The sequence below is a fragment of the Gossypium arboreum genome, chromosome 13, assembly GCF_025698485.1.
Source record: "Gossypium arboreum isolate Shixiya-1 chromosome 13, ASM2569848v2, whole genome shotgun sequence".
Lineage (NCBI taxonomy): Eukaryota > Viridiplantae > Streptophyta > Magnoliopsida > Malvales > Malvaceae > Gossypium > Gossypium arboreum.
In genome coordinates, this window is record NC_069082.1 from 125,349,784 (window position 1) to 125,493,962 (window position 144,179).

Sequence of the window (144,179 nt, forward strand, 5' to 3'; positions counted from 1 at the left end):
GATTTATTTTCTTTTTTGGCACGTTCTCTTCTCCCTCTCCCTATCTGGGCTTTCTTTTGTTTTTTCTTTTCTTTTCTTTTTGGGTAAGGGTTGTGTGGTGGTTTCCGTGGAGCTTCATTTTTCTCTACCTTTAAGTCGGGTTCTGGATGTTTTTAATCATGAATCAGGTGTGGGATTCGAACCTTACCTATTCTATTTTCATTTTGCGAACTATTGTTTCAACATTTCTTGAGTATGCGCTAACCCGTTGGTTTTGGGTTTTTAGTCATTGAAAAAGTAGAGGAATACTCCATATTTCTGTTACACTCTTGCTATTGCAAGGGTTGGGGACTGTTTTGATGGCTAAAACAGCGATTTTGGCTTGTTTTGAGGTCGTTTCGTGACCACACAGATGGCCACATGAGCGTGTGCTGGTTCACACGGCCATGTGCTTTTAGAAGTTAGGGTTTTTTGGTGAGTTTTGGTGCCACATGCCCATGTGGTCGGTTTGGGAAAATTTATCGATTTTCATACAGCCGTGTCCCCTAGGTACATGGGCGTGTATATTTGGGAATTAGGGATTTAGTGTTTTGGTGCTACACGGTCTGATCACACGATCGTGTGACTAATTTGGGAATTTAGAGATCCCACAGGCGTGTGTTTTGGACACACGACCATGTCTGGTAGGCAAACGGGCGTGTGAGACCCTCACATGGTTGTGTCTACCCTGTACTCTATTTTAGCACAATTGGACAGTGAGTTACATGGCCTGTTCCCACAACCATGTCCCTGGTCCACATGGGCGTATGCCTCAGTCACACGGTTGTGTGCCTTTATTCACACGGGTATATGACTCAGTAACACGGCTATCTGCCCCTTTTCACACGGGCGTTTGACCTCCCACATGGCCTAGGTGTTTCCACACGGCCAGAGCACACAGGCGTGTGACCCTAAGTCACTTATACTAGTTCTACGTGCATTCTGAACTGAAATCGTGTTTGTATGTGTTTCGACTCTTGGCTAAGCTTTAGTGAAGGTGAATAAGATTTTGATACGGATTTCTATTCATGTGTAATTTGTGACTGATGTGTGTGAGATGTCTGATTCTGAACTCTGTTAACTGGGGGTGTGTGTGTGTGCGCATATCTGTTCTGTTTGACTGTCTGTTAATGTGTCACTAATTTGTGAGATTGTATGCATACAAACACTTGTATAAAGTAAAGTTTTAGGTGGGATTGTGAAGAGAAGGGAGACTGATACTGATCTGATCTGGCAACTCATTCGTACAACGATTTATCGCACTGTACTGCATGTGCGTCAGCTTTGCTACGTACTATTATCTGATCTGGCAGTTTAAACTGCAACATGTCTGTACAACGGATTACTGCATTGCTCTGGATAGCACATATGCCAGCTCTGCTGCGTATTAATATCTGAGTGGCTTAGTCCACATATATGGTGTGTAGGGTTGGATGGGCCTTCGGGGTCCTATGTGGTGTGTTTTGGTTGGATGAACTTGAACAACTCTTATGGGGTGTGATCGGGGGACGGAGAGGTGTGTTGGCTGGATGGGTGGGATTTATTACTTGACTGCATTTCATACGCATCTATTTGTGTGTTTTGGGTTCTAGACTATCTGACTGTATTCTGTCCGTCTGTGTGTGATTTGGTGTGCTTGAGTGTAATGTTCTGTTGGGACGTTAGTTCCAAGTTTTCTTTCTGACTCAGTGAGTATTTGTAAATTTGTTACCCTATAGAATTGAATTTCGTAATTCTATTTTTAGTCTCGATTCGAATTCACACTGAGCTCATGTAGCTCACCCCCTTAGTGTTTCCCTTTGTAGGTACGTTTCTAAACTTTAACGTTGGATGCGGTATATGGAGGTCTCGGACAATCAAGATTACAAATAAAATATCAGTTCTACTTTTGATTTCACAAGTTCCGTTTTGTTTTTCGCGCAAATCTTGCTTTGTTCATGAAATTAAACTTTAAGTATGAATATAATGGAATTTGAGATAATTTATTTGTAAATTTTTCCTACGATCACTTCGGTGAGCAATGTAACATCCGGGATTTGGTCTAAACTTCTAGGCTGGGTTTAGGGTGTTATATAATGATTCGGTTTGCAATTTATTTCCAGAAAATATTTATAGTTGAGTTTTGGTTCTTTAAAATTAACAAAGTATAAAACAAAGATTTATTAAAATAAAATCCCTATAAATAAGAAAATTTTTAATTGTTAATCTTATCATTTTTATTCTCTACTTCATCACATATATAATTTTTTGAAAAATTATCACTAAAATTTGAAATTACTAATTAATTTAAATTTTAATAATCCACATCACATCTTGTCCAATTTAACAATCGGTCTTAAACCTTATAATATAATATAACATAATATAATATAATATAATGTTTAAAAATAAATAAAATAACAAATATTCATGTGTGATATCATGATATATATCTATATATATGTAGTTTTGAATGTTCAATCTGTTGAGTAGAGAAATAGCTGGCCATACGTTTAACCATATCGTTTGATTTATGATCTTCCAAATGGATCTCTTGAATGTAGTCCAAGTTTACATCAATCCATTGTTTCTGTCTATGGTTCTCCTTTTTTCTCTTTTGATTTGGCTTAAACCAGCAAAAAAGAAAAACCTGAATCTGCCCCCATCACCCCCAAAGCTACCTATTATCGGCAACATCCACCACCTTGGCATGCTTCCTCACCGCTCTCTCAGAGACCTCTCAAGGAACTATGGTTCTCTCTTTCTTCTACAATTGGGGTATAATCCAACAGTGCTGGTTTCATCACCTGAATTGGTTAAAGAAATTATGAAAAACCATGACGTTATTTTCTCAAACAGACCAAGGACTACGGCTGTGGATATTTTGTTATATAACTGCGGGGATATGGTTTTTGCACCCTATGGTGAGTTTTGGAGAAAAGTTAAGAAGATCAGTGTTCTTGAGCTTTTCAGCCATCAAAGAGTGAACTCATTTCAGTTTGTTAGAGAAGAAGAAGTTGAACTTCTTATCAACAAAATCCGTGGTGCTTGTCTTAAAGGACAGTCCATTAATCTGTCAGAGATGCTAATGATGGTTGCAAATAACATAGCTTCTCGATGCATTCTTAGTCATAAAAGTGAAGAAGAAGATGGGTGCAGCAAGTTTGGGCAGTTGGGTAAAAGGTTGTCGGTTCTCTTAATCGGTTTCTGTATTGGTGATATGTTTCCTTACTTGAGGTGGGTTGATGTGCTTACTGGATATGTTCCAAGTATGAAAGCATTATCTGCGGAATTCGATGCATTCCTTGACCATGTAATTGAGGAGCATAGAGCTCTTGAAGTTGATGGCCAAGTTTCCAATAAAAAGGACTTCGTTTCTATCATCATGCAACTTCAAAAGGACGGCATGTATAAGATGGACCTCACTCGAGCCAACATCAAAGCTATCTTACTGGTCATTCAACACTATTTCCCCCTTATTTTCCTTTTTTGACCCTTTTTTTATGCCTTGAACTAAAGTTTCTTAATTTTGGTAATGTCAGGACATGTTTGTGGCAGGAAGTGATACCACTACGGCGACAATAGAATGGATGATGGCTGAGCTTTTAAAGCATCCAAATGCCATGAAAAGAGTCCAACAAGAGGTAAGAACTGTGGTGGGGAACAAATCCAAGATTGTTATGGAGGATATCAAGAAAATGGAATACTTAAAATGTATAGTCAAAGAAACTTTAAGACTGCATCCGGCAGCTCCTCTTCTGATCCCTCGAAGAACATCTGCAAGTGTAAAACTAGGAGGTTATGACATCCCTTCTGATACCACAATCCTTATCAATGGATGGGCCATTCATAGAGACCCCAAATGGTGGGAAAATCCAGAAGGGTTCATCCCGGAGAGGTTTGAGGATAGCTCCAATACTGATTTTCAAGGTCAAGATTTCCACTTCATCCCATTTGGTTTTGGAAGAAGGGCATGTCCTGGGATGCAATTTGGAGTTGTTACTACTGAGTATGTGGTGGCCAATCTTCTCTATTGGTTTGACTGGAAGTTGCCTGCTGGTGAAATTCCTGAAAATTTGGACATGGCTGAACTCTACGGTCTCACGTGCCATAAGAAAACACCTCTTCATGTTATACCTCATTTCTCTTTTTAAAAATCAAGTTAAATTCAAAAGTTTTAGAAGCAAGGTTGATAAGGTTGCAGTCGGTTGTACAATATAATAATAAAATAAAATAAAATAAAATAAAATAAAATAAAATAAAATATATGACACTGTTTTTTATCTATATTTGTGGAGACGGTTTTTTATTTATCAGTATGATGTTGGGGAATGTATTTATATTGTAGTAAACATATACTTGTTTTTATGTATTTGAATGATGAATGAATTAATAAAGTTAATTTTATATTTTACTATTATATTTTTGTGTTCCTATCTTTCATGTGTTGGAATATTTTTAAATATTTATAATGTTCTAATAGTTATAATTGAAAAGTTACAAGTGATTCAAAAATAATATCACTTAGTAATTAAGCAAGAGTTGTCACTATTCATAGTGATCAGATATGTCTTTCGTCACCAAAAATTATATCACATATCAACTTGAACAATTAAGTCTATTGAATAATTACATTTGTGGTTAAAGATATGACTATTTGTTTAGGTAGTTATGTGAAGAGACATGAGACCTTCTATAAATAGGAGAAGAATGTATTTGTTGAATAAACCCAAGAAACATAGAAAAAAAGTTACTACAGAAATTCTTTATAGAATTTGATATCCTTACCATGCTTTACTTAGTGCTCAGTGGACTATTTCCATCAGTGCAAAACATAGACAGTCATTAGGCTTCATTGTATCCTCGAGGTTTATTTACCAATAACGCTTTTGCACACCATATATAGGTGGGGGGCGAATAAAACTTTAAAGAAAAGTGACATTGATACAGGCCTCGAAGCCTTCACTAATTTCTCATAAGTTTATTTTTATCCCTACACACTAACATCATGTTTTGCATGCATAGCAAAATTGTGACAAGCAAATATTAGTTCATTGATTGTCTAAGTTCGAACTGATAATAAGTGGCACTGTAAAAACTTTTAAATTGTGAGAAATATAACTTTCTTCAGTAGATAATCTAAACAAGTTCATAATCTCGTAAAAAAAATTAAAGTGAGCATTTGATTCAAATACTTAGAAAAATTCTTATGTCATCTAAAATTCCAATTGAGGAGATGACTAGTATTGGTTATTGGAGCAGTTAACTCCACGGGAAAATGCATAGATGTACTCATTAGAAGAATGATACATTGGACAGGACCCAAGTTGAATTAATTTTGAATCCATTTTTGAATTAATTTACTTATGGCATTTATAGTATGACTTACCTAAATCCTAAGTTAGTCACTGATCATGCATATGTAACTCATGTGCTTTGATATGAGTGGAGGCTTATGCTCTAAAGATGATCGAGCCCATAGCCGATATGTTGGGTACATGACTTGTGTCTGAAATGACTTTACTAGAAACAATGGAATTCATAGCTCGATTAAGAAGTTAACAATATCATCTCATTGGCACTGTGCGGATTGATAAATATGGAACGTGACCATGGGTTACTTGTTCTCGAACTAACTATTTATCATAGTGATTAGTTGACAGTGATCATATTAATCATTAAGAAGATACATAACATGTCATTCAAACATTGCTCAAGCATTGAAATAATCACAAACCAAGTTTAAAAGTGCTTAAAATAGTCCATAATGTCCATTTACAAGCCAATGAAATGGTAAAGTCTAAATCCTAGCAAATAGTCTCACAACGACTTCACTTTTGCAAGTTTAGAAGCCACATCACATACTCAAAACACTAGCCTTGGATGGATCACTTGCTTGCTTACTTCTTCTCCTTAGTCAAGCTATTTTTCTGTAAAATAATCAATATAAGAGTGTAAGCTTAACCAATCTCAATGAGTGTTCATGAAAGCTACAAATAAGCCACAATATCAAAGGTTAATAGAAATCACACTATAACATTTATTCATGGCATTGTATTGCATTAAGCATATCTCATAGTATTTTATATTGATATATTGGCATCTTGTGACTATGAAACATGTATAAAAACATCATACATTGGATAAACGGATCTCTAAACACACTAATGATTCATAGAGTCTAACATATCCCATGAAGTATAGCATATAGCTAACACTCTCCAACACACCAACATATCTCGGTGAATAGAGTCAAGCTCAACATTCCCTTATCTCTCTAACATATCTCTGGGCCTCAATGCCTAAACATAAACATATAGGTAAGCACTCACAATCTTATGGCATGCTAATGATATCCAATGGTTCCAAAAGACCACAGTGCCAACATATCTATTTATACACATATATACTTATTGTTTTATACACATGTTCATTTATCATCTAACTTATATTCATAACACTTTCATAATAATTTATAATGCACTTTTCAAGTGCTCACATAATGCTCAAAGAGCCATGTTCATATTGATCTCATATTGTGTGTATAAAACCAGCAAGCCTCATATCATATACCATCACATACACATAGAAATTGCAATGTCATCCCAACATGCACCACATATCATATCACATAGGCATTATTTAAGCAATAATAATAGATTTAGTAAGAAAACATACACTCGAAACTTAGGATAGGTGTTTAGGCTAACCTAAGCTCCCAATTAACTCAATATATTGTGCTTAGAAGTAGCAATTTAGATCACTCATCGATTCGCTTTCACTCGAACGCCAAAAGCTCAAATTAGCTTTTCTTTCCTTTTCCTTTGCTCGTAGAAGCTTCGATGGATCTAACACTTTGCATACATATTAAGAAAAATATATATACTTTATTTGCAGTCTTAAACACATCCAAACAGCCACAAAATGCAGATCACTCATCTTTTTTCTTAAACCGAAAATCTAGCTAGTTTTACCGAAATATTTGCTTTCATCACTCAATTCTTGTTTCTAATCCATAAACATGATTTTAAACATCCTAAATATCATATCGTAACATATCTAAGCCATTAAAATCATCTAATTTCTTGGACCTAACTTTTCCGAAAAATTGATCATGCATGCACATTAAAAGAGGGAAAACTCTCAATTCTTCAAAATTCTTTAACGATCTATTAAACTGAGTTTAAAAACCTTTTATTTAGTTAAAAAAATTAAAAATCATTTAAAACCTATGATTTAACTTAGAGTTTCAAATTTCACCATTTTTTAGTTAAATTTTAATTCAAAACTTTAGATCTATGTAATTATCAACATAGTTGATTAAATCTTGAATTGTAAAAACAACAAGCTTAGTTCAAGCCATTTTTTTTTCCAAGCTTTCAATCCCTAAATTGATCAGTGTAATTTAGTCATTTTCTTGTAATTTTTATGTTTTTGAGTTCATGGGAGCTTGATTTATCTAGCCCATGTACCAATTTACAAAACTATTAAATTTTTGAAAGATTTCATTATTGATAATTGAAAGTTTTAGGTTTTAAATTGATAGATTTTAAATTTAGTTGTGAAAAGGACTAAATTATAAAGTTAATTGACAGTTTCATATACTAGGTACTAAGCTGAATAAAATACAAAATTGAATGTAGAAATGAGAAATATGAGCTCTTTAATGGGTAATAGTGAAATCATATTTCAAATTGGAGTTTTAAGCTGAAAGTTACGATAGTCTCGATTTTAAGGACTAAATTGAATAAAATGAAAATTTTGTATAAAATGACAATTGATTGTGAATTTGGTGGAAAATTTATAGTGTTGTATGTTTATATTAATCCGTAGCTAACGTCGACCTGGATTCCCCATGAGGAAAGGAAAAACTAAAGCCGTTGATGAATAGCTCGAAATTGTTGACTTGTATTTCTATAATTCGAATTACTTAATTTGTTGTATATTTCTATTGTTTTGCATGGTAAGTTGTTGCGGTAAGTTGAGATTGATTAGTTGAATTGAATTGGTATGTAAATGTTTTATTTTTAGATGGAGGACTAAATTGAATAGAATTGAAATTTTTTTAATTTGATGAAAGTATAAAATTAACTTCGAATTAGGCTGAATTATAATATGTTATGTGATAGTTTGATGTATTAAACTATGAATTGAATTGATGAAATGTGAATTGGACAGATAATGAATTGGACAAATTATTACCCTATTAATTGTTTGGGCAAAGTTGAATATAGTTGGCATATCATAGGATAGATCAAGTATGGGTTGCTTCAACTACATTTCGATGAGTGTTGGGCACAACTTATTTTTATTGGTGATGAGTCATCAATTGTTTATATGATATTAAAATAAAAAAATAAATTAAATTATGAGTAAAATAAAATTTAAACATGTAAGTACATCATATTAAGAATACTAAATGCACGAAAATTGTTTATAATGATGTTGTCATCAATCTTGAGTTAATGTCGAGTTGGTTTGTGACACCAACTCAATCAACAACATCATCAATATATACTATTGATGGTGATAATAAAATATGTATAATACATTTAAAAAGTAAATAGTATATTAAAATAAAGTTTCGTTTTGATAGTAAATTTAATGTTTTGTTGATGTAAATAACACGGATGCAAATCCAACTCATGCAAAGATCTTTTAAAAATAAGAAAAAATAAAAATATCCTCGTATAATATAACTTATTATAGTTACAAGCAAACATTTTTCTAATTTCTTTAATTAAATTTGTGCCCGATTGACTCGTAACGAGGGATTGATAATAGTATAGATTTGGCTTAATTTTATAAAATTAATATAATATAAAATATTTTATAAAATTTTTGGGATTGCTTATAAGAACAAAAATGGACAAAATATTTTCAAGGTTGGAGTTAAAGTTGAAAGCCTGAAGGCAGGGCTAAGCAAAGAAATTGATTCGAACTAGTGTTTGTAGTTTTCGTTTGATTTTATTAAATTTAGTTATGTTATTACTTAAATTTATTTTTCAATTCATAAAATAAATAAAAAGTACCTGAATTAAATCAAACTCTTTTTTATTTAATTTATAATTTTTATTTTTATTATATAAAATAAATATAATATATATTTAAATTAGTAAAAATAACTCTAATATGTATATAATTTTTAAATAAATTAAATAAATCAATCCAATTCGAACCGAAGAAATTCAGTTTGGTTAAAAATTTAAGGGCAAACTGCATTCAAGGTCACTAAATTATTAGTAAATTTATGTTTTGACCACTCAACTTTAAAAAGATACAAAATAGTCATGGAATTATTTAAAAGTTTTCGTTTAAGTCACTGGGTTGTTAAAATTGTTGTTGTATTGCCTTTTCTATTCGCACCGCTTGCACCAATCAAAAGCTTTCCTTCCCCTTCTCTTCTCCAAGTCATTTTTTTTATAAAACAAACTTTAAACGTCTTATCTTCGACATTGATCGTCAGATTGACTTGGATCTAAGGTATGTTTTTCTACTCATCGATGGGTACTAATCTATTTGATAAACCGTAAAAGTAACATGTTTTAATTCCATGCTTGGTATGTTTTTCGATGATTTATTATTTAATTTAGTGAATTTGATGCTCTGAATCCTTTAATTTCATGTTTTATACTTAGGAGAGCATAGAGGAACAAAAGGAGCAGAAAACGGGCCAAAATAGGACAAAACAGGCTATTTTAAGGATCTACACGACAAGCCTTTTCCCACACGGGCTGGCCATACGCCCATGTGGTAGCCCGTGTCGATATCGCTCCCTGTTTCACAAACACGCAAAAAAAAAAAAGCCAATTTATAGGGTTTCTGAGCATTCTAAAGTCTATAAATACACACTAGAAGAGGACCTAAAGGGGAGACATTGAGCTGAACGAAGAAAAGACTCAAAGAACGCCGTCGGAATCAACTCAGAAGTAGAATTTCCTTCTAGACTGAAGATCTCCATTCAATTTCTCTCGAAGTTTTTGAGTTTCTTTATGTTTTGTTGATTTCCTAATTTTGAGACCCAGAAGTATGAACTAAATTCCCTAGATACCTATGGAGGATGGATCCTAAGATAGATCTTATTATTTGATTTTTTTTGAATTACATGATAAATATTTATTCTTGATCTCAATTATGTGTTCTTATTTCATGTTTTAATGTTTTCAGGATATTAATTCATGATTGATGTACTTATTTAGTAGAACAAAAGTCGCTGTTTAAGAGTAGATCTGGCATAATTGAGTGGAGTTGCATGCAATCGTAGAAATAGGATGACATAAATCTACCAGATTAGAGTAAAATCTAATAAGGAAATCCATAGATCGAATTAATGCGACAATAGGGGTTTTAATTAGAAAAAGATTTCAATTAATCAACCTAGAGTCAGTTATTTTTACTCTTAAAAGGGATATTAATATAATTTAGGGATTTCTATGGATCAATGCAAGTGAATAAATTATTTAATTCAGATTCAGAATAATAAGTGAAGTCTAGGTGGATTCTTTCCTAGGTATTGTCTTTATCGATTTTCTTCAAATATTTTTCTACTTTATTCTCTGTTTCGTCTTAGTAATTAGGTTAGTTAGGATTAGAGTAAAATAAACCCCTTCATTTTATTGGGCTAGATAATAAAAAGATAATAACTACTAGTACTTTTAGTCCTCGTGGATACGATATTCCCAACTCACTATAGCTATACTACCATTTGATAGGTGCGCTTGCCTTTGTCGTATTTTAGTTAGTTCGCGACGTCATCACTATTATACCGTTCGTCGAATTGTCACTTGAAACTTGCTAGCCAGACTTTAAAAAGAAAAACTTAACAGTTCAATGATTTTAATAAAAACTTTCGTATAATCAAATGATCATTTTATAATTTCCTAAAGTTGAATGACCATAATATAAATTTATTAATAGTTTAGTTAAATAGGGTAAGAAATAAAAAGTCAGAGGTGAAGTCATATTTGGAATATGCATATAAAGAGTTATTGGGAGGAGCATTGAGAGCAACTGTCTCTCTCCAATTGATATGAATCTTCATGTGCCTTTTGAATTATTGCCAAAAAGAGGAATTTTGCAATGGAGATAGAGCATTATAATTTAAGCATAAATTCCACATACTATTTATAAATAAAAATAGACGGAGAAGGTATTTGATGTGTCTATCCACGTGGATGCACACATCTGCTTTACATGTAGGGAACATATTTGACGAATGAGAAATAACGGTTTAAAATAAGGATATTATTTTTTTAAAATAGTTTAATGTTATATCACTAATTTCATCCTGAAATTCTGAAATTCTGGATGAAAATACTGATGTGACATTAAACTATTGAAAAAGAGATATAGATGACAGATGACATAGTGTCATTATTTCATACAATCATTTTCCTTTTTGGGATTTGAAAGATATTATTTTTAAAAAAATATTTATCATTAAAAATAATTATAAATAATAAATACATAGACATGTCATAGTGTAACACCCCAAACCTGGCCCAGAAGTTACGACCGAATTCGGCGTGTCACATTGAAGCGTTACTAGAAAAGTCATGTTTTATCTAAAGTCTTTCTTAGTGTTTAAAGAATATCTTCGTTAAAGATTAAAGTGAATGGAAGCTGTGCACCAGGTAGGATGCCAGAAAAGAGGAGGTGAGTCAATTAGACTGCTTAAGTACCCAACTCTTCACGGATCCAATCCTAGACATGCACACAACCACTGCCACACTTTAACTGAGTGATTGTTCAGGGAAAACCAATTCATTTAAAACCATTTGAAAAAGTTATTAATTTTGAAAACGTTTTCGTTACGGAAGCCTTACTTTGTTATCGCGATATTTTGAAATCAAGTAACCTTTTTAAAACGCGCCCTAGAGCTATTTAGTTTCAAACAATTAAAAAAATATTATATCTAAGCTATCAAAACATACTAAAAACAATTAAAAATAATTTAAGCGGCCTTATTACAAATTAAAACCCAAAAACATAAAGGAAATAATCTAGAATAAAAGTGAAGGCATAAACACTTATTTTAAACAGTCCACATGGCCACTCTGAATCCCTCCAGCTCCAAGTCCACCGATCTAAGGCTTACCTGCAAAGATGGGAAAAAAGGGGGTGAGTTTGGAAAACTCAGTGTGTAAAGTATCCCAACCAGAGCCTAAATCAGTTCAAGCTTTACTGGGCCTAAGCCCTATTCAGAAATCAGAGTTAACTGGGCCTTAGCCCATATTAATATTAATCTGGGCCATATCTCCTTACAGTATCAGAGTAGACTAGGCCTAGCCCATATTAGTATCAATCTGGGCCGTAGCCCTATAACAAGTCGAGATATATTGGGCCTTGCCCATATCAACACAGTTGGCCCATAACAAAACAGTCTTATATGATTAATGCATGATAACCCTATCCAACCCTACACTTACCTCCATCCATCCCTACACTTCCTGTGGAGAATAAATCACCCACGCCATCCCTACACTTACAGTGTTAGCACTAGTTGCGGCACTAACTATAATCAGCAGCAAAGCTGTTTATATCAGAATATGTGGCACAGCCACCAGAACGGGTTCTTCCTCCATAACAAAACCCAACCCCATGTAGTATAACATGTATGCAGAATATATATAATTAACAAGGCATGCTTCAGAAAGACAGTTAGATTATAGCGTAAGAACAGTTATTTACCCTCGAGGGGCGTAATCGTAAACTTACCCTTTTAAGGATATTACAGTAATTCTACCTTACAGAGGTATTTCAGTAATTTTATTAGTCTTTTTAGGGTTTCATGCTTATTACAATTATTAACGTGTTAACAAAAACACTTACCGAACATTTTTACCGAATTGGGCCCGTTGGCCCACTAACCCGATTTCGGCCCATTAAGCCCAAATATACCGAAGTGCATGAAATTGCACACTCTGCAATCTTACCGTTGAAGTTACCAAAATTATCAATACAAACAATCCCACAAGCGCTCGCACGCTCGCAACTTCTCGAAATGCCGGCATTTTAGCTTTTCGGCTTTTTCCGATCTAGTCTACTAGTGGGTGTCGTTTACACACCTGATTTGTGACAACTGCTACCGAAATCTCCCACGATATCCTACAATCATCACTAGACATATCAGATCCAAAATACAATGGCAACCATCATAAACTTACTTACCATAATCGGCCATCAATACCTATGGCCCTTGAGATCCTACCTTTGCCAAAACTAGAGACTAGATCTAGATCTAGTCGTTCCACTTGTCCAAGCCTTTGATCAGCAGCCTCTAGATCACACTAACACCAAAACAAATCAATTGTTACAACCCTTAGAGCCTTAAGCTCCAATCGACAGCCTCCCTATGCTTTTAGGGATTTTGACTTTTTTAAAACCCGAAATAAAGAATAGATATGAATACTTACCACAAGTTCTTTCAACCAAAACGATTCCACTTCAGTTTCTACTCAGATCTGATGCAGATCCAGCCCTTAAACACTTGCAGAAATCGAATCTTAGAGATCTAAAGATTCGGCTATATGTCCCTAAAAACTATAGTGTTTTCGGCTTTTGGAACTATGAAGAGAAAGATGATTTAGTCTGGTGGTTTTGCAGTGGTATTGCCGACAAGGGTTGAGGTTTAGAGGATGTGAAAATCGGCCAAAAGAGATGAAGAAAATAGGAGGATTTGGACTAGAAGAAATCGACACAAGAAACAACTTTCGGGATTTCGACTTTTATGGAATCGGCTATAGAGGTTTAGAAAAGAATGGGAATGAAAGAGGAGATGAGTAGAATGGTAGTAATGTTTCGGCTAGAGAATAAAAGAAGGAGAAAAGAAAATAGAAGAAGAGAGGAGAAGAGAATGAAGAATTCGACACTCAAGAGATCTAACTTTGTGTTTTTCGGCTTTTTGAGATACTAAGAAGAGAATAGAATGAAAGGGAAGGCTCTAGGTGGCTAACCCTAATTCGGCAAAACAAAAAGAAAATAAAGCTTGCCCTAATGGCCATTCAGACCCACGGCCCAACCTTCCTAAAGCCCTAGCTGAATTTCCACTTAAGCTCTATCACATGCCCGGCACATGCACACACAAAAAAAGTAACAACACGCTTACCTTGTGACTTGAACTCTGGCTCCCCCTAAACATCCACACATCACTCCCCAAACACCTAGGTGGCGCCACATGCCACTTTACCACAGATCTTTTTGTGTCCTATTTTACCACCTCAACTTTAAAAGCCTATATCGCCAGAACCCTCTCTCTCCAAACTTAAAAATTCAGGAATTACCTCGAATTAAATTTACTCTTGGGTCTTTTTTCCCACACAATAAACCCTTCATAATTTATTTAATTACTAAACTAAACATACAAAATAATAATAATATCCAAATGATTCTGGCCGTTTTCCACCCGAACCCAGACTCAAGGCCCAATACTTTCAAGCCCAAAAATCAGGCGTTATACATAGTGTATACTATATATAAAAAATATATATAAGTTGATATATAAATGTCACAATCAGAGAAAAAAACCCAAATAAAACATAGTAGAGTAGTACATAATATATTTATAGTTTATATATATGCATCAATGATTAAACATTATAATATCATGCAATATTATATTATTTATTATATTATATAATATAATAGTAGTACATTATTAATTATTATTGTCTATTATTATACGGTTTGAAATATACTCTAACTCTTTATGCTTTTCATACATTTGAAAGTTAACCTTCTTATTATATTATATATCATATAATATACTAATAGTTTATATATAGGCATCAATGATAAAACATCATAATATCATGTAATATTATATCTTTGATTATAATCTATATTACAATAACAGTTATATATAATAGTAGTATATTATATATTACTTATTGTATATTATTTTTATTATTATACGAGTTAAAATATATTCTAAGTCCCTATACTTTTCATACATTTAAAAGTTAGCCCTCCTACTATATTATATAATGCTATATCATATCATATCATATAATATACTAATAGTTTATATATATGCATCGATGATTAAACATTACAATATTATGCAATACTATATCTTTAATTATAATCTATATTATAATAATAGTTATATATGCATTAATATTTTAGTAATAGTTGTGTATTATAATATTATTTTATGTATTAGTAATACACTAATTTAGTATATCGGTTTAAAGTCAATTTAGGTAATCGATTCAGTAATAGCTATATAATATATGATTATATTATCATTAAAGTTTAATTTTATAGATTTTAATAATTATTAATTTTATATGTATAATAAATATTTTATATTAAATTAATATTTTTAAAATTTATTTCACTTTATAATTTAACATAAAAATGATTATTAATTACCTTTTCTATTAATAAAACTTTAATATAAATATGCAATCCTTATGAATACATTTTCAAAAAATAAAAAGTATTATTTATTTATATTTTAAGTAATATCATAAAATTATATTAATTATTTATTAATGCCTATTATGGTTGTTTAGTTATAAAGTCGAGCTTTGAGTTGGATTTATCTCAGGTTTAGGTTAGATCGGTCTCGAGCCCGGGCTTGGATCTGTTATAGACTCGGGCATTTTCAAACTCAATTTGTTACGAGTTCAGATTAGCATGGTCGGGCTTTCGAGTTCGGGCCTATTTTGCTAACTCTAATCAAAACAACCTAATGACAACAATCAGTCAATTAAAAAACCATGAGGGGCTTTCGAGTTCGGGCCTATTTTGCTAACTCTAATCAAAACAACCTAATGACAACAATCAGTCAATTAAAAAACCATGAGAGAATCGCTGCATTAGATGCTCAGCATTTTAGAGTTCAATTTGCGAACACTCTTCTCTAAGAATGGTTTTCAGTAGATTTAATGGTACCCTTACCTTAACAAATATGACTAGAGGCAAAACTAAAATTACTACTATTTTTAGAGAAAACAATGTAAACAAGAACCGCCATAACTTTCGAAAGAAATAGATTCAACTCAGAATTCAACCATCTAAAGTTTAAGGAAAAACAAAATAGATTGAAACTAAAAAGAAAAGGCTGTGGCTGGCAATTAGCCCGAAAGGTGGTGCTGCCGTTGAGAAGACTTAAGTTGAGCGGCTAACTTTTGTAATATTTTATTTCGATGAATATTGAATATATTTATACATATAATATGGATATATTTAAAAAATTAAATATAATATCGAATATATAATTAAGTTCTTCAAAAATAATATATTTTAAGAAAAATAATAATAATTCGAATAGCATAAAAATAATTCATTTATTGAAAGAGCTAATATTGAAACTATTAACATTTGCATGAAAAACATATACGTACGGACAGTAAGAATAATTCATTCAAATGAAGTGAATTTATTTTCAATTAAAAAATAAAAATTTACCAATAAATAGTTAAAAAATGGGAATTAAACTCAAATAATAAAATAAAATTAGAGGCGATGGCATCACTATCGGTAGGGTCTCCAAATAACATCTTCCCCTCGTAACACCTGGCCAGTGGCAATATGGATGAGAAGAGAATAATATTTCACATTTGGTGTTTTTCACGAATCAGGCTTGTCTGGATTTCTATTTCCATTTCTATGCATGAATTCACTATCCTCTTGCAACCAAAAAAAAAAAAACATATATATGCTTTAAATATCATTAAAAATACTGATAAAAATATACGTGGCATGTCATGTGTTATTGTCTAATTATTTTGTCAATAAAATCAGTTTTTGACAATATATGTAGCGACGTAAAAAATTCTCTTTCGGTCGTTAATTGAGGTGATTATTTGAAAATTTAAAAATCGACTTTCGATTTTATTAGAAAAAGGAGTTGCCACCGATCTTTTTTCTAGGTGTGACCGGACACCTAATAAATCATCCTTTTTTTAGAAAAGAAAACTTATTCTTGCACAAAAATGAAGGCCGAATTTAGGTCTACGTCAAAAGCCAAAGTAAAGTTGGGTTCGCGAGTCGGTTACGCGCGAGGAAGGTATTAGCACCCTCGCGACGCCCAAAATTGGTATCTTATTAAACACGTGTTGTCTTAATTTTCAAAAATATGAATTCAATTTGACATTTAAGTGTGATCCGATTGAAGGAAATGAGAAGTTGTAAGTTTTGGTTTTTAGAAGGATATCCGTTTTTAACACGAATAACTAACTTCACCCAACATAGCGATGAAATCAATGACTTAATGTTAAAATCGGTACATTGCCTTATTCTTAAAATTAAAATGTAAAAAGTTTCTAAAATGATAGTAAAAAAATCTAAGAATATTATTGTAAAAATGCGAATAGTGACGTGAATAATATAAAATATTAAAATATTAAAATATTAGAATAATAATAATTAATATTAACAAATAAAAAATAAAATAGAAATAAAAAGTGTACATAATATATATATATTAGAAATAACAATGATGTTTAAAAATAATACTATTAATAATACTTTATAAATATGTACATATTATAACCCTTTTAGAATAATAATTAAATATACTGAAAATAATATTATATACACAAAAGGTATATATACACTTATGGTGAAATATATGTACTAACATTAATAATAAGTATAATCGAATAAAATAAATACAATAATATATACTCAATATGGTATTAAAATACATATATATATAATAGTATTTTGGAGTATGTACATGAGACAATATAAAATATATACATGGAAATATACAAGAAGTATACAACTAATAACATTAAGAATATATATATAATATAAATATAATATATACAATATACACATATGATAAAAACTATTAATATGTACATGTATATCTACATACACATTAAGTAAAAGTACTAATGATAACAATATTAATAATAAATATAATAATAGATATATATGCATATAATAGTAAGAAACGGAACATAAAGAAAATATATATATATATAGCTAAATATAATATAATAATAACAATATATAAAAATAATAGTGATAACAATATTACATATATAACATGATTAATATTTAAAGCTAAATTAAATAGCAAAATAATATGAAATCCAAGGTAAATCTGAAAAATAAATGAAAAGAAGAGAGAGGAAGAGAGAAGGAGGAGGAAGGAAATCCGCCAGGGGCGATCAGCGGCCAACATGTCGTGACCATCCGTCATCGGCGGCATACCACCGCACTTTCGATGGCCAAAAATGTAATTTTTTTATATTTGTTTTGTATATATATTTTTTTTATTTTTTTATTATGATGTATATATATAGATTAATAGATTCAAAAAAGGAAAAAAATAAAAATAAAAATAAAATAAGAGTAAAATAATAAAGAAGATAAAATCACCTTTAGGTATTTTTTGAAGATAAATTCTTTGTATTGATCAAAATTCCCCCTTCCCTTACATGATTTTTGAATGGCTTTTTATAACCATCTTTTACATGATTTTTTATTATTTCTTTTTCTATTTTGTAGGTGGTGGTGGTAGACAATGGATATCAAAAATGGGAGGAAAGATGGGACAAGTGGGAAAGTGGCTAGGTGGCTAAGGTTTCTTGGTTTTTTTGGGGGGGGGTTAGGTTTTTTTTTTTTTTGGGTTAGGTTTTTTTTTGGGGGGAGGGCTTAATGGGCTTTTGAATTGGGTTTAATATTTTGGTTTTGTAATGGGTTTGGGTAGATGTAAATGGGTCATGGGTTAAGGGTTTTAGTGGGTTTAGAGGTTTGATTGGATTTTGATATAATCGGGCCCGGGCAATTTGGGCTTCTACAGCTGCCCCTTTTTGCTCATTGTCGTGCAACGATAATAGAGCAAAGACTTTCAATGAAGACCAAATTTGCCCGGTCTTGCTAGGTCTCGACTTGCTTTGGAACTCTTCTTGTTTAGTTAGTCCCTTTTCAGTCCACGGAATCTTGTAGCTTTGGTTCAATCCACTGCAAATTTGGAGATATGCCTTGTAGCTTCAATCTGTTCCAATGTAACTTCAAGGATATAAGATTTGTGGCTTCGATCCGCTTCACTGTAACTTCAGAAAGATAAGATCTACAACTTCAATATGCTCTTCTATCGCTTCAGTGAGATAAGGTTTTGGTCTTCTCTTCTGCCACTTTAGAAAGGCAAGATCTGATATCCTCGATCAGCTCCACTGCAACTTCAATTAGCTTCACTGTAACTTCAGGGATATAAAATCTGTGTCTTCGATTAATTCCAATCTTTATTCTTTACTCGGCATGTGATCCTGAGCTTAACTCATTTCTCGCAATATGAATTGACTCTTTAAAACTAGACATTAAAAACAGAAATTGAAAATAGCTCAGCACGTGAGCCAAGGCTCAACTCACTTCTCGCAATATGAGTTGATTTTTAAAACAAAATTTGTAAAATAGATTATGAAAATACCTCGATATGTGACCCGAAGCTCAACTCACCTCTCGTAATATGAGTTGATTTTTGCAAAGCATAAATTAAAAAAAAATCAATTGAAAATATCTCGGCGTGTGGCCTGAGGCTCAACTTACTTCTCGCAATATGAGTTGATTTTTTTGACAAACATAAATTGAAAAGAAAAAAAAATTGAAAATACCTCAGCGTGTCCTGAGGCTGAACTCACCTCTCGCAATATGAGTTGATTTTTTTTTGGAAAAACAAAATTTGAAAAACTGAATTTGAAAATACCTCGGCGTGTGAGTCAAGGCTCAACTCACCACTGCAATATGAGCTGATTTTTTGAAACACGAAATTGAAGAATGAAATGGAAAACACCTCGGCGTCTTGAGGTTCAACTCACCTCTCATAATATGAGCTGATTTTTTGAAAGACGGAAATTGAAAATGCCTTAACGTGTCTTGAGGCTCAACTCACCTCGCAATATGAGTTGATTTTGAAACTTAACTTGAAAAGCGATTTTGAAAATGCCTCGATATGTGACTCAAGGCTCAAGTCACCTCTCATAATATGAGTTGATTTTTGAAAATATAAATTGAAAAAAAAATACCTCGGTGTGTGATCTCAAGCTCAACTCACCTCTCATAATATGAGTTAATTTTTGAAAGACGAAATTGAAAATAGCTCGGTAGCGTGAGCCAAGGCTCAACTCACCTCTCGTAATATGAGTCGATTTTTTGAAAGGCGAAATTGAAAAGCGAAATTGAAAATACCTCGGCATGTGATCCGAGGCTCAACTCACCTCTCATAATATGAGTTGATTTTTTGAAAGACGAAATTGAAAATAGCTCAGTAGCGTGAGCCAAGGCTTAACTCACCTCTGCAATATGAGTCAAATTTTTTTTTGAAAGGCGAAATTGAAAACGAAAATTGAAAATACCTCGGCGTGTGACACGAGGCTCAACTCGCCGCTTCATAATCTGAGTTGATTTTTTTTACAATGAAATTAAAATTACCTCGGCGTGTCACGAGGCTCAACTCACCTCTCGCAATATGAGTTGATTTTTTTTGAAAGGCGAAATTTGAAAACGAAAATTGAAAATACCTCGGCGTGTGACTCGAGGCTCAACTCGCCTCGCAATCTGAGTTGATTTTTTAACAACGAAATTGAAATTACCTCAGCGTGTCCTGAGGCTTAACTCACCTCTCGCAATATGAGTTGATTTTTTTTTGAAAGGCAGAAATTTGAAAAACGAAAATTGAAAATACCTCGACGTGTGACCTGAGGCTCAACTCGTCTCTCGCAATACGAGTTGATTTTTTTGACAACAGAAATTGAAATTACCTCAGCGTGTCCTTAGGCTCAACTCACCTCTCACAATATGAGTTGATTTTTTTTAAAATACCTCAGCGCGTCCTGAGGCTCAACTCACCTCTCGCAATATGAGTTGATTTTTGAAACATACGAAAAATTGACAATACCTCAGCGTGTCCCGAGGCTCAACTCTCCTCTCGCAATATGAATTGAATTTTGAAATAAAACATCAGAATACCAAAACATGTCATCTGGTGGAACTCATGTGTCTTTTCAGCTATCATCACATCTTCTTGCTCTACTGGAGTACCTGTATATGTCATGCATGATGTTATCATGATATGCACATGTTTGTCTTAAATGCTTTTATGCCTACATGATTATGCAGTGCTCCTTAAGCATGTTTGTTGTATGTCCATTTAGCCACGATTGTTGAGGATCTGTGTTCATTGCTTTGATTCTCGACTTTCTCTTCAGGCCTTATACTTGTCTTCAAGCTTCACGAGTAATCGACGTTTCTCAGATATCACTCTTCTGCCCCCGATTGAACTTTGTTCTTACTTTGAGACTCTTGTGCTTATCAAATTTTCATCAAGGTAATGCTTAACATTTCTTTTATTTAGAGTATGTCATTTCACCATTTATCATGTAAATAATGAGATGCATGAAAAAGGTCAGATAGGGACAAAAAATGATATTTCATATTCATCTATTTCAAATGTGGCAAACAAAGCAAGTTAAACAATAAGAGTAAAAAATGTCAAAAAGAAAGAAAAGATCGTATTCAACGGATACAAATGCTCTAGATATTCAACACATGAACTCTTCCTCGTTCCTCAATCAAAAATCTTTTCGAGCGCGGCTTCTTGCGTAGAAGATTTCGAGCTTTCAGAAATGCTTCAAATACTGTAGCTTCACTGCTTGACCTATCGTTCGACCGCCAGGTTTGTTTCATTAGGACGCCCTCTCGGGTTTTCATCCTAATCTTTTTGTACTAATCAAGACGCCCTTTTCGGGTTTTCGCATTGATCCCCCCTTTTTTTTTTTTAAGATGCCCTTTTCGGGTTTTCATCTTAAGCATAATATTTCTTCACAGCATCTGAGTTCACTGGATTCGACAACTCTTTCTCATCCATCTCGGTAAGGATCAAAGCTCCTCCCGAGAATGCCTTCTTTACTGACGTCACGGTCCTTCCATTTGGTGCCCATTTCCCTCACGAGATCTTTTTGTATTGGGAGAATTTTTCTCAAAGACGAGTTCTCCTTCATAGAATTCTCTTGGTCGTACCTTCTTGTCATGGGCTGCTATCATTCTTTTTTGGTACATCTGCCCGTGACAAATTACCCTGAGACGCTTTTCTTCAATGAGGTTCAGCTGATCATATCGAGCTTATACCCATTCTGCTTCTTCTAACTTTGATTCCATTAAGACTCGTAGAAAAGGGATCTCAACCTCGATAGGTAGCACAGCTTCCATTCCATAAACCAGAGAGAAAGGAGTTGCTCCCGTAGATGTTCGTATAGATGTGCGATATGCAAACAAAGCAAATGGAAGCTTCTCGTGCCAATCTTTAAACATCTCAGTCATTTTCCCAATGATCCTCTTAATATTTTTATTGGCTGTTTCAACAGCCCCGTTCATCTTTGGACGATAGGGCGAGGAGTTATGATGCTTTATTTGGAATTACTCGCATACCCTTCATCATCTTGTTATTCAGATTCATGGCGTTATCTGAAATGATTCTTTCAGGCAAACCATATCAACAAATGATTTCCTTCTTCAAAAACCTGCAAACTGCAGTCTTGGTCACATTGGCAAACGAAGCGGCTTCTATCCATTTTGTGAAGTAATCAATGACCACAAAAATGAATCGATGTCCATTAGAAGCTTTGGAAAATAGGCCCTATGACATCCATGCCCCACATAGAAAAAGGCCACGGAGAAGTCATGACGTGAAGGGCGAAGGGCTACATGAATTTTATCGCCGTAGATTTGACATTTGTGGCATTTTCGCAAAACTAATGCGATCGCTTTCCATCGTCAACCAAGAGTAACCGAAGTCTCATAATCTTTCCGCCATATTGAAACCATTGGCATGTGTCCCATGATTCTTTCATGGACATCTTCAAGTATCTTTCCGCTTCAACATCATCCACGCATCTCAAAAGTACTTGATCCTTTCCTCTTTATACAGATATCCCCATCAAGAACAAATCCACCGCCATTCTTCCGATTGTTCTTTTGTCGTTCTCATTCGCTTATTTGGGATAGCTTTGATTCTTGATATATTCTAAGATATCATGGAACCATGGCCGTCTCGTCGCCTCTTTCTCAATGCTACAACGGTGTGCGGGGACCTCGATATGCTCATTTTGAGGGGCATTATTTCTGCTTTTTTACTTGCTTTGAACATTGAAGCCATGGTGGCCAGGGCATCAGCCAATTGGTTTTCTTCTCGTGGGAACTAATGAAAAGTTATTTTTTTGAATTCTTTGATCAATTCAGCTACTAAATCACTGTACTTAATCAATTTTGGGTCCCTCACTTCCCACTCTCCATGGATTTGGTAAACCACTAGGGCTGAGTCTCCGTACACCTCTAAGATTTCAATGTTTCGTTCAATAGCTGCACGAAGTCCCATGATACAGGCCTCATATTCTGCTATGTTATTGGTACAGAAGAAATTCAGTCTTGCAGTGAACGGATAATGATTCCCGTCTAGTGATACTAGGATTTCTCCAATTCCATGCCCTAAAGCATTTGACGCACCATCAAAGCACATCTTCCATGACTTCTCTTTTAATGACTCGGATTCCATTTCTGTGATGCACATTAAGTCTTCGTCTGGGAAATCAAATTTCAAGGGCTCATATTCCCCCGTCATTCGAGTCGCTAAGAAATCAGCTATTGCGCTCCCTTTTATCGACTTCTGACTTACATAGGCAATGTCATATTCTGATAGGAGGATCTGCCATCGTGCCATTCTTCCTGAGAGTGCCGGTGATTCCATCATGTATTTTATTGGGTCTAGCTTTGAAATTAGCCATGTCGTATGATACAACATATATTGTCTGAGTCTCCGAGCTACCCAAACCAAAGTACAACAGTATTTTTTAATGGATGAATACTTTGCCTCATATTCAGTGAACTTTTTACTGAGGTAGTAGATCGCCTTTTCTTTCTTTCCTGACTCGTCGTGTTGCCCCAGTACGCAACCCATTGAATTTTCAAACACGTTAAATACAATATCAATGGTCTTCCGGAGTTGGTGGTACTAGCTTTGGAGGACTAGACAAATATTGCTTTATTTTATCAAAGGCCACCGGCATTCCTCATTCCATTCTCGTGGTTATGTTTTGAAGAAGTCGAAAGATTGGGTCGCATTGGTTGGTAAGCTGAGCGATAAATCGGGCGATGTGATTTAATCTCCCTAAAAATCCTCTAACTTCCTTTTGCGTGCGCGGAGATGGTAACTCTTGAATGGCTTTTAATTTATCTGGATCAACCTCGATACCTCTTTCACTGACAATGAAGCCTAGCAACTTCCCCGAGGTAGCCCCAAACGTATATTTGGCTGGATTGAGCTTTAACTGGAACTTTCTCAGCCTGTCGAACAACTTCTTGAGATTCACTACATGCTCTTCTTCCCCTCGGGATTTAGCAATCATATCATCGACGTAGACCTCTATTTCTTTATGCATCATGTCATGGAATAACGTCACCATAGCCCTCTGATATGTTGCCCCAGCATTCTTTAACCCGAATGGCATCACCTTGTAGCAGAACGTTCTCCACATTGTTATGAAGGTAGTTTTCTCCATATCCTCAGGGGCCATCTTGATCTGATTATACCCCGAGAATCTATCCATGAAAGAAAATAATGAATGTTTTGCTGTGTTGTCCACCAACGTATCAATATATGGCAAGGGAAAATTATCTTTTGGGCTTGCTCGATTCAGGTCACGGTAATCCACGCACATTCGTACTTTGCCATCTTTCTTTGGTACCGGGACTATGTTAGCCAACCAATCTGGATATTTGGAGGCTTGTAGGAAGCCAGCATCAAATTGCTTCTTGACTTCCTCTTTTATTTTCAACAGTATTTCGGGTCTCATCCGTCTTAATTTTTGTTGGATAGGCTTGTATTCTGGCTTTAATGGGAGCTTGTGGACCACTAAATCTTCATCTAGCCCTGGCATATCCTGGTATGACCGTGCGAAAACATCTTTGTACTCGCGGAGCAAAGCGATCAAATTATGCCTAGTGCTCTCTGAAATAGAAGTCCCAATCTTCACTTCTTATTTCCTTTCTTCAGTGCCCAAGTTTATTATTTCCACAGATTCTTTATGAGGCAAAATCTGTTTATCCTCTTGTTCCACCATTCTTAACAATTCAGGAGACGAGACGTAATCTTCAACATTTTCTTCGGCTTCAAATTTTCCTAAGCAAACAGCCTTCTCAAAATCAATTTCAAGATTCGTAACGGGTTTATTCATGTCGTCAATATCTGAGCACCTGAAAGTTGAATGGAAAAGGAAACTATAGAGGGGCATCCAAGTATTGGAACCAACAAAAGGAATATCATGTCATGGTAATGAGGCAAATGTGAATATAGGCTATGAAATGAGAAAATAATTATGAAATTAGTGATAATGTGAAAAAACGTGACAAAATGCATCTTCATTGATATTCATTTGAATGATAAAGAACGAATGCACGCTCTTACAAAAGAATTCTATTATATCTAAGGACACAATAGAAGGTTAATGTTTAGCATTACTCTGAAGACTTATAAACTACAAGAAGCTTCTCGGCAGTCCAATTGTTCAATATGAAACCAGGGGGACAAGGGCGTATCCTCGAGACGTCTTTACTCACATCAGCCCCTTTGTCAATAACATTTATACTGACATTTTGAAGACCCTTTTCATTTAACCATAGCGTGTTTCGTAGACCATCTTGTCTAGGGTATATCATTCCCGCAGATGTAAATGTTTTTGACAAAGGAGAGTACTCTATTGGTTCCCATTCTGGTTCTCGGCCCAAAGTTCTTGCAATCCTTCTTTCCTGATCTTTTTTCCACTGTCTTCTTCTTTGACCCATTCCTTACAGATGTCTCCCTAAACCTCTTATCGCATGAGCTCCCCTTCCTACGGTCAACTTGACACCCATTCTGGTATTTCTCGACAGTTTTGGCCCTGAAATTCTGTTTCCCTCAGCGACGAAAGTGGCATTGACGAATTCAAGGGATCGAAAGGAACATTCCACTACGTCCTTGCTTACTTCCAGGTATGGCGCATCAGCAGAGATAGATGTGACAATGTCTTCTTCGCCCTTGACTGTGACCAAACAGTCATCCATCATAAATTTCACCTTTTGATGGAGGGATGATGGGACTGCTCTAGCAGAATGGATCCAAGGTCTTCCCAAAAGGCAGTTATAAGAGGGTGTAATGTCCATGACTTGGAACTCGACATCATAAATGTAAGGGCCCACTTCCAAAGGGATTTCGATCTTTCCCATGACTTCGTGCCTCGTCCCGTCGAATGCCCTTATCGTGGAATGACAGGGCCTTAAGTAGGACAAATCCATCGGTATTCTGGAAAGTGTGGCCAATGGCATAACATTTAACGCTGACCCATTATCGATGAGTACGTTTGGTATTATGTATCCCTTACAACGAGTCGTGATATGCAGTGCTTTCACCAAGCCTCTACCATTTGGCGGTATCTCATCATCACTAAAAGAGATGAAATTGTCCGCATTCAGATTGTTTACCCACCTATCAAGCTTTTCAACAGATATGTTGTTGGCCACATAAGCTTGATTTAACACCTTCAATAAAGCATTCCGGTGTGGCTCTGAATTTAACAGTAGAGATAGAACTGAGATTCGCGCTGGCTGCTTGCTCAATTGTTCCACCACACTATACTCGCTGTGCTTGATAAATTTCAAGAATTCCTGAGCTTCTTCCTCGTTCACAGGCTTTTTAGTTTCTTGCACGGGTGGAATTTCTTGCTCGACTTCGACTTCGTGCATCACTGCTTTTCTTTTTTGCTTCGAGTCACTATTTTTCTTTACCGGTTCAATTTCTTTAGAATAGCACCGTCCACTTCGGGTAAAATGACCTACCTCTCCCACATCTTCAGTTATGGCTTTGGAATTTCCAACTTCCGGTGTGACAATATTAACATCGATCTCCACCAGATCTTGTTTTATTGTTCTTATAAGGAAAGGAGATGGTACTTCGATTATCATTTTTGGCTTCACCGGCTCTTTCTTCGCGTCATAATAAATTATTAACGGTCGGTCGGCGCTATATGGGCAACCTGATGATTGATTGTCAGAAGCGCATATTTCTCCTCTATCGGCCTCCTCGCTTTTATAAAAGATCCCAATCTCCTTGTTATCCATCATACTTTGCAGTAATCCTCTGAACTCATTGCAGGACTGTATGTCGTGCCCTTCGACGCCATGGAACTCACAAAAACTGTGGCCTTTTGCATTTTTTCCTTCGAATACTCCGTCAAGATGATAGAACAACTCTTTTTCAACTAGTACCTCTCAGATTTTCTGCAGAGGTGTTCTTATTTCAGAAACCCATCTTCTACTTTGTCGTTTGTTTTCCTCTCTTACTGCGCTCACATTCCCTTCGGTGTGGTTTGGGAATGGATTCCCGGTTGTACCGCCAGTACCATAAAATCGTAAAATGCCCGCATCAATGAGTCCTTGAACTCTCCTTTTGAAGGCAAGACAGTTCTCCGTAGAATGCCCCTGATTCCCAGCATGGTATGCACAACTAGCGTTTGGATCGTACCATTTTGGGTATAGAGGTTTAAGGGGTGCCATGTAATGGGGGGATATTAACTGTTTCTCCAAAAGTTTTGGGTACAATTCCCCATACGACACAGGGATGGGAGTAAACTGCGGTCTCTCGGGATTAGGCTTTGCTGGTCTTGGTTCATTTCTGGGTTGGCTTTGAGCGGGTATCGTGTTTTGTGGGAATGAGGTAATGGGTCTTTGGTTGTTCGTGGCGTAAACGGGATAGGAAGAAGGTGGTGCTTGGTAGTAAGGGTTTTGAGGGGGATAATAGAAATTCGGGGGTGGATAATTTCGAGGTCGGGGTTAGTTAGGATACGAATTAGGAATGTAACGACTCCCAGTTCCCACCATGTGGGCTTCTGGCTCTTTCTTCCTTACGGGTGCTGCTTTTCTTGAGCCTTCTGATCCTTCCATTCTACCGCTCTTGACGGCATTCTCTATGAGTTCACCGGATATTACAATATCCGTGAAATCCTTCGTGGCACTTCCCACTAATTTGTCATAAAATGGTGCCTTTAAAGTATTGATAAAGAGAACGGTTATCTCCGTTTTTGTTAGTGGGGGTTCCACTTGAGTGAGACGTCTCTCCATCTCTCGCATCTTGTCTAAAAGTCTCGATGGCTTTTCTCCATCATTTGCAAGGTCATACGGTGCGGCACCATATCCGATACATGCTTGTCTGCTCGTAAAATCGACGCCAAGTCCTTCCAAGATCGAATCTTTTCTACTAAGTTGATTGTACCACCGAAGAGCTGACCCTGTTAGACTATCTTGAAAGCAATGTATGAGTAGTTTATTCTCGTTCACATAACCGATCATTTTTCGACAGAACATAATGAAATGTGCTTTTGGGCACCTTGTCCCATCATACTTCTCAAAATCAGGCACTTTGAACTTCGGAGGCAAAATTAGATCAGGTACCAAACTAAGTTCCTTGGCACCTAGTGCGGATTTCAACTTGGCTACCTCTGCTGGGTCATCCAGATCTGAAACTAGTGGATCAGCAGGACTAGCCCCTAGGTTCGACGCGAATATTCCTTGCCCCAAATTAGTGGGTGGAGTAGGTGGCATAGGTCGATGTTCCAAGCCTGTGGGTTCCCCTTGAGTATACCCTCTTTGTGTTGTATATGCGGGCGGTGGAGTGAATCCTGGGGGATAGAGTGGATCCTGATCGTGGTGAATTCTCGACTGAGGTTCCATATCATCGGGGTTCTGCACGGGTCCTTTTCTTTTGACCAAAGTTGTCATCATCTCCATTATTTTGGCTACCTGATCTCTTTGCTCGGTGATTCCGCTCGAGATCTCACCATTAGGTCTCTCGTTTCTTATTGCGATTTGACCAGTTGCTCTTGTAATTCCTTTTGAGCCCTTTCCAACCTTTCAATTTTCTCATTGAATTTAGCTTCCATTACTCTAGCTTGTCGGCGCGTTTTATACGGATGACGTGGTTCCAGTCTTGTGGTATTACAACTGCGAATTATATATATTTTATCTTCAGTGACCGAGTATGGGATATGCAATGTATGAATGAATGCATGAATGCATGAATGTCAGGATGTTAGTTATGCAAGGAATGCCAAAAAAAAAAAAATTGGTGTTGATTTCAGGATAGCCCCTATTTAGGCATTTCATTCATCAAAAGAGTTCATTACAAAACATTTTTCCGTCTCCTATTCAACTATTACACAAACTTCCTAGCTATATTTCCATATTTCTTTACTTGCTATAAGAATTCTGATATGCTCGATCGTTGGCTTGGCGGGAATTGGCAACTGAGATCCTCTGCTTCATCTGATAATTGTAACACGTGCATGGCTACCCTACGAATCTCATTGATCAAATAGTTAAGTTGCATTTCTTTTTCTTGGAGACCCTCTTCGTAAGCATGAACGTCTCTATCATATTGATTACTCTTCTCTTCCAAATCTTTCAATAGAGTATCTAATTGCTGTTGACGATCTTTCAGCATACCTTCTAAATCCTGTATCTTTTCTTTTAGCTCTTGACGTTTAGATCGACCAGTCATTACCTCAGCAGACATAGCTTCACATTCGGCGTTCTTTTTCCTTAGCTCTATCGTAGCTCGCGCAGCCTTTTCTTCCTCTTTCTTGGCGTTTCCTTTCCAAAATTCCATTCCACCTTTGATGTTACTTATCTCTTCTTTCCAATCTGCCGACGACTTACCCAGCCCACTGTTCTTTATTGTGTCTCTTAATTTCTTATTTTCTAGGTGAAGATCTCTCAAATCATTTCTTACGACTTCAGCCTCTTTTTGCACTTTCTCGGTTCTGGATCTTTCAATCTGGACATCTATCTTCAACTGGTAGTTTTCTTCTTGAAGGGCACTAAGGTCCCGAGACATCTTGGCCTTTTCTCGTTCAAATTCTTGTCTTGCCATTTCAAGCTCAGACGGCATTTGAACAGTCTAACTTGTTGACAAGATCTGCTGACTATTTACCCGTTGCTTCCTCTATAGGTCATAATCTTGGGTTAGGGTATCAGCATATAGGGCCAATTCCATTAAATGAACTTTCTTCCAAGATTTTGCAGTGTTTCGGACCCTCTTCATATATCCCTCACCCATGAAAGCAAACTCAGATTGCGTTAACCCTCCGGTGGCGGGTATGAATTGTCGTGAAGAAAATTACCTTTGGACTAAAAGTGGGGCATATCCAACTCCTCCCCATAACCCGAGTAAAGGCACCCAGTCTTGATCTCCGACCCTGTACAACAGAACTGAAGGGTGAATCCACGGAGCTCTCCACCTTTTATCCTCGGCACAAAGGTTCTGAAAAACTGAGATCCAATGTTCCTCAGTGTCCTCTTTTGGCCATTCTTTCTTGAGATAAGCTTCCAACGGGGAGAATGTTTTAGAAAACATATGGAACGGGGTACGTTCTACTTTCCAGAAGTGACTCAAAATCCAGACATTTAGTAACTGCGCGCATCCAATGAAGCGCCCTTTCCCCATTTTCCTACAAATGTTCAGGGATCTGAAGGTCTCGGCTAGGATAGTCGAGACAGGGTTGATTCCTTGTTTTAACCTTTCGAAGAAATCCACTACTGTAACTTCAAGGTGTCCGAGAACTTTCGGGAAGATAACCAAACCGTAAATAGCCAAAGCAAATAGATTTACCCTTTTTAGCATGTCGGGATGGTTTAGAACCAAATCTCGTAGGGAAGACCATGGAATGCAAATGGTTTCATTCTTCTTCTTTATCTGTTTTTCAGCCCACGTGTCGGTCATGTCTGTCAACCTCATTAACTTTTTCTTGAAGGTCATCGTTTTGGGCTCCTTCACATATATCTTATACGGTTGCATATTATCAACACGAAGCAAAGCTGCGTATTCTTCTATAGTTGGGGTCATGTCTTCCTGGTTGAAAATAAAACACTGATAGGCCGGATCCCAAAACCTGATCATGGCTTGAATCAAATGCTCGTTTATGTCGACAGCAATCAAGTTGGCTATGTCCCCATATCTCTCAACGATTATGCCCCTAGTGTCCGAGTCCTATTGATTCCAGATCCAAACCAAATCTTCGAGGTTGTTTTGGCGAATATTCACTGTTACGTACTCGGGCAGATTGGCCATACATCCCTCCACTAGACTATCCCCTTTTCCTTCCCGAGTTCTAAGAGACCAGTCCCGGACCACGGCATTTTTCTCGGTTGTTGGTATAATTAACTCTTCCATTAGAAACCCGTTTTTTGGCAACTGATCTTTAATCAACACCTTCCTAATATGATGCCTATAATGCATGATGAAAAACAATAAAGCAAAGACAAACAAACTTGATTAGTAATTTAATACAGGCAGAAAAACATAGAGAACTTCAACAAATCGAACTACCCGACCTAGTTTATTAAACAAACCCAATCCTCTTATATAGAAAGTGAAAATGCAAAAGGCAAGAGGCATTCCTCCCATGCACTTATTTTGGGGACTACTAAACGGACAGAGGTTCGACATGGCTCTAGTTAGGTGGCTCGTATGGTTCATTATATGCGGTTTTGGTTCTAGATAGGTACTCGAATTGCCCGTACTATCATCTGCTAAGATTAGCACGGAGCCTCGGTCATAGTCTATCACAGGCTCACGAGTTCAATTCGAGGGATTACATTTACTTATGCCTATGCGGAGGGACAAGTTAACTCACGAAAGCATAAGTCATATGTAACCCGAAAGCATTCACTAGCCTGTGCGGAGGGACGAGTTAACTCACGAAGGCGTAGCGTTTACTTTCACTTAAACGGACGGAGCCCGGGTAGAGAGCTCATGTTATGCGAAAATGCAAGTGCCCGGTGTGTGGGGAGAAACTCACAAACCTTTACGTTTTATTTAAAAACTAAACCAAAAGTAAAACCATAAAAATTTAAAGCTGAAAAACAAAAGGATAAAAACGAGTTAAAAAATATTTACAACATAATGCGAATGCATGACCTTTTGAAAACGAAAATTTGAGGATCACAACCAAATGTTAATTTGAACAAGGAACTTTGAAAATCTTGACAACACGAGTTTAATTCCAGACACGACTCTCAAAAATCTGGTCCCCAGCGGAGTCGCCAGCCGTAGCGACGTAAAAAATTCTCTTTCGGTCGCTAATTGAGGCGATTATTTGAAAATTTAAAAATCGACTTTCGATTTTATTAAAAAAAGGAGTCGCCACCGATCTTTTTTCTAGGTGTGACCGGACACCTAATAAATCATCCTTTTTTTAGAAAAGAAAACTTATTCTTGCACAAAAATGAAGGCCGAATTTAGGTCTACGTCAAAAGCCAAAATAAAGTTGGGTTTGCGAGTCAGTTACGCGCAAGGAAGGTATTAGCACCCTCGTGACGCCCAAAATTGGTATCTTATTAAACATGTGTTGTCTTAATTTTCAAAAATATGAATTCAATTTGACATTTAAGTGTGATCCGATTGAAGGAAATGAGAAGTTGTAAGTTTTTGGTTTTTTTAGAAGGATATCCGTTTTTAACACGAGCCGACTAACTTCACCCAACATAGCGATGAAATCAATGACTTAATGTTAAAATCGGTACATTGCCTTATTTTTAAAATTAAAATGTAAAAAGTTTCTAAAATGATAGTAAAAAAAAAATCTAAGAATATTATTGTAAAAAATGCGAATAGTGATGTGAATAATATAAAATATTAAAATATCAAAATATTAGAATAATAATAATTAATATTGACAAATAAAAAAATAAAATAGAAATAAAAAGTGTACATAATATATATATATTAGAAATAACAATGATGTTTAAAAATAATACTATTAATAATACTTCATAAATATGTACATATTATAACCCTTTTTAGAATAATAATTAAATATCTGAAAATAATATTATATACACAAAAAGGTATATATACACTTATGGTGAAATATATGTACTAACATTAATAATAAGTATAATCGAATAAAAATAAATACAATAATATATACTCAATATGGTATTAAAAATACGTATATATATAATAGTATTTTGAGTATGTACATGAGACAATATAAAATATATACATGGAAATATACAAGAAGTATACAACTAATAACATTAAGAATATATATATAATATAAATATAATATATACAATATACACATATGATAAAAACTATTAATATGTACATGTATATCTACATACACATTAAGTAAAAGTACTAATGCTAACAATATTAATAATAAATATAATAATAGATATATATGCTTATAATAGTAAGAAACGGAACATAAAGAAAATATATATATATATAGCTAAATATAATATAATAATAACAATATATAAAAATAATAGTGATAATAAAGATTACATATATAACATGATTAATATTTAAAGCTAAATTAAATAGCAAAATAATATGAAATCCAAGTTAAATACAAAAATAAATGAAAAAAGAGAGAGGAAGAGAGAAGGGAGGGGAAGGGAATCGGCCAGGGGCGATCAACGACCGTCGATCGTCGTCAATCAATCACGGCCGCCGACCAATTGTAATTTTTTTATATTTGTTTTGTATATATATTTTATTATATTTTTTATTATGATGTATATATATAGATTAATAGATTGAAAAAAGAAAAAAAATAAAAATAAAAATAAAAATAAGAGTAAAATAATAAAGAAGATAAAATCACCTTTAGATATTTTTGAAGATAAATTCTTTGTATTGATCAAAATTCCCCCCTCCCTTACATGATTTTTGAATGGCTTTTTATAGCTATCTTTTACATGATTTTCTATTATTTCTTTTTCTATTTTGTAGGTGGTTGTAATATCCTGATTTTGGGCCTAGTCGGAATAGTGGTTTCGTGACCACAAAATCCGAGATATAAATAATTATTTTATGATTATTTTAAGGTCTATGATATGATTGCATGATTGTGTGAAAATTTCGTGAAGAAATTTTATGCATAAAGTGCTTAATTTGAAATTTGGGACTAAATTGAATAAATTGCAAAACTTGTGTTCTAGAAGTATTTTGCATAAAATTGAATTAGATTATTAATTAGAGGTCCTTAAAGAGTAATTTTACCAATTTCTAAGTCTATGGACAAAAATTGGACATGGATGGAATTTTTGGAAAGTTTAGTAGTAAGGGCATTACGGTTATTTAGGGGTAAAATGAATTAAAATACAAAATTAAAGCCAATTTTGCTCATCTTCAACCCCATGGCCGAATATAGCAAGGAGAAACCATGGCTAGGGTTTTCAAGCTTCCAAGCTCGATTGTAAGTCCGTTCTAGCCTCGTTTTAATGATTTTTACGTTTTGGAGTCCCGTAGCTCGATTTAGCTTATGCTAGCAATAATTTAACCTAGGGTTTATATTTGGAAAAATACCCATAGGTGAAATTTGTGTATTTTGGTGTTTTATGATATAATATGAGGTTTTAAATTATGTTAGACAACTTGTGCTACTCGGTTTTAAGTGAAAACGAGCAAAAGGGCTTAATCGGTAAAAATACCTAATAGTCATAAGTACATGTTAGAGTGAGAATTTGATGTTGCCATAGAAGGGAAAAATTATCAGCATGTCATAAAACATAAGAAAATAGGCTGAATTTTAATTTACGAGCTTTGGGGCAAAAGTGTAAATATGCAAAAGTTTAGGGGCAAAATTGTAATTTTTTCAAAATATGATTTTGGGTCAATTTGAATAATGTGAGTCCTAATTAGACTATATTTTAAATGATAGAGCAAGGAAAACTGAAATTCAGGCTAAAATGGGGAAAATACCAAGTTGTGGATGAAATGGTAAAATAGCCATTTTAGCATACGAGGTAAGTTCATATGTAAATGTTGGTAACATAGTTATTATTTTAAATGTTTTAATGTTTTTAAATGATATGATAATTATTATGAAATATTATACTTGTGATAATTGTTTGATAATATGTCAAATTATGTGATATACTTGGAAAATGTGAAATACTACCGAGTATCGGTATCGGCATTCCGTAGAAGATGGTTGAGACACATGATTGGGAAAAAGGTCCCGTTGAACCTCAGGAATGGATTAGGATACAAGTGACATGTCACTGGGATATTTGGGCATCCGAACTCGTTGAGTTGAGTCCGAGTTCACTTATGGATGCGAGCGTCCGAACTCGTTGAGTTGAGTCCGAGTTCGTGAGATGTAACTAGGCATCCGAACTCGTTGAGTTGAGTCTGAGTTCACTTATGGATGAACGCCCGAGCTCGTTAAGTTGAGTCCGAGTTCACTTATGGGCGGGTTACATGGTAGCTTGGCTACATATGTGGCACTTATGTGCAAGTTATCCATGTATCCGAATTATATTCCGATGTGTTCAACGGGTAAAGTTCTACTCAAATGGAGGAATACTCAAGATGAAAGGGACGTATTGGTAAGTGTTGTGAAATGGATACTTTGAACAGGTATGTACTTAACCCTCGGGTTGAAAACTCGATATAACAACAATATGGTAAGATGATAAATGAAAAGGTGATATGAATGTCTTGGTGATGATTATGCAAATGATGTTTTATGTTTGCTTATATGGTTATGTTACTTGCTATTTGCATGTGAGCTTACTAAGCATTTATGCTTACTCCTCCTTTTCATTCCTTGTAGTGTTGACAAGCCAGCTCGGAAATCGGAAGCGGTCGGAGGCACGCCACACTATCCGTATACCATCTTGGCATAATGGCTTGTATATTTTGAGTATGGCATGTATAGCATTATAATCATTTTGTATATATGGTCTTATGATATGGTTATTGAGTGGTATGGAAATAGAAATGCTTGGTAATGATTAGCCATTGGAATGGCTAATCATGATCATATTTGGTGTTATGTATGTCAAATTGCTAGCTAATCCATGGAAACCATGAAATAGGTAAAATTTACCATAAAATAGATTCAGACAGCAGCAGTGACGTGAGTTTAAAAAATCACTAAAAATAGTAGAAATGGAATTAAATAATGAATAAGTTATGGAATCGAATTTTGATGAGTCTATTTTCATATGGAATAAGCGAAACAGGTATATGAGCTATATTTTATGAGATGTTTAAATTTTTGTGAAACAGGGCCAGAGCGATTTCTGGATCCCTGTTCTGAATTTGGAAATTCACCATAAATTTTACAAAGATAATTAGAAGTCATGCTTTATATGTACAGATTCCTTATTGAGTCTAGTTTTATTAGAGATAAACGGCATAGTCATTGAAGCTCTGTACAGGGAGATATCTGATTCGTAATACACAGAGGTCAGAGTAGTTGAACCCTGAAACAGGGAGACTTTAACTAATAAACTGTACTAATTGGCCCAACCAAAATTCTAGAAAAAATTAGTAGATATATATATGAGTCTAGTTTCAGGAAAAATTTACGGAATTTGATTTCGAGTTTCGTAACTCTATATATGATTTTTAAAGCGAATGTGATGCAGTTAGCCAGCTTGTCTGGAAATTTTAAAATGAATTGTATGAGCTGTTTAATTAATGAATTAAGTCCGTTAACACCTCGTGTTCGAATCCGGCAACGGTCTCGGTGCACGGGTGTTACATTTAGTGGTATCAGAGCAGGTTTAGTCGGTTCTCGGACTAACCTAGCATGTGTAAAAGTTTAGCTATACATGCCAGCGATCGTGATAGTGTGATGTCTTCCGACGCGTATAAGTACCGTCTTATTTAGACAGGTACTCTCCAACCGAAAGCTGTGCCGACCATGTTCAATGTTATGTGAAGATATTTGAGTAAAATTATGATTATGATAAGTCTCGGTTCAAAAAGTACGAATAAAAGTTTATGATACATATGTGATAATATGTGAGATGAAAGTTCATGTTGTGATAAATATCTATATTTGCTTAATGCTCATACGATGTAGTGTATGTAGCTTACTTGATAAGATGAACGGAATAAATAAAAAGTAGTAGAGGTATGAATAAAGGTCATAATATCATAATCTGAATGAAAATGTCCTTGTCTTGATTGGACGTTGAATGTTGATGAATGTTAATGATATACAATTTTTTTATGAGATAAAGGATTATAATGAAATGAACTTATCTATGTTAAATTGTTGGATTGAATTGTATGATTGTAATGATATGTACATGATGATGCACGAAATGAAAGTTGTGATTGTGATGCAAATATTTATGTTTGTTTGGCCTTATATGATGTCATGAGCATGAATTAATTTAATTAAATGAATGGATAAGTAAAGCTATCTAGAAAACATAGAATGTATGCATAAGTATATTGTCTAAATGGGACAATAGGAAAATTGGTGTAAGCCAACATGAATGAATGACATGATTTTGATGATGTTACTATGATGATGGAAGTTGTGTCATATGTGTATGTATAAGAAAGTCGAGTCAGAGGTCCTACAACCCTCCCCTTACCAAAGTGGTACTTATAATGGAATTTCATGAGATTTGTATTGAATAAGTTTCTGTTGAAAACCCAAAGAGTTCAAGTGATAGAATAATTATAAGTATGATCCGAGATTGAAAATGAGCTGATAAGTAAAGTCGAGCCGAGAAAGTATCTCGATTGATATAAAGATTATTGGAATTATGCATTGTCCCAGTTAGAGAAGGAATTCTCTTTGGTAAATCGAAATTTATTCGAACCGACATTCTTTAGTGAATGATTTAATATGAAATTTGTGACGGCAGAACTAGTTGGGGAAATGATAATTCAAATGTGAATTATCCGAGTGTGACGATTATGACCGGACAGATTTAGCGATCTCTTTTGAGATGTTCTATGTGTTCACCCGTTCTAAATATTTCTATGGCTATTGATCTTGAAGAAATTCTTGTTATATGGGAATGTCTTCTAATTTGGTGTTGGATGAAAGCATTGGTAGTCTGACTGGTTTATAATTTATATTTCTCTATTTCATCGGGTATTCTATTTCATTTAAATCGATAAGAATTGATGAGAGAATTCATATGATATTATGATTTGCTTTCTTCTACTTGATGCTTCATCGATATATATGTATGGGAAGATATATTGATCTTGTTATATTTGATTTGATGGGATTAAATAATGTTTTCTTTTGGACTTTCTTTCTTTGAAGAATTATCGTGGTATTCTGTATTTTCTCTATGAATTTGGTTTTCGATTCTCGGCATAGTATCGTATCTTGGGTTTCTTTATCCGGATCTCTTTATTCGGATTTCTTTATTCGGGTTTCTCTATCTTGGATTTCTTTATTCGGTTTTCTTGTTATCTTTGTTCCATAATTTGTCAATTATGACTCATGTTCAAGTCGTTCTTCACTCGTGATAATCATGTCAAATATGACTATACTTCTAATTTGATCTTGGTAATGTGGTGATTTTAGTATTGGGATTTTTCTAATTTCGTGTAAGGATTTGACATCAAGTAAAGGCATAGGTGATAAAAGCGCGAGTTTTAGTCGGTATGGTAAATTATTTATTTGAAAGATTTCATGTGACAATTATGTCGGGATTATTTTCCCAAGTTTGATAATAGAATTTCATTTTGTACAGATCAAAGAGTAAATAGTTTGAACGAGAAGTCTATATTTATTAGAAAGAGTTGAATATTAGTTTAAGTCACTACTGAATGATAAGGTTTCCATCTTGTGAAAGCTGAAAAGTTTATTACATGTTGACAGAGTTCGGATAGATGAGAATATTGGTAACCAAGCGTCGAACTAGACTAGTCTACATTGAGCAAAGACTTCGACTTTCGGTAATGTATTGTTGTATGAATTGTGATGTGTTTCAAGACGGTGAGGTAATGTGATAGTTTAGAGCATCCGATGTTACATAAAATCGGAGTTGTTAAAGGGTTAAAGCCGAGCATTGGGATCTATCAAAATTATCCTTGTCAATGTTGATATTGGGATGGAAATGAGAAGGATTATTCTTGAGGCCATATCGAATTATTTCTATGGCGAAAGAGGAAAATGTGATGTATCTTATTGTTAAATGTTTGGCGAGATCTATAAATCACATCGTATTGAATGAATTCCTACTCATCGATTCATGGAATTTCAGGTCTCTTTGATTGTCGGATTTCTTGGAATTCGGTCTCCATTAAATCAAGTTGAGATCCGTGTTTTATGTCATGATATCATGGGAAATTGAGAAGGGTTGAAAATTTAAGAACGGTTGAGAGTTGAGGCGTAAGCTTTTAGATCATATGAGAAATTGAAGAGATGTATTGGAGGTGCAGTCTAAGTGCAAGTTCTTGACACCAAATATGAGATTAAAAGTGAAGACCACTTTTTCGGTAAGATTTTCGGGGACGAAAATCCACGAGGGGGGAGTTGTAATATCGATTTTGGGCCTAGTCGGAATAGTGGTTTCGTGACCACAAAATCCGAGATATAAATAATTATTTTATGATTATTTTAAGGTCTATGATATGATTGCATGATTGTGTGAAAATTTCGTGAAGAAATTTTATGCATAAAGTGCTTAATTTGAAATTTGGGACTAAATTGAATAAATTGCAAAACTTGTGTTCTAGAAGTATTTTGCATAAAATTGAATTAGATTATTAATTAGAGGTCCTTAAAGAGTAATTTTACCAATTTCTAAGTCTATGGACAAAAATTGGACATGGATGGAATTTTGGAAAGTTTAGTAGTAAGGGCATTACGGTTATTTAGGGTAAAATGAATTAAAATACAAAATTAAAGCCAATTTTGCTCATCTTCAACCCCATGGCCGAATATAGCAAGGAGAAACCATGGCTAGGGTTTTCAAGCTTCCAAGCTCGATTGTAAGTCCGTTCTAGCCTCGTTTTAATGATTTTTACGTTTTGGAGTCCGGTAGCTCGATTTAGCTTATGCTAGCAATAATTTAACCTAGGGTTTATATTTGGAAAAATACCCATAGGTGAAATTTGTGTATTTTGGTGTTTTATGATAGAATATGAGGTTTTAAATTATGTTAGACAACTTGTGCTACTCGGTTTTAAGTGAAAACGAGCAAAGGGCTTAATCGGTAAAAATACCTAATAGTCATAAGTACATGTTAGAGTGAGAATTTGATGTTTCCATAGAAGGAAAAATTATCAGCATGTCATAAAACATAAGAAAATAGGCTGAATTTTAATTTACGAGCTTTGGGGTAAAAGTGTAAATATGCAAAAGTTTAGGGCAAAATTGTAATTTTTCCAAAATATGATTTTGGGTCAATTTGAATAATGTGAGTCCTAATTAGACTATATTTTAAATGATAGAGCAAGGAAAACTGAAATTGAGGCTAAAATGGGGAAAATACCAAGTTGTGGGACGAAATGGTAAAATAGCCATTTTAGCATACGAGGTAAGTTCATATGTAAATGTTGGTAACATAGTTATTATTTTAAATGTTTTAATGTTTTTAAATGATATGATAATTATTATGAAATATTATACTTGTGATAATTGTTTGATAATATGTCAAATTATGTGATATACTTGGAAAATGTGAAATACTACCGAGTATCGAGATCGGCATTCCGTAGAAGATGGTTGAGACACATGATTGGGAAAAAGGTCCGTTGAACCTCAGGAATGGATTAGGATACAAGTGACATGTCTTTGGGATATTTGGGCATCCGAACTCGTTGAGTTGAGTCCGAGTTCACTTATGGATGCGAGCGTCCGAACTCGTTGAGTTGAGTCCGAGTTCGTGAGATGTAACTAGGCATCTGAACTCGTTGAGTTGAGTCCGAGTTCACTTATGTATGCGAACGCCCGAGCTCGTTGAGTTGAGTCCGAGTTCACTTATGGGCGGGTTACATGGTAGCTTGGCTACATATGTGGCACTTATGTGCAAGTTATCCATGTATCCGAATTATATTCCGATGTGTTCAACGGGTAAAGTTCTACTCAAATGGAGGAATACTCAAGATGAAAGGGACGTATTGGTAAGTGTTGTGAAATGGATACTTTGAACAGGTATGTACTTAACCCTCGGGTTGAAAACTCGATATAACAACAATATGGTAAGATGATAAATGAAAAGGTGATATGAATGTCTTGGTGATGATTATGCAAATGATGTTTTATGTTTGCTTATATGGTTATGTTACTTGCTATTTGCATGTGAGCTTACTAAGCATTTATGCTTACTCCTCCTTTTCATTCCTTGTAGTGTTGACAAGCCAGCTCGAAATCGGAAACGGTCGGAGGCACGCTCACACTATCCGTATACCATCTTGGCATAATGGCTTGTATATTTTGAGTATGGCATGTATAGCATTACAATCATTTTGTATATATGGTCTTATGATATGGTTATTGAGTGGTATGGAAATAGAAATGCTTGGTAATGATTAGCCATTGGAATGGCTAATCATGATCATATTTGGTGTTATGTATGTCAAATTGCTAGCTAATCCATGGAAACCATGAAATAGGTAAAATTTACCATAAAATAGATTCAGACAGCAGCAGTGACGTGAGTTTAAAAAATCACTAAAAATAGTAGAAATGGAATTAAATAATGAATAAGTTATGGAATCGAAGTTTGATGAGTCTATTTTCATATGGAATAAGCGAAACAGGTATATGAGCTATATTTTATGAGATGTTTAAATTTTTGTGAAACAGGGCCAGAGCGATTTCTGGATCCCCTGTTCTGAATTTGAAATTCACCATAAATTTTACAAAGATAATTAGAAGTCATGCTTTATATGTACAGATTCCTTATTGAGTCTAGTTTTATTAGAGATAAACGGCATAGTCATTGAAGCTCTGTACAGGGAGATATCTGATTCGTAATACACAGAGGTCAGAGTAGTTGAACCCTGAAACAGGGAGACTTTAACTAATAAACTGTACTAATTGGCCCAACCAAAATTCTAGAAAAAATTAGTAGATATATATATGAGTCTAGTTTCAGGAAAAATTTACGGAATTAGATTTCAAGTTTCGTAACTCGAGATATGATTTTTAAAGCGACTGTGATGCAGTTAGCCAGCTTGTCTGGAAATTTTAAAATGAATTGTATGAGCTGTTTAATTAATGAATTAAGTCCGTTAACACCTCGTGTTCGACTCCGGCAACGGTCTCGGGTACGGGGTGTTACAGTGGTGGTGGTAGACAATGGATATCAAAAATGGGAGGAAAAATGGGGCAAGTGGGAAAGTGGCTAGGTGGCTAAGGTTTCTTGGTTTTTTTTGGGGGGTTAGGTTTTTCTTCTTTTTTTTTGGGTTAGGTTTTTTTTTTTTTTTGGGTTAGGTTTTTTTTGGGAGGGTTTAATGGGCTTTTGAATTGGATTTAATATTTGGGTTTTGTAATGGGTTTAGGTAGATATAAATGGGTCATGGGTTAAGGGTTTTAGTGGGTTTAGAGGTTTAGTTGGATTTTGATATAATCGGGCCCGAGCAATTTAGGCTTCTACAATATAAATATATAAATTTTTAATAAGAAATACTAATTTATTTTTAATAAAAACTAATATTTAGTAAATGATCAAAATATAATCTAAAGATTTTTATAGTAGTTTTACCAAACTTATGTATGACACTTGGAACTATTCTTAAAAGAAGTCTACGAGCTATATCATAGCTATCAACAAGTATATATAGCCCTTCCACCCCTAACACCAAAAATCACCATTTGCACAAACAATTTGTTGATTCAGCTGCTATCTATATAGCACTTACCATTACTGTTTCTTCAAGCTCCCTCGTAAGCTTCTCCAGTCCAATCAACCTTGTTTTTCCTGCACTTTTAAATCTTATTTTATGATGCAACAAGCTTGGTTTGAGGATCAAAATCTGGGTCTGATTTTATTCCCTTTTTGTTATAGTTTTAAAGATAAAAATGAGCTGCTGGGTCGGAGGAGACTGGATGTGCGGCGCCTGCCAGCACCAGAATTTTAATAAGAGGGAAGCTTGCCAACGCTGCGGGTACCCCAAGTACGGCAGCCCCGATGTGTCGACTTACTTATACAACAACAGTTACAATAGTGCTGAAGTTTTAGCCGGGGACTGGTACTGTTCCGCCATGTACTGTGGGGTTGTCAACTACGCTAGCAGAACAAATTGCTATCGATGTGGTTCGTTGAAAAATGATTTTGTTGGTAATTATAATACAATGGGCTGTGATGGGACTGTTCCCCCTGGATGGAAAACCGGTGACTGGATTTGCACCAGGTCAGTAAAATGAAAGATAATGTTACTATTCGTGTTTGACACATAAATACGAGTTGGAGTAACATAGATAGTATCCTGTGAATAAAAATGTTACACATAAGCTGCATTGTGTCTGGTTATGACATTGGTTTATGATATTGCATTCATTTGTCTTCCAAACATGGTATCCACCCAATATAGCAGATAATGAATTCCCATCTTATCACATGTATGTTATATATGGAGACTGTCATTTATATGTGCTTATCGTTGATGATCTGATATGACTGCAAACATTTGTATGGTCAGATATGGATGTGGAGTTCACAATTATGCTAGCAGGATCGAGTGCTTCAAGTGCAAGACCCCAAGGAATTTTGGTAATATATATAGCAAAGAATACCGGTAAAAGTATTATGGAAGTTTTTTTACTAAGAGTTAAATTGTATTTTTTTCTCTCTACTAAAAAAAAGGTAAATTAATCCCTATACTTTCGATCAAAGAGTAAATTAATCATTTTTGTTTAAAATTTCATTCATTTGTATTGTTAAAAACTCGGTAATTGATAGAATAATCAAACGGAGACATTTGGCATGCAACGTATACCTATTGACATATAGAGATAAGTTTTTAACAACAAAAATAGATGAAATTTTTAACAAAATGATTACTTGGCTTTTTAATCTAATATACAAGGGTTAATTTGCCAATTTTTTGTGTAGAGAAGGCAAAAATATAATTCGACTCTTAATACATGAACCTCTATGATACTCTTACCGAAAATATGATTTATTAGCATGAATAGGCTATTCATTTTTATTTTTTATTTTTTGATGTTTCTCAGGCGGTGCATAGGGAATTAAGAAGAATATTGTGTGCAACCAATGTTACTAATTTCTTTTCATATATCTAATCCTTCACTCACCAGTTTTTGTTTGGTTTTATTGGTGTCAACAAATGTAGCATTTAGGATGACCAAAAGGGTGAAAGCCTTTTCCTTTTTCACGCTTATCAATGTAATTGTAATCATCAACAAAAAGGGTTTCCAGTTCTTTTTTTTTCTATGGTTCAAGGATTAATGATGTTGGATGATTAAGATTTAATATTAAATAAGTTTAAAATTTTATCAATATTCTTAAAAAGAATATAAATTTAAATCTAAAAGACGATATTATTAGAAGAAATAACTCTAAACTCTAAACATAAATAAAATAAAATAAACTTAAAATTCAATTTAAACATTTATCTCACTGAAATCTTTTCTAGGAAACAAAATAATGTAATAATTTTTCTAAAAGATAGGGTTATCTTGATTTAAACTTTCTTCTTCAATGTGAAATTGTAATTATGTCAGCTAGCTCTAGAAATCAAGTTACTAATACCAGCAGATAAATTAAAGTCATTTTTTATTCGATTAATTTTTATTTAATTGATATCAGTATTTTTATTTATGCAGAAAATATAAGTCTAAATGTGCTAAATTATATCTATTATCCTATTTAAAGATTAAAAGAAAATTATAAATAAATTCATAATCAAAATATCAATCCTCACCTTTGGATTCAACCAAACCAATGCAATGCAATTAATTCAAAATAGAGAAATTCATTTAAGGATTCTTTCATTTCAAAAGTCAGGCTTTAATAATTTATGAACCCTTTAAGCATAAAAAAAAAAATCTGTAGAATTATGTGTGTATTTATACAGAAGATAAGAAACTTTAAAAGCATAGATGCTTAAAGTTACTGAAACTTTGAAGTTTAAATATACGTAGATAGAATCTTTTATGTTTATTTTATGATTTATGTTTGGAGTTTGTGATTGTTTTTCTCAATAATATTATCTTTAAGGCTTGAATCATGTTCTCCACTTAAAAGTATAATATAACTTATCATTACACTCAATATTTATAAGTATTTATGTTTCGGTTTGAATTATAACAGCATTATGCAATTCCAAATATTAAAGCAAAATGTGGAATCCCACTTTATCACTTCATTTTCATTTGCCATTTTATCATATTAGTGGCTCACCACTTCCCATTGCTGAAAATGGGATGCTGACTTGTTCCCATACTATGGTTAAAAAGTATAAATTAATTTTTTTTAGTATTATTGAAAACAAATAAAATTGGTAATATGTACTTTTGAAATCTTATTGAAATCATATAAAAATCTACTATCTATATATATATATATATATATATATATATATATATATACTATTTTCTTTTTCCATTGACTCTATATATTAATTAAATTATATTTAATTATTTTTAAATTTTTAATAATTCAATTACAAAATTAAAATATAATAATATATAAGTTTAATTTTTAAAAATGATAATTACTATTAGACTGAATTTAAATAAATAACATTTTAAATTTTATAAAATATAAATATTATAATAGTAGATTGTGTGAAATTCAATTTTTGTATATAATTTTAACTTAATTTAATTATTATTTACCGAGGGTAGATTATTAAATAAATTTAAATATTATGGTCGCTAAATAATTTAATTTGGAGCAAATTAAAGTTTTAAATAATGTAAAAGTATAATTTAATTTTTAAAAGAATGATTAATTTTTGTTTGTGGTTTGGATAGTGTTATAGGTAAAAATGAAATATTTAAAATTATTACTAAAAATACAAAACAAAATAAACAGGATGAAATCACCAACCATATAAATCAAACATCATCCATGACTCTCAAACACTTACAAATCACCAAAAACAAAAACCAAACAATCCCTGAATCAATCAAAGCACCATGAGAGACTTGCCCAAGAAAACACCTCCAATCACATTCAAACAATAAAAAGTATCCAACTTCGCATTCAAACAAAAGAAATTCACCTCCAATCACAAATCACAGTCAAAATCAAAACTTAGAAACCGATGAAGTAATGAAACTCCAATGTCAAAAAAGAGAAAAAAAAAAAGCTCATGAGGAGAAATCTCCAAAGCAACTTGTAAAAATTCAACAAAATCCACCTTCACCAAAATCATGCTTTGAAAGACACATCCAAGAGAAACTCATGAGGAGAAATCTCCAAAGCAACTTGTAAAAATTCAACAAATCCACCTTCACCAAAATCATGCTTTGAAAGACACATCCAAGAGAAACTTCCCCAAATCCATCACCAAGTGCCAAAAACATAATAAAAAAAAGAGTAGAAGAGATGTAAATCCAACTCAAATCTAGATTAGACCTGATCATTGACTGAATCAAGTCTGGTTTGAGCCGTGTCGGGTCAAAGCAAAAATTTAAGTCTATTTTTTTGACTTTGGTCTGACCTAAAATTCTACCAAAGTCTGACTTAGATTAAAAATATTAAACATGAGTCTAACTCAACCTGCCCATATTAATTTTTTTTGTTTATTTTTTATATCAAAAGAAATTTCAAAAAAATATATATCAAGTACATTAATTGTAACACCCCAAAATTCTTATTTCTGCTTCTGCTTCTGTGAAAATGTGACACAATTGTGTATTTGCTTCAGTGGTTAAATGTTCTGGGTGTGTTTGAGAGGTACTAAGTTCAAGCCTTAGCTTTAGTAATTTTTGTTATTTTTGGAATTAAGCCCTATCTTTGTTCAGTACACTTATATTTAGTTGCCTGTAATATTATATCAAAATGGGTCTGTTGGTTTGGTGGTTTAATTGAGTATTAGTTTATTGAAGATCTTGTGTTCAAATTCTTGTGCAGGCAAGGGTATTTATTTTTTTGCTCGGTTTTACGCAAGAGTTTCAGTGGAGATTAAAGTCTGAGGAAGTTGAGTAGTGGGGTTGGGGGAGAAAAATAAGGGATTATGGTCTAGTGGGGATTTGGTTATATCTTATATTTTATTTTATTTTTTTCTTTTCTTTTTCCGAAATTTTGGTTACCTTTCTGACATTCTGCCTCCCTTTTTCCTGCCACATCTGGTTTCGTTCTTCTGCCATTCGATTCAATCGATTGTTCGATTATTTGTTGGGACTCGGTATTGCGGTTGTGCACCTTTCGTCTTGGTAAGTCTGTAGATTTTCCTTTTTGGGTCTCATTCTTTGAGTGGATCTTGATTTTTTGGTTTGGGAATTAACTTTGGTGAGGGTGTTACGTAAAGGAAGATCGTGAAACTAGGGAATTCGTTACAATAGTTTAGTTCGATCTAGTAATCACTGCTTGTCGACGGTAAGTGTGTGAAAAGTTGTTCTAAGGTTTCGTTTCGGATAGGTTCTGTTGTAGTTTCGTAATATGGTTACTGATTGTGGACTTTGATTTGGTACTTTTAGGTGCTGGTGGTCTTGGGAGTGTTTTTACATAAAATATGTACCAGGTGTGTACCTAAAACACAGAAAAAAGAGATTTGGCAAAAGCCAAAATTGTAACGTTGATGCCACACAGGCGTATGGTCGCCCGTGTGGTAGGCCGCGTGCGATAACACAGCCGTGTGATCGACAAAGGCCAGGCCATGAGTAAGACACGATCGTGTGATGGCCAGGGTATGGCCATATGGGCCACACAAGCTATGCCAAACGAACGTGTGATATCTGTGCCAGGCCGTGTGATCCACACGGGTAAGGCCAATCTGGGCTGTGGGCCACACGGGTATATGGGCCCATTATACTAAAATTTTTTGTAGGGTCGCACGGGTCATCCTAATCGACTGGGGACCTACCATAGGGTCGGTAAAGGCTTACTAAACCTAAAACTATGTGTTCTACTAGACTAATGTACGGCTCTGAGCATGTTTATGCCATGTATATCTACTATCTATTTTTAAAAGCATGTTAAGCATGTATTATCTGTAATTTTGTATGCATGTTCTGTTTTGTTACTGTTTTTGGGGAGGGATTGTTATAATGGAGGAAGTGTTCTGAAAGGTAGTTTGCTTATTGTCTGGCAGCATGGCTGCGTATATCTATTATGTGCCGCATCGGTCTAATATGGTGTATAGGGCTGGGTGAGTGTTTTAAAACTTACGTGGTGTGTTGGAATGGTCGGAGATGGTGTGTAGAAGATTGGGGTAGGATATCTGATTTTTTATGATGATTGTATTTCTGTATCTGTATCTGAGGTGGCCTTAGGCCTGAATATGCATCTGTAACTGTAATAATTTGAAGCCCGAATTTGTATCTGTCTGATTCTGATTTGCTGGTTATGTGCATGCTTAAATCTGTTAGGTTACACACTGAGTTTATGTAAACTCACCCCTTTTCTGTTATTCCGTACAGGTAATCCACAGAGTTAAGTGGATCAGTGCAGCGGAGGATTTGATGGTGACCACTTGCCAAAACTGCTTTATTTGTTTTAGTTTTTATTTAAGTTTAAGATTTGAGAGTTTGTATTTTTCTAGGACTCTGTAGACTATTTTTAAACTGTTTGGCTTTAGATGGGTTTTTGGTTTTAATTACTTATTACTTGAATGGTGTTCTAAAAATAAAGTTTTTACAAGCTTCTGCTACAAATATGTTTTATCACTAAATGATTAGATGATAGTGAGCTTTGAAATCAATAATAGTGATTAAGGCTAAATGAACTAGAAAGTGTTTTTAATTTAACGACAACGGTTTTCTTTTCAACTCACTTCATGTGACATTTTCGTATTCAGCCATAACGTCTAGGCCGGGCTTGGGGTGTTACATTTAGTGGTATCAGAGTCAGGTTATGAAACTCAGCTGTGAATTTTGGGTTCTAAAATTTGGTTTTAAGAATTGGTTTTCAAATGATTTTAAACCTTTCGCTTAAGTATGTAGTACACCGAGTCTCCGGCGCGATCCAGTAAGTTTCTAATTTCTAGTAAAAAATTCTAAAAATATGGTTGATAGTTTACTTGAAAATACTATAGTTAATACACTCTGAAACTGTAGTGAAACTGATAGAGAATAAAACTTGCGAAAACAACTCTGAACTTCTGATTCTTGATGCATAAAACATCTGTTAATAAATATCAAAACTGATGCTTAAAATTTTTAATATAGATAAAACTTCTAAATTACAATGAGCACATGTGATATCTGTGGACGTGGCATTCGGAGTCGAGGTAGAGGCCGTAGGGGGCTCGAGCTGAGTCTTCTTTTCTAGGTAGTCTACCAAATTTAGACACGAGTGAGACAGCAGTTTTGCCTGTTACTGAGACTGGGTCTCAGAATCGCTCGACTGGGGACGATGCACTATCCTAAGATATGTTGAGGATATTAGAGAGGGTCGCTGGCCCAATTCTGGATCTGGGGGTCGAGGGTCAGTAACTAAGCGACTCCATTCGAATAGCGCAGAGTTGTTTAGGAGTGTCATATGAGTCGCCCCTAATATGGCTACGTATTGGTTTGAGGCCACCGAGAGGATTATAGATGATCTGAGCTGTACATCTGAGCAGGAATTACAGGGTGTAATCTCATTGCTTCGTGATGAAGCATATTAGTGGTGGTTGATAGTTAAGGAGCGCACTCAGCCTGACTGTCTGATTTGAGAGTTCTTTAAGACTACATTTTAAAGCAAATATGCAGGAACCAGTTACGTTGATGCTCAACTGAATCTCACGCAAAATGATCGATCTGTGGCCGAATATGAGACTGAATTTTTGAGGTTGAGCTGTTACGCTCGAGGCATGGTGGTGTTCGAGTATGAGAGATGTATTAGGTTTGAGGACGGCCTAAGGGACAATCGTGAGTTCGTAGTTCTGGTAGATAATACAAATATTATTGACGATGTTAAGCGCGTGAAGTGCCAGAATAGAGACCATGAGAGAGGTAAGAACAAGAGGGATTCAGAGCCCTTAAGTTTTGTGAAGAGGCCTAAGAAAAAGGCCAGATCTGATGAACCAGTTAAATGGGTCCCCTTGTTTCTTCTGTTGTTCCTACTAGGTTGCAGTCGTGAAATGATTATGGTAGACGCCATTCGGGCGAGTGTTGGAGGAGGATTGGGGCTTGTTTGAGATGCGAGTCTTTAGAGCACTGTATTCAGGAGTGTCCATTGAGGGCTGATCAGGTGCAAACTCTGACGTCAGGTCTTGCACAGCCACAGAGAGTAGTTCAACAGCCACCTAAAAGCCGTGGTCAGGCTAGGGGTGGTAATGGTATGGGTCAATGGCAGAGAGCACCTGGCAGAGGTGCTGGTCAGACTGAGGCGAGGCAGTCTACTTTAGTTTATGCTGCATGACGTCAGGAGGATAGAGATACTCTTCACGTTATCACCGGTATGTTCTTTATATTTAATGCACCTTATTTGGATTTGATAAACATAGAGTCTACTCACTCATACATAGCTAGTAATGTATCTGAGACTTTGGGGATTTTTGTGGAGAGCACTACGAGTGAGATTACTGTATTGAGTTCGTTGGGGCAATTTGTTCGGGTTAGTAAACTCTATAGGGATGTACCCTTAAAGGTGCAAGGACCTATTTTTCTGGTAGATCTGATGAAGCTTTTGTTTGGGGAGTTCGATATAATTCTAGGAATGGATTGGTTGGTCAAACACCGGGTTAGTTTAGATTGTGTGACTAAGAGGGTCGTCTTGAAAACTGAGGTGGATGATGAGGTGGTTGTGATCAGAGAGCATCGGGATTATCTATCTAATGTGATCTCCATGCTTGTGGCTAAAAAATTGGTTCGAAAAGGGTGTAAGGCGCACTTGGCATACATTAGTGTTTCTACTTCTAGGGACTCTTCAATTGGGGATATTAGAACTGTGAGGGATTTTTTAGATGTCTTTCCTGAGGAGTTACCTAGATTACCTCTTAATCGAGAAGTGGAGTTTGGGATTGAGCTTCTTCCTAGTACAACTTTAATGTCCATCGCTCCCTATCGTATGGCACTAAAAGAGCTTACAGAGCTTAAGACTCAACTACAAGAGTTATTGGACTGTGGTTTCGTTCATCCTAGTATGTCTCCGTGGAGAGCACTAGTTTTGTTTGTTAAAAAGAAGGATGGGACCATGAAGATATGTATTGATTATGGACAACTGAATAAGTTAACTGTGAAAAATAAGTATTCGCTTTCGAGGATTGACGACTTGTTTGATCAGTTCAGAAGGGCTTCCATGTTTTTGAATATCGATCTGCGTTCTAGGTATCATCAGTTGTGGGTTAAAGAGGTAGATGTGCATAAGACAGTGTTTAAGACTTGTTATGGAGATTACGAGTTCCTAGTTATGCCTTTCGGGTTGACGAATGCACTGACTGCGTTCATAGATCTGATAAACTGAGTATTTCAGCCATATCTAGATCAGTTTGTTGTAGTCTTCATCGATGACATTCTAGTATACTCTAAGACTAAGGATGAGCATGATGAACATATTAGAGTAGTGCTTCAAATTCTGCATGAGAAGCAACTGTATGCTAAATTTAGCAAGTGTGATTTCTGGCTATGTAAAGTAAATTTTTTAGGGTATGTAGTTTCTGCTGAGGGGATTCGAGTTGATTCTAAGATGATTGAGGCTATGTTGGATAGGAAACAGCCCAAGAATGTATCTGAAATCTGTAGTTTTTTGGGTTTGGCAGGATATTATCATCGATTTGTCAAGGGGTTCTCTTTGATTGCAGCTCCTCTTATTAAGCTGTTGCGTAAGGGTGTTCCTTTTTCTAGACTGATGCACAGCAAGAGAGCTTTGAGAAGCTCAAGTTAATTCTGACTATGGCTCCTATTCTGATATAGCCGGAATCCGAAAATGAGTTTATAATGTACGGTGATACGTCGCATGTTGGATTGGGTTGCGTCTTAATGCAGGATGGTAAGGTCGTGGCTTATGCGTCCCAATAGCTTAAGATACACGAAGGAAATTATTTGATGCATGACCTCAAGTTGGCTGCTATGGTCTTTACATTGAAAATCTGGAGGTACTATCTATATGGTGAGAGGTGTATCATCTGCACCGATCATAAAAGCCTCAAGTATCTCCTTACTCAGAAGGAGTTGAATCTTAGATAGCATTGGTGGATTGAGTTGCTTAAGGATTATGATTGTACAATAGAGTATCATCCGGGTAAAGCCAATGTGGTGGCCGATGCTCTAAGTCATAGGGCGATGTCTAATTTGAGGGTGATGTTTGCACGCCTTAGTCTATTCGATGATGAGAGTCTGTTGGCTGAGTTACAAGTTAAACTGACTTGGATTGAGCAGATTTGTGTTAAGCAGTTAGGGTTTGAGCCTCTGGGTTTACGGTTCTGACAAGTTGAGAGTGGCAGCACTTCAAATTTTAGACTGAATAGTGATGGGGTACTCTGTTTCCGTGGTCGGATTTGTGTACCAAACGACAAGGATCTGAGACAGCCTATCCTGATGGAGGCACATAATAGCCCTTATGCTATGCATCTCGGTAGCAATAAGATGTAACACAACCTTCGTGAGTTATACTAGTGGCCGGGATTGAAGCATGAGGTTACCGATTTTGTTGCTCGCTGTTTGACTTGTCAGCAAGTTAAGGCTAAGCATCAGTTACCTTCAGGTTTATTGCAGCCAGTCAAGATTCCCTTATGAAAATAGGAGCGAGTGACTGTGGACTTCGTTAGTAGGTTACCCTTGACACCCACTAAGAAGAATTCTGTTTGGGTTATCGTGGATCGATTGACCAAATCTGCTCACTTCATTCTGGTTCAAATTGATTATTCTCTGCAAAAGCTAGCGAAGTTGTATATTTCTGAGATAGTTAGACTGCATGGGGTTCCAGTGTCGATTATTTCTGATAGAGATCCTCACTTTACTTCTCGGTTCTGGAAGAAATTACACAAGGCTCTGGGTTCAAGGTTGGACTTCAGTACTGCGTTCCATCCTCAGACCAATGGTCAATTTTAGAGGGTGATTCAGATACTGAAAGATATGCTTTAGAGTTATGTGATCGATTTTCGAGGCAGTTGGGAGGATTATCTGCCACTAGCTGAGTTCGCCTACAGTAATAGTTTCCAAGCTAGTATTCAGATGGCACCTAACGAAGCCTTGTATGGTCGTAAGTGTCGTACTCCTTTATGTTGGACTGAATTGCGCGAACGCTGAATTTTGGGTCCTGAGTTGGTTTCTAATACTGAAGATAAGGTTTGGTTGCTTTGGGATCATCTGAAAGTGACTTTTGACAGGCAGAAATCGTATATATATTTGAAGAGGCGTGAGATTTAGTATTCTATAGGAGACTTCGTGTTTCTTAAGGTTTATCCATGGAAGAAGATTTTGAGGTTCGGTCATAAGGGCAAGCTAAGTCCCAAATTTATTGGGCTGTATCGGATCTGAAATGTGTGAGACCAGTTGCCTATTAATTGGAGTTACCTCTTAAACTGGACCTTATTCATGATATGTTTCACGTCTCGATGTTGAGGCGGTACTGATCTGATCCATCTCATATAGTCTTTATTAAGAATATCGAGGTTAGGCCTGATTTGACCTTTGAGGAGGAGCCGGTTCAAATTCTGGAATAAGACGTTAAGGTTCTGAGAAGGAAGCCCATTCCTTTAGTAAAGGTTCTGTGGCGGAATCATAGCACTAAGGAGGCAACGTGGGAACTTGAGGACTTGATGCAATGACAGTATCCTCATCTATTCTGATCAGGTAAATTTTGAGGTCGAAATTTCTTTTAGGGGGTACAGTTGTAACGCCTCAAAATTCTTATTTCTGCTTCTGTGAAAATGTAACACAACTGTGTATCTACTTTAGTAGTTAAGTGTTCTGGATGTGTGTGTGAGGTCCAAGTTCAAGCGTTAGCTTTAGCAATTTTTATTATTTTTGTAATTAAGCCCTATCTTTATTCAGTAGGCTTATATTTAGTTGACTGTATTCTTATGTCAGAATGGGCATACTGGTCTAGTAGTTTAGTTGAGTGTTAGTTTGCTGAAGGTCTTGTGTTCGAATCCTTGTGCAGGCAGGGGTATTTATTTTTGCTCAGTTCTGCGCAAGAGTTTCAGTGGAGATTAAAGTCTGGAGAAGTTGAGTAGTGGGATTAAGGGGAGAAAAGTAATGGATTATGGTTTAGTAAGGATTTGGTTATATCTTATATTTTATTTATTCTTTTTCTTTTCTTTTTTCGAAATTTTGGTTACCTTTCTGACATTCTACCTCTCTTTTTCCTGCCACATCTGGTTTCATTCTTCTACCATTTGATTCAATCGGTTGTTCAATTATTTGTTGGGACTTGATATTGCGGTTGTGCACCTTTCGTCTCGATAAGTCTGTAAATTTTCCTTTTTGGGTCTCATTCATTGAGTGGATGTTGATGTTGTGGTTTGGGAATTAACTTTGGTGAGGGAGTTGTGTAGGGTAAGTTGTGGAACTGGGGAATTTACTAATACAGTTTAGTTCGATCTAAAAATCATTGCTCGACGTCGGTAAGTGTGTGAAAAGTTGTTCTAAGGTTTTGTTTCGAATAGGTTCCGTTTGAGTTTCGTAATATGGTTATAAATTGTGGAGTTTGATTTGGTGTTTTTAGGTGTTGGTGGTCTCGGAAGTGTTTTCACATAAAAAAACATACCAGGTGTATACCTAAAACACAGAAAAACAAGATTTGACAAAAGTTAAAATTGCAATCTATTGATACCACACGGACGTGTAGTTAGCTGTGTGGTAGGCCGTGTGCAATAACACGGCCGTGTGATTGACGAAGGCCACGCTGTACGCAAGACACGACCGTGTGATGGCCAGGGTGTGGCTGTGTGGGCCACACAGCTACGCCAAATTAGGTGTATGGGCCTAGATGGGCACGCCACACGGGCGTGTGATATCTGGGTCAGGCCGTGTAATCTACACGGGCAAACCACACGGGCATATGGGCCTATTATACTTAAATTTTTTATAGGGTCAAACGGGTCGTACTAATTGACTGTGGACCTACCGTAGGGTCGGTAAAGGCTTACTAACCCTAAAACTATGTGTTTTGTTAGATTGATGTACGGTTCTGAGCACGTTTGTGCCATGCATATCTGCTATCTATTTTTTTAAGCATGTTAAGCATGTATTATCTGTAATTTTGTATGCATGTTCTGATTGGTTATTGTTTTTAATGAGGGATTGTTATAATTGAGGTAGTGTTTTGAAAGGTAGTTTGCCTATTATTTAGCAGCATGGCTGCGTATATTTATTATGTGCAGTATCGGTACAATATGATGTGTAGGGCTGGATGAGTGTTTTAAACCCCATATGGTGTGTTGGGATGGTTGAAGATGGTGTGTAGAGGATGAGGGTAGGATATCTAATTTTTTATGATAATTGTATTTCTGTATCTGTATCTGAGGTGGGCTTCGGCCCGAGCATGCATCTGTGACTGTAATGGGCTTACACCCGAATCTATATCTGTTTGATTATAATTTGTTGGTTGTGGGCATGCTTAAATCTGTTGGGTTACACACTGAGTTTATGTAATGCCCTGAGTTTTTAATTTATGTTCTAATAAAATATTACACAACTATGTATTTGCTTCAGTGGTTAAGTGTTTTGGGTGTGTGTGAGAGGTCCCAAGTTCAAGCCACAACTTAGGTGAATTTTGGTATTTTTATGAAAAAATCCCTATCTCTGCTTTAGTAGACTTTAATTTAATTATTTGTAGAAACATATCATAATGGGCCTGCTGGTCTGGTGGTTAAGTAGAGTGTTAATATGCTGATGGTCTTGAGTTCGAATCCTTGCGCAAGTGTGGGAATTTATTTTTGCTCAGTTGAGTTTTAGTCAAACAAGAAGTCTGAGAATGTGTATGTTAGTGGGCTAGTGGGAGAAAAATGGGAGGTTGGGATTTTGATTTTATTTCAAAATTTTCTCTATCTTCCAGAAATTCCCCAAAATTTTCTGAAGTCAAAATTCTTCTCTTCTTCCCTTCGGGTTTTCTTCCTTTATTTTTCAGTAAACTTTCTTTTAATTTTTTAATTTGGGATTGTCAATCCTACGTTTAATTGTTTTTCTGCGGCCTCCTGTTCTTTAGTTGGCTGGTAAGTGTATTTATAATCACTTTACTTATGGTTTGGGTTTGATAGTGTTAGATTGTAAGGGTAAAACTTTAAAGTCTGCGTTTTGTATTCTCGAACCTTTTCGTTGGATTAAAATTATGTTCTGTTCAGCAGCGAATCGTGAAGGAAGGGACTCGTCTCTCATAGAATTTAGTTGGAGGCGTTCAATAATTCGAGTAAGCATTGGATATTCGAATTGAGTGTTGATTAGTTAAGGAAGTTTGTTTTAATTTATTGTTTAAAGCGATTAATTAGGGGTAATTGGTGAAATATAGGTTCTGGTGATCTCAAGTGTGTCATTGCGTCAAACCTGAAATAGGTGTGTACCCGAAACGTAAAAAACAATAGTCCACAAAAAGCCAAAAAACTAATCTGTCGACACCACACAGGCGTGTAGTCCCCCGTGTGGTAGGCTGTGTCACGGTACCCGGACGTGTGATTGACGAGCCAGGCCGTACGCGTATGACACGGCCGTGTGAGAGCCAGATAGGCTGTGTTCGACACACTAGCTCAATCGAGTAGGCCGTGTGGGCCACACGGGCATATGAGCCCACACGGGTGAACCACACAGGCGTGTGGCATTCTGGGCCAGGCCATGTAGGCCATACGGGCAGGCTACATGAGCGTGTGAGCCTATTTTTTTGAAACAGTTCTGTAAGGTTACACGGGTCGCCCAAGTCGACTGTGACCTACTGTAGGGTCAGTAAGCATTATCTGGACCTCTAAACGTGTGATCTATTGTATGATATTTGTACTGAGTCTGATAATACTAAACTGATTGTGTGAATGATTATTGCATATTAGCATGCCATTCATTGTATGTTGCATTGCATCAGGGTGGGTTGATGATTTATTAAAAGAATTGTCTGAAAGGCTCTTAAGCCTGATATCTGGCAACTCAGCTACAAATATCTACTTATGTGTCGCGTTTTGGTATAACATGATGTGTAGTGATGGGTGGGTCAATTTTATCCCTACATAGTGTGTAGGGTTGGATGGAGATGGTCTGTAAAGGCTGGTGGATAGGATTCTGATATTCCGTTCTACATCTGTATCTGATTGGAATAAAACCCTAATTTATATCAGGTTCTGCATCTGAATGGGCTAATGCCCGAACTGATTCTGTAATGGGCTCTGGCCCCAGACTGTTTATTTTTGACTTCTGATGATTATTCTGTATGTTTTCTTTGGGGATTACACACTGAGTTTGCGAAAACTCACCTTTTTCTGTTTAATCTGTACAGGTAATCCCCAGTCTTAACCGATCGGTGTAGTGGAGGACTCGATGGTGCCCGCGCATAAAATTTTAGATTGACTTTCCATTTACTTCCAGTTATTATTACTTATTTAGGGTTTTTGATGTAATTTTGGACTTGAACTGTTGGTTTTAATTCGGGATTTTATACGGTTTTATGATTATTTAAACTGCAACTCCTCAAAATTCGATTTCCTAAAAACTAAGGTTTTCGTAAATAAAAAATGATTTTTCCTAAAATAAAATGTTTCTAAAGCTTCCGCATAAAAGAGATACGTTTTAATGTTAAAGACTAGCTACTACTTTCTCATAGCATCTTACCTTGTAGTACGTGAATTAGGCTAGGCCCTTGCTCGGAGTGGGGCAACATCCATGACTTGTTTTAAACTAACTTCCTCCCTTTCGTAGTTCTAAGCTAGTCAATCAACTATATCCACTATTGAGATTAGCTTTGCACTTCAACGGCGAGAAATTCGTGTTCTTTGATTCATTCCGTGGAGATCGCTCCTTGAGTGATTTACCATCATCTTCTCACTATCCTTTTCTATTACGAATAGGGTCTAGGGAATAAAATAATTGTATTTCTCAAGAGCTCGATGATCGATATATGATGAAGACTCGGTCATCGGTTAAATCGAACCTAGGTCTCGAGGAGTCAAGAGAAGGAAAAAGATGCCGTCTAGCTACCAAGCGGATCATAGTGACCGCTATTAAAGAGCATCACGTGCCGTGGTAAAACAAATATTAAGTAAATAGAATGGTTTTAACTCGTCAAATTCGATTTCAAACTCCATATCATCTGACATCGCCAGATTCGGCCATAACGTCCAGACCGGGTTTGGGGTGTTACAGTGTACGTAAACTCACCCATTTTCTATTATTCTATACAGGTAATCCACAGAGTTAGGTGGATCTGTGTAGCGAAGGACTCGATGGTGACCACTCGCCAAAACTATTTTATTTGTTTTAGTTTTTATTTAAGTTTGCAATAAGATTTGAGAGTTTGTATTTTTCTGGGACTCTCTGGACTGTTTTTAAACTGTTTGGCTTTGGATCGGGTTTTTTGTTTTAATTACTTATTACTTGAACGGTTTTCTAAAAACAACGTTTTTACAAGCTTCTGCTACAAATATGTTTTATCACTAAATGATTAAATGAGACTGAGCTTTGAAATAAATAATAGTGATTAAGGCTAAATAAACTGGAAATGGTTTTTAATTTAACGACAACGGTTTTCTTTTCAACTCATTTCATGTGACACTTCCGGATTCGGCCATAACGTCTAGGCCGGGTTTGGGGTGTTACACTAATAATATTAAAATAAATGTTTCTCAACAAATTAAAAATATATTAAAAATATGAAATATGAAATTAATTTTCTACAAATCTAACATATGTCGATTATTTTAAAAGTATTTTTATTTTTTAGAATTATTTAAAAACCCGAAATCAGTAATTTCTTTGTCTTATTTGATAATATATATCTTTCTAAATATGGAAATTTATTTAATATTTTATTTTCATAATATAGAATTCAAATAAGTTCAGCGGAATAAAAATTGGGACAACTCCTTACTTCTTTTCACTTTCAAAAATTTCTTTGATATCTTTTTGCCTTTATTAGGATTAATTATTATTGACGAGACATCAAACAAAAGTTGTTTAGAACGAATTCAACCTTTCATTGTGATAAAAATGACAAAACATTAGAAAATTATATTGCACTAAGAAAATAACAACATTTGTCATTTTGATTTTGCTCAATAAATTTTATTATTTTGAATATTTATTCTTTGTTCTTAAATTTCTTCTTTTAGTTGTGTTTGTTTTCTTTGTTTCGCTAAATTTGATTAGTTTCTTCTTTTCAAGTTAGATCTGAATCCCTTTGCGTCAAACAACTTAAATACGATGTTGGCCTGCTGCCCCTTATCATTTTGTATCAGATTTCTGTGTTTTCGGGTTATTTCTAGAGCTGATCATGTGCTAGGCTAGACCATAACAAAATTTTGGGCTCAATTTTTTTCAAGGAGTCTTGAGAATCCAATCAACATCTTTCAATTTGTCAGGTATGTCGATTTTCTTCAGATTTTTTTAAAAAAGAAACCTGAAATAAATAATTTCCTTGCCTTATCCAAAAATATAGATATTTGTAAATACATGGCATGTTTTAAATTTATTTAATATTTTATTGTCATAATATAGAACTCAAATAAGTTTAGTAGAATAAAAATTAGACTTATGTGGTCTTTAAGTGAGACACTTTAGAAATATAACGCCCTAAATAATTTAATTCCGTTTTTTGTTTAATTTTAATAACTGTGTATCTGCTTTAGTGGTTAAGTGTTTTGGTGTGTGTGTGAGGTCCTAAGTTTAAGCCTTACCTTTATCAAATTATGTTATTTTTGGATCTAAACCCTATCTTTGTTCAGTGGGCTTATATTAGTTTATCTGTAAATTCATATCAGAATGAGCATACTAGTTTAAGTAGTAAGGGTGTCAATATGATGGAGGACATGTGTTCAAATCCCTATACGAGCAAGAGAGTTTATTTTTGCTCGATTATCTGGAAGAGTTTCAGTGGAATTGGAACTCTGAGGTAGTTGAGGTTGAGATGTTAGTGGGGGCTTAGGATATATTATTGTTATCAGTTTTAATTTCTGTTTTCTCAAAGAATTTCGGTTCTCTCCCTCTTCCTCTCAAAAATTCTGATGTTGGTTTCGTTTTTCCCCTCTTCTGCGTTTTTTTCTTTTCGTACCATTCTTGTGATGTTGTTTTTCTTTAGTCTAAATTATGGGTTTTGGCAGCAACGAATCGTGAAGGACACAACTCTCCTTTTGTGGAATCTTAGGTGGAATCATTCGGGGCGTTGGGGTAAGTGTTGAACGTTCATTTTGGACTATTGTCAATTTTGGGATTTCAATTTAATCGAGAATTATGACTGATTTTGGAAGGTTTGTGGTATCGATTTTAGGTGCTGGTCTGTTCAGGAGTGTTTTTGTATCAAAACAATACCAGGTGTGGCCCAAAACACAGAAATCGAGGTTTCGACAAAAGCCAAAAATAATTCTGTTGACGTTATAAGGACATATTATCATCCGTGTGGTAGCCTTGTGTGAGAACACGGTCGTGTGGTTGATGAAGGCATGGTTGTGCACGGCACACGACCGTGTGGTGGCTCCAGTGTGGTCGTGTAGGCCACACGAGTTAGGCCAACTTGGGCCACTTATCCTATAAAAAGCCTACCTTCATAATTGACCCTTAGTGAACTCCTCTGAGCCTAACAAACCATTCTTGATCCACCCATCAATATTAATCCGTGACTCATTTTTTTGATTTGTTGTTCCCTTTTTATTGACCCCCTTTTTGTCGAGATTTGAATTGGTTAGTTGCCTAACTATGTTCTGTTATTTCCGTTGTTTAATTTTATCTTATTATTCATTCAAAAAAATTAAAAAATATATATACATATATGTTGATTATTATTATTTCTTTGTTCTGAGCTTAAGTTGTTAATTTCATATTCTGTGAAGAAGCTCGTGTTATTCTTTAATAATTTCGGTTGATGTAATTATTCAGCATTAGCTTATTTTTCTAGTTAGGTAATTGATCAATTCGATCTCAATTCTAACCTTCTTTTTTAACCTTTATCCACACCTTTAAACTGAGCCCCATTATAACCCTGTAAAGATCTTTTGATTTGTGTTCATCTCATTTTATAGTGGTGGAGATTTGATTTTCATGCAAGTCTATGGTAATAACTTTTCATGTTTGACTTTTGAGTGCTTAATTTTTAAACGTTAAACACTTTGAGTGATTTGAATGAATTTTTAGTGAGAATGTCAATTCTTCTCGGTTTTGAATTAAAGGTAATTACTTAGATAAGGGGAAATGCCTATGTTTGCATGCTTTAAAAAAATGTTTGACTTGTATTATTTGAATCTTTAGTGGTCTTTTAGTTGAATTATCAATGTGTAATTTTTTAAGAATTATGATAAAACATTATTGATGAGAATTATTTGAGTCAAATACTATTTACCTTGAAAGTTTCGAATTCATTATGTGTTACCTCGACTGTACCGTGTGGGAAGGCATTCAGTACCGTGAAGGGAGTTGCTCTTTCTGCATTAGGCTTTGAAATGACAACTCGAGGGTCCATTTTATCCAACAGTACCTGATCCTCAAACTTGAATTGATTGGTTCTATCCTTAAGCTCGACATGGTGTTACTTATGTTCTTGTTTGACATAGGTCCGCCTTTCGTCTAGTTCATCAATTTGCAGCTTTATTTCTTCATGGATTGTTCTAATGTTGTCACATGAACTAGAATGTGGCTCATTTGCACTTCTCGAAAGTGTTTCCTGCAAAGAGGGTCGGACTATATGATTAGTCTCATTAACCGGATTTACAAAGTCATTTTCATTCCTTGATATCTCAATCGAATCACGAGCCTGAAGAGTAATTGTTTCATCACCTGCACGAAGTGTGAGTTCACCTGTACCAACATTAATAATAGTCCTTGCAGTTGCTAAAAAAGGGCGTCCTAAAATTAAAGAAATGTTATTGTCCTCTTCCATATCTTAAACAACAAAGTCTACTGGGAATATGAATTTATCAATTTTTACTAGTACATCTTCAATGATACCCCTAGGAAATCTAATAGTTTTATCCGCTAGTTGAATACTCATCCTAGTTTGTTTGGATTTTCCAAGATCTTGTTGCTTAAACATTTTATAAGGCATGACGTTTATACTCGCCCCTAAATCAGCCAAAGCATTATCAACATTTAAACTACCAATTAAACAAGGAATAGTAAACTTCCTAGATCTTTTAATTTACTGGGTAGTTTATTCTGCAAAATGGTTGAGCAAACTACATTCAACTCCACTTGCGATCAATCATCTAACTTCCGTTTGTTTGCTAGAAGCTCTTTTAACAATTTCACTGAGTTGGGCATTTGCGAAAGAGCTTCAATGAACGGTAAGTTAATATGCAAATTTTTCAAAAGGTTAAGAAATTTACCGAATTGATCATCTGTGCGGTCTTTCTTTGTCGTATTGGGGTATGGCACACGCGATTTATATTCTCTACTTACCGATTTTTTTTTTTACTCTGGCCTTTGTCCACCTTATCTTGACTTACCACAATTTCTTGCTTTGGTTTCTATTCGGATTTAACTAACCTTTCTTCATTTCGAACCATAATTGCATGGAGTTGCTCTCTTGGGTTAGTTTCAGTATTGCTCGGCAAGCTACCTTGTGGTCTTTCTGAGATCAGCTTAGCAAGCTATCCTATTTGATTCTCGAGCCCTTGAATTGACGCTTGCTGATTTTTAAGCATTGTTTTGGTGTTTTAGAAATGTGTTTCTGACACCGAGATGAATTTCATCAACATCTCCTTAAGGTTCGGCTTCTTTTCCTGCTAGTTAGGTGGTTGAAAGCCTGGAGGGGGTAGTGGTCTTTGATTGCCTTAACCACCCCAAGAGAAATTGGGATGGTTCCTCCAACATGCATTGTAAGTATTACTATAGGGGTTATTTTGAGGTCTAGAATTGTTACCCATATAGTTGACTTGTTCGTTCATAGTGCTAGGGTCGTAGGCTAGGCATTCTGGATTATTCATTCCTCCTCCACTTGTGTCACATTGCATTACCGGATGTACCTGCATTGAAACACATAAACCATAAATCGTTTTATTTAAGAGCTTTACCTGGTTTGATAACATGGTGACCGTGTCGAGGTTGAAAACACTAGTGGCTTTTGTCGATTTTGTCCTCATGACTTGCCACTGATAATTATTCAATGTCATCTCTTCAATAAACTCATAAGCCTCCTCAGGTGTTTTATTCTTTATGGTATATTTTAATTCCATGCTTGGCATATTTTTGGATGATTTATGATGAGAATTAGTGAATTTGATACTCCTAATCCCTTAGATTCATATTTTTATACTTAGGAGAGCATTTGGGAGCAAAATGAGCGAAAAATGAGTCAAAATTGAAGTTTTCAGGATCCACACAGGCTGGGCACACGCCCATGTGTTCCATACAGGCAGGACACACGCCCATGTGCCAGCCCGTGTCGATATTGCTCCCTGTTTCCCAAACAAGCAAAAAAAGCCAATTTTTAGGGTTTTTGAGTATTCTAAAGTCTATATAAACACACTACAAGAAGATCTAAAGGAGGCACACAGAGTAGAAAATAGAAATTACTCGAAGGAAACCGTTGGAATCATCTCAGAAGTAGATCCACTTCAAGATTGAATATCTCCATTTCAATTTCTCTCGAAGTTTATTTGGGTTTTCTATGTCTTGTTGTTTTTCTAAATTTGATATGTATTCCTTTTACATTATAAACTGAACTCCCTAAATACCTAGATAGGATGAAACCCACAATGGATCTTATTATTTAATTATCTGAATTACATGATAAATGTTTGCTCTTGTTTTTAATTATGTGCTCTTAATCCTTGTTTTAATATTTTAAGGATATTAATTCAAGTTTGATGTGCTTATTCAGTAGAGCAAAAGTTCCTGTTTAAGAGTAGATCTAGTATAATTAAACGGAGTTGCATGCAATCCTAGAAATAGGGCAACATAAGTCTGCCAGATTAGAGTCAAATCTAATAGGGGAATTCATAGATCGAGTTAATGCGACGATAGGGGTTTTAATTAGAAAGAGATTTCAATTAATCAACCTAGAGTTAGTTGTTCTTAGTCTCAAAAGAGATATTAACATAATTTAGGGACTTCTACGGATCAATGCAAGTGAATAAATAGTTTGATTCAGAGTCAGAATAATAAGTGAAGACTAGGTGGATTCTTTCCTGGTTATTGTCCTCTTTATAAGTTTCCTTCAAGTATTTTTCCCAATTCGCTCTCTGTCGCGCTCATTAGCTAATTAGTTTAGTTAATTTTTAGATTTAAAAAATCCTTTTTTTTAGGCTAAATAATATAAAGATAATTAATACTAGTACTTTTAGTCCTTATGGATATGATATTCTGGACTCACCATAGCTATACTACCATTCGATAGGTGCGCTTGCCTTAGTCGTGATCGTATTCTAGTTTAGTGATTCAAAAAATGATCATCAGACGCGTGGGCTACACGGGCATGTGGGCCCACATGGGCATGACACACAGGCGTGTGAATTCTTGGGCCAGGCCATGTGGCCACACAGGTAAGGCCAATATGAGCGCATGGGCCATACGTGTAACACCCCTAACTTGTATTCGTCGTCGAAATAGGATAATGAGGTATTACCGATCAATACACATCATTTAATATACATATCTCATACAAATTCCATTCATACAAACATATTGTCCCTTTTAAGGGCCTACAAGGCCTTAAACATGTTTTAGAAGTGATTCGGGACTAAACCAATAACATATGAAATTTTTGGAAACTTAGAAAAATTTCAACATTTCATGTGTCACACGCCTATGTGAACCGGTCGTGTGCCTCACACGGTTAAAAGACACGTTCGTGTGGAAACAGGGCATACATACTGACTTGTATCACACGGCCGAGGACATGCCCGTGTGCCAAGCCATGTGAAAACTGAAGAGTATACTGACTTGGGTCACACGACCAACCACACATCCGTGTGTCTAGCCCGTGTGCCCTTCGAAGTAGCCACACATGCACGTGTGCTAGGCCGTGCCAAACATGTAGGGTATACTTTCTTATGCAACACGACCAAGTCACACGCTCGTATATGAGGCCGTGTGGAACATACTGACTTCAATTTAATTTCAACATCAGGGGACATACGGCTGTGTAACATGACTGAGTGCCATACACAGCTAAGACACACGCCTATGTCCCTGCCCGTATGGACAAAAATAGGCTATTTGCAAAGCCATTTTGCCACCATATTTTCAGAAGCATACACAAGTATAAATGACAACATTTCATAACCCATTAGGCAGCCATTGCATAACATTTCATGCACATAAATACCTATACAACTTAGCACTCAAATACCTAATTAACATTATGCATTATTCAATCATATGTCAACTACAGATCAATACATTATTTGCACATTTTCATTCCATCTATTTCTTGCCAAAACATACCATAATTGAATAGTTATACACAACCAAAACATAGTACCAAAATAAGCCAAATCACGTGGCTTAACTTATATACAAATTATACCAAAAACATAATTCTCAAGTAACCATAACTATCACCATTTAAACTAGCCTATACATTCCATATTTACAAATATCCACGAGTTCAAAAGTATCAATTAGCAATTGGATAGTGTGATGGGAAACTCCGACTTGTCCAAAACTAGTGAGCTACCAAACCTCTATAAAACATAGAAAAAGAAACAGAGTAAGCTTTATAGCTTAGTAAGCCTGTATCATTTAGAATTAAACTTACCATTTATACCAAATCAATACAAATAATTAAGGTAAACTCCATACAATTTCCAAATACCTAACACAAACTGTAACGGCCCAAATTCTAATGGTTTCGGAGCAGTAATTCGATATTACTAAATTCGCCAAATGAGTATAAAATATTATTCATTAAATGAAAATAAGTTAGTTGTGAAGTTAGGAAAATGATTGAAATGGTGAATAGTTTTTTATAATAAATACTAAGTACTTTAAAAGTGAAAACGAGGTATTGAGACCTCAAAATACTAAAACGAGCCATATATATTTTTATAAATATTTATGGAGTGTTAGTAAGTTAGTATTAAAGTTTCGTCAAGAAATTTTAAGGTTTCGGTAGTCAATTGGGTAAAAAAGACTAAATTGAATAAAGTGTAAATTTGTGAAATGTGATTAAATAGCTCTAGTAATAATTAAAGGAGGACTAAATAGGCAATTAAACACCTATTACTGGGCTGGACGGTATGTGTGTGCAGGAAATGTTGAAATTAGGTGTGAACAAGGGGTAAAATTGGAAAAGAAGTACAAATTGAATAGTTAAAAATTGGATGTAATTGGAAATCTAGAGATTTCTTCAATTTTCTTCATCCTCTTCAGCTAAAAACAGCCATTGAAGAAACCTTAGAGCTGGTTTTTCATATTTTTACTCCAGATAAGTTCAAATCTTGATTATTTCTTGAAATTTTTGTGTTGTTGAGACTTTGACAACTAGGTCCTATCATCTAATTCATTAGTTTTTGATTTCATGGTTGATTTTGAAAGTTTCCATGAATAAGTTCTGGAAGTTTATGATGATTTAGCATGGAATTAAAGCTTTAATTTGTTTATATGTTGATTTTATTGAAAGAATTATATAGAATGTGAATATTTGGGGACCTAATTGTAAAAGAGCTTGAAATTAGGGTTTTATGTGGAAATTATAAATTTCAATGGTTGTGAAGTAACTTAAAATGTCTAAGGAAAGTGTTAATTGAGAAGAAAAGGTATTATTGATGAATTAATTGGTCATGGACCAAATTGTGAAAGCTGTAAAATTTGGGGTAAAAGTGTAATTTTGAGAATTAAAGGGTATGAATTGTGAGACAAAATAAAATTGAAATGAATGCTAATTAATGAATGGTTTTGTAATTATAGATCAAGAAATTGAAGTGAATCGTGGAAAGAATAAAATAGTCGAATAATTTTCTCGAACTTCTACAACTATTGCGATTTAGCCCAGGTAAGTTCATGTGGCTAAATTTTAGTGATCATTGCTATTCTTATAAATTTATTAATGAGTTATACTATGTGATTATGATAAAACCATGAATAATGTAAAAATATGAAATTGAAGAAATGAACAAATTGAATGAAAATCGGATTGAGTACTTCTGTCTAGTGACAAACAATGATTGACGGAAAAATACCATGGTTGGACCATGGCAACAAGTGATAAGCGATATCCTTATAAGACCATAGCTGGGCTATGGCATCGAAAAACAAGTGAATAGTGATTTTCGTATAAGATCATAACTAGGCTATGGCTTCAGATTAAAGTGATACAAGCGATCTGTATAAGACCATAGCCGGGCTATGGTATCGGAGAATAGTGATAAGTGCTTCCATGTAAGACCATATCTGAGATATGGCATTGGTATGATATATGTCTCTTGTAAGATCATGGCTGGAACATGGCTTCGGAAAGTGAAACGTGATCATGTGGAAGTCTATAGTTTTACTATGGCAAAGTGAAGACGAAGTACTCAATTCCGTATAGTTTAATAATTTGAAAAAAGATGGTAAGCGATAAATGGGCCTAAAAGAATGAAGTTTAAGTGTGAATAATATTACGTGAAATTGATTTGATTTGTGAATGACAGGAGAAGTTAGTGAATTGTATAATTTACTAATGCATTGCCATATTTGGTAAGTTTACATTCTAAGCCTATGAACTTACTAAGCTTTCACAAGCTTACCTGAATGTGATTGATATGTCTTGTAGATTAACGTGGAGTTAGAGTATCGGATCATCACCAAGAATTATACTATCTAGTTGTTCTCTGGTTTTTTTGGGTTATTATCTTTTGATTTATATGGCATGTACAAGTATTTGGTTGGATAAAGTTATAAATGGTTAAAGTATGTAAAAGGGATGGCATATGTGTATGAAACTTATTTTAATGGTTAAGCAATAGTGTGTTAATATAAAATGCATATTATGGGCATAAATTGGTTGATTGGTTGGTTGTAATTTGTATATAATTGTGTTTAAGTACAGGTAATGGATGAAAGGGTGAGAAAAGTGGCCTAAAACGACCTATTTTCATCTACACGGTTAGACACGCAGGCGTGTGTCAAGGCCGTGTGTGACACACGGTAAGCCCAGGAGCGTGTGAAATGACCGTGTGTCCCCTGCATCCGTAAATATGAAGTCAGGATAGTACAAGTGCCAAAGACACGACCCTGTGTCTTGGTCGTGTGAAGGATACGGGTTTCAAGCATGGTCGTGTATCAAAATCATGTGAAAATGGCTTAAAAATGGTGAAAAACTAGTTTACCACATGGCCTAGCCACACGGGAGTGTGCCTAAGCCGTGTGCCCCTTTGATACTTAAGAAATTGCAAGTCAAAATTCCACACGGCCATGTCCCAGGCCACATGGGCTTGTGCCCCTATCTTCAAGATAAATTTCCAAAGGTGCCAGTTTAGTCTGGAACCACTTCCAAAGCATGTATTGGACCCCGTAGGCCTATATTAGGGACTTTATGGTGAAATTTGAAAAGTTTTGATTTGGAATGAAAATTTATGACTCGGTTTTGTATAAATGCTAGTGTATAAGTCCGGTAAAGCCTTGTAACCGTATTCTGATGACGGATACGGGTTAGGGGTGTTACACAAACATTCATCCATAGGTTAATCATATAACACATGAAATCATCCATTATCACAATTCAATACTCAATATATATTCTATTCAACATTTCATTCTCAATCATATAATCAAAAATTCATTCAATAACAGTACTTATCTGTATAAATAGAATTTAAGCCCGTTGAACCCATTAGAACTTCAAAGGATACTCAGGTGATATACATCAGTATTCCGTCAATTCATTATCATTTTCGCTCTTTTGAGCCATGATTGGTAAGCTCCTCCTGAGCTAATGGACAGTAAGCTCATACGAGCTGAGAACAGTAAGCTCTTGCGAGCTGATATATCGGTAAGCTCATGCTAGCTCTGGTGAGTCCGCAACAAATGCAGGAGCTCAACCAAAACGGAACCTTAGTGACATGTCACTCGTATCCTACGAATTCATACGGTTCAAACGGGGCTCGGTAACCATCAGTCTATATCAATTAGGCACTCATAATCCAATTATAACAATTTCTCAATTATATACATACATTTCTAATAAATACAAGTAGTTAAAAGTTTGATTCTAATTATACAAACTTACCTCATATCGCTCGAATGGAAATTATCGTCTATTCGTCAATCTTTCTTTTTCCCCGGTCTAGTTCCAGTATTTGCTTATCTTGATCTATATTATAAAAAATTTAACCCATTCAATAATTAATCAATTCAATTAAGACCATATGTCCTATTTTTGGAAAATTACACATTTACCCCCAATGTTTTACATTTTTCACAATTTAGTCTCTAAGCTCAAAAAAATGAAATTCATTCAAATTTCATGAAACCCAAGCCTAGATGAACTTATTATACAATACTAGCAGCCCATGTATTTCATTATTTCACACTTTTAACCACATAATTTTACATTTTTACAAATTAATCCCTTTTTGACATTTTTGTCAAAAATCACTTAACAAAACATGTAAAACTATTATTAAACATTCATAATCTATCATCAATCATCAAATTACTCAAGAATTCAACAATGAAAACATGTTAAATCTTTAACAATTTCAAAATCTAATGTACGGGCTAGCTATAATACAAAGCAACGATCTCAAAAATATAAAAATCATTAAAAACTAAGCTAAAACTGTACCTTAATCTTGCTTCGAAAGTGACCAAATGAAAACCAAAAGAATAGCTTATTTTCTTTCTCAATTTCGGCAACAAGATGAAGAAAGATAAGTAAAAATTGATTTTGGTTTTATTTAATATAACTTATTAAACATATTACTAAATTAACCTTTAATAAAACCTTAATATAACATATAAGTCATGGACATAAATGTCCACTAACCTTAATCATGGTCTAATTTTAAAATAAGGACCTTTGATTTACTAAATCATAGCAACATTTAACTAATTGAACATGCATTTTACATGTTACGCGATTTAGACCTTTTTACCAAATTAAGCATTTAAACAGTAAAATTTCTTTACGAAACTTTCACACAGTAATTCTATCATGCTGTAAACTTTAATAAAGTAATAAAATAAATATTTTGACTTAAGATTTGTGGTCCCAAAACCACTGTTTCGATTTGACCTAAAAATGGGTTGTTACAATACGGGCGTGTGGGCCCACACGGGCATGTGGGCTCAAATTTCTAAAATTTCTTCGAAGGTTGCACAGGTCGTCCCAATTGACTGTGGGCTTACTGTAAGGTCGATAAGAGCTAACCAAACCCTAAAACTGTAGACCTGATAGATTGATAATCTGTTCTGAATATGACTATATCATAAATATCTGATTATTTTGATATTTGTTGTAACACCCCATACCCATAACCCACGTCGGAGCGGAATACGAGGCATTACCTAACTTGATCTCATGCACACAAACGTTCCCCAAGTTACCAAGACTCGGTCCAAATTAGAATTTTTTCAATTTCTACTTTAAACTTCTTATTATGGGCCTACAAGCCCTAAATTGACCATTGAAAACTATTCGGGATCAACCCAGGTCCTTAAACCATCCATAGAAAATTTGACTTTAAAACAGGGTACACGCCCGTGTAGAAGGGCAACACGTCTGTGTGGCCATTTCAACATGGTCGTGTTGATAGCCCGTATGGCTCACACGGCTTAAGCAATATAGGGACACGCTAATGTCCTCAACCCGTGTGGAATTCATTCTAAATGCACACCTACAGGGGTTTTCACACGACCTGGTACACGCCCGTGTCCTTGGCCTGTGTCATTTACATGGCCATGACACACCCGTGTCCTAGCCCGTATGCAAAAACATAGATATTCTATTTCTGACATTAGCATCCCCAAAATACCACACTGGCAAGGTACACGCTCGTGTGCTAGGTCGTGTCCATCACACGGCTGAGAAACACGGTCGTGTCTCTGCCTATGTGTTTACTATCATGTATACTGACTTGAAATTTTTACGTACAGAGGACACACGGCTGGACCACATGCCTATAGGGCAAACCGTGAGTCACATACGGCCTAGACACACGCCCGTGTATCTACCCGTGTGGACGATATAAGGCTATTTATGAAGATCAAAAAACTTACCTTGCATATATCAAAATGAATATTTGCCATCATTTAAAATGGAAAAAATTTCATTTAAGTCCTTTAAAATTTTTAAAATTTTAAATTGGTGAAAGTAAAATTACATTTTGGCCCACTTTAAAAATGATAAATTTTGATTTAATCTTTTAAAAGTTATAAAGATATAAGCTATTAAAATGGTGAAATTGTATTTATTATCTTAAAAATTACAATTTAATTTCGACCCCCTAAAAAATTTTCTGGTTTCATACCTGTGAGTCATACATGGTTTTTGTGCACAAACAATATCAAGAGTTGCGTCCAGTAGGAAAACCTTATTCACCAATGTTTATGACAAATGTTATTTTTCAGTGCAAATAATTTTCTAATGAGTTCTTCATTTTTGTTGCTACACTACAAATATTTCGTGGTCACTAATTATAAATCGATTCATACATGGCTTTTGTGTAAATAATTTTCAAATGTGTTGTCATTTTTACAACTATCAAAGGTCGATTCCTTCTAAATGACTCGTCAATAACAATTAATTATGATGAAAACAAAACTAAAATCAAAGAAGTTTCTTGTAACACCCCAACCCCGGCCTAGACATTATGGCCGAATCCGAAGATGTCACAAAGAATGGATTTTGAAAACAAGTTGATTCCATTAACTAATCACTAATAAAACTCACATTCCTTCATGTTTATTACAGAAAACATTATTTCAACAATTCATTTGCCAAAAAACTTATTACAGCGGAAGTTAAACAAAACCAGAACCTGTTAGAAATCAATATCTTATTTGTAGAAAACCTCTTTTTGGCATAAAATTCATTTCCGTAAAATATTTTATCAAGCCTGGAACATATCGAGCATATCAAACCAATTCAAGTTAAAAACCAAAACAGTCCAAAGAGTCTCAAAAAATACAACTCTCTGAATTATATCCCAAATGATTAAATAAACCACATATTAATAGTTCTAAACAATTTTACGGAAAAGTGGTCACCGCTGAATCCTTGTTGCACCGATCTGCCTAAGACTGTTGATTACCTGACAATACAGACAAATAGATATGAGTTTACGTAAACTTAGTGTGTAACCTAGCAGAATTAAGCATGCAATCATACAAAATCATATACACAGTCAGAAATAAATACAAATATAGATTTGGGCTCCGGGCCATTTTAGATATAGATATTGCAAGCAGAATCAGACAATCAGAATCTTACCCCTATCCTCTACACACCATCTCTGACCATCCCAACACACCATAACCATCCGCTTATCCTTACACACTAGGTTGTACTATTACGACACATATCAAATTGTGAGACTACAAGGGGTGCCCTTGTCGATTAGCTGAATTGTACGTTTTCGAAATTGTGAGACTACACGGGGTGCCATTGTTGATTGTTTCAGATAGGGACCCGAGATTTACCTCGAGGTTTTGGAAAAAGTTATAAGAGGCACTGGGAACAAAGTGGAGTTTTAGCATGACATTTCACCTGCAAACTGACGACCAGTCGGAAAGAGTGATCTAGATTTTAGAAGACATGTTGCAGTGTTGTGTTCTTGAGTTTCAAGGCAGTTGGGAAAGGTACTTTCCATTGGTTAAATTTGCCTACAACAATAATTATTAGTTAAGTTTGAAGATGGCGCCTTATGAGGCTTTGTGTGGGCGAAAGTGTCGAACGCCCTTTTATTGGACTGAGCTCAGAGAGAGTCAGATTCACGGGGTCGATTTAATCAAAGAGACTGAAGAGAAATTTAAAGTGATTCGTGACTGCTTGAAGGCCGTCTGAGATAGATAGAAATCCTACGTGGATTTGAAATGAAAGGAAATTGAATTTCAAGTCGGTGATAAGGTATTTTTGAAAGTATCCCCATGGAGGAAAGTCCTGAGATTTGGTAGAAGAGGCAAGTTGAGTCCTCATTTCATAAGACCTTATAAGGTCATCGAGAGAGTAGAACCTGTTGCCTATCGATTGAATTTGCCACCAGAGTTGGAAAAGATTCACGATGTGTTTCATATGTCCATGCTACACCGATATAGATCAGACCCCTCGCATGTAATTACGCTAGAAGAGGTTGAGATTCATCCGGACATGACTTATGGCAAAGAGCGGGTCAAGATTTTGGCTCGAGAAGTCAAACAGTTGAGGAATAAGAGTATAGCACTCGTGAAAGTTTTGTAGCATAGACATGGAGTTGAGGAAGCCACCTGAGAACTCGAGGAGACTATGAGAGATCAGTACCCAAACTTATTCGCCGGTAAGATTTTCGGGGATGAAAATCCCTAAGGGAGGAGAAATGTAACAGCTCGATTTAAGGCCTAGTCGAAATAGTGGTCCTGAGACCACAAATTTTAGAGTCGAATAAATTATTTTATAATTATTTAGATGTTTTAGCATGTTTTTAAGAATGCATGAAAAATTTGGTGAAGTAATTTTAACATTTGTGAGCCTAATTGCGAAAAAAGACTAAATCGCATAAAGTGCAAAAGTCCTGAATTGATAGCTAAAGGTGTCAAATAGCAAGGGAATAAATATTGAGGGCCTTTAAAGGGCAATTAGATCCTTAGAGAGGGTGGCCGGCCATAGGGGACAATGAGTTGAAATTTTTCAATATTAGGTAATTGATTTTTGACTTTTTGACTAAAGTAGAAATATAATAATCAAAGGATGATATCATCTCTTTCACCTCTTCTTCTTCACTAATTTTACCAGCAAAAATAAGGCTTTTGGGAGCTTGAAATTTCAGCTACTTAGTTGACTCACAAGTAAGTGATTTTCCTACCCTTTGTTGATGATTTTTGCATTTTTGAGACTCTTGAAGCATGAGCTTTCAAATGAGGGTACTATTTTGCAAAATGATTAAGAGTGTAGGGTTTTGCCATGAAAGGATTTTTAATTTTTTCTCAGTTTTTATGGAAGAAAATAAGTCTTGGGTGTGTTATAAACAACTTTTGTGAAATGTGTTAGCATGAAAACACCTAAAAGGACCATTTTGCATAAGTTGTAAAATAAAATATATATGTGTAAAGTAGTGGGAATTTGGAGTTGCTATAAGAGTAGAAAGGGTTCGGCTAGGCTTAAGATGCGAAGAAATTCGATAAAAATTGATTTTCGAGCCTAGGGGCAAAATGGTCATTTTGTCAAAGTCTAGAGGCAAAATGGTCGTTTTACCAAAGAAATGAATTTTCAATTGCCTAATTTTAATTAGTGACTAAATAAGTACATTTTTCTATTATAGATCAAGAAATACCAAATCCGAACCTAGACCGGGGGAAAGCCAAGCAAATCGACTAAATCGACTAGTCGCCACATCTTGTAATCCGAGGTAAGTTGTATGTAAATAGTATAACTACATTAATAATGTATGTATTTGAATTTTATTGAAATTATTATAGCATAAATTTCTTAATTTTTGAAATGAGAAAATGTGGTAAGAATAGAGATAGTAGAATTCCCGATTGAACCTTAGGAAATAAATCGGATATTCATGCCATGACGTTTAGGTCACTTGTGTGAGCTAGTGTAAGACATGCCTGGGACATGCATCGGCTACATTATGAGAGCCAGCGTAAGACCATATCTGGGACATGGCATCGGCATTGAGACGAGTGCTAGTGTAAGACATTCTGGGATATGCATCGGCCTCGAGATGTAAGCCAGTGTAAGACATGTCTGGGACATGCATCAGCTACGAGATGTGTTAGTGTAAGACCATGTCTGGGACATGGCATCGACACAGATATGCTAGAACTTGTGTAAGACCATGTCTGGGATATGACATTGGCACCTGACCCCATTTTTGAGGCTAAATGAGTATCCGATAATGTTCCAAATGGTTCAACTGTGAAAGTATGAATTCAAGTTAACAAGAAAAGTATAACCGTGTTGTGAGTGGCACAGATACCTATATGGTATGTATGAAATGTGAGCTCAATATATGAAGTGTATTGAATATTGATGAGTAAGTTTTGTTTATGCCACTTGTGTATTATGATACTTGTTGATGAATGGTAAAGTTATGTTGTATATTTATTTATGTGCAACATGCTAAGCTTTATGCTTACTCCCTTCCCTTTTTCATTTTCTTATAGTGCTGCCTATCTAGCTCAAGGACCAAAAGAAGTTGGTAGTTGACATAGTGTAATATTATGAAAATGAAAAATAAAGTTTATATGTATATTTTTGTCAGAAGCTCAAGTTAATATTTTTATTTAAATTTTTTCACTTTTAAAATGAGTTTTTGAATTTGAATGAGTAACCCGATTTATAATATAGATGCTTCACTTGTTCGACTAAATCATTGAACCACCCAACAAGGACTACAAACAACACTAGGATTACCTGCAATAAGTATCATTGAACCACCCAACAAGGACTACAAACAACACTAGGACTACCTGCAATAAGTTTTTGAATCCACGCGCTAAAAAAACAAGTGAAAGTGGATTGTTGATTTTTGAGTCTGAATATGTTTGAATGATTCAAAGTGATGAATACATAAAGTTACTGATATAACTTTATGAAGTATTTAAAACATAGAGGACCGATAAAGAATTTTTAATTTGCAAAAGGGTATCTCTGCAACATCAGAATACGCAGAGGGATCTTTATTGCTATTTACCCAGCCGCCAATAGCATAAAAGAAAATTTTGTTTCCTTTTATTTCATTTTAGTGTGTTATTTTTGGATATTTGTAATTTTTTACACAATCTCAGTTTTCTATTATTTAGATCTAATTATACAAAATTTCTATAGATCATGTAAGGTCTGAATATAAAGTATGTAATTTTTAAAAAAATATTAAATATTAAAGTTTTATTTCAAAAATCCGAGAAGAATCAATACTTTTTTACATTAAAAAAAAGATAATTTAAATTTAGAAATTTCACCCCTTAGAATAAAATATTGGATTCGCCTCTGCTACGAGACTCAGACCTTAATATTGTATGTGCACAAAAACCATATACAATTCTATTTGTAATTAGTGTCTACCAAATATTTTTAGTTGAGCTGCAAAAATGAAAAACTCATTAGAAAATTATTTGTACTAAAAAAATAACAACATTTGTCATAAACATTGGGGAAGAAGGTTTTTGTACCAAACACAACTTGTAATAATGTTTGTGGACATAGACTAATTATAAATTAAAATGGGCTTGATAAAAAATAAAACCCTTTTTTTAAATGAGTCAAGTTTTGAGTAAATTTTTTTATTATTCGGATTAGGTCTGAATTTGTCTAACAATTTTTTTTATTATTGTTGTTTTATTGTTGTTGACTATTGTTTTGTTGTAACTTTACTATTATAATATTACACTTTTATTGTTATTGTTTAAATATTAAATAATTTTTATTTTTTATTATTAATTTATATTTTAGACTAGACTAAATCCAAATCTGAGGTTAAAATTTTGAACCACTCGGCCATGAAGAGGTCTAATATCGAACTGATATGCAATAAATTTCCCGGCAGGGCTTTTGTCTAATGGAACAAGTTTTTATTGTATAATTCAAAGATTAAAATAGGATAAAATACGACGCATCATAAACAAATACAGGGAGACCGCATTTTCACAAATACAACATTTGAAGTTAAGTCAGTGCTTCTAACATCTTACGGTTCCACGCCACTGCCATTAATAGCTGACCTTATGTGCTTATTTTACAACAACAGAAATTTCATCTGAAAAACCCAGGAGACAACTTGGAACAAGAGATTGAATGAGATCAAGGCACAATCTTGTAAGCCTTCATCTTATCAATCCAAGTAACAAACGAATTCTGGGAATTCCTAAACCCCAAAAACCCATGCTCCTTGCTCTTATTCGTATTGAGTAGCGGCGCTTCCGCCAAAAAAGCCAGATCTGCAAACCACCAATTTCCCACCTCCTCCAAACTCGTCTTCTGCAACTGCTCCTCCTTCACTATTTCTTCCCACACTCCTTCCTTCCCTTTCATCACCTCCTCCAACCCCCGATTCTCCCCTTCCACGAACCCATATTCTTCTATCCCAAATTGCTCTGCCAAAACGGTCCACAACTGCTTCCACTTGAAAACATCCCCATTAGTCACGTTAAAGGCTTCGTTTTTGGCGTACGGATCCACCGCCGCCCATATATGTTGCTCCGCAATCAAATCCGCATCCGAAGCTTCATAGTAACTGTTCCAAGCGGCTTTGCTCCCAGGAAAGTGTAACGGTTTGCTTTCGTGTTTGCAAATGGCGGCGTAAACGCAAAGACTTCCAACGAGGTTCATTAAACTGTAAGGCGAAAGCCCGAATATGACTGTGGGTCGGTGCACAGACCAGGTTAATCCTTCTTTTTTCTCGATTTCTTCAAAGAGGATGTCTTCTTGACGGTAGTAAAAATTGGGAGCGTTCAACCGCGGTAAATCTTCGGTGAAAGGCGGATCATGCAGTTGGATTTTACCAAACAACTCGAACGGTCCAAGATAATGTTTGGCTCCTGTTTGTAGACAGATGTGGCGGAGATTGGGTGCGTTTGGGATCACGGAACGCAAAACATTGCGGAGCATGGAACCGTTGATTTCACAATTCTCGGCTTCGGATGTTCGGTTGGTCCAGCTGACGTAGAAGATATGGGTGACGTCAGTAAGTTGAGAGAGCTTCGATTTGGTGTCATTTGGGTCGGATACATCGCATTGAATGTACTCTATTGGATGGTCGGCGTTCCAATTGGGTCTGGGCCGACGAGCCACCCCGTATACTTTCCATGGGCTGCCGGGGGTATCGGACAACGGTAGGATTTCAGCCAAGCTATTGCCGACTATGCCGGTGACTCCAATGACCAGCCCAACGCTCTTGAAGCTTTTTGGTGTTTCATCTTCCTCAAATTTCTTCTGCAAAAATTAAAACAAAAAAAATCAATTTCGTGAAGGGTAAACAGAAATCCAACAAGCCAAATGAAAAAGGAGAGTTGCCTTAGCAGCTCCGATAGCACCAGCCCACCACCAGCTCATTTTTCTTTCTTTAAACTAATTCAGATTAGATTTATGGGAGATGGAAATAAACTAAGGAGAGTTTTTGGATGTGCGAAAATTAAAAATAACGGTGAGTTAAGAAGATTAATTATTATAATTGTGAGGTAAAAAATTTTATTGCATCATAATTATCGCCTATTCACAGCATATTCAAAGGCATTTTAAATAGGAAACTTTAGTAAATATTTTTCTAAATTTATAATTAAAAATAATTAAAATAAAAAATCTTAAAATAACAGTGTTGTTATAACACTAAAAGGAAAATATGTGTGACTTCTCATATAAAATAATTGTAATTAATGTTATGCATTTTAATTGACATGAATGCATATTTTTAATTGTAATTATTTTATGATTTGAATTAATTTATTGGCAAAAGCCAACTTTGTTGTCAATTTATATTTATATTTTATAGCTAAAAACCACAAAATGGGGAAATAACGTATCAGTCAAAAATTATCAAAATTATGCTCCAAATTTGTTAAAATTATTACAGCTAATGCAAAGACTGGTAATTTTATTGTTAGAATAGATTTGATTTTAGGAAAAATTATAAAATAGTCATCTCATATTATATTTTAGTCACTTATATTTGAAATGTTACGTTTTAGTTACTTACGTTATCGTTTTGTTACAAAGTTAAACTTTATTACCTCTCTAACGGCAGTCCTACGTGACCATCCAAATAGGTTGTGAATGTCAATTTAGATGTCCTATATGGTAGTCTAAATTCAATTTATTTAATTAAAAACATCCCAGTAACTAGACATTCAAGTTAACATTTAAAATTTATTTAATTAAATTTAGGTGATATTATAAATATTTTAATTATAATAGAATTTAGTTTTTATGTTTATGAACTTGTTATAATAATTTAAGTTACAGAGAAATTTATTATTATAATATTTATTATAATATTTATGAATAATATTTTGGATAAGTTAACATTTCATTTCAACCATGAAAAAACAAGCAATAGAGTCAGAGAAAAAAGGAATTAACCTTGTTTGGGTTTCAAAATCTAGAAAAAAGAAATTTGGGGTTTCATTAAGCTTACATGATATGTTAAGTGATAAACCTGTTTATTGCAATATATAGTTAACTTTATTTAAATTGTTTAAGATTCAACATCTAGGGAAAAAATCTCATGTGCTAGTCTAATAGTAAGGGTGTTCATCAGTCCAGATGTGGTTTGAGTTTAAGTCACACTAATCGTATTGTTGTTAGAACTTTACCCTTCTTTTATAATTTACCAAAATTAATCTGAAAAAAAATATAAGATGAATGGTGAGAAAAGAAAGGACTGCTAAGTAATAGTTTATAAGTCAATGAACAGGAAAAGAAAATTACATGGACTTAAGAACGATAAACCGCATCGGAGCGGGATCATTGCTCCTTAGACCAAGAGAATCTGATTGATAGCAATAATGGGAACCTTTGGGTAGAAAGAAAAGCAAAGAAAAGCAAAGAAATGCAAAAGATCAAAATTTTGGAAACATTTACTTTTAAAGAATTTGACAACAACACAAGTTTTTAGAGTTTATTTTTGGAGAGTGAGTGCCAGCTAAGTCTAAGCTGGCTTTTAATTTATTTTCTTTTTTACTTTGGTTATTATTTTTAATTCTGTTTGTTTGCCATCTTTAATAGGTTAGTTTGTACTTTGATTTATTTTATTATAAAGCGCAATTTAATTTATTTAAAAAAAAGTTTAATTTGACTTAAAATATAATTTAAAATTTTGTTTAAATTCATTTATATTTATAAATGACTAACTTAAATTTATTTTAGTTCGCTTATATTATTTTAATTTAATATTTATTAATTTTATATATTTTATTTATTAAAATTTTATATTTCGTCATCTTATTATTTTTTAAAATTTACATTATAGTAATTTAAAACTGATGAGAGTGGTCGGCCGATCAAACAATGGGACCCATCCACAAGAAAACGACAGGCCCTCAAACAGGACACGTGTCACCACACCAATCGCCTTAGTCATCACCTACCCCCTTCTACTCTCTGATTAAGTATCAACCACACCAATGGTCAAAAGGGCAGCCATGCTCTCTGTTTCTCTCTTCTTTTCTTCTTCTTCTTCCTCTCATCTGCTCTTCCTTTCTAAAACCCTAACAAAAAGGACCTGTTTTTCTTCCCTAGCCACCATGTCCATCAACCTTAACGCCCATGCATTTGCTGGTAACCCCATAAGATCCAAAACCCTTAAAGCCCATGACCCACTTTCCCCTTCTTCAGCTTTCCAGTCCCTCAAAACCCATCTCCTCCAAAACCCAGAAACCACCTCCCTTCCACCTCCTCCAAAGTCCCCTCTTTTCAAGGTCTTGCCTTTTAGAAAGGGCAGACCTTTAGCTTCTTCGTCTATCACAGGGAATAATGATGATGATGTGCCCAGTTGGCATCTGGGTTGGATCAGTTTACCTGATTGTAAGTACTTTCTGGGGAAATGTGGGATGGACTTGACTGAAGACTCTTTGGTTTATTTGGGTTCAAAGGTTGAAGACGATGTTGTTTATTGGGCTGTTGATGTTTCTGGGGAAAGTAGATTGGTCCCTGAATTGGGTAACAAACAATTTTGCTTTGTGGAGCTTAGAACACTAATGGTGGCTACTGATTGGTCTGATTCTATTGCCATGGGTGAATTGGCTATTGCTGGTCATGTAAGTGAAAAAAGCAGTTATTTTTGTGCTTTTAATCTTTGATTTTTGCATTGAACTGAAACCATTTGATTTAGGCTCGAGCATTGCTTGAATGGCACAACCTATCACGATTTTGTGGCCATTGTGGAGAAAAAACAATTCCCAAAGAAGCTGGAAGAAGGAAACAGTGCTCCAATGAATCCTGCAAAAAGAGGATTTACCCTCGTGTTGATCCTGTAAGAAAACCAGTTTTCTCTTTTTTATGTTCTGCAATTGAATATTTGAATAGGGATGTGTCTCTTTTATTATCTTTAACTAATGTTTTTCTCTAGGTTGTCATTATGTTGGTCATTGATAGAGAAAATGATCGTGCACTTTTAGGTAGACAGTCTAGATTCGTACCTCGAATGTGGAGTTGTTTAGCCGGATTCATAGAGGTAACTCGCCTTCATTTCCCATATCTTAGCGAATATGATGGATGTTTGTTTCCGCAGTTTCATTGTTGGATTATTTTCTTTTTTCCATTAGCCAGGGGAAAGCTTAGAAGAAGCAGTGAGGAGAGAAACACATGAAGAGGCCGGTATTGAAGTCGGAGAAGTTGTTTATCATAGTTCTCAGCCATGGCCGGGTAAACATTCTTCGAATGATACTTCATAATAAATTTATATGCTGATTTAGTTTAGAACTATATGTTTACTTGAACTCCTTGGAGGATCATATCCTCATACTCGTATTCGGATATGTGTTGGACATAGGTACTTGAAAAGAAAATTTAAAAATCGGAGCTACATAGGTTTAGACATAAACTTTGCAGCCTGCGCTTACTACTTGTAACTGTCTGTATTTTTCTAGCATTCTATTATCCTTGACTAGCTTCTTGCTTATCATTCTGCTCGAAAGTTCTATTTCGTATTTTCTATCCATGTTATGTAAGATATTTACATCTATTACTTTTTAAAATCACTAATCTGATTTTTTTTGTCAGTTGGTCCGAGTAGCATACCGTGCCAGTTGATGGTCGGGTTCTTTGCATACGCTAAATCTCTTGAAATAAACGTGGATAAGGAAGAACTAGAAGGTACTTGAATGCACGTAAATGTATTCTCATTTACAGTTTTCCTTTCTAGGTTGCTTTATCTTCGAGAACATAATTTCTTGCCATATAATTCTATTATTTTTCTTCACTCCCAGAAAACTTATAGGTACATCTATGCTTTGAAAGCCATTCTTAATCTGTAGGAAACATAATTTCTGGTCCTTTTCTGATGTATTTCTTCTATTCTTTTTCTTCACTGCCGGAAATCTGTGGTGTGTAGAACATGCTTAATCTATACATCTGCTATCAGTGGCTTTTGCCTCGTTGTGTGCCATTGGTGACGTTCCATTGCATTTGATGTTCAATAGGTTCCCTAGATTTTGCCATAGAATCATATAAAGAAACAAGTTATGGTTAGTGGATTGCATCATAATTGATATACAAACACGCATGTCAGCTCTTGTTTCATGTTTGCACTCACGTACCCTAGAAGCCCTACGACAGTCTCTCCCTCGAGCATGCTAGTCGAGTTTTGTTTTCTCGTTTTGAAGTCCTCATACCTATTCGCTGCAGTTCAAAAATAGCAATAATGGTGATACTTTTTGTATGTCTAGACGCACAGTGGCACAGTAGAGAAGACGTGAGGAAAGCATTGGCGGTTGCAGAATACAAGAAGGCGCAAAAAACGACTGCAGCCAAAGTAGATCAAATGTGCAAAGGAGTCGAGAAGGGACAGAGTTTGTCGGCAGATTTTAACGTCGAAAGTGGGGAACTCGCTCCCATGTTTTTCCCCGGTCCATTCGCGATTGCCCATCACCTCATCTCTACCTGGGCTAATCAAGATGTACCAACTGACGGTGTCAAAGCCGGCTCGAAACAGCCTAGCAGTTCCATTTTGAATCTATAGCTCTTCATCTTCTACTATAAATATATCAATAATCATTAAAAAAATATGAATGAAAGCAATTCACCTTTTTTTCACTTCTTAGGGTATTACTCTGTAAAGTTTGCCATTTTGGTTTGTGTAATCAACGATCGGATTCAATGCTCAAACACTGATTCATTTATGTACGCTTTCTAGCGTAATTCCAACATGGGAATTTACATATATATACTTGGTTAGTACTGATTAATTGATTTATGTTTTGCTTCAATGATTCAATTTGCAGGAGTTAGAATGTTCTTTCATGGTTGCCATGTTTATGACAACAAGTATTAGATATAGTTACGACATTGAAGATGATATTGTTAGAATATATATAAATAATAGTATATTTTGTACTTTCGCGTAATGTGATGTAAATTATATTCTATTCGTTTTCACAATATATAATAATTTAATTATATGTGTTTTGAGGGTTAAATTGGTAGAAAATGTAAATATGGAAGGTTAAGTTTATTGAAATATTTAAAAATAGGACCAAATTGATAGAATGTGTAAGTATAAGTATTGAAGATTAAATGTGTTAACCTCGTTATTTTCGTTAGCCATTTAAGATGACCAAATCAAAAACATCAAAAAACATTCATGACAAAATTGAAAAGAGAAATTAGTGTTTACCCTATAGAAATGGTATAAGATCCTACAGAGTTCCTAATAAACACTTTTTCTCATTTTCTTAGAATGCATTAAAATTAAATGGATTAATATGTAGTTTGCTCCCTAAATTTATTCAAAAATACTTAGTTGGCACTTAAATTTGTATTCTTTCACCTAGGTTCGTATCTTTCCACTAACATCATTAGTTCATACTGAAGTAACACTAAAAATTAATTTGTTGGTAACACAGGACAACCTGTCAACATGTCACGTGGCAGATGTAAAATTAAAACTTTTAAAAATAAATTAATTAATAAAAAATATAAATTTTGTCAAGGTTCATTCTTGGTATGAAAAAAAATTATACTTTTTAAATTAATTTATATATTTTTAAAGATTTTTTAAATTTATATTCGTCACATGCATATTGAGAGGCAAACTACATGTTGATCAAGCTCAAATTGAGTTATGTTGGATTTTAGAAAGAGAAAAAGATAAAATATGCTATAGGTTCTTATACTTTTCACAAATTTAAAATTTAATCCTTATACTTTTATTTTCAAGAATTTAGATCGTCTACTTTTCATATTTCAAAATTTAGGTCTCATTGTTAACATTTTTTTTGTTAATTTATTGGTATGCCATTTTGAAATTAAAAGAGGAGAAGAAGAAAACTCACTTAGTAGCAATATAACTAAAAAATAACATTATAATAAACTTGAATTTGAAAAAAAATTAATTGTGTTAACAGTTTAATCTAAATTTTGAAATTTAAAAGGTAAATGAATTAAATTCTTAGAAATAGAAGTATGAGGACTAAATTCCAAATTTATGAAAAATATAAGGATTTATGACATATTTTAACCCCAAAATTTATGGAATTTTGTTATTAGTCCTATATTATGTGCAATTTATGGATTTCAGTCTTTATACTCGATTTGATTAATCTTAATCTTTGAATTTTTGAATTTTGAAATTTAAGTATTGACCCAAATGATATCAATTAAATTCATTATGTCAAAATCTTCTATTAGTCGTATATAAAGTGTACATTGTAGATATAGTTCATTTTCTCTAATATGATCGTAATCTCTATACTTTGTTATTTCTAAAATTTTAATCTTGACTAAAATGGTAGCCATTGAATTCATGATTAGGCCTTTTTATGAGTATTTATTCGAGATAGCACATGATATTACAAATATTGTAATATATTTGACGTTAATATTTTGGAAATAGTTGAATTTATATTTGATAATAGTTTAGTCAATAGTGAAATTTCTATATTTTAAAATATACTGATTAAAAATAAATAAATCGAATATAGAGATTCAATTTGTAACTTATGCATAATATAGGATTAACAATAAAATTTGACCTATAAATTATGTCCAAATTTGAATTGGATCAATTTGACCCGTTTTATTGTTTAAATAAAAACAAGATATTAAAATTCCTCAAAAAAATTGACTGACTCTTAATTCGATTGGCATGGACATTATTGCCAAAGTTTGAGTGCGCTGAAACTCATTGTCCTCCTATTTATGGGTTTGAAAACAACTATGGTAGTTCCAATAAAAAGGAGTAGATATTATTCAAAAACGTTACGAATCTGCAAACTTTCAATAGTTTAATAACTTAAATAAAAACTTTTGAATAACTTAGTGACCATTTTGTAACTTTTTGAAGTTGAATAACTAAAACGTAAACTTACTAATAGTTTAATGACTTTAGGTGTAGTTTAACCGGAAACAAAAATAAATTTTATAATAAATTTAAACCCGAATTAAATCAAGCGCTCCCGTTATTAACACTGTTTTCATTTTTTGTTTTCTTTATTTCGTGCTCGTCAGTTTTCACTTTTCCGCCATGTAAATTTGTAAACCCAAGCAGTGCTCTCGGTGTGTCAGTCTTTTTTTCACAATTTTTTTCTTCTCATTTTTCATGAAAAGCATAAAATAGCAAAAATAAAATAAAAAATGGAGGAACAATTTCTCAAACGCAACACCGATTGCGTTTATTTCTTAGCATCTCCTTTCACTTGCAAGAAGGTATATTTTTTCTTTCACACTTTCCGATTTTCAGCTCGCATTTTGTTTTTGCTTTTATTTTTTCCGATTAATTTTTTTTATTTGTATGCTTCTGTCACTGCATCTCAAGGATCTGGATATTTAGGGTTAATTTTTGTTTTAAAAAAATTAATATTCCATATGAAAGATGGTGTGTATATATATATATATATGTTTCTTTTTCTTTTCTTTTTTTGCGTTTGTTTAATTTATTACATATATTTTCTCCATTTTCAATAGCCGCGAATTCTAATGTAATAAGAGTCTGTTTGGATTTTATTTTTTTCTGGGTATTACTTACAGTTAACCATTTGCGTTCTCAAAATATTAAACGTGAAAACCAAAGGTAAAAGGAAAATTAATATGAATAACTTGATGTGTACATATAAAGTATAGACATGAAATTATTATCTGGAGAAATCTAATTATTTTATTCTTTCTGTTTGGGTTTATGGATTGATGTTTTCCATTTTAATTTGTTTAATTCTTGTTTGTTTGTTTTTTTTTTTTAAATCAGGGACTAGATTGCGAGTATCGGCATAGTGAAGTTGCCAGGCTCAACCCGAGGGACTGCTGGTATTGGTTGGCTGGGAATTGTATTAATCCGACTTGTGGTTTTCGGCATCCTGTGAGCTCGTTGTCTATTTTGAAAAGTTCATACCGATTATTGGAATGATATATTGTGAACGAATCAGATCTTTTTACATGTTCTGGAAATTTTACAGTTGAATCTATCATGAATTGTAGCTTTAGAACAAAATATTGCATGGACACAACACGAAAGGCCATCATAATAGGATTGTAATATTTGGATCGGTTACTTGATATGTTGCCTGGATATCGCACTTGCATTTATGGTGTATCTATGTTTGTTGCAGCTTCCTCTATGTTGCCTCGGTTTCACCTGTACATTTAAAATGTTTTGATCATTTATTCATTTTAAGGAAAAAAGAAAATGCTTAAAAGACTTTGGTGGGTCCTTTATTGCCGACGTGCTGTGAATTTACTAGAATTATGGAGTTCCATGATTTTATTATCCGACGTCTATTTTTGATTCTCATCATGTTTGGCTATCTAGGAACATTAAACGCAGAGCATTAGAAGCAATTATATGTTAAAAAGGGTAAAGTATAAATGCCTTCGCAACTGGTACTGGTGTATTTGGCATCTAACGTCTATCTTAAACGACCCATTTAATGCATGTGCCTTTTGAGTGATTGTAATGGAACTTCTTTCCCCTATATAATATGTCCTTTTCGAATGAGCTATTAATTGATATTCTTGGCTTTTTCTAGTTATTGCTTGGCCGCTCGATGTGGTCATATGAACTAAATTCTTTGTTTTCGCAGCCATTGGATGTGCATTCTCAAGTTCCATCTGAATCGGCTGCATTGCCATACCAATGTTCTACAGCAGCGAACAAGACAAATTTGCCTTGTTACTTTTACTTCAACGGTTTCTGCAATAAAGGTGACAGATGCTCTTTTCTGCATGGCCCCGATGACAGTACCATTACTGTAAATTCTTTAAAAACTGGTGCTCTTCCCTTGGACCGTAAGACATTCGTCGAAAATGATGTTGGAGCAGTTCAGACAGAAACACATCCCAATCCTTCTAAAACTGCCCCGAATTCTATCAAGGACACCGGTGTGCAGCTTAAAACGAACCTCCAACAACCAGTGCCCAAAACTATGATAAAGAGGAGTGTCTCTCCAAAAACATCTGTTTTTGATTTAGAGCAAGCTGGTTTTGTTAGTTCACAATCCTTGCTTCTAAAAGAAGGCATCACTCAAACCGGATCTCCGATCTGCACAGATGAAAGTTTGGAGGAGCAATTGGATGACCCCTTTGAGCCAGAGGAGAGGTGGGAGTCCTCTGAAGGTTTCGATGTTCTCGTGGATAACAAATCAGAGGATTTGGATTATGGGAATGATTCGGAATATCAGAAGGACCCTGAAGAGGAGCAGACAGATTACTTCTTTAGTTATGATTATGAAGATTCAGTTCAGCATGAGACCAGGTACCCGGATTTAGAATTTTCGTATGATCGAGATGTGTATGATGCTTATGAGGGTTCAGACAATGAGTATATTTTCAATAATCCGAGGAATCCTTTTGTCCACCCCGGAGATAAAAGAAGGCTGGATTCCATGTTTTCCCAAAAGAGAAGGAGACTCTTGCCCTTCGAACGGTCAATTGATGTGGATCTTAGAGACTATTTGAGTAAACGCAGGGTAGTCAAGGGCAATCCTCTCAAGTGTTTGTCAAGGTCTGAATATTCTCATCTGATCAGTCGAAGTCTGGAAAGGCCACGAAGGCGTAGTATGGGTCGGAAATTAAGTGGAAGACTGGCATCAAAAGTGGGGAAGCATTATATTGAATCAACAGGAGGCCAAGTTGGTTTTCGCAATGGTACCAACAGGCATGGCTGGCTCAAGCACTTGGAGCCTAACCGCTCCATCAGGCGGCCTTATAGGGAAAAAAAGCTGCCTAGGCGGAAGTCTGTTTCATCTGAGGTTTCTAGAAATCTGATTTCAAGGGAGAGGAAATACGAAGATGCATCTACTGCTTTTACAGGTCCCAAGACCCTCGCCCAGATTAGAGAAGAGAAGAGGAAAACTGAAGAAAACGGTGGGAAAATGAGGCATTCAATCATAACTGCATCAGCAGACTTCCAGGGTCCAAAACCTTTGAGTGAAATCCTCAAGGACAAGGAGCGGCTAGCCAAAAAAGGAACAAATTTCTTAAGTTGATTCGAATTAAGGACCTTAGCTCTTTCCATTCTTACCAAAAAAAAAAAAAAAGTTACCTTTAGATCTTAGATTCAACCTCTTGCCATATTCTCTGAAGTTTCGAAAATGTTGGTCCCAACATTTTACTCTTATTACCAGTAAAGACGAGGAAAACTTGAAGGAGTCAACCTACAGGATGATATGAAGTGTTGGACTCTTTTGATATTTCTTCTATCGGATACCCCTGACCATAGACAATGGAACTTAACCCCAGAAACAGGCAAGTTGTTAGCATATCCTTTGTAGACTTTATTACCCGGAAGTTCTTCCTGGTTTCTTGTATAGAGTTTTCTATGAATATTCAGGATACAGTATTTTCTTGCATATCATTTTGAGAAGTTTCTCTGCGTATAACTGCAATGGTTAACCAGTTAAACAAGAATTTGTCCAGTCCTTTCTACGTTACAATGTTCTGTGTGTTGTCTTTCGGTGGTCTTTCTCCAAATGCAAGGGTGTATTGATTCAATGGTCAGTAGATTATGAATCAAATAGAAATATTGGATTATGTAAAAAATTTGAACAGTTAAATGGGAAGTTGCACAATCCTGTTGCGCTACCCTAAGATAAAGAGATACTCCTATATATATTGCAGAGCACGAGAGACACAACATCTCTTTCTTTCTCAAGAAATACCCAAGTATTCTTCCTCTCTTCAAACTCTTACTCCAAATCTCTGTTTGTCACAGGTGAACTGACTTTCTCATCTCTATCATCTTCTTCTTATCTCCTCCCTTAGGGGTGAACCTAAAAAAATCATTTAGGGCGGAATTAAGTTATAAATTTTAATAATAGTTAAAATGCAATTTCACCTTTGTATTAGTTAATATCTTCATTTTTTTTTAAAGGACTAAACTAAAAGCTTATTATTTTTGTGACGTAAAATGTAATTTTATCATTATTAATTTATAATTTTATATATTTTAAAGAGTAAAAAAGTAATTTATCAATTTTAAGTGAGCCCAAAGCCCGTGCCTGTCTCGTTGCCTTTGTCCTCCCTTGTTGACACTTTTGTATCAGCAAAATTTAATTTATATAAGATAATAATGATATTTTGGTTGATATGGTAAAGTCAAAGATTTAATATGCTTTTGTTTTAGATTCAAATCTTGCCATCATACAAGAAGATAAAAAAATTATGGTAGTCTTTATTAATAGTTTAAAATTTGAATTTTTGGTACTTTTGTAGATTGGATTAGTGTCGCGTTATTGTAGCATAAACTCAGTCAAACATTTAAATGATAATATATAATATTTAGTTAAAGTATTATACTGAGTCTTATCAAATTAGTCTTTTACTGTTAAATAAATCAATTTAATCCTTTCACTATTAAAAGAATGGTAAACTATTAAAATAATTACTTTTGTTTGCCTTAGGTTACTCATAAAAACATAAAAAAACTACATTAAAAGAAATAAAGAAAGGAAGAAAACAAGAGAGAAGTAGAAGTGAGTGAGAAATAAAGAAAAAAAAAAGAGGAAAGTTAAAAGAACATAAAATAAAAAAATTAAATTGCTCAAAATAAAAAAATATAGGAAATAATTGTAGAATTTAACCTAAAATTTTCGTTTGGAATGATGATTTAACGTGCCACATCAGCTTACCGCTACACTGTTAACAGCAATTAATGGCTCAGTGACTAAAATGTTACAACATAATAACGTAAGCGACTAAAACGTAACGTTTCAAACATAAGCGACTAAAATGTAATCTAAGACAAACAAAAGTAACTATTTTAATAGTTTACCCTAAAGATAATTAAATAAGACTAAATTTAAACAAAATTTACATTTATTGTTAAAAATGTCTTATTGTTTAACAAAGTTAATATTTTTAAAACTTCTATGGTTATGCAAATCAACTTTTTTTTTTAGAGTTGAGCGGTAAATTAATAAAATGATTTTTGATATCAATTTTGAAACAATAAATATTAATTTTGTGAAAATTTGGCCTTATTTGATATTTTTAATATTATATCATTTAACAATAAAAGGATTAATTTGATTCCACTCCTGTAATAGAGGGACCAACCATAAATTTCACCGGTAGTATTTACAATACTTCCCAACAAATATTTAAAATTCCAATCCTAACAGAGGTACGAGTTTCTAACCTAATAGAAATATTACTTGATAATAAAATATTTACAACGTAATCATAATAATTAAAAATTATTTTCAAAGTGTATATAAAAAAATTTATTATCTTTTCAGGTCACCTCAGTTCCCGAACAGTGAGAAAGAGAAACCCTAGCCAGTCATAGCCACCCACAACCACAAGATTCAACCCAAATCAAAACACACAGAGCTCGGCAGAAATCTGCTGTGTTTTAGGGTTTGAGTTGCAAGGGTCTCAAGAAAAAAATGGAAGAAATCACCCAAGGAGTCAACAACATCAACTTGGCCGCCGATTCCCACAAGAAGAACCGGATTCAAGTCTCCAATACCAAAAAGCCCTTGTTTTTCTACGTTAATCTCGCCAAGGTTCCCCCCCCCCATTTTCCTTTTCCAAGTCCTATAAAGTGTTGAATTAGAATAATCCTAGTAAACTTTTAGTGATTTTTTTAGGGTTTTTCTGATCTGGGTATTTTCCTTTAACATTAATGAGATAACCTTTTTTTTTTCTTTTTACAGAGATATATGCAACAGTACAATGAGGTGGAGTTGTCTGCCCTTGGCATGGGTACGGTTTGGACTCTTCAATCCTCCATTTGTAATTTTTTTTAATAATATTAATTGTTCATTCTCATTATATAATTTTTATTTAATATTCCCTTACTGAAGTTGTTTATGTTTAGATTGTTTTAACTGTACACAGCATTGAAGCTTTGTGGTTTGGTTTTAGCATTTTTTTTCCTTTATAAATATTGCCCTGGTGCTAATCTCCAATACCCTTGCTTTGACTTTAGGATTTAACGATGTGCTTGTTTATGGGTGGATATTGTGCATTTAGATGTGGTAAAGCTTTAATTTTATGATAAAAAACAGGTTGTAAGTTGGGGGTAAAGGGAGGGTTTGCTAATGTTTATTCGAATCCTAGACCTGGGCTATGCCACATCTTAAGGATGGTTGCACAAACCAACCGAGCTAAGCTCTGGGTTTGATGTGGTAAAGTTTTTTCTCGAGTGCAAAATGGTATTGTACTGTATTATTCATTGATGAACCTATAAATAATTGCTTATTCTACATTGTTGAGAATTGTGGTGAATCGGTCTTTTCATTGATCATTTTATATATGCACAGCTATTGCGACGGTCGTCACGATTGCAGAAATTCTGAAAAACAATGGTTTGGCTGTTGAGAAGAGTAAGCTATCTTTCACCTTTCTTATACATAATTGAAAAGATAAAACCCCATTAATGCAACCATTGAATCCTGATAATGCTGTGAATCAACCTGCACCTGTTTAGAGATCACAACCACAACTGTTGACATGAAGGAGGACTCTAGAGGGCGTCCGGTCCAAAAAGCAAAGGTAAAAGATCAGCGTATTAGTTCTTCATTCTTCCTTTCACACATGGTACAGTTTATGCAAAAGTCATATTCACAAGCTGAGAAACATGTTCTCTGTCCTTACAAGATAATCCAGGGAAAAACCAGTATCAAATTTCATATTCTGTTGTCCCCCCGTCATTGGTTCTTATTTAACTCTAATGTCATATAGCCATTGCAGTGCTGACTATTGTTCTTCCTCTTAGCTTGAATACTGATATACATACATATATATATATATATTGGTTTTATGTTGTTTCTCAGATTGAGATATTGTTGGGAAAGACTGAAAACTTTGACGAATTAATGGCGGCAGCTGCCGAAGAAAGAGATGGTGTGGTGGTTGAAGAAGAGCAACAGACTTGAAACTCGAAATAAGCTTTATTTATTTGTTAGCCTTATATTGACTTTTAAGGCACTTAGGCATTTTTACACATTGTAGGTATTTTGAGTTTATCTTGGTGGTACTTGGATGCTAAATTAAATTAAATTAAAAAGAATATTTGTTTACTTTTTCAATCTTCCATTCTATTTACTGATTTTATTTCCTTTTTCTTGGGGGGTTATATCTTCTTTAAATATGTTGGTGCCATGTTGGTATCATTGTGAAGTATGCCTTAATGACAATTATGGTTTAACCTTCTTCACATTTTCAACATAATTACATTTGGTATTTAACTTTTGCTAATTTAATTGAAATGTTTTATAAAAGGGTCAGTTGGATCCAAAATATTTTTTTAAAGGTAAATTTATTAATTTATTCAATAAATAGAATTATATAATTTAAGGAAAAATATAATAAATACTGTAAGTAAATGATGAATGATAAGTTTCATTAACACACCATAGAATATTATGACAAATTGACAATTGGTTTTGTCACAATTCAAGTTTGATATATCTGTAATGATTGTAAGCATTTAATATGATAAGAAAATAAATCCCGAATGGTCCAAAGAGACGAGCAAAATTAACAAAAGAATTAAGCATTCACCAAACTAGAGAATACGATAATAAAATTATCCTTAAAACCACTTGTAAAACTAAGATTAAATATATAAGTAAGACTAAAAAACTTGTTACAAGAGTAAACAAAAAACTTCTAAAATTAGAGACTTATTAAATCATGGAAAAACAAAAAAATATAAAACTTAAGATAATACGGGTTTAAATCGACTTGTGAAAGACTACTGGTGGCTAGTGGAGTTTTAGCCAACAATAAAAAATTAATTGACGAGAATGCTTTTTATTTTTATAATATTAGTAAATTTATATTTAAAAGTAATTATAATTTAACACATTTAAAAATGTGAAAAACTGTGATAATTACAATTATAATTTGATTTAATTATAAATTAATATTATTAGTTAAAACGGACCTAAAATGTTAATTTTATTGATGTAAAATAGAATTTTTACTTGAATAGAATTCTAAACATATTAATTTTCACTTAATTAATATTAAAGTTAATTATATTAATTTGTTGAATATTTTAAAAATAATATAATATTTGATTTATAAATTAATGCAATTTAATTATACACAATAATTCAAATAACAAATATTATTTTATACTAATTATTGTAGATTAATTACGTAAAATTACATTTAACACATTTGACATTAAATTTAATTACAACATAAATTTAATTAGATTAAAGCAAACTCAAACTTTAAATATTAAAATGTAATTTAACCCATATTTTAAAGGAATATAATTTTATTTCCTTTAACCTAATTCGAGGCTAAATATTTTATTATTTATAAATTAGTGAATTAAAAATTCAGTACATAACAAAAACTTTTAAATCAACTCAAAAGGCGAAATTAATATAAACTAATTTTTTGAGAGATATTGATATAAATTATTAAATTCTAGAATTATTTAAATAATATAAAAATTGATTTAAATGATAAAATCTTTATCCCCAAAGATCAACAATTTCACGGAAACTCTTTCTTCCTTTTCACAATTTCCTCTTCCCTTTGGCTTCTTCTTCCTATTTCCAGAAATTCAGCCCCCCTATTTTCACTATCAATAGCATATGAACCCTTATTAGCCTATTTCCCTTTTTCCCTTTTTACCCCCTAGTTCTTCTAGGGCAAAGATTCCCCAATTTCCCTTCTTCAATTTCGATCCTTTATCTCTTGAATTTGATTTTTTTTTTTAAATTCAATCATGGATGGCAACAAAGACGATGCTTTGAAATGCTTGAAAATCGGAAAAGATGCTTTGGACGCCGGAGATCGAGCCCGTGCCCTCAAATTCCTCACCAAAGCTCGTCGTCTTGACCCATCGCTTCCTATCGAGAATCTCTTATCTGCGGCGGAAGGAGGGAAATCTGACGATCGGCCGGCTTCGGAACCTGTTGGGTCTGCTAAAGATCCGTCTGGGTCTTCTCCATCTAAACCTTCTGATCAACCCTCGATTCGTCGGAGGAATATACCGAATGGATCGGCTGCGTCTGCTTCTGCTTCTTCTCCGGCGTCGGCGTCAGCGTCAGCGTCGGCCGCTGGGGGTACCTACACCGAAGAACAAATCGTAATCGTGAAGCAAATCAGGAAAAAGAAGGATTATTATGAGATTTTGGGGTTAGAGAAATCGTGTTCCGTTGATGATATTCGAAAAGCTTATCGGAAACTGTCTTTGAAAGTTCATCCCGATAAGAACAAAGCTCCCGGTGCTGAGGAAGCTTTCAAGGCGGTTTCGAAAGCGTTTCAGTGCCTAAGCAATGAAGAAAGTAGGAAAAAGTACGATCTTGTTGGATCAGATGAACCTGTTTATGAAAGGAGAGCTTCACCGTTCCGTGGCGCGGGCAATGGATTCAACGGCTTTTACGATACTGATTTTGATGCCGATGAGATATTTAGAAACTTCTTCTTCGGTGGGATGCCTCCGGCGACGACCCAATTTCGAAGTTTCAATTTTGGGCCTGGAATGGGAGCTAGAATGGGGGATCAAGGCTCCACTGGATTCAACATCCGAATGCTGATTCAGTTGTTGCCGGTTCTTTTAATCCTCTTGTTTAGCTTTTTACCATCATCTGAGCCTGTTTTTTCACTGTCCAGGTCGTATCCTTATGAGTACAAGTTCACAACAAAGAATGGTGTGAACTATTATGTGAGGTCCACAAAATTTGAGCAGGATTATCCGACTAATAGTGTCGAGCGTGTAAGGATCGAGGAGCGTGTTGAGAGAGATTATTACTCTGTTTTGGCTCAGAATTGTAGGTTTGAGCTTCAGCGGCAGCAATGGGGATTTATCCGCGAGACTCCGCATTGTGATTTGTTGGAGAAATTTCAGTCTGCTGCGGCAGCAGCTTAATGGCTTCTATTAAGGTCTTTTCCATGCTCCTGTATTATTTTCTTGTTCCATTAAGTTTTGAGTGCAATAATTGTGACCATTAAGCATGGGAATAATACTGGCATGTTTGTGATTATGACATGTCGATATAGGGGTTCGGAGTATATAGTTTGATAGCTTGTTATGCATTTGATATTGACTTTATTAATATAACCTCATCTATGTCTGAATGATATGTTTATGCGTCAAGCTTGATGATAGTATGCCTGTGTTATTAGCTTCATGATGATCAAAATTAAATGTGGTTTAGTTAGAGTTGAAACCTATATCATTTTTGTTCCTTTAATATGCTCTAATTGTTCTTAACCACTCTGCTCCCATTGAAAATAGTTCTTAAAGCAGTTATTGGCACTCTATGCTAGTACTTGTATATGTTCTAGAATTATGTTTGTTGTTGTTACTAGGGATGAGGTCTTGGAACTTTTTCGACCAAAATCGTGCCATCAAAACAACTGATGTGACCTCCGACTCAAACAACCTAGGATACACAATAATAAGCTAAAATACATATTCATAACTATTACTCACCCTCATCAGAACTCCTGATGTAATGTGCCCCCTATTCAAGACTACATGCAGCTTTATATATTATAGATGCTTCCAGGGACTTATTACCTTGCTTCGATTTCAACAAATTATGGAAAGCAATGTCTCTTTGTAATTTTGGCAGTGCTTGACGTTGTTATGCTCATTTGCAGTAACAGACAACTTTCTCCTGCTAGCGGGTACATGCATACACTTTATCTATGGAGCTCAAACATGACAAAAAGTTTGCCTTTTTCAAATTGTTCCTTTCTAAACACCAAATACGGTGTTTAAGCTAAAGTGCATACATAGTTACATCATCTACAATGCTGGAGCTTAGCTAGGTCTAGTGGTTGCATGTTCTTTTGGTGTACTGCTTGAGGATTCTTATGAAGGAGTTTGAGTAAGGACAACTTGAATCGCTCCTTGTTTTTAGGCATATCTAAACTCTTGGTTTTGTTGTATGTCTTTTGATCTATGATGTCATTCGACCATGCAACAATGATTTCCTTCTGTTTGTAGCATGCTGATTTTCGTATTTCATCAGTCATTTACTGTTGTTAAACATAAATTTGATCTTCATTTATTACCTGTGGGGTTTTCATGGCACCCAGTGTGAGGTGGTATTTTTCGTTAACTGTAATCCTAATGAATGAATTGGATATAATCTGTCATTTGAGCAGGTATCACCGGAGATGAAAATACCTTTTGTCATCGCTTGCTTGTGCTGATGAAGGTGTTGAGAAAGAGTGACTTCCCCCCTCCGTCTTAATACGCTAACAATGTCCATTTGTGATGCAGGCGATAGACCGAACGAAAAAGGTCGTGAATTGTTGCATTGCACTCTCTGCTTTCTGCCCATGCTATGCAAACACACGCAACTGCACTCTGTTTTGGACAGTACTCTTGACATGGCAAAAAAAACACTAAATCTTTGCAATTTCCATAATTTTTAAGGTTTCCAGATCCTGTATATGGGGTTCTAAAGTTTGCTAAGAGAGCATTAGACCACATACTAATTTTGTTTCTTGACATTGTTTAATGTAAGATCCTATATATCAAGATTGATGCTTGTCCAGAATATTTATCTGGACTCATATTGCATATGCAGACCATCCCATTTTGATGTTAATTAAGCTATATTGACAGATAAAACTGGTCTTCATTTCTTGCATGCCTTGATCCTGTTTTCTATCATGAATTGTGAGCAATGGATTGTGTTTTAGATGTTGTATTGGGACATTTTCTGGGGTTTTCAGAACTTTTAGAGCAAAAGTGTTTTCTAAAACTGGACCGGTGGTCAAACTTTTGGTTCGCTGGTTTAATTTGATCAATTTGTTTAGTTTAACTAAATAATTCATTAAAAACTCATTAAAAAATTATTGTTCAACTAGTTCAATAGCCTGATTTAATTGGTTTTTATTAATTTCAAATTAATTGGTCGGATGATTTTCTTTGGATTCGTACTAACCAGGTTAGTTTCTAATTTAATTGGTTTGATTGATTGATTCGGTTCAAATGATCATAGTGTTTTTTATTTTGAATGGGCTTGTCTTATGGTTAATTATTTGTTCAAGTCCAGAAGTTCATTTGGTATTTTTGAGAGTAAATTTTATTTGATATCCATTATTAGGTGGATATTTGAGAAAATATAGACAAAAATAATATTTTTGAGAAATTGGCTTAAAGCAAAAAATACATCTCTTTACGAAACTTGTTGTGTGATGAGAAAATATAGACAAAATAATATTTTTAAAAATGAGCTTAAGAAAAAAAATATATATTTCTGAAACTTATTAAGTGATGGTTTGACTTTTGAACTTGAGTTTAATTGGTCTTATTTTTAATTATGTAATATAAATATTAAATATATACTTTTTGGTAAATTACCAAACCAAAAATGCAAAGGGTAATAATTAAGGTCCCTTGTTAATGCTTTAATGTTTATAATTCAAATTTCGTTGATATAATATTTATGCTTGATTTTGCATTACAAACATATATATATACAATAAATTATTGGCAAAAGGAAGAAATAAATAAAATCACATTAGATAAATGTTAACATGTTTTTATTATCTTTTAATATTGACCGGAATAAATAAGGATGCAAAATAATTGGGATTAACCAAGAATATTATAAAATTAATAAGATAAAAATATGAATTAAATTTAAAGTTCTAACATAATAAAAGGACCAAAACTGCAATTTAACCAATATCTAATTGTGGAGCCTGAGGCCGCTTATCCAGTTGAATTATTGATCGCTAAGAAACACCTTACCCATTTTATCATTTTGCTTCTCCTCTCAAAGTTCAAAGCTTTATTTATAACACACTAAGCAGTCTAAGAGAAAGTGAAAAAACATCACCCCTACTGAAAAACTCACTCAAGAATAAAGAAAATAAAGGATGGCTAACTCTGTATGTTTCACTTCAGTTTGTTCCTTCAGCATTCCCTGTAAACCAGGTACTTTTAAAAGTTTATGCTTTAGTTATATTGGATTAAACCCCATTTTTTTTTTTTTTCATATTGTTCTTCATTGGTTTTTAGGGATAATTATTAATGATTCTATCCCAAGGAAGGTTATTGGGGCAAATGAAGTGTTTAAGAGCTCCAAAGGTGCCAGATTTCAATCTTTAGAGGCCAAGGTGAGTTTTTTTAACCACCCATCTCATAAATCATCTTAATTTTGCATTTTATTAGTGGAATTGGGGAACTTGAAGTCTGATAATTGCTCAATTGTTGCAAATTGCTTCAAATTCGTCTGTAAATTGGAATTTTGGAATTGGATTGTATTTTATGTACTTTTTTTTGGTGAGAAGATGGAGTATAAAGTAAGGAATTCATGTTATTCGGACTCGTGTGTGGGTATAGGATAATTTTTCGTTTTTTGAGAAAAAAATGAAGGTCAAGAACTAAGATATGAGATAGAATGATTTCTGAAAATGGCTAAGGCTAACTGGGAAAAAAAACTATGTAACATTCAACTTTATGGTTATCAGACCAGACATGGATAGTTAATGTATCGGTATTTCGCAATGAAAGTAAAAACGGGTTATGAGTAAGGAATCGATTCATGGGCGGGTTATCGATTCATGGTATGAATCGGAATTATCATGGTTAAGGGTTGAGGTCCATGTAAACGGCTTCATTGTATCTTTGTATGGAACTTGGAATTAGAAGGGTGGAAGGGGGGGGTATTTTCGGTTTTGTTATAATCTTCTTTGTTTTTTTCTTAATATTCTGTAATTTTCTGCTTGTAAGTTTACCTTAGCATTTGGTTTGACAGGCTGTAGATGATAATCAAAGAACTAAACCGAAGAGCATTGTTTGTGCTGATTGTGAAGGAAATGGTAAGCAAAACCGTGGCTAATGATTTTTATCTTTGGACTGGTCTTTTCGTCTAAGATTAGGTTTCTTTGTTTCTTATGACTAGATATTTCATTGATTATGATAATGCTTTTTATGCAGTCCCTAGCCTGCAATGAGGTAGTTTATCAAAGTGAACTATTGAAAAATTTAAGACTTTTTGCTGTTAATGTTATATATGGTATATTAAACAATATGGTAAACTTGTTTGTAACGTTTCATCACCTAGACAAAAAAACTTGTTTATGCACTCGATTACCAGGTGCCAAACAGTGTTCTCAATGCAAAGGTACCGGAGTGAATTCCGTTGATCACTACAATGGACGATTTAAAGCTGGTGGATTGTGTTGGCTTTGCAGGTGTGACATCTTCTTTTCCTCTTTCTCCTTCCCCTTTTATCCGTCACCCTTCCATTAGCTTTCGTAAATGTCATTTCTGTCATCACGAGTTAACTTATAGCATTCGGAGTTAATTGGTCGGTTTTCCTACTTTACTTGTCTGCAGTATTTGGTATATAAATAAGGATTGAAGTTTGATTTGTTCATGTTGCAAATTTTGTTGTTAAAGAAGAAGAAAAAATATTAATCTATGAACTGGTCAAGTGGCTACAAATCATAGAACTCTCTCTGTTAGTTTTATGTTTAGGGCAGACCGGATTCCGTAAATGTCGAAGTAATTGATATTTTGGGACCTATCCTATTCAATCCATCATTTCCAGTTGTAGAAATCTATAATGCTTCGACCCTTTGTTTTTCTTTTAAGTTCTATGATGTCCAACACTCGTGTTTAACGCATATTCATACATGGTTATGAGATTTGACCCTCTAAATACATTGAAAATCTTCAAAAGAAAAAATTGAACATACCCATGTCAGAGACATACTCATATCCAACACTGAAACTGGAGTCCGAGTAACAACTAGATTTAAGGACAAATCCTTGGAAATTTTTTTCTTCTAAGCTATGTTGCTCTGACTCTTTATTTTCTTAAAATATCCGTGTTTAACCCTTGTGTTCCACACATGAGTGTGAGGATATGACCTCGAAAGATCTTCCAAATGCATGGAAGAACTTAGAAAAATCTAACAATACCGGTGTTAGCCACATACTCGAGTCTGAGTAACGTAGTTTTTAAGTGTATCAAGCATAACATAAACAAGCAAAATTTGTTTGTTGCAGGGGGAAAAGGGAGATTTTATGTGGAAACTGCAATGGAGCTGGTTTCATTGGTGGATTTATGAGCACATTTGATGACTGAATGTAAAAAAGGCTCAGTCTTTTTGAATCAGTTGTTTTCATGGATGTTTACTATAATAATCTTTTGTAACTTTTGTTTTGTTTCTTAGATGAACCATACCCTTTGCTTGATTCATCAGTATTTTTTCCCAGATATGATTTTTTGATACAGATATATGCTCAATACATTTATAATCTAAGGAGGCGCGAGATATGTAGAGATGGCAATGGAACGGGGTAGGGTGGTTTTTGCCACACTCGACCTAATATGTTCCCAACATAACTTAACTTTGACCCGAAATTAAATTGTTATTTATCCACCTTAAATCCAACTCGAAAAATCAAAACTATGGTTAGACTCAACTCGTCTTGAAATTCGATTTCAAAAAAGAAAAAAAACACTTACCTTATTTGATCGGGTCAGTTCGAAACCTGTTGAGTCCAGATTTTTTTACCATCCTTGGATTGAGATGACACTAACAAAGTAAATTTAAGTAACTCAATCTCACCAAACTATTAGTAAATTTATGTTTTGATAATTCAATTTCAAAAGCTTGCAAAAATTATAATTGAACTAGGCAAAAAAATTATTGAAGTGACTGAACTATTGGGAAGTTTTTATTAAATCACTAATTGTTAAGTGTTTTTTTTTTTTAAAGTTTGGCTAATAAGCTTTTATTTAACCATTGGTACGATGAATCAGTATTCACTGATTAGTAGGTAAGGCACATTGCACTTTTAATGAAAGAATGCAGATTCAAACTTTAAAAACGACATCATTAGGAAGGACGAACACGAACCGTAAAATAAACATAAACATGAAAGATATCAAAAAAAACTAAATGACCAAATTATAGCATCCTAACTTATAATGAAATCTATGCGATTCAGGTCAAGAATAGATCAAGCACTTCCGTCATGCTAGCTTAGCCAAATATTCATACTTTTGTAACTTCATTCAAATTGTGATATACACAATGGATATTCATCTTGTTCTTGAACCAAATGATGATATATATATGCAGGGTTTGACCCAGAGTTAACTTACATTGGCTTGCGCCCGTACTTACAAACAACAAGAACAACCATGTGGTTACGAACACTACGACAATATCAGTCGAAGGATCTCCCCTGAATGCTTGAAAGATTTCTCGGTTTCTTCCAAACAATGGTTCTTCTCGTCTCTAGTCCAGCTCTGCATTACCAAAGATGAACGTAGGTGTTAAAAGTTATGAAATTTACTATGAACGTATAGACCACGGCCTTAAAAGGGAAAGAGAGTTCTGCAATGACTCGATATAACATACCTCGGCTACTTTATTCAGCTTATCCCGGACATTCTGCAATAGTTGAGAAAGGTCACCGTCCCATTTATAAAATTCCAACTCCCTGTTGTTAAGTATCTGCTGAGCTACCTGATATAGAGGGAGAGAATAGGGGAGCTTGAGTATACTAGTTCTTAAGTCGAGATAAGGGGGGAGGAAGGTCCATGTGGATTGGAGGAAGTGCCTTCGTTTTAAAGAAAAGCACAACTATAGGGTATTGACTAGATCGAAACTCATAAGGTCAGGACCGAGTAATATACTAGTTAGTTTACCTTCTTTCCAATCATCCGACCACCAGCTGAGTGGGCAAAATACGTGTTGTAGAAATGGCATATGAACGCTTGAGGATCCTTGTCGGATATTTCTTTAAGATACTCAGCATAGGTAATACCTGGAGAAGATGGTTCGGGAATGGCATAGCCTTGCTCTTCGAACCACTGTAAATCTTTTGCCAGTTTTTCAGACCTTTCCAATCCGGTGTTTCGGAATTCAGCATCTGCAGCAGACCCGGGCATATCAAGTTAGTTTTCTCGCAGTAGGAAAACCATAGTGAAGAATTATTGGACATACATAACATGAGCAAGCTATGAACTGTGTCGTGCATGATAAACCATAAACCTGGAGTTAGCTTAGCACCATTGATGCTTTAAAGGGCATTCGTTTCAAGGACTAAAGGCCTGCAATCAAATGATCTAGTTTTGGATGCTAACGTGCTTCGAAGGCTCTGTGAAAGGCCAAGAATCTACCTACATCGGACCATTGGATCAAAGAAACAGAGAAAAAAGTAAAGAAAATTTGGTACAGCATCGACATATATTCAACCAAAACTCCATCAAATCAAAATCAAATCTCCCTTGTGAACCCATCTTAAAATCATATATTCAACCAACTATAAAACATTAACAACTATGGTATATACACACACAAAGATAAACATGTACACAAACCATTCAAAAAAGACGTCATTAACATAAAGAAGAACAAAAATTAGCTACAAAGGGAAAAAAGGGAACTTACAGATAGGAAAAGCAGCCTTGTCAATGATAGATTCAAGAGTATCATAAACCAGCTTACTATCCACAAGGAATTTCAAGTACCCATCGATGCTTGGCTCCCATTTCGGTACGGAATGTTCTTCGGGCTGTTTCACTTCCTTTTCACCTTCCTTAGCTTGCTCTTTGGTATGCAATTTCATAGCCACGAACCTCATCTCCTCCACAAACCCTTTAGCCCCTCCAGGGTACCTCTTCCGTGGTGTCTCCGTCGTCGAGGCCGACACGACGTAGCTCCGGGAAGCCATCTGGGGGAGTTTAAACGACTGGGTTTTGGAAAACAGGAAGTCCCGGGGGGTGAAACTGGAAGACAAATTGTGAGGAATAGAGGGTGTGAAGTTGGGTTTTTTGAGAAGTGTGTGGGATTGGGAAATTGAGGTCAGAGACGCCATTGAAAGAGTTTTTTATACTGAAATTTGGTTTTGGGTTGTGAAGAAGAAAACGATTAAGGATTCAACAATGATAATAATAATGAAAAGAAAAAGATTAAAAAAAGGGGGGGGGGGAATTGAATTGGCGGTTGGATTACTCTTGATCTTGAAGATGAAGCGATGGAAAATAAATTGCTTTAAAAATTGGGTGTAATGAGAAGTGCAAGTTTTATGGATTGCTTATATTATCTAGGAGAAATCTGCCATTGTTGCATCATTGGATATCTCCAGTTTTTATAATTTTAAATCCGAATCCGCCAAACTGCTGTCGTCTCATTGGATAATCAAATAATTCCTTTACGATAATATCATTAATTTAATTTTAATACAACTAAAATATAAATATAAATATAATACAAATGGACTAAAAACGGGTATAATCCGAACTAACTGCATTAAAATCTACATGATAAAACTTAGATACCTACACATATAATTATTTATAATAAGTTTTGAATTAACCCTTCAAAAATTGGTATTAGCCTTTGGGATGTATTACCACCTCACATTACGATAAAAGTATCGTAGAGTTGTATTCTATTTTCATTATTTAAAAATAAAAATAAATTTTATATATCAACATTATATATTGGTGACACATCAGTTTTAATGATAAAATTAATAAAATTTTTAATAAAAATAATTAATTTATTCTTTAATTTAACATAAAAATTAATTTATTTATTCTTTGAATAAAAAATAAAATGTAATCTAATTTCATGTATATTTCTCAAATTGCGTGTTCATTCATCAATTCTTTTCTTCAAGGAATCTCTTACTCAAACGTGTAAAAGGCTAAAAGCAACTAAAATAGCTCATAAATACTTGGATGTACATTGTACGGTTGACCGGTCTACGGCCTGGTGGCCTGGCCTGGATTAAATGGGCTTATTGTTCTGGAGTTACGTTTAGACCCAAATTTTATATTAAAATAAATTTTGTTTTTTAAATTAATTTATAAAAATAAATAATTGTGTGAAATTAGATTTCGGTTTTTATTAATTTTATAAATAATAAAATGAGTTATTTTTAGGGTGTACATTTTATCAAATTGAATAAAAATATTTGATTTAGTTGAGTTAATAAGTCTTATTTTATCATTTTAACTAATTTTGAAAATTTTCTAAATCAAGTCGAGTCAAATAAATTTATTCGAGTTAAATTAAAAATAAATAAACTGGTCATAATAAAATCTTGTTGGCGGTGTGACTAAAATTTAAGTTAGAAAAATGCAAACATCATATATATTTGAACACTTTTTAAAAGAAAATAAGAAAAAATGATAATTAGTATGATAAACTTGTTTTAATAATTTGTTTGTTCAATATATCAATTTAATCATTTTAGGAATTTTAAAAATAATAATTTATCATTTTATATTTTTAAATATTTTAAAAATAATTTAATTTTTAATATATTTTATAAAGAAATTTGAAAAATATTTTATAAAATTAAAGAGTAATAATGATCCAAAGAGTATTTATATCAATTTATTATTGAATTGAATTTTACAACTAGAATTAAACTCGAAAAATTGAATTGCTTATTGTAAACTTGAACATCGATAATTACAATGAATCGCAAAGCAAGAGAGAAAAATAGAACACACTACTTTTTACGTGGAAACCCCTTTTGAGAAAAGCCCACAGGCAAAGAGAATAAAATTCACTCTGTCAAATTTGAATGATACAAGAGGAAAAACGATTACGTCTATTTATAAGTTTAAAAATCTTATTCTAATCAAAATCAAATAGAAATAATACAGTAAGATTAAAAACCTTGTGCGGCCTTCATCCTCATAGATTCCCTTATCTTGTCACTTGTATTTTATTTTTAATAGAAATTTGAGTTCCACAACTTCTAACACTTGCCCAAATTGATTTGAAAAAAGAAATTGAATTACTTAAATAATGCAATTCAACTAACTTGAAATTCGAACAAATTTTTTATTTTTTTAAAATTGAATCAAGTTTTACTCACCCATCGTTATTTGAATGGATCAAATTGAGTCAAATTCAATCTTGATTTTTTTTTTCTTTTTAAGAATTGGACCATAACTCAACTTAGCTCGTAAATATGTTGTAACCACTACCTTGTTTGGAATTCCTACACAAGTTGTATAGTCCATTAGTAGTTGCTTTGAGCAATTTTATGTTTAGATGTCATATATTGTATTATGTTATTCGAGTTTTAATATGATTATTAAATATAAATACGTGTCAACATAGATATATTAAAATCTTTTTAAGATTTTATGTATTCGGAAGTCACATATATATATATATATATATATATCATATTTTCATATTTACAATTTTTATTCAATAATTTTCATATTTACCAATGCGTTGGATACGAGTTTCGAATACATATTTAAAAAATAAATAAAATGTTGCTAACATAGGGTTGGTGGGCTTTGATAATGGGCTAATAGCAATGGATTTGCACATATACCCCAAACCACCTTCATTTTGGTTGATTTTTTAAATATTTTTCTTGTGTGCTGAATAAAAAAAATAAAAAAAAAAACCTATTCGAATTAATGTGTTTGGACCATCTAAAAAATAAAGTTAAAAAGTCCTAATAACTTTAACTTAATGGAATTCTATTTTTATTTTATGATTAATTTAAATTTTTATAATATAGAAATAAGTATTTTATATTTAAAATAACTTAAATTTTTATATAAAAGTATTTTTCAAAAATACCATTTAAAAGTTATTAATGGTTTTTATTTACTTTGAAAAATTATTTTAGAAAAAAACTTTCAAAATTTTTAATAATTTTATTATTATAGGTTCTCATCATATTTGTTCTTTTTAACACAATACTTAAAACTATTTATAGTCCCTCTCCAACCTATAAATAAGAAGACAATACGTTTCAACGCACTCAAACTCACGTCCTCCTATATTAATAATAATATTATACTAATCGAACTAAAACTTAGTCCACATAAATACTTTTAAACTTTACCATGATATTATTAATGAATCCAAAAACATATCCATTAAAAAAATTCAACCTGCTACATGATTGTTTGAGATTTGACTTCTTGTTTTTGGACCTTAACAACCAATCATATCTATAACTATATCTTTATTTAGAATTTAAAGGGTTGTTTGATGACAACTAAGCATAGATATAAAATATAATTTAAAGAATTGAAGTTGAGAATTTACTTTTAAAGGCTTTTTAGAATAAAAAATAAAAAATAAAGGATTGGGTTATTAGACAACAATGCAATATTATTAAATTAAAGGTTGGAGATAATTGATCCTTAGTTTAATTAGTATTGGCGTTGTTGTCAATGTAGAAGGATATGGGTTTGAGAGTGCTTTAACGCATTATTCTCCTACTTAAGGGTTAGAAAGGAGTTATGGGTAGTTTTAGATATTGTATTTAAAAGAGCAAATGATACTAATGTTCAAAAAAAAGTTTGGGATTAAATTTAGAAGATTATTTGTATAAATAAAATACAAAACTTTTATCATAATTAACGGGTAAAATTATACATGAATTATGATTTAATATTCAATTTGATATCTGAACTTTAATTTTATGCAATTTAATATATAAATATTAAATTTAGTTCAATTTCACAAATCGTTAACATCGTACTTTCGATGTAATATAATTTTAGGCTTACTTTTTGCATGTAAAAAATATTTACCTAACATGAAAATTAATAGATTTATTTAGTTTTTAAAATATTTATAATTAAATCAAAATCAAAATTATATATATAATTGAAACAAAATTATTGTTTGTACATTAGGCATATCATTTATAAATATTTTATAGTAAGACACTTTTGTGTTATATTTTACGTGTTTAAAATAATTTTAAAATTATAAAAACATTACATGTTAATAATTTATTTAATATGAATTTTAATATGTTGATATATTTATGTTGTGCTCATACTATTTTTATGTCGTGCCTAATCAAATTTTTTACAAGTGTTTATGTGCCATACTAGTTGAATTGTTAAATCTAAATTATATTTTTTATGATATGTATAAATATCATGAAACATTAGAAATTATGGACAAAAAAAATCACCATCCACTAGTTAATTATCTCTACAAACGACATTTTTTTATTTAAAATGGTAAGAAAAATTATGACCTACCAGGAATGAGGATTTGATTGGACATTGGAGGGATGTAAACCAAGTTGATATTCTTTTCTCATTTGTGAAAAAGATAGGGTTTGGCTGGAATTTTATGTATCATAAATTTGATAGGGACTTGCACTCGGTATTATTTTCTGGGTTCTTCGTGCTTTTATAATAACTTGACCATCAAAATCTCTCTTTAGATTCTATGAGGTTCATATCTATTTGTATGGTGGTTTCGGGTAGGAATTTTTTTAAAGTATTTGTGTTTGATATTTATATATGTTATTTTTGATATAATGTTTATAATTACTTATAATTTCTCTCAGTCTCGAAGTAGGAGATTAATGCGCTTTAATAGACTTGAACCTATATTTTTCAAGGAATTTTAAATTATCTTACAAAACTATTTAAAACTTAAAACTATATAATAACAAAACTTATATTCTTTAACAATATATAAATCTATAATTTGTAGTTTATCTCTTAAATTTGTTTAAAAGTATCAAGTTAATGTTTAAAATTTTTATCTAGTTAGTACAACGGCTCTAACATTTTAATTTGTACTGATATGACACTAACATCCAATTAAATAGTGAAACATAATAATCTTTCAAAATCACATGTGATAAATTAAAAAGTTTAGATATCTTTAGAAATTATGACCCAAAACCATATCTTACCTCTTAAAATATACTTTCTAAAAATATAAATTGATTTGCTGTGTCATGTGAGGGAAAAAAAAAGCAGAAGAAAATATCTAAGAAATAAATCAATAATTGAGAGAAGTGAAAAGACGATACTTCCTTTTGATTTGCTGGTTTCTAGAAAACAAAAGATGGGGGCTTAGGGTAGGCAGAATAAAAAAAATCTAGGGAAAGAAGATCCCACTTTAACCAATGAACGAAAGCCCACCTCATTTAGAGCCATGGACTATGGTATGGACCCACCGAGCCACCCACCGTGTGGCTCCACCACTTGCGCACCACGGTCCCAACTTGGTCAACACCATCCTTCCCGCTACACGCCGGCATTTATATATGTTTTAAATTTTAAACATGTTTTTTAATTTTATATTATATTTATAAATAAAAAAATTGATGTAGTATAAATTAAATAATGTAAAAATAACCTAATATATAAAATTTAAAATTTAACGCTAAAGCTCATATATTAAATACGCCTAAATATATATTTTAAAAATTTAAGTATAGACCGATTTTATGAAAATATTTGAGGTGAAATATAAAAAACGCTTCAAGCGCTCTCTACTACATTAATATTGAAAATGGGAGCACCAATAATTTTTTCATTTTCTGATGGTACATATTAATTAGGAAAATAGTTTTTAAGATTTATATATATAAATATTATATGAATATCAATAAATAATGAATATAGTGATAAGGTAGAAACGCGGAAGCTTACCTAAAAATCTACTTTCTTTTATTTTCTCGGAAACCAAACAGCTAAAAACCCACGTGCTTTGATCATCATGAAAGATTCAATCACTCAAATCAACGGCCCAGATGATTCCGTACATCCACTTATTCTCCCGATAAAAATCCAGCACCGCCTATTCCCTTCTTTCTCAACTTCTCTTTAACGCTGCAATTGCAGCTGAGAAGCATTAGATCCCCCAAATCTTTGGCTTATTTCTACAAATTCACCCTTTAATTTTCTGCACTTTTCAATTTAGTCCAACATGCTTTTAAGGAGCGCATCGACGCCGTTACTTAATTCATGGGTCCCACACTCGAAGGAGCCGTCGCCGGAGCTCGATTCGTCGCACCTGATTGCCCGAACCCGATCCGTTTCGTTCAGGATTTTGTGTTCGAGCTCCAGCTCGAGCTCGATTTCTGTTGGGTCGGGCGATGACTCGAGCAGGAGGATGACGAGGGCGGTGTCGGAGACGGATCTGAGGGAGCTGGTGGTCCCTAAGATGAGAGAAGTGAAGCGAAACAACGGGATCTTGAATACGATCTTTGTTGAGGAAGAAGAGGATGTGGAGAGAGAAGAAGCTGGATTTCAGTGGCGGAGAACGGCGTCGCTCGCGGTGAAGGAAGAGTGTGAAATTGGCGGGGCTGATGGTGGCGGTAGATCGGACAGTGGTGATGATAACGAATGGAGCTCGTGGGATTCGAATAACGGAAATGATGGTACCGAGTTGTATTATCAGAATATGATCGAGGCTAATCCTGGAAATTCACTTCTCCTCAGCAATTACGCTAGATTCTTAAAAGAGGTAACTTGGATTCTTTTTAATGCGTAATTACATCAAACATCCCAAACTGTTACTTCATTTTAAATTGATCCTTAAATCTCAAAACATTTTAATCGAATCCTATTGTGTCAGTCAGGTTGAATCCACTATGAAATATATTTAAAATTCGGGATTAAATTGTAAATAAGAGTTGTTTTTGCATTAGATTAGATTTAAACTGCCTAGATACATATCTTTTACCTTAAATTTGAGCTGATATCTGATCTCTGTGTTAGTTTCTTTTTCAAACTAATGGTTTGATTAGCAAACTTGAGACTAATTTAAGTTTTAAGTCGTTGTTTAAGGATATGCAATTAATTTTTTTAAAAAAAATAAATGAAGGGTAAAATAAAACGAGTTTTTGAGTTGATCTAATGTGGGAAAACCGGACAGGTTCGTGGGGATTTCGTGAAAGCCGAGGAATACTGCGGGAGGGCGATCTTGGCTAATCCAATTGACGGGAATGTCCTATCTATGTATGCTGATTTAATCTGGGAAACTCACAAAGATAGTTCCAGAGCTGAAACTTACTTCGATCAAGCTGTTAAAGCAGCTCCTGATGACTGGTAAATCCCTCCTTCCCCAAGAAAACTAAATTCTAAACAATGGGTTTAATCGTTTATGTTCAACCACACAATGATTGATTGAAAATTGTCATCTTTGTTTTGATGAAAATTTGCAGTTTTGTGCTAGCATCATATGCAAGGTTTCTTTGGGATGCTGAGGAAGAAGAAGATGGGGAAAATTTTAGTGAAGTACCAGAGCCAAGCTTTATCCATGGAGTTTCTTCAATGCCTCCACCTTTGACTGCTGCTTCTTAAGATCCTTCTCTGACATGGCTTGTATATTTAGCTATTTTTCTGACTTTTTTTGTTCATATTACCTTTTTCTTTGTTTTTAAGTAGAAATGATATGAGTGAATTATGTGTAGTTATTGAGAACTCTGTTTTGCCTTTTCTCATCCTTGGTGGTACCATATAATGTAAAAGGGAATATAAATAATATATGAAAAATAAATCTTCCAGTGAAATGTTCTTGTTTCTTTTTTTTAATCCATCTATTTTGATTCCTTTTTGTGAATTCAGGTTATTGATGATTATCATTTGTAAAAAGATTCCCTGTTGTTGATGTTATCAAAAGATTAAAAGACAAAAACCACTGTTTTTTATTTGTATTCTCCTTTTTGGTTGTTTTGTTATTATTCATTGCCTTTGGGATCGTATTAAACTTTGTGCAGGCGAGAATATTCAATTCTTTTCACGTTATCTTTTTGACTTAATTAATCAAAGATTGTGCCTTAATCCAACTTTATGAGTTCTTTCTTTTCTTTGCAGAAAAAAAAAATGAAGGAAAACTGTGATCAAATTAATTACTCATGTATGGTGTAGCTAAAGAAGATACCACCCAGATTTTTTTGATAGATCGTGGATTTTTTCCTTCTGGTGTTTTTCACAGATTGGGGAGCACATGAAGGGAAAGCTTTTTTTTTCCTTTTGCAAGGAAAACTAGCTGTTGGGAGACAAGGGGAGCTGAGGAAGGGGATCAAATGATCCAAAACCAACCAAGAACTGAGCCACCGACCAAACCGATCCCCAGGAACACAACCAGCACGATTGCAGATAATTCTGCTTCTGACACTGGTACAGTCTTGGGGGCTAGGATCATCAACACGCTTGTTAGGTATCCATTAGTCAGTCCGAGCATAAATGTAAGCACCACTACTGGTATTTCACCCTTAAGCCACTTCGGTCCGTGGAGGCAAGCGGTGAAAAGTGGATAAAATAAAAGCCTGGATATGCAAGCCCATGTAGCTTTCTTAATGCTCTGTAGAACATATATTGCGGTCAGAGACTTTCCCATGAAATCTGCCACATTATACACTGTGATCAGTAAAACAGGATACCAGTCTCGTAGAAATTTCGACTCCAGATTCTCAGCTATAAATCCAGGGAAAATCGACAGGGTCACTACGTAAATCATGAGAATCCCAAGTGCTGGCCAGCAGATCTTTCTCGCCACGGTCCAAAACTGTGGGCTGGAGCAAAATGGGTCATCTCCAAGAATCCTGTAATGCTGTTGCATAACTGGTAACTTGTATAGCAAATTGCAGCAAAGAATGCAACAAAGCTGGATAGTTGCACTGACTATAAAGTAGAAGTGAGCACTTGCTCGCAGGCCCGCTGGGGTTTGCGGAAGTGAAGCCTTAGTTGTTATTCGCAGGATTGAAACCAGCACACCTGTATGTCGAATTTAGTCAGATATTGGAGTCACATAACATTGCAGATCACACAGCAACTGTTATGGTCATTCTTACAGGAAATATGGTGATTAGAAGAATAAAGGTTGCACTTCATGGAATGAATTTCATACTCTGAAGAATCTTTTCTAGACACACTGTGAAGGTCACTAGGTCTGATATTAGCTTTTGGCATGTTTTCTCGTATATGGTTTATGTAAAAGTCACTTCATTCTTGTCATTGATGTAGTTTAAAACTACTCTTAGATGATTGCTTGATTCAGAAAAGCAATAGGAGAATCATGATGGGAACTAAACAGTAAAAATGTTACCTGAAGAGGCAGTTCCAGCAAAAATAGCCTGCATGTACTGTTTTGGAAGCTTTCCAGCTGATCCTATCAAGCTCCCTGCTATCAATCCATCCGCTAAACCGCATATTACAACGGCTGTGACCGTCATGAAATAGGCTGCACTTTGTTTCTCTTCAGACCAACCACCCTGCCACACCCAGTCTATAGTCGGAGCCACCATTAGGGAGAGAAGAAACGTGGAAAACCCCATGTTCAGTCTAAACCTACGAGTCAGAGCCAGATTTGTCCCGCAGCACGAACCCGAACTCATCATAACAACTAAAACCAGCACCGAGGTGCTCATGTAACCCACGGAGAAAACCTTTTCGACATGCTTGGCAGGGTAGAGATAACCGAAGTAATCAACAGCCGTGATGAAAGCATTCCACGGAAGCAAGTTGCCTGCACCAAGCAAGAAATGGATTACATAAGCAACTCTGTAAGTATCCCTTGGCTCAAGCTGATGATCTGTTGAAGCCTTTGGGTTTTCCATTTCTTGCATATCCTGCACTACAAGATTGCAAGTGCAGTACTTTGGTTGGAATTTAAGGTTGCCAATAAGGTATAAGGTTGTTCTAGAGAATTGATGAATTGACTTGTTGATTAGAAAGGCATATAAACAAAGCTAAACTGAGCCTAACAGAGAGTAGCAGCTTAAGCTAGTCAATAGCAAAGAGGCTTAAATGGTATTTGTAATGCAATATAGCTTAGCTAGCTGCCTTTGTGAAATTGGTTCAGTTGAACCAGCTTGACTAACCATGGGAGGGCAAGCTGGAGCCACTTGATGATGGGATTTGATTGATGGGTTTGGGATTTTGGAACCAATGGGGGGCTCATGCTTGTTAGAAAATATGCGCTGTTTGTGGGGACGGTAATGGATGGCAAGAGGTTGAAATACCTTTTCTTTTGTCATTGCTTTTCTGCTACCACTGCCCATGGGTTAACATGCCATTGGTCTTTTCAGGTTAATAATCAGAATCTTTCCTGAAGGACTAGGGGGGCTGGCAATGGCATATTTCAGTAGCCTCGTGAGATGATCATTTCACAAATTGCAAACATTTATTCTTGGTAATTGTCGGGATATAAGGATATGATCTTCAAAGACTCTTTAAATACATAAACAATGAGACAGACACTCATTCAAGTTCGAGCCTATGTTTATGCCTATTGTATTTGATCATTTGAATTTGATACCTTAAAAATAAGGTATATACATGTTTTAAATATGCTCTATCATATTTTTTGAAGACTCAGTTAGAACATTTTGAAATTCCGAACCATTTAATAGAAACGTTTGGTGCAATTAATTGGAGTATGTTTGGACAGTTGATGTATTAATTAGCCATTCATCTGCAGGAACTTGATTCCATCATCGTATGTGTTGTTTTGAACTATTATTCCCTCTCATCTTCACCACTTTCCACCTAATATGTATTTTTACTTTTGAGGGAGCTGATAAATGAGAGACACATAAACACAGTCACACCATGAATTTGTGCTTTTCCAGAATCAACCACTTCTTTGGTTAGAATTTGATCATAGTACATTAACTAAAATTACTGGTTTTTGTTTTTGCTAACATATTATGTATAAATTGTTTGAATTATTAATTTTACTAATTTCTTGAATATAAATTATTAAATCGTTGATTTTCAAGTCATCTATTTAATGATATGGTTTAATCATATTATCATTATTTTTTTTTAGTACAATTACAGGTGTCATCATCCATTTTACGATATGAACTTAGTTTTGTTTAGGTCGAGTGTTATTCAATTAAAACCTTTCTAACAATAACCGGTTAACTTCTTGAACCTATAACAAATGAGCGTTTGAAAAGGACTTTAATAATCATTTAATACAATTTAAAACCAAATGGATTAACTTTTCATAAAGCATATATATCAAATCCCAATAAATTGACAATTTAAAATAGAGAGATTAATATCTTAAGTTTTCCTTGGAGATTTCACACTCGTGATAGTGACAACAACACTAGCACAAGAAATGTGGAGCAAATGGCTTTAGGACTAAGCTTTCATTGATGCTTTTCATGAGCAAAGTTAGAAATTAGGATAAAATTAAAAATTCGATTTTAAAATTTAAAATAAAATTATAAAATTTGGAGAGATTAAAAATAAAAATTATGTTGAAAAACAATTTAAGTTAAATATTTGACAAATAAAAGAAAAAAAAACTAAAATTGATAATATGTCATTTAAGAGGAGGGCCAATGATGGTAATCAAAAGGTAAAATATGAAGATAGGGCAATCATAATACTATTAGCTTTCATAGCAACATAATTAACGATCTGTTACTTTTGACTTCCAAAGTAATAATAATTTTTTTGAAATTTTGCACACATAATTCAATCTTTTTTATTAAGATATAATAGCCACAAATAATCACTTTTTTTTTGTTATAAGAAAAACTAACATTTCGATGCTTTTTTTTAATAAAATCTTTGAATAATCCATGAAAAATTATTTAATTTTGAGTATTTAAGTTTAAAATTTATTATACATATTATATATATATATATATGGGTTTATGAGTTTTCAATGTGCAATTGTTGTGTAAGTTTTAGTTCAATTTGTTGCCTTTAGTCTGAATTAAATTAATTTTTATTTTAGTTGTGCGAATGGTATGTTTATACTTTGTGATTTCTTAGAAAATCTATACTATAATAATTTGATACTTCTGGTTCCTCGAATATGTATTTATATTTGTAATTTTAAGTTACTTATAACATTTTTAAGAATAATTAGAGTGAGATATAATAGACTAACGAATTACGTGACATTTGATTTCGTTGTTTGAATTTAGGTAATTTTTGGAAGATTATTTTATAATAAACCCTGATTTCTTCTTCAAACCGTTGCTTCTTCTCCCTTGATTTGCCCAACAGTGTTGTTAGCCTTCGGACTAGCTACCACCCGTCTTTGTCTCTCTCCCACCAACCCTCTCTTCTTTTTTTTCTCCTCATTTGCTCCATGTGTCTTCTCTCTTTTCAGTTTGCAGATCTATTTTATCTACTATCTTCACAAGTTGTGATGGACAACGGTGTCTATCATCATTGAAACTCCATCGGCCACCAGCAATTTCTCTTAAAAAGTGAATGGCTCTTCGTCGACTTCTTAATTTGTTTTTGTTTTGAGAGTATTTCAAAATTATAAATGATTTTATGAGTCAGTTTAAACTCCTGTTGTTTTTAGTTATATATATATTATTTTCCCTTACTTATAAGTATTCACTTTTAGAAGTTTTTGTTTGCTCTTTCAACACGTTTTTTAGACTTGCTTTTGCAAGTGATTTTTCAAGATGGTTTTTTTGATGTCCTCTCCAATTTGGTGGCCACTCAATTCTTTTGCTGATTTCGCCCACCGCTTTGGACCATCCGGGACTAATTTTCTTATCGTAATAGTTGCTTACAATCACTCTAGATATATCGTACTTGAGTTGTGATAAAGTTGATTTTCAATATATCGTAATGTTTTATTGATGTTAAGGTAAAAACATTTATTGTGTTGATAGAGCTTATCATTCACAGCAAATAAATATATATTTTTTTTACTTAAATCATGTAATCCCATGTAACGCCCCCTTTACCCGAGACCGTCGTCGGAGTCGAGCACGAGGCATTACTAAACTTATTTGAGCACTTAAACAAATTCAAACAATTTATATCACACTTTCCAGACAAGCTGTCCAACTGCGTTACAGATGAAAAAAAAATCATATCTCAAGTTACAAAACTCGAAATCCAAATCCGTAAATTTTCCCCAAATTTAGGCTCATATATCTACTTACTAATTTTTTTCTAGAATTTTTGGTTGGGCCAATTAGTACAGTTTATTAGTTGAAGTCTCCCCTGTTTCAGGGTTTAGCTGCTCTGACCCCTGTTCACTACGAACCAAATTTCTCCATGTACAGAATTCAAATAACCAAGTCGTTTATTTCTCTTAAAAATAGACTCAATAAGGAATCCATACATATATCGTAGGACTCCTAATTAATTTTTTACAATTTTTAATGATTTTTACAAATCAGAACAGAGGAGTTCAAAATCACTCTGACATTGTCTCACAGAAATTCAAATATCTCCTGATATGAAAGCCTTTTGCTTACACCGTTTCTTCTATGTGAAACTAGATTCAATAAGATTTAATTTCCTATTTTATTCAACCTCTAATTAGTTTTTCATGATTTATGGTAAATTTTCAAACTCAAACTACTGCTACTAACCAAAAACTGTTTTAGTACAAAATGTTGTTAACTAGTTTATAACATCTTTACTTCATTTCATTTAAACTCTATACATGCCATATAAATCTTCAAACATAAAACAAAAGCTACCGGAATTGATCTGGATAGTGTGCTTTGTTGTGTTGATCCGATCTACCCACTTCACTTCAAGTCAATCTACATAAAAATATTAAACACACACAAGTAAGCTTATTGAAGCTTAGTAAGTTCATAGGTTAAAAGTAATGCTTACCAAACATAATATTTCCAAACAATACCAAAACATTTACTAAAGTTTCCTGCGATTCACAACCATTGTTATAATAATTCACATAGTTGAGCTCAACAATAACAACTACTCAATCTCTTTCATTTGGATCACTTCTCTTTTATTTCTTATAATCAAATTAGGAAGCGGCTTACGAAATTGAGTACGTCGTTGCTCAATGCCACGATTCACAACTCAGTATGGTTTTCTCATTGAAATACCATACCTACATTTTCAACTCGGTATGGGAAATGCCATACCTACATTTTTAACTCGGTATGGATTTGATAATACCATACCTACATTTCACATTTCAAGTATGGATAATACCATACCTACATTTCACAACTCAGTATGGATGATACCATACCTACATTTCACACTTTTCCATGGAACAACCATGGTCTTATCATCAATTCATCACACGTCACGATCTGAGCGTACTCAATCCTGCGTTTTCCTAATTTGCATTTCCACATTTATTCTTTCATTAACAAAATCTACACAATCCCACAACAAATTCGTATATAATAACACATTATAAACTTCAATCATTCACAAATAAACATCTAATTCCAACCATATGAACTTACCTGGCTAATTTGTAGAAGATATTGAAATTTAGGGACTATTCCGCAACTTTTTCTTTTCCTCGTTCTTCTTTGGATTCTTGATCTATAATATAAAATATTTCTACTCATTAGCATTTATTTGATTTCTATTTCACTTCACAATTTATGCTGTTCAAATTTCGAAATTGCACTTTTACCCCAAAATTTACAGTTTTCACAATTTAGTCCCTGCTCAATTCACCCATCAATTGAACTAATTTTTCTCAATTAACACTTTATTTTATCATTATAAACTATTTCAAAACCTTTTATATTCTTAATTTCAACAGCAACCTTCAATTCACAACTTTTTCACAATTAGGTCCTAAATATCATTTCCTATCAAAATCACTTAATAAAACCACCTTAATATGAAATTAGAACTTAAATTTCATAATAATTCATCATAAAATTCCCTTATCCATCCAGGGTAACTTCCAATTTCACCCATAAAATCAAAAACTAATGAATTCTACAAGTGGACCTAATTGTAAAAGTCATAAAAACATAAAAATTATCAAGAAAAAGCAAGAATTAAACTCAAATGATGTAAAAATATGAAAAACCAGCTTTCTCCAGACCTTCTATGGCGTTTTGGCTGAGAAAATATGAAGAAATGTCTAGATTTTTCAATTACATCATTATTTAACTATTAACTTTTATCTATTTCCAATTTTGCCCCTTGTTCACATTGTTTTCTTGCTTATTTCATACCCAAACCGTCCAGCCATTAACCTTTGGGTCTAATTGCTCTTTAAATCCATCTTTTTAAATACTTAAGCTATTTACTCACAATTTAACAAATTTTGTGCTATTTTCAATTTAGTCCTTTTTAATTAGTTAGCCATCCAAACGTTAAAATTTTCTAACGAAACTTTAATACTAACTCAATGACACTCCATAAATATTTATAAAAATATTTATAGCTCGATTTTCGACTTTGAGGTCTCGATACTTCATTTTTGACCCGTTTGACCTAATAAATTCTTTTAATTCACTAATTTCACCATTTCACAAATTCTTCTAAATTCTTACTTGACTCATAAATATTAAATTACTATCTTGTTCAATCTTATTTATCGAATTTAGTGATCTCAAATCACCATTTCCGACACCACTGAAAATTAGGCCGTTACATCCCATTCATAAAATGAATCAATAAATTTTCTTTAAAAAAAAAAGAAATTAGGTAACTTTGGAATCACAGCGAGGAGTAATTGGCCATTTGAATTACTAGCAATTTGCTTCTTTCATAGAAAATAAATACATAATTAAAATATAAAATTAAATAATATTACCAAGAATCACACCGATAGTTAAATCATTCAAATCATTAATTCCTAATTTAATCGAGTAGTTTAATTATAACACAATAATTTAAATAATCATAAAAATTTAAAAACAATTAGAAAAAATCTAAAAATCATAATAAATTAAAATACATGCAATAAAAAAATCCATTACAAATTTTTGATATGATATATTATAAATTTACAATTTTCTTAAAAGAGCCCACCAATCTTGTAGCCCAATTACTCATTCAAATGCTTGGGCCAAATTAAAATTTCAAACCCTTCCTCTTATACAAAGTCCTTTGGGCTTCACTTAAAAATAATAAAAACAAAAACTCTTTCTCCACTTTCAAATGCCCTACACGTAAATTAATGTCCCTTTAAGCTGTTTTTCTTTTTAATATATATATTTACTAGGATATGTTGTAGAAAAAAAAATGTATCCTACGGGATGTGCTTTAAATTATGTCAGTTGAAAATGTGGCTTATAAAACACGTTTTCATTAAAATTGATAATTTAGATTCTTTTGTTAGATAGTTAGATAATTGCAATTCGTCTTTGAATCCTAGGTTTGATTCATCCTATAAGTAATTTCTGTATTTTTATTTCATGTTGTTTAAAACTTTTTTTATTTTTAATTAATTTTTATAATTAATAAATATATTATTTTCAATTTTTTTATTTTTAATTAATAACTATTTAATTTATAAAATCAAATAATAAATATATAATTACTTTTAAAAACATCAACTAACTCTTTTATGTATTTTCTCCACCTATATTGTGGGTATGGTGATTTTTAATATGAATTGAAAATTAAATATTACATATATTAAAATTATATTTACTAAAAATAATGATATTTTATTTTATAAATAAAAGAATTATTAATTAAAAGAAGAATTAAAAATAAAAATAAAACTTAAAAACAATATATTTATTAAACAATATATTTATTAATTATATACATTAACTAATAATAATAATAATAAGCTTGAAACGAAATGAAATAAAAAATACACATTAAAATGCTTAAAAAGAATTAAACTTGGGACTCAAAGATAAAATCGCAATTATATTAAAAATATTAGTTAAAATAAAAAAACTTAAAACAACATTAAATAAAAAAATTCAAATACAAGTAGAAAAGAACCGAACCCAAGACTCATGGATAAAAACATTATTATTTAACCATCTAACAAATTATTAATTTTTAGTGAAAACACATTTTATAATGCTCATTTTTAGCTGAAGTAGTTAAAAGCGTAACCTGTAAGATACGTTTTCAGCTTCTTTCTTCAAAAACAACATATATTGGCAAATTAATTTTTTTTAATAATCTCATTATAGTTTTTTTTATCATATATGATATTTTTGATATAATGACTAGAATTACCAATAAATAGAGGATAACGTGCTTCGACTTATTCGAACTCATATTAAACTGCGTTGATAAAAATGCATACCAATTGAATTAAAATTCAATTGATAAATATCTTAAATTCATAAATTTTATAAATATATATATATTTCTTTAATTTACTCTGTATATATAAATGAGTGCGTCACGTTGTTATTGTTGAAATTTTTATTGAACCATATCGAAATTCGAAAGATAGTAAAATATTTTATATATAAAGAAAAGGACAAAAATTTCGAAAAAATATATAATTGTTTAATTCTGCAATTGCTGTCTAACATTGTTTATAACTTGTTACATAAATAAAATACTTCTTTTTTTGGTATAATAATAAAATAGGTAATTTCTTTGACCAATGTCGGGGTGTGCTATAAAAAGCAAATGTGGAAGAAAGAGGGCACGTGCATATAGTCCAAACTTTAAAGCAACCTATGCCTATTTTTTCACATTTCGAGCAATTTCCTTTTTCTTTTATTTTCTTTTTATTTTTAAATGTATGTGAAATTTTATATTAAAAATTAGATTCTATTTTATTTTATAGAATAAATTAATCATTCTGTTAAAAATTTTATTTATTTATATATTTTTTATCACATCTGAAATTTTTATACAATATCTAAAATTAACTATACTCCTTCCCCAACTCTTAAATAGGAGGATAATGTATTTCAACGTCTTCGAATCTATATTTTCTTACATTGATAACAATACTAATGCCAATCGAACTAAATCTGAATTCGCATATTTTAATTATTTTTAATCAAATTACAAATATTTGATTTATGCTCTAATATAAATAAAACAACTCAAATAGGGTTTGTTTTTTTTTTTATAAAACCCAAGTTTTTTATAATTTATTTTTGTTATTCTTTATATTTCCAAAAGATAGAAAAAGTGATTATTAAAAATTGGAAAATTTTAAGAATCATAGGCTGCTATACGAGCATTTATTAATATTTTTAAATGGACTGCTTTTTGTTAGGTGTGCTGGATGCCTTTCCATAAATATTTTTCCCCCTTTTTTTAAAGGCAGGGAAACATCACATTTCAATTAATTATTATTAATTCTCAATGCAATGAAAATAAAAGCAAATCCTAACCTTTGGATAGATAATAATAAAGGAAGTGCGGATTAAGTTTTAGTTTGATTAGTATTTGAGTATTATTGTTAATGTAGAAAGACGCGGGTTCAAATATATTGAAACGCATTATCCTCTTATTTATGGATTAGAGAGAGGCTATGGATAGTTTTAGGCATTATGTAAAAAAATAGATATAATCGAACCTATAATAAAATTGTTCAAAAATAATAATAATAAAGGAAGGAAAAGAGCGAAAAATTAGTGAAAGTAAAAAAAATGTATTTATATTTTATTAGGATTATTAAAATTAATAAAAGAAAGTAATAAATCCTTGCATATAGGCATTAGAGAAGTCAAAAATTTTAAGGACCGAATTTGAATTATAAATTTTGAAAGAGTTAAAATGTAATTTTTTCATCGTATTAATGTAAAATTTTATAATTTTACAATTTTTAAAGGTTTAAACTATAAATTTTTACTTTTGGAGAGAGCGTTTAGAGGGCCAAAATATAATTTTTATTAAATTAATTTAAAACTTTACAAATACTCGGAAAAACTAAAGGGTAATTTTTCATTGGAGGTTTTTGCAATTTTAATCAAGTCCTTAAATTCTTTTTTAATACTAACTAAATCTCTTAAACTTTTAAAATTTTAAATTAGACCTTCAAATTTTTAAAAGTTTTAATTAGGTCTCATATATTAATTCTCAAAAGAGACCACGTTTGAAATAATCTTTCGATAAATTACTGGAATTGATGTGAAATCGGTGAGACTTTTAATAAATTATTATTTAATTAAGAAAAATCCAACTTTGTTGAAAGTTTAAACGTTAAAAAAGGGTGTGCCTAAATGGATATTTGTTTTTTAGTCCCTTTATGATTTAAAAGTTAAAACTATAGTGGTCAAGCATGTGAATGAGGACCCCTTTTCGTTGGATTCTCTATGTTTAACCACCAAACAATTTTATTCATTCTTCACACATGGGACTTGCTTTTGTAATTTATAATTTATTTAATTTACGATTTTCATACTCAATTTCTTTTACGGATAGAATATTTTATGCATGTTCTATGCACCGTTAATAAATAATAACATAAAGGGTAAACCATATCATTAATCGCTAAATTATGAGTAAGTTTTCGTTTTGGTCACTTAATTAAACTACACTATTATTGATTTAACTTTTTGGGTTTTGTTCTATTTTTAATTTATTATTGGATTCTATTTAATGATAATTTTCTTTGTTTCCCATACATATTGATTCTTCAATAACAACATTTTCGAGATTTTATTTTTCTAGATTTTTTATAGAATTTTCTATTTTTAAAAATAATTATATAGAACCAAGGTCCAATTGAAAAAAAAGTATTATTTTACCAACTAAAAGTGTCACTTAACACAACAGAGTGACGGAAAAATAATTTTGAAAAGTTTAGTGACCAAATCGTAACTTTTTTCTATTAAATGACCAAAACCAAAACTAACCCATACTAATTAACGTTGTAGTTTACCATTGAGTAAAAAAAAAGACTTGTAAATAAATATTAATAGTTTTAATTAAATAATAATTGTAAGTAATATTAAAATTCTAAACACTAAGTCCTAAATCTTAAAGTTATTAGTATTTTAGAGATAATTACATTAGGCATCTTTAAACAATAACCCTCATTTTAATTAGTCTCTAGACTTTATAATATTCTAATTACATTTCTAAAATATCGAAGTTATATCAATAAGGTCCTTCTATTATTAAAATCGTTAATCCAACACTTAAATTAAACATCGTATTTCATATGGCATAAACTAAAATAAAAATTTTAAATAAAAAGAATATTATGAAAATGAATGTAAAAATATTGATTTGAGGTTTTGAAGCTTTTAATGAAGCTTCATCCTACAATCTCTATGTTTTGAGTTCTACATTATTTCTAGTTTTATGTTTCTTTAAATTTCATTTTAAATCAGGACACATGTGATATGATATGTCATTTAACTGTTAAATTAATAATTTTAGAAATGTAAGCACCTTATTGACTTAACCTCAATAGTTTGGGATGTAATTAAAATGTTTTAAACTTTAAGGACCAATTTAAAATGAGATTTATAGTTTAGGGATGTCTTGTGAAATTACTCTAATATTTAGTTATAATAGTTATAATCGATTAATAATTAATTATATTTGAATAAAATTATAAATATTTATTTATACATCCTTCTCGATTTTTTATTTTATTCAATGATTAAACGTCATGTTATTATTCACTTAAGGTGTATAAGACTTATATAGTGACGATTTAGGGTGATATCGACTTGATTCGGTTGAATGTTTTAAATTTATTAAACCATCCATCACAATTACGTTTGGCTCAATTCGATTCCTGTTTTTTTTATATTAATTTTTATTTTAAAATTTAGACTTATTTTCATAACATGAGTTTTGTTTTATGACTTTTATATATCATTTGACAAAAACTTCAAAGTCTTTCTCATAAATATTTTTAACAAACAGTAACTTTTCAATAACTTTTAAGTAAATTTTACTATTTTAAATATAAAATATTTATTTTTTACATCATAAAAATTAAAATTAATTATATATTAAATTAAACATAAAATTCGAATAATCATTTTTAAACTTACATTTCATAAATCACCTAAATTTCTCGATCCCGGTTTATTTTCTTATTTTTTTTCTTGATCCGAAAAGCCTATTTAGTCTCAATTCAACCACTCTGCAGACTTCCCTCCAGTTCCGACCACTATCTCTTTCTTTTTTTTATAGTTTGAATTGTTGACTATCATATTTGTCAAAATTTAAGGGCGTAATAACAAATAAAAGTCATACCCAGCAGCTTCTTCATCATCTTCCAAAACACTTGTCACTCTCTGTTATTACTCTCTCTTTATAAATGTACTCTTGCCTTGAGATAAGGATAAACATACTGTCACACATCACAGCAAAAAAGAAAGAAAAGTAGAGAGATATTAGAGGGGGCGACTGTGACCAGAGAACACACCAATTTTTCAGAGAAAAAAATGGGTGGGAAAATCACCATGGCTGCGCTTTTAGTAATTTTAGCTGCAAATCTGTTGCAGAGTACTTATGGCAGAACCTACACAGTGGGAGACTCCACCGGTTGGAGAATCCCTACTAATAATAACGATGATTTTTATGATGATTGGGCTGACAATAAAGATTTCCTTGTTGGGGATGTTCTAGGTCAGTGTTTTTTTAGTTCAAAATCTGAACTTCAATTGATGATTTGAACCGGAACTTGTTGTTTACTGTTTTTTTTTTTCTTCTTTTTTGTTCTCGTTTTGCAGTGTTCAACTTTACTAATGGGCAACATAATGTTGTCGAAGTGACCGAAGCTGGTTACGATGCTTGCAACGCTGCAAATCCTGTATCTACGGTGAGCACTGGACCGGCGAGGATTACGCTTAACAGGACAGGGGAGTACTACTTTATTTGTGGTATCCCTGGTCACTGTTCTGCCGGCCAGAAGCTAAACGTGGAAGTACGAAATGGTAACACCACCGGCGGTGTTACTCCGTCGACGCCTATAACTCCAACCACCTCCACTTATACGGTGGGTGACTCCACTGGTTGGCGAGTCCCTACTAATAATGATGATTTTTACGAGGATTGGGCTGATAATAAACACTTCGTCGTCAGAGATGTTTTGGGTCAGTTTCTTAAGTCGAACATTTGAGTCGAAATTTGATGCTTTTTTGATCCAACTGTTTGATTTGTTTTTTTCGTTTCTTTTTGCAGTGTTTAATTTTACGACCGGACAGCATAATGTCGCAGAGGTGACGGAAGATGCTTACGATGACTGCAACACTGCGAATGCCATATCTACTTTGACCACCGGTCCGGCGAGGATTACCCTTAACAAGACCGGTGATCATTACTTCATTTGCAGTGTCCCCGGTCATTGTTCCGCCGGCCAAAAGCTCAAGGTTGAAGTTCGAACCGGTAACACCACCGGTGGCGTTGCTCCGTCGCCGTCTGTAACTCCAAGCACCACCACTTTTACAGTGGGTGACTCTACTGGTTGGCGTGTCCCTACCACTAATGATGATTTTTATGAGGATTGGGCTGATAATAAACACTTCGTTGTTGGGGATGTTTTAGGTCAGCTTTTACATTTAAAAAATTTGATATTAATTATGATATGTAAATGTTTTTTGATCTAACTCTTTGGTTTTTTCTTCTTTTTTTGCAGTGTTTAATTTTACGACCGGACAGCATAATGTTGCAGAGGTGACTGAAGATGGTTATGACGACTGCAACGCTGCAAATGCCATATCTACTTTGACCACCGGACCGGCAATGGTTACCCTTAACAGCACCGGTGACCACTACTTCATTTGCAGTATCCCCGGTCATTGTTCCGCCGGCCAAAAGCTCAAGGTCGAAGTCCGAAATGGCAACCGCACCAGTACTTCTCCCACACCTGGAACCCCAAGCGCCGCCGCGCCTGGAACCCCGAGCGGCACCACAAATGGAACTTCGAGTTCGCCCGGGACCAACACAGCTTCCTCCCATGTTGCTACTCTGTCTCTCGTCTTCTTCATGTCCATTGCCTTGACTTTGTTCTGTTGATTATGTCATTAACCATTTTTGCTTTTTTTTTTTTTTTGCTTTTTATGTGATATCATGTGAGATCAGATTTGAGATTTCATTGGTTTTATGGTAGTAGTGATGAAATATGTAGTGATATTTTTCGTGATTGAATAAAATTTTTTTCCGATATTAATAGTTAGATGGATTTTACCCATAGTTCAAAATATTAAAAAGAAATTCAATAATTAATTAAAATGGGAACCTATTCAAAATTTAGTGAATATAGATCTGTTCAAAATTTAATTCAACTACTTGAATTAAAATTTAAATTAAATTAAATTATTAATTTTTATATTCAAACTCAATTAAAAATCATTTATATTTAAATATGAACATATTTATTTATGGGTTGCTTTTATTAAAATATTAAAAGGTGCAATTTTTATTGTGAATGATATTTATGGAATATAATAATAATTTCAATGTCGGTGAATTTTAGTACACCGTAATCTGAAACAGGATTTAATTTTGTTCCACATTTTCTTTTTATAAAACTTTATTGCTATACGACATAGGGGAAAAACAAATGTTTTTCATGGGATGGGATAATATGGTCCTTTCTACAAATAGTTGTTTTTGGGGACTAATTTCCAGCTATTTACAAATTTTATTTGTTCTTTCGTTATATTTCTTAAAAATGAAAAAAATATATTAAAATAATATAATATTAAAAATTTATTTCGTACTTAAATTTGTCTTCAATGATTAATTTAATACATAAGTTTTTTTGTCTCAATTTAGTATAAATTTAGGCTTTATTGTTCGATTTTTATACTCAAAATAAGTAATATTGTGCCGCCTAATAAATGTTTAATACAGGTGTTTCAAAAGTAAAATTTTAAATACTAAATTGAACATTAAAATCAAACAGATCACATTTTAATAAAATCATTATTGATTTTATATGTGATTTTCGTTGAAATTGTTATATAATAATAAATATACGATCTATTTAAATTTAATTATAATATATAAATATATATTCTTTAGTATTAAAAAGAAATAGTAACAAAAGTAGAATTTTTTGAATAGTTTATATTTTTATAATTTTTAAATGATTAAATTAATTATATTTTTATAATTTTTAAATGATTAAATCAAAATTTTATTATTTTTAAAAGACTTAAAATATAATTTTATTTTTATTAATTTAAAATTTTAAAAATTTAAAAGACCAAAATAAAAAATTTCTATTTTAGGGGATCGGGGCCTGCTAATCTCTCCCTTAGATACGCCCTATTTACTGTCTTTGTTTTACCAAAAATAATTTATAAACTTTTCTATATATTTTTTTTATGTTTGTTTCATAAATTTTAATTTAATTATAAAAATACTTTATAGGAGAATACAAAATAAATTGAATTTTTGAATATTTGAATCTCCCAACTTTTTATAACTAACTTGAATTTTATATAAAATTTAAATTGACTCAAATATAATATTATTGTATTAATAATAAATTTAATTTAATTTACATATTGATATAAAACATTATTGAACATACATATTTAATTATTTACACTTAATAATATAGTTAATATTATCTATTATTTTAATAAATTATTTAATATTATAATTTTATTTTAATAATAAATTTAACATTAATAATAATTTTAAATTTCAAATAATATTTTTATTGAAAAATATTTATATGAATATTTTAGTAAAAATATATATTATAATTTATAAATATTTTATAATAATAAATAAGAATATTAAAATAATATAAATATAAGTATTTATTTAAATAATGCTTAATTTTATTTATCCTTTTAACTCCAAAATCTCATTATGTATTTTTATATATGTAACATACGTAATTTTAAGTTAGATTTTAATTAAATATTATTTATTATTAAGTTTATATATGATATTAATTATTATTATTATTATTAAGTTTAAGGTAAATCAATAAAACAATGCAGTGATTATTCACACTTGGATTTATAGTTAATTCACCTACAACCTGCTCCAACGACTTCCCACAAAGTTACCTCTAACAATTACTACCCTACGCCTATTATTAAGGCTTACTATATTTTAGTAGAGTTTAGTATATGATACGTATTTGTTTTTTTTTTTTTAATATTTATACATGGCAACATTTCACGGTTGCTTTTGAAGTTTTAATTTTACTGACAATGCATTAAATAAATTTTTATTATTAATTCATCTGATTTGGGAAAATAAAATAATTATTGCTGAAAAGTAGATACAAATAAAAAAAATTCTTAGTCTGATCATTAAAAGTATAAGAATTTTCAATGAAATTTTATTATTTTGACATATTGATTAAGTTGTCCTCATGTGACGTAGTATATGATTGGTAGAAAATAAATACGTTAAGTAGATGAATTTTAATAGAAACTACCCACGATGATAATAATTGGACTAAAATTTTAAATTAAAAAAGTTAGAAAGATTAGATTTTTAACTTTTAAAGTACAAAGGCTAAATCTCAAATTCTATAGAAGTACAGGGACTAATGACTTTATTTTAAATTTTATATTTATAAAAGATTAAATATATTTTTTTTATATTTAGTTTCAATATTTAAATTGATACTATTTTTTTTTCAAATTAGTATCCAAATTCAACTTCCATCATATATTTTAGTCCTTTTTTTTCTAATTTTGTTAAAATTCAATTATGTGAATCATTCAAATATTACACATGAAAAGTACCTCAACTGATGATGTGTCATGTATTCCACATGTCTAAATCTAATTGATCTACATCATTCAATTTAATGCATTAATCACATATGATGTGCCATAATCTAGTCTATATATATATATATGTTTTTGATTGAGTTGGTACCTTAAGTTAAGCGAACACTATCTTAGCTGGAAAATGAGTAAACACACTAGGGCAAAGTCGAAATTGTTGATAAGACGGGGCCGGGATATTTTTATAAAATATACATGTTCAAAGTAGGCTTGGATAGGACCTACTTTTAACAATGTATTTTTAAATTCAAGATAATCTTGATTACCAAAATTTAGAGAAAACAAAATTAAATTAAATAATCAATTTGTATTAAATATTATTATTCTTAATTAATACTTAGATACCATTTATACTTAGATATTGCAATTATTAAAATTTATTTTTACAATTAATATTTAGATACTAATTTGAATTAATTTACAGATTTAACTAAAAATGTTACTAAATTTATCATAAAAATATAAATTCTATTAAAGGAATTAAATTTATAAAAAAACTTTTGAGGCAAACACAAATTTGTTCCTTTCTAAAATACTAACTATAATATCAAAATAAAAATTTTAAAAACCAAAGAGACTTAAAACGAAATTTCTGATTAAGCCTTGCCAACTCCCTGAATTCGCCTCTACAACCCACCCTTTTTATTAATAAATATATATTTTTTGAAATTGTAACGCCCTGAATAATTTATTTCTCTTTCTGTTAAATTTAATATAAATGTGTGTCTGTTTTAATGGTTAAATATTTTAGGCATGTGTGAGAGGTCTTGAGTTCAAGTTTCACCTTTTTTAAATTTTGTGATTTTTGGAATCAAGCATTATCTTTATTCAGTGGACTTATATTAAATTATTTGTAAATTTATGTCAAAATGAGTTTGCTAGTTTGAGTGGTAAGAGAAGTAATGTATTAGAGGTCCTGAGTTCAAATTTTTGCATGAGTATGGATGTTATATTTTTGCTCAGTTGTCTAAGAGAGTTTCGGGTGTATTTAAATTCTGAGGTGGTTGAGATATTGTGGGATTTGAGGGGGGAGTTATCAAAATATTTTATTTTATTTTTATTTTCAAAAAATCGTTTCTCTTTCTTCCAAAAAATTCTGACGTGGATTCTCTTCTCCAGTTTTTCTTTTTCCCCAAATTTCTTTTCTTTCACTTTCTTTCTCTTTTTACCTCCCACCTTTAATTTTCATTGTTTTCTCTAGTTTCTGTGGAAAACTTTCAGTCTATCGTCGCTATTAGGTTTTATGATTCTTTCGGTTGGCGAGTATGTTTGGCTTCCAGTTAACTTTTGGTTGGGGTTTTAACAATGTCAATCGGTAGTGATTGATTGCTGGTAATTTGTGTTTAGGAGCAAATTGTGGAGCTGGGACTTACACTGCTACAGTTTAGTTCGCGTTAGAGGCGATTTGTCATCAGTGGTAAGTCGAGTTCTTGTCAATTCTTGTGTCGAAATTGATAACCAATCTGCTAAATCCTTGTTGGGGTGTTCTATTTTAGGTCTTGGAAGATTCGGGATAGTTTTCACCTCAAATCGGTAATAGGTGTGTTCCCAAAACGCAAAAAATTGAGTTTCGGCGAAAGCCAAAAATGGCTACTGTCGATGCCACACGGGCGTGTGGCCGGCCATGTGGATGGCCGTGTGCGAGCCACGGTCATGTGGTCAACGAAGGCATGGTCATGTGCAACACACGGCCGTGTAGTGGCTTGAGTGTGGCCGTATGGGCCACACGGGCATGTGAATTTTGGGCCAGGTTGTGTGGGGCCACACGGGCATATGGGCCCATATTTTTGAAATTTCCTCTAGGGTCGCACAGGTCGTTCTAATCAATTGTGGGCCTACCGTAGGGTCATTGAGGGTTAACCAAACCTTAAAACTGTAGATCTAATAGTTTACTATTCTGTTTTGAGTAAGATAATGCTATGCATTTCTGATTATTCTTATATCTGTACGTTAGCATGTTGAGCATGACTAATATGTTATTCTGTATCTGTTTCTGTATATGATTGTGGGGTGGGATTTGTATATGAGGAGGAAGTATTCTGTACAGCGATCATTGCCTATATTCTAGCAGTTTGGCTGCACATTTTCTCACATGTGTTGTAATGGCATGATATGGTATGTAGGGATGTGTGGGTGTTTATAACCTCACATGGTGTGATAGGATGGTCGGAGTTAGCGTGTACAGGATCGGGATAGGATTCTGTGTTTCTGATCTATATATCTGATTCTATGTACTGTATCTGAAAAGGCCATGAGCCTGACTCTGTATTTGTATGTTTGCATGCTTATTTCTGTTGGGTTACACACTAAGTTTACGAAAACTTATATCCATTTGTCTGTTCTGTTCAGGTAATCCACAGACTTAGGCGAATCAGTACGGCGGAGACTCAGCGGTGACCATTCGACTGAAAACTATTTAAAATTATTAATTTATGGTTTTATTTACGATTTTTGGTTTTATTTTGAGAGTTTGTAATTTCTGGGGCTCTCTGGACTTTATGGTTTTTAACTGTTAATAGTTTACGTGCATTGATAAATTATTTTATGAAATCGACGGTTTTTATGGAATTTTTTTTTCTAAAACAACAAATCGAGTTTCTAAAATTATCACATTTATTAAACTTTCGCTGTAGTAAGTGTTTGGTAAACAAATTAATTAGATAAACGTTTTCCGTATAACCATGACGATCACAATGTATCAAAATTAAACGATTTATCAAATCAATACTATTTTCAAAACCCATTCCTTGTGACGTCACCAAATTTGGCTATAACGTCTAGATAGAGTTTGGGGTGTTACAGAAATATTAAGCTGGATTGAAATAACACCCAAAAATAGAGCCCAGTCCAGCCTATTGGGCCTAAACAAAATCCTCCAGAAAATAAAGAAAAACAACAAAATTAAATAAACTGATCCAACATAAAATGAGCTGTCATGCTCTAGAAGCCTCTAGTATAAATTTGGTTTCAATTTAGTATAAATAATTAAATTTTATATTTACTAAAAGTAATGATAGTTACAATAAATATTTGATTTTATAAATAAAAGAGTAATACATTAAAAGATGAACTGAAAATAAAAATAAAAATTTGAAAATCATATATTTATTAATTAAAAATAAAAAAGCTTGAAATAAAATAAAATGTAAAATACATTAATATGCTTATAAAAATAATAGAACTTGAGACTCAAGGATAAAAGTACCAATATTTACCCATCTGACCAAAGAAGATGATTTATTGTTATAATAAACGTTGATAATGGTGGTAGAACGATCGTAAAGCAATAGGAAAATGAAAAATAAGAACATACAGATTTTACGTGAAAACCCTTTCGGGAAAAAAAAATCACGTGCAGAGGAAGAGAAATTCACTAATGTTGAAAAACGAATGATACAAGAGGAGTTTCAACTACATCTATTTAACAGTTGAAAAACATTATTCTCCTTGTTTTCCCATTGTATTTATTTTTTTAACAAGTGATGAGATTTTGGTCACATAATCTCTAACATTTGTCCATAAAAGTTAGAAGGTGGCTGAGAAGCTCATCCTGCTGAAGTTCAATAAAAATACATCTAGCTGGACACGTTTTCACCTTCTCTCTCCAAAATCGGGCTATTTTCGTAAATATCACAAAAATCGGCTTAATCCCTCAAATATGTTTCAAAATCAGTATATATGCCTAATTTAACCCATGATTATAGTTATAATTTTAATTATACTTATTATTAAAACAAGATTTGAGATTTAGAATAAAAGGTGGTTTACACAATAACTATGCCGAGAGGCATAGGGAATTGGGTTGATTGGAGGCTTGAAGTTGGAGATTTTTCTGATGGAGCTTTTGCTCATGGTGAAGGGGAGTTTATGCAGAGTGTGGAGTCTGATAAGAATCACATGATGGATGGTGAATATTAAAAATTCTATTCAAGCTAATTTGACGTGACAAGTCATAATCAAATTCAGTCATGTGTCATGATGTGTCAAGATGTTAAATACTTTTGTTTCCTTAAAATTTTTCTCGTAACTTGGTGTTCTTGGTTGTAATTGTTCTTTGTTCAAGCAACTTTTTGTTTAGGCAATGTCATTTTATATTTTACGAAGCCAAAAGTCATGTCTTCTTTAAATAAATCGTTTAGTTGAAGTTGAGATGGAATAGAGTTGTCATTGGCTTTAAAGAAATTTGTATCTGTGACAATTATAACTTTTCTTTAAAAAAAATGACATTTTTGTTTTACAAAAATTGACCTTTCTTTAAACGTGGTTGTCGGGGTGCTATAAGGAAAAATGTATAGGAAGGGGGCAATGTTGAAAATAGTCCAATTGTTGAAAGTACAAAGCATGGGGGGACATTAAAATCCTTTTAATTATATTCAACATATTTTTGCTGACTCTAATTTTATAATATCCATAATATTAATAATATTAATTTATAATTTAATATATTCTATTGTATACTTTATATTTTATATATAAGCTTAAGTACTAAAAACCTCTAAAATTGTTGAAAAGTGCCAACATCGTTTGTCACATCGGTATTTAATGTTCTATTAATGACTTAAGAAAAAAAAACCTATATTTGAAGGGGTCAATTGATTTTTAGCTTTCGATTATAGATCCAATCAACTACACTTTTCAATAAGGGGCTCAATTGATTTTTTTTAATTATTTTTCAGGGGCTCTTTTAGTATTTAAGCCTATATTAAAACATTAACTTTAAAATCGTAAATAACTAATGACATATATACGTACTCAAGATTTATGATAATATTATGATAAATAATTTAATTTTTTTATTTTAACATCTCTTTCATATTTTTAAACACAAAATTGTGCTCTAAATTTACGATTTTCACACAAATATACGTGCGATTAGATTTCTAGTATATCTTAATAATTTTATAATTTTAAAATTAAATATTAAAACCGTAATTTCACATTTTTTACATTCCACGTTTCTTTTTGGATTTTAACTTTCATTTATTAAAAAATTGAAACTAAACGTATTTTTCCCTTTTTTAATTATTAATTTTTTCACTCCACTTTTTTATTTCACATTTTTTCAACTTTTAAATATTCCACGTTTTTCCTGGATTTTAACTTTCAAATATGAAACAAAAATTTGAAACTAAACGTAGTTTTTTTCTGTTTTTTTAAATATTAAAATTTCAACTTTTAAACATTAATTTTTTCACCCACGTTTTTTATTTTGGATTTTAACTTTAAAATTTCAAACTAAATATAATTTTCCTTTTTTAATATTAATTTGTTCACTCCACTTTTTTTTTCAGATTTCATCTTTTAAATATTAAAATAAAAATTTTGAAACTAAATGAAATTTTTCCAACATAAATATTCAATAATTTTAAATATTAAATTTTTTATCAAAATTAATATATATATTTTAATATAACCATAATTCAAATCCAAATAATCTTTTGGGAGCATAGTAATAAACATTGATTATTGATTTAAAATGTTGAACATTAGTCCAATAGATTCCGGTGTTGAATGTCCAAGCACTAAAGGATGGTGTGTGTATTGTTGTAGTCCTTTAAAATGTTAAAATTAAGGATTTCAAAAATTTTACTTTCATTTAATATAATTTATTTTTAACTTTAATTCGACTGATATCGATATTGTTACCAGTGTAGAAAGATATAAGTTTAAGCGTGTTCAAGTGTCTTAATCTTTCTATTTAAGGGTCGAAAGAGGCCATACTTAATTTTAGCCATTGTATCGATTTTTACTATCAGTGGGAGAACTTAAATTTGAATCTTGAATAAAATAAAAAGATATAAAAGACACATTTGTTGTAACAAAAAGGGTGACGATAAAAAATGCAGTCGACATGTAAATTTATTATTAACTTCTACGTAATTCTTTTTGTACAATTATGATTCGAATTCAAACTATTCCTAATGCTTCAATTTTAACAAGATTTTGATTGTGACTATAAATAACAGTAAAACACAAATCTCATCACCTCATTAATAATAATATTCTCAATTTGAACTTACTAACAATATTTGGAAAAGAGACTAAGCTTGCCCACAATCCGCAGACGATCCTAAATAACTCAAAAAAATTAGTCATTATTATTTTTGGTTGTAATTAGAATATCCATTATCAGCAACATTGATGAATCCTCTTGTCGTACCTGCACTTAAGAGATAAATGATTAGTGATAAAAAGAAAGATAAGCAACAACCACATTTCACCTTACATTAAAATTTACCGTCATTATTCACACATGGGAAACGACTTTCAATTAATTGGACCCATTTGCTTTTTCACCATCTTCCGAAGTGGTCACACAGCTCCATATATTCTCTTATATAAATTCTCTGTTGAGGACGATGATAAACAGATTACAGATTACAGCTGAAAAGTAGATACAGAGATCAAAGAGGAGGTGACTGACTGTAAGCAGAGAACACAGCAATTTTTTTTTTTAAAAAATGGGTGGGAAAATCAGCATGGCTGCATTTTTTGTAGTTTTGGCTGCAAATGTGTTGCAGAGTACGTATGGTGCAACTTATAAGGTGGGTGGCTCCACTGGCTGGCGAGTCCCTACCAATATTGATTTTTACGAAGATTGGGCTGATGATAAAGTCTTCGTTGTTGGGGATGCTCTTGGTGAGTTTCTGAGCTTGTTGATTAAACATTTTAATTGAAATTTGATATGTATATGTTGCTCTTCTTTTCTTTTTGCAGTTTTCAACTTTACTACTGGAAAGCATAATGTTGCAGTGGTGACCGAAGCTGCTTACGAGGCGTGCAACACCACCGATACTATAACTATCATATGCGACGGACCGGCAAGGATTACCCTTAACAGGACCGGCAATTTTTACTTCATTTGTGCTGTCCCCGGTCACTGTTCCGGCGGGCAAAAGCTCAGGGTCGAAGTCAGAAATGGGAACCGCCACGCTGCTGCTCCCGCACCTGGACCAATGCCCAATAGTAAGCCTCCGAGCGCCGCCACGCCGAGCCCCACCCCGCATGGAACTTCAAGTCCTCCTCGTCCGAGCGCCACCCCGCGTGGAACTTCAAGTCCTCCTCCTCCAAGCGCTACCCCGCCTGGAACTTCAAGTCCTCCTCCTCCGAGCGCCGCCACGCCTGGAACTCCGAGCGCCACCGGGCGTGGAACTTCAAGTCCTCCTCCCGAGGCCAACTCAGCTTCTCTCCTTGTTGCTACTCTCTACCCTATCTTGTACTTGTCCATTGCCTTAGTTTTGTTGTGCTGATACTGATTCTATGTTATAACCATTATGATGATCATATTTGTAGTGACATTTATTATTTGAATAAATCTTGGTTCAATTTCAAATGGGTGAATTATCTTTTATCTTTCTCTCCTCTCTTCTCTCCTCTTAATAATATGACAATTCTTTCATAAAATGGAACATATTTCATATTCAATCGAAGAATTTTCATTATAAAAGATTAGTCACTAATAATAATGAATATCTTAATTTTGACAAAGAACATATATATTTTTATGTACATGAATTTAATTTTAATGTTTAAATTGATATCTATCTATATATATATTTAGTTTAAATTGATACCAATTTAACTTTTAATACTCATTTTAGTATATTTTTATAACTTCATTAAATTGGATTATGTGAACAATCAAGTTGTTTCACATTGTAAGATAAGATATGATATGTGTGCCACATGTTTAAATTTAACTGTTCAAGTGATTTAATTTTAACGAAGAAATATGTAATGGTATGAAAAATAAAACAACTTAAACACCAAAAGAATATTAAAACAACTAAATATTACTATGTTTTACAATTGACTACAACTCTAGTTTAATGATGTTGGAGTTTACTACAAAATTGAATGTTCCAAATTTAAATTTCAATGATAAACTGAAGAAAATATGTTTAAAATAAAAGTGGGTCTGTTGCAATTTTTTTTTCTAAAGATTGATCTTTAAGAAAACATAAATATCCTTTAAATGTTCTTCAATTTTTTCTCTATAACTTTTGGTGATTTGATTTGAAGGTCAAAGGTTCCTTATGTATTTATATTTATGTTATATTATAGTTAAATATTTATTGAGCTGGTGTTCTAAGTAAACCGAGCATTAATTTTGCTGACTTAAGTTTATAATGTGGTTGGTATCAATAGAAGTATCCACTTTCACTATCACTAATCTGATCAAAATATTTTGATAATGTGCTTGTATCTTTTTGAGGATCTTGTGTAGTTCGTTTTTATCATTGGGTAATAGATTGAATCAAACAATATTATTTTCCAAGGATTCTTATGTATTTTACTTACCATATATTAAATATGTAATTAATGAAGATTTGAGCTGATTTTATGATCTTCTGTATCTTTATATTAAGGATAATTGATTTGATGAGATTTTGGCAGATTAAGATGAATTTACCTTGTGAACATGGATTCATACTCTAAATATGGAAGGCTTGTTCAACATTAATAGAGAGGTTTTGTTGTTAAGGCAAGTGTTTTTTTAAGTGGATGTTAATGTATCAATTGAAGTGGCCACTTTTGTTAGCAAATGGACCAGCAATATAATTTATCTTATTTGGAGTTGGAAATTTGTTAAACTAATTTAGTTGGACAATGGCTTAAATGATTTTTTGGATGTGTGCTAGATCATATTTGAAGATTCATCTTGTGGAACAATAAATATTTAAAGATCGGGTCAAATCAAACAATCGAGTCTCGTGGAATATGGAGATTGAATCAAGACTGATTTGAAGACTTATCCTAAAGATCTCTTTGATTTACTTTGGACTCTACGAGGATCCTTGTAAAGCCTTTTTTAAGTCTATTTTAGTGGGGTCTTGATTGTTATTTATCTTTATCTTAGCCGACCACAACTCTTATATATTTAGAGGCTTGTGTAAGTTAGAATGATGTAAAGAAAACACTTCCAGTTCATAGAGGAACATCATTTTGTAAGTGCATTTAAAACCTTTTGTTGTTAGTTTTACAAAGTTCTCACGGAGAGAAGTTAGTGATGAAAGGTCAAATTTTTAAGATACAATAGTGAAAATTCTTCATGGGGATGTGTTAAAACTAGCTTCATTAGTTGTATTTGTTTCAAAGATAGTGGATTCATCTCATTGAGCTCAGGCCCGTTCTTGACACTTTTTGGGGCCTTAACAAAATAATAATATGGGGTTTTAGGTTCTTTAAAAGTTGGAAGAAATTTTTTTAAGTCCATTAAAAGTTGATAAAAAAAATTTTTGGGCCCTTAAAAGCTAATTTTTTTTGGGCCCTTTAAAAACTAAAAAACAATATTTTGAACCCCTTTCAGCCCTGGGCCCTGTGCGGCTGCACCTCTAGACGACCCCCAAGGCCGGGCCTGATTGAGCTAGGCTTCACAAATATAAAAAAACCGAATTGTATAATCAATTTGTTGTCCTCTGTTTTGTTTTGTTTTTCGCAATGCTTGAAAAAGTGTTCACCTCCACAATCACTTTTGCTCATACTCTGTATCTTGTAATTATTAACTAGTTCATGTAAAAAATTAAAATGAAAATCACTAAAAAATCCAAATATAAATATTGTCATATAAATAGCCATAAACAATATTCATCTAAATTTTAGCATTTGAACTTTTATAAGATTTGAGATCTCAAATTCAAACGTTATGTAAATAATGTGTTGATTTTTTTTAAAATTTTATTCTACTTTTAAGTCCCACCATACGTGGACTCTATTTAGATATATGCTAGTTTTCAATTCATTCTTGCATTGTACTAATTTGATTTAGGTTATTTACTAATTGCGATTATACTTATCATTTTAATTATATTGTTGAAACAAATTTTGAGTTTTAAGATATGATAATGTTTTAAAAATTGGATTGGTAGTTGAATTTATTAAACCATTGATTTTTAATTTAATTAGTTCAATAGAATAATTAAAAATTATTAAAAATTAAAAATATATAAAATTAATTTAACCGATTTTTTATTCTAGTTTAATTAATTTGAATCATTCACTCAAAAATTAGTTCAACTTATTTATTTGGTCGAATTCTATTGAAGTGATTCACACAATAATTATATCGAGAGCTACAAGGAAGTGGATTGAATAAGCTTGAAATCGAGTATAGTTCAGATGGAGCCTCTAGCTCTTGGAGGAGGGGATTTATATAAAGTGTGTAATCTAATATGGATCCTACCACGTTGATGCGCTATTACATATATTCAAGAGTAGAGTAGTAATTGATTGGAAAGATGCCATCTGACCTGACTTGATGTAATCAGCTATAGCTAAATTCAATCGTGAGAAGTTGGTGTCGGGTTGTGACAAGGCAACGAGTTACTTTAATTTCCCTAAGATTTCCTAGTAATTTGATGGGCTTGATTTTAGAGGCGTCCATGGCAGGTTGTTTCCAATTAAAATTTTAGGTTTCTTTCGGTTCCAAAAATAATTTTAAATTTTTGATTAAATTCAATTCAAATAAAAATATTAAAATTTAGGTTCAGTCCAATCCCACCATATTAATTTTTTTATATTATTTTTTAAAAATATAATATATTAAAAATTTAAAATAAATGTATAGACTTAAATAACACTAAGATAGGTGCATTTAGTAAGTAAATGCCTCTAAAATAGTAACAAAATTAACAATAAAACAATATATATATATAATATACAAACAATAACAACAAAATAATAGTAAGATAATAGTGAAATAGTAGCAAAACAGTGAGAAAACATTATTCAGACAGTATTATCTTATGTCTGACAAAACAAAATAATAGCAACCTAATAGAGAAATAATAGCAAATTCAGATCAAGCTGAGTTCAAGTAAAAAAAAACTTACCCGAGACCCGACTCGTAAATTTATTTTTCAAATCTATATTTGAATCTAAATTCTTTTACTTCTACCAAGTCATAAATAGGTTTACTTTGTTGTAATGGTTGTTGATTCATACAACACTACTAAGACAATAACGAAAAAAAAGAGCCATGTCTTTTCCGAAGGAATTGATGAGACATTGTTTAAAAAAGTTTGTATGGATGTAACACTTGTCTTGAAAAAAACCATTGACCTTTCTTTACTCCTGGTTGCCGGGGGCCTATAAGGAAAATATATAGGAAGCGGCCATTGTTGAACAGACTCCAATCGGTGGTTCCCGTGTTGAAAGTCCAAGCATTAAAGGATGGTGTACCTACTGCTGTAGTCCCTTTGTAATGTTAATATTAAGGTTTTAATCTTACTTTAATTACGTTTTGAACAGATTAAAATATACAATAGTAAATTTATTAATGATTTCAATATAATTTTGATCGTATAATTAAATATTTTTTATATTTATTTTACTATTTATGAAATTTTAAAATTTGTACGAATTTTCTGTGTACTTTTGCCAATATGTGGATGCCATTCAGTAACTGCCCCCACCCACGACCCTAAATAACTCAATTATGGTCTGTCTTCACACATGGGAAACGACTTTTAATTAATTGACCCATAAACATGAGCTTTTTTCATCATCTTCCAAGAAAGTCACATAGCTCCATTATTCTATATATATATGTTCCATTGGTGAAGATGAAGATATACAAATTACACATTACATTTGAAAACTAGAGACACAGATCTAAGAGGGGAGCGACTGAGAAGTGAGAACACAGAAAATTTTCAATGAGTGGGAAAATCACCATGGCCATGGCTGCACTTTTTGTAGTTCTAGCTGCCAATGTGTTGCAGAGTACAAATGGTGCAACTTATACAGTGGGTGACTCTACTGGCTGGAAAGTCCCTACCAATAATGATTTCTACGATGATTGGGCTGATAACAAAATCTTCGTTGTTGGGGATGTTCTTGGTGAGTTTTTGAGCTTTAAAATCTTTGTCAATTGAGCTTGTTGATTCGAAATTTGATATTTTTATGCGTATGGTTTCGCAGTGTTCAATTTCACTACCGGACAACATGATGTTGCAGAGGTGACGGAAACTGCTTACGATGCATGCAACACTGCCAATACTATATCAACCGTCAGCACCGGACCGGCAAGGATTACTCTTAACAGGACCGGCGATTTTTACTTCATTTGTGCTTTCCCCGGTCACTGTTCCGGCGGGCAAAAGCTCAACGTCGAAGTAAGAAATGGGAACAACCGTACCGCTGCTGTTCCCGCACCTGGACCGAGTCCCACCACCACGCCTGTAGCTACCAGCCCCACCACCAGTACGCCTCCGACCGCTGCCACGCCCACCTCGCCTGGAACTCCGACCGCCACCGCGCCTGGAACTTCAAGTCCTCCTCCTGGGACCAACTCAGCTTCTTCCCTTGTTTCTACTCTGTCTCCTGTCTTCTTCATGGCCATTGCCTTAGTTTTGATGTGCTAATTATGCTATTAATTCCATTTTGCACTTTTTGTTATTTGGTGTTATGTGAGATGAGATCCATTGTTTTACTATGATAGTGATAATCATATTTGTAATGTTATTTGGTATTTGAATAATTTTTATTCATTTTTCCACATACATATCATTTTATTTTATAAAATTATGGTAAAGTTTCTGTATTAAAAATTAGATTATATTTTGTTTTTCTATATGCAAGAGCAAAGAGTAAATTGATCTTTTTCTGTTAAAATTTTTTCATTTATACTATTAAAATTAATATAATTAACAAAATAAAGAATTAGTGACATATAGCGTGTCTCATATACCTCATGCTTGACTTATAAGAACCAACTTTAATTAACAATAATGGCTAAATTTATTAACAAAATGACTAATTTTCTCTTAAATCTAATTTACAAAGACTAATTTGTCTATTTTTTAGTAGAATGAGCAAAATGCAACCTAACTCATAATACAATATCATTCATAATTTGTTATGTTTTAATTGTTGGCCAAACAATTTATAAATATAACACAATAATAATTTTTCTTAAAATTTTGGGTTAACGAATTGAGTTTTAACTTAATTAGTATCATGATTATTATAGCATTTAAAAGAATGTGAATTCAAAAAGAATTGAAGGGTTTAGAGTTTTGAATAAAATAGACAAACACTTGGAGAGTTAAAATTAAATATTTTGTAATTATTTTTTAGAGGTATAAAAATATATTTATTTCATTTTACCGAGTTTAAAAGCATAAATTAAATTATTAATTAGTAGTTAGATATTCAATATTTTAAATAAAATTTTAAAATTTTCGAGTGAAAATTCAAATCAATTCATTTTATTTTCCTTAAAAAATGAAATACTAATTTTGGAAGAAGCTAAAAGTGCAAATTTTTAATTTAATTAAAAGGGTCTAGGCTTCTGTCTGTTCTTGACTTTATCCCTGAAAATGGGTTATGAATATATAAAATATATTAAAAAACTAAATTTTCATTCTCATATTTGAATTCTTTAAAGCTCAATAGAGTCTAGATAGTAAACCAATAAAACTTTTTGAAGAAAATTTACAATATTAAAGTTATGGTAACAAAAGTAAATTATATTAATAGTCATTTAATTATGAAAAATTATAAAATAGTAATTAAATTATTTAATTTTCTCTTTTGATCATTTAATTATATCAAATTTATGGATATTCCTATTTTTACGATACCCAATTGATGTTAGTGAAATCTAGAAACAAACATGAAATTTCTTAGGCATTTCGTTCACTAAAATCAAACGTCTAGTTATAGTAATGCTGATGTTAGTGAATGGAGACAATTTGGGTAGGTGAAGGCACTAAATGTCTTTTATTGTAGAAATTAATGCAGAAAACCCAGAAAAAACACCAAAATTAAGCAAAATCTTCAATGATTGATTGATTCCAACTTTGAAATTATAATTTGATACAAAGTCTAAGTTCAATAAAAGACTTGTTTTTCTAATGGAAAATTTATAAATTTAAATTTTGGAGATAATATTATTGAAAGAGTAATCACAAACTCTAAATATTGACCATAAAATAAATATTCATAATATCAAAAATTCAAAATTCTATCAACAAATCACATAATTGTTGGTGGAGTACTCCTTAACTTTAATAATTTATCAAAGAATCATGTTTTATTTCTTTAATTATTCATTTATCTTTTAAATATAAAAGTACTTATTATCATTTTTGTATCATTTTATTTTATTTTACGATTCATATTTAAAGTTGGTGACTATTATTTTCAATAATATCTTCTCTAAAATGAGCATGCATTTTCCTTTAAACATGCAATATATCATTCCATTACGTATATGTTGATAAAATTTAAAATCTTTATTCACAATGAGTGGGATATTTTTTTTCTCAAGAAAAATCAAATCTTGTGCCTTGACATTAGATCATATTTTTTATTTTTTTGGTTTACTTAATTTTTAACCACTAAATCACATCTACCAAAACTCTTTGAAAACTAGAGTTGTAGGTTGTAGCCACCAAATGTTTTTATATAATTTAGGGTTCAAAGTGTGTTGTTTTTCTATTTGTTGATTTAGTTTCAGGGTTTCAATGTTTCTTTTTCACATAATTAGCTTCTATTTTCACATTTAATATTTATTTTTAAAATATTGTATTTAACATAAAATAATATTTTTATTTAAATATTTAAATATAGTTAAAAAATATTAAATTATCAACTCAAATATTATAATATAAAAATCAAATGATAATTAAAGTATTTTTATTATATTCAACATACAATATAGTTTTACTTTACGTAATTAAGATAGAGGCGAAGCCAGAAAATTTTTTTGGAGGGAGAGGCCGGAATTAAATTTTATATTTTTACGATTGTAAAAATGCAATTTCACCAGTTTAACAGCTTATATATTTATATTTTTAAATAATTAAATCAAATTTTTATCATTTTGGGGCAAAGTGTAATAATTTAAAATTTTATAAATTATAAAGGGTCTAAATGAAAAAATTCATTTTGGGAGGGCTGGCACTAAATTAAGGCAAAATAACATTATTCAAAATAATATCGATTAACATAATTAAATTTAATATTAATTAAGTGATAATTAAGTGTAAAATATTATGAGGGATTTAATTGGTTTTTTAAATAATACAATGATTTATGATATCATTAAGCTTTAAATTTTTGCTAAAAAGTTTCTCTAGTCCCTCTCAATTTTGATATTGAACAAAATGGTCCCTCTAAAAAAAACTTTAAATAAAGTGAAAGTACCGGTCAAGTTCCTCTATTATAGCAATTGGATCAAATTAGTACCTTTACGATTAAAGGTATCAATTTAATCCATGTACTTACTAAAAAGAACCAAATAAGGTCAAATTATAACATAATTAACATTTATCGTTAAAAAAAAAAAGACAAATTATTTTTCATTTGCAGACTTAACTCCAAACAAAATATTCCATTTATAAAACCAAAAATCAAATGACATTTTTAAATAGTAAATATTAAACCCGTTGAAATTTAGACTTATTTGATTATTCTTAATAATATAAAGACTAAATTGATCTACTTAATAATGGAATGACTAAATTGATCCCATCCCAATAATAGAGAGGCCTGTTAGGTATATTCACACTTCAAATTACCATCCAACTTGTGAACATATGAAAAGAGAATATACCTAATTTGTATGATTAATATTTTAATGATTCAGCTATCATATTTTATATTTCATTCATTATAGGTCATATTTAACAAATTGATGTGAATTTATATTATGTGAAAAATTTTAATCGTTTAATAAATATTAATATATATAATATTTTAGATTAATATGATAAATATATTGGACTGGTTCAAAATTTTACATACTTAATAAGTACAATTGTATTAATAGATTTAACGATTGAATCATTAAAATATTAATTGTATACAAATATACAAAAAATTTATAAAACTAAATAATTTTAAATTAATATAAATCAAACTCTACATATATATATATATATATATATAAAAGTTTATAGCCAAGTCAACCAGGCAAATCCATGGTTGGTCTACGGTTGAA

The 144,179-nt window shown here is 33.1% G+C and overlaps 13 protein-coding genes and 1 long non-coding RNA gene across 16 annotated transcripts; 11 read left to right on the top strand and 3 right to left on the bottom strand.

The window, feature by feature from the left end:
• Nucleotides 1-2,542: 2,542 nt before the first annotated feature.
• On the top strand, nt 2,543-4,151 carry LOC108462446 (cytochrome P450 71A1-like). Its single transcript, XM_017762391.1, has 2 exons — nt 2,543-3,451; nt 3,540-4,151. Exons 1-2 carry the CDS (start codon nt 2,543-2,545, stop codon nt 4,149-4,151), a joined length of 1,521 nt encoding a protein of 506 aa, XP_017617880.1.
• Nucleotides 4,152-42,284: 38,133 nt separating this feature from the next.
• On the top strand, nt 42,285-43,514 carry LOC128286854 (RNA-binding protein involved in heterochromatin assembly dri1-like). Its single transcript, XM_053024617.1, has 3 exons — nt 42,285-42,288; nt 42,781-43,126; nt 43,415-43,514. Exons 1-3 carry the CDS (start codon nt 42,285-42,287, stop codon nt 43,512-43,514), a joined length of 450 nt encoding a protein of 149 aa, XP_052880577.1.
• Nucleotides 43,515-76,570: 33,056 nt separating this feature from the next.
• Nucleotides 76,571-78,172, bottom strand: LOC108461381 (3-oxo-Delta(4,5)-steroid 5-beta-reductase-like). The gene is made up of 2 exons (XM_017761217.2): nt 78,034-78,172; nt 76,571-77,952 (listed from the first exon to the last, which is right to left on the bottom strand). Exons 1-2 carry the CDS (start codon nt 78,070-78,072, stop codon nt 76,822-76,824), a joined length of 1,170 nt encoding a protein of 389 aa, XP_017616706.1. The 5' UTR covers nt 78,073-78,172; the 3' UTR covers nt 76,571-76,821.
• Nucleotides 78,173-80,120: 1,948 nt separating this feature from the next.
• Nucleotides 80,121-82,919, top strand: LOC108461176 (nudix hydrolase 19, chloroplastic). The gene is made up of 6 exons (XM_017760910.2): nt 80,121-80,771; nt 80,846-80,986; nt 81,083-81,187; nt 81,279-81,378; nt 81,736-81,828; nt 82,401-82,919. Exons 1-6 carry the CDS (start codon nt 80,139-80,141, stop codon nt 82,691-82,693), a joined length of 1,365 nt encoding a protein of 454 aa, XP_017616399.1. The 5' UTR covers nt 80,121-80,138; the 3' UTR covers nt 82,694-82,919.
• Nucleotides 82,920-85,120: 2,201 nt separating this feature from the next.
• On the top strand, nt 85,121-88,755 carry LOC108461210 (zinc finger CCCH domain-containing protein 34-like). The gene is made up of 3 exons (XM_017760959.2): nt 85,121-85,377; nt 85,913-86,023; nt 86,745-88,755. The coding sequence occupies exons 1-3, from the start codon at nt 85,306-85,308 to the stop codon at nt 88,146-88,148; spliced, it is 1,587 nt and encodes a 528-aa protein (XP_017616448.1). The 5' UTR covers nt 85,121-85,305; the 3' UTR covers nt 88,149-88,755.
• A 1,565-nt stretch (nt 88,756-90,320) lies between these two features.
• LOC108462880 (uncharacterized protein At2g34160-like) lies at nt 90,321-92,195 on the top strand. Its single transcript, XM_017762789.2, has 5 exons — nt 90,321-90,668; nt 90,819-90,867; nt 91,428-91,490; nt 91,595-91,659; nt 91,941-92,195. Exons 1-5 carry the CDS (start codon nt 90,549-90,551, stop codon nt 92,040-92,042), a joined length of 399 nt encoding a protein of 132 aa, XP_017618278.1. The 5' UTR covers nt 90,321-90,548; the 3' UTR covers nt 92,043-92,195.
• A 1,373-nt stretch (nt 92,196-93,568) lies between these two features.
• Nucleotides 93,569-96,721, top strand: LOC108464080 (chaperone protein dnaJ 49-like). Of its 3 annotated transcripts, XR_008277544.1 has the most exons (3): nt 93,575-95,016; nt 96,250-96,302; nt 96,368-96,721. XR_008277544.1 is itself a non-coding variant. In XM_017764168.2 (2 exons), the coding sequence occupies exon 1, from the start codon at nt 93,857-93,859 to the stop codon at nt 95,000-95,002; it is 1,146 nt and encodes a 381-aa protein (XP_017619657.1). In that variant the 5' UTR covers nt 93,569-93,856; the 3' UTR covers nt 95,003-95,016; nt 96,368-96,721. The 3 variants fall into 3 exon arrangements, 2 of the variants coding, with proteins under 2 accessions (XP_017619657.1, XP_017619656.1); XM_017764168.2 differs by lacking the exon at nt 96,250-96,302 and having other exon boundaries at nt 93,569-95,016; XM_017764167.2 differs by having other exon boundaries at nt 96,250-96,721.
• Nucleotides 96,722-97,815: 1,094 nt separating this feature from the next.
• On the top strand, nt 97,816-100,374 carry LOC108461805 (protein BUNDLE SHEATH DEFECTIVE 2, chloroplastic-like). Its single transcript, XM_017761743.2, has 5 exons — nt 97,816-98,035; nt 98,120-98,217; nt 98,859-98,922; nt 99,201-99,297; nt 100,118-100,374. Exons 1-5 carry the CDS (start codon nt 97,978-97,980, stop codon nt 100,194-100,196), a joined length of 396 nt encoding a protein of 131 aa, XP_017617232.1. The 5' UTR covers nt 97,816-97,977; the 3' UTR covers nt 100,197-100,374.
• A 726-nt stretch (nt 100,375-101,100) lies between these two features.
• On the bottom strand, nt 101,101-103,290 carry LOC108461765 (heme oxygenase 1, chloroplastic-like). Its single transcript, XM_017761696.2, has 4 exons — nt 102,517-103,290; nt 101,772-101,995; nt 101,482-101,589; nt 101,101-101,369 (listed from the first exon to the last, which is right to left on the bottom strand). The coding sequence occupies exons 1-4, from the start codon at nt 102,941-102,943 to the stop codon at nt 101,277-101,279; spliced, it is 852 nt and encodes a 283-aa protein (XP_017617185.1). The 5' UTR covers nt 102,944-103,290; the 3' UTR covers nt 101,101-101,276.
• A 5,208-nt stretch (nt 103,291-108,498) lies between these two features.
• On the top strand, nt 108,499-110,395 carry LOC108464067 (uncharacterized). Its single transcript, XM_017764151.2, has 3 exons — nt 108,499-109,347; nt 109,759-109,931; nt 110,048-110,395. The coding sequence occupies exons 1-3, from the start codon at nt 108,808-108,810 to the stop codon at nt 110,184-110,186; spliced, it is 852 nt and encodes a 283-aa protein (XP_017619640.1). The 5' UTR covers nt 108,499-108,807; the 3' UTR covers nt 110,187-110,395.
• On the bottom strand, nt 109,748-112,453 carry LOC108464069 (equilibrative nucleotide transporter 8). The gene is made up of 2 exons (XM_017764152.2): nt 111,934-112,453; nt 109,748-111,602 (listed from the first exon to the last, which is right to left on the bottom strand). The coding sequence occupies exons 1-2, from the start codon at nt 112,451-112,453 to the stop codon at nt 110,908-110,910; spliced, it is 1,215 nt and encodes a 404-aa protein (XP_017619641.1). The 3' UTR covers nt 109,748-110,907.
• A 260-nt stretch (nt 112,454-112,713) lies between these two features.
• LOC128286430 (uncharacterized) lies at nt 112,714-113,258 on the top strand. The gene is made up of 2 exons (XR_008276988.1): nt 112,714-112,822; nt 112,916-113,258. It is a non-coding gene; the product is annotated as an uncharacterized LOC128286430 (long non-coding RNA).
• A 10,321-nt stretch (nt 113,259-123,579) lies between these two features.
• LOC108461509 (blue copper protein-like) lies at nt 123,580-125,640 on the top strand. The gene is made up of 4 exons (XM_017761369.2): nt 123,580-124,091; nt 124,196-124,558; nt 124,647-125,009; nt 125,101-125,640. Exons 1-4 carry the CDS (start codon nt 123,908-123,910, stop codon nt 125,478-125,480), a joined length of 1,290 nt encoding a protein of 429 aa, XP_017616858.1. The 5' UTR covers nt 123,580-123,907; the 3' UTR covers nt 125,481-125,640.
• An 8,920-nt stretch (nt 125,641-134,560) lies between these two features.
• On the top strand, nt 134,561-140,781 carry LOC108462445 (early nodulin-like protein 2). Its single transcript, XM_053024619.1, has 5 exons — nt 134,561-134,869; nt 134,948-135,465; nt 136,253-136,259; nt 139,871-140,071; nt 140,153-140,781. Exons 1-5 carry the CDS (start codon nt 134,692-134,694, stop codon nt 140,593-140,595), a joined length of 1,347 nt encoding a protein of 448 aa, XP_052880579.1. The 5' UTR covers nt 134,561-134,691; the 3' UTR covers nt 140,596-140,781.
• Nucleotides 140,782-144,179: the final 3,398 nt, after the last annotated feature.

What these genes read in the sequence shown, in the direction of transcription:
- LOC108462446 (XM_017762391.1), top strand. Translation starts at nt 2,543, where the DNA reads ATGGATCTCTTGAATGTAGTCCAAGTTTACATCAATCCATTGTTTCTG. An exon ending in ACATCAAAGCTATCTTACTG is followed by an intron (nt 3,452 to 3,539) that starts GTCATTCAACAC and finishes TGGTAATGTCAG; the next exon opens with GACATGTTTGTGGCAGGAAG.
- LOC128286854 (XM_053024617.1), top strand. An exon ending in GGTGACTGGATTTGCACCAG is followed by an intron (nt 43,127 to 43,414) that starts GTCAGTAAAATG and finishes TTGTATGGTCAG; the next exon opens with ATATGGATGTGGAGTTCACA.
- LOC108461381 (XM_017761217.2), bottom strand. Translation starts at nt 78,072, where the DNA reads ATGAGCTGGTGGTGGGCTGGTGCTATCGGAGCTGCTAAG. An exon ending in GTGCTATCGGAGCTGCTAAG is followed by an intron (nt 77,953 to 78,033) that starts GCAACTCTCCTT and finishes TAATTTTTGCAG; the next exon opens with AAGAAATTTGAGGAAGATGA.
- LOC108461176 (XM_017760910.2), top strand. Translation starts at nt 80,139, where the DNA reads ATGGTCAAAAGGGCAGCCATGCTCTCTGTTTCTCTCTTCTTTTCTTCT. An exon ending in TTTACCCTCGTGTTGATCCT is followed by an intron (nt 80,987 to 81,082) that starts GTAAGAAAACCA and finishes GTTTTTCTCTAG; the next exon opens with GTTGTCATTATGTTGGTCAT. An exon ending in GTTTAGCCGGATTCATAGAG is followed by an intron (nt 81,188 to 81,278) that starts GTAACTCGCCTT and finishes TTTTTCCATTAG; the next exon opens with CCAGGGGAAAGCTTAGAAGA.
- LOC108461210 (XM_017760959.2), top strand. Translation starts at nt 85,306, where the DNA reads ATGGAGGAACAATTTCTCAAACGCAACACCGATTGCGTTTATTTCTTA. An exon ending in CTCCTTTCACTTGCAAGAAG is followed by an intron (nt 85,378 to 85,912) that starts GTATATTTTTTC and finishes TTTTTAAATCAG; the next exon opens with GGACTAGATTGCGAGTATCG. An exon ending in CTTGTGGTTTTCGGCATCCT is followed by an intron (nt 86,024 to 86,744) that starts GTGAGCTCGTTG and finishes TTGTTTTCGCAG; the next exon opens with CCATTGGATGTGCATTCTCA.
- LOC108462880 (XM_017762789.2), top strand. Translation starts at nt 90,549, where the DNA reads ATGGAAGAAATCACCCAAGGAGTCAACAACATCAACTTGGCCGCCGAT. An exon ending in TCTACGTTAATCTCGCCAAG is followed by an intron (nt 90,669 to 90,818) that starts GTTCCCCCCCCC and finishes TTCTTTTTACAG; the next exon opens with AGATATATGCAACAGTACAA. An exon ending in GTCCGGTCCAAAAAGCAAAG is followed by an intron (nt 91,660 to 91,940) that starts GTAAAAGATCAG and finishes GTTGTTTCTCAG; the next exon opens with ATTGAGATATTGTTGGGAAA.
- LOC108464080 (XM_017764168.2), top strand. Translation starts at nt 93,857, where the DNA reads ATGGATGGCAACAAAGACGATGCTTTGAAATGCTTGAAAATCGGAAAA.
- LOC108461805 (XM_017761743.2), top strand. Translation starts at nt 97,978, where the DNA reads ATGGCTAACTCTGTATGTTTCACTTCAGTTTGTTCCTTCAGCATTCCC. An exon ending in CAGCATTCCCTGTAAACCAG is followed by an intron (nt 98,036 to 98,119) that starts GTACTTTTAAAA and finishes ATTGGTTTTTAG; the next exon opens with GGATAATTATTAATGATTCT. An exon ending in TTCAATCTTTAGAGGCCAAG is followed by an intron (nt 98,218 to 98,858) that starts GTGAGTTTTTTT and finishes TTGGTTTGACAG; the next exon opens with GCTGTAGATGATAATCAAAG.
- LOC108461765 (XM_017761696.2), bottom strand. Translation starts at nt 102,943, where the DNA reads ATGGCGTCTCTGACCTCAATTTCCCAATCCCACACACTTCTCAAAAAA. An exon ending in CAAGGCTGCTTTTCCTATCT is followed by an intron (nt 101,996 to 102,516) that starts GTAAGTTCCCTT and finishes GGTCTGCTGCAG; the next exon opens with ATGCTGAATTCCGAAACACC. An exon ending in AGCTGAATAAAGTAGCCGAG is followed by an intron (nt 101,370 to 101,481) that starts GTATGTTATATC and finishes TTGGTAATGCAG; the next exon opens with AGCTGGACTAGAGACGAGAA.
- LOC108464067 (XM_017764151.2), top strand. Translation starts at nt 108,808, where the DNA reads ATGCTTTTAAGGAGCGCATCGACGCCGTTACTTAATTCATGGGTCCCA. An exon ending in ACGCTAGATTCTTAAAAGAG is followed by an intron (nt 109,348 to 109,758) that starts GTAACTTGGATT and finishes AAAACCGGACAG; the next exon opens with GTTCGTGGGGATTTCGTGAA. An exon ending in AAAGCAGCTCCTGATGACTG is followed by an intron (nt 109,932 to 110,047) that starts GTAAATCCCTCC and finishes GAAAATTTGCAG; the next exon opens with TTTTGTGCTAGCATCATATG.
- LOC108464069 (XM_017764152.2), bottom strand. Translation starts at nt 112,453, where the DNA reads ATGCAAGAAATGGAAAACCCAAAGGCTTCAACAGATCATCAGCTTGAG. An exon ending in TGCTGGAACTGCCTCTTCAG is followed by an intron (nt 111,603 to 111,933) that starts GTAACATTTTTA and finishes TTCGACATACAG; the next exon opens with GTGTGCTGGTTTCAATCCTG.
- LOC108461509 (XM_017761369.2), top strand. Translation starts at nt 123,908, where the DNA reads ATGGGTGGGAAAATCACCATGGCTGCGCTTTTAGTAATTTTAGCTGCA. An exon ending in CCTTGTTGGGGATGTTCTAG is followed by an intron (nt 124,092 to 124,195) that starts GTCAGTGTTTTT and finishes CTCGTTTTGCAG; the next exon opens with TGTTCAACTTTACTAATGGG. An exon ending in CGTTGTTGGGGATGTTTTAG is followed by an intron (nt 125,010 to 125,100) that starts GTCAGCTTTTAC and finishes CTTTTTTTGCAG; the next exon opens with TGTTTAATTTTACGACCGGA.
- LOC108462445 (XM_053024619.1), top strand. Translation starts at nt 134,692, where the DNA reads ATGGGTGGGAAAATCAGCATGGCTGCATTTTTTGTAGTTTTGGCTGCA. An exon ending in CGTTGTTGGGGATGCTCTTG is followed by an intron (nt 134,870 to 134,947) that starts GTGAGTTTCTGA and finishes TTCTTTTTGCAG; the next exon opens with TTTTCAACTTTACTACTGGA. An exon ending in CGTTGTTGGGGATGTTCTTG is followed by an intron (nt 140,072 to 140,152) that starts GTGAGTTTTTGA and finishes ATGGTTTCGCAG; the next exon opens with TGTTCAATTTCACTACCGGA.